The 144179-nt window shown below is 34.7% G+C and overlaps 10 protein-coding genes and 2 long non-coding RNA genes across 16 annotated transcripts; 6 read left to right on the top strand and 6 right to left on the bottom strand.

Annotated features, from left to right (window-relative positions):
- Positions 1-36096: 36096 nt before the first annotated feature.
- On the bottom strand, positions 36097-41176 carry LOC115453885 (pre-rRNA 2'-O-ribose RNA methyltransferase FTSJ3). The gene is made up of 10 exons (XM_030182610.2): positions 40924-41176; positions 39924-40681; positions 39534-39683; positions 39137-39250; positions 38599-38760; positions 37921-38128; positions 37404-37673; positions 37012-37221; positions 36683-36882; positions 36097-36610 (listed from the first exon to the last, which is right to left on the bottom strand). Exons 1-10 carry the CDS (start codon positions 40988-40990, stop codon positions 36176-36178), a joined length of 2574 nt encoding a protein of 857 aa, XP_030038470.1. The 5' UTR covers positions 40991-41176; the 3' UTR covers positions 36097-36175.
- Positions 41177-42421: 1245 nt separating this feature from the next.
- LOC115453902 (bax inhibitor 1) lies at positions 42422-45070 on the top strand. The gene is made up of 5 exons (XM_030182630.2): positions 42422-42705; positions 43087-43313; positions 43417-43643; positions 44029-44199; positions 44882-45070. The coding sequence occupies exons 1-5, from the start codon at positions 42653-42655 to the stop codon at positions 44912-44914; spliced, it is 711 nt and encodes a 236-aa protein (XP_030038490.1). The 5' UTR covers positions 42422-42652; the 3' UTR covers positions 44915-45070.
- A 1945-nt stretch (positions 45071-47015) lies between these two features.
- Positions 47016-49350, bottom strand: LOC115453892 (palmitoyltransferase ZDHHC11). The gene has a single exon (XM_030182619.2). It carries the CDS (start codon positions 48282-48284, stop codon positions 47229-47231), a length of 1056 nt encoding a protein of 351 aa, XP_030038479.1. The 5' UTR covers positions 48285-49350; the 3' UTR covers positions 47016-47228.
- Positions 49351-54226: 4876 nt separating this feature from the next.
- On the bottom strand, positions 54227-59120 carry LOC115454433 (tRNA-dihydrouridine(16/17) synthase [NAD(P)(+)]-like). Its single transcript, XM_030183172.1, has 7 exons — positions 58681-59120; positions 58058-58217; positions 57344-57539; positions 56772-57020; positions 55308-55563; positions 55057-55224; positions 54227-54491 (listed from the first exon to the last, which is right to left on the bottom strand). Exons 1-7 carry the CDS (start codon positions 58894-58896, stop codon positions 54348-54350), a joined length of 1389 nt encoding a protein of 462 aa, XP_030039032.1. The 5' UTR covers positions 58897-59120; the 3' UTR covers positions 54227-54347.
- A 2887-nt stretch (positions 59121-62007) lies between these two features.
- Positions 62008-71676, top strand: LOC115454317 (sphingomyelin phosphodiesterase 4). Its single transcript, XM_030183061.2, has 13 exons — positions 62008-62304; positions 62448-62750; positions 63655-63757; positions 64804-65020; positions 65227-65401; positions 65510-65802; positions 65998-66181; positions 67812-67933; positions 68020-68237; positions 70693-70826; positions 70904-71011; positions 71099-71221; positions 71306-71676. The coding sequence occupies exons 1-13, from the start codon at positions 62287-62289 to the stop codon at positions 71624-71626; spliced, it is 2319 nt and encodes a 772-aa protein (XP_030038921.1). The 5' UTR covers positions 62008-62286; the 3' UTR covers positions 71627-71676.
- A 3448-nt stretch (positions 71677-75124) lies between these two features.
- Positions 75125-82220, top strand: LOC115454670 (mitochondrial Rho GTPase). Its single transcript, XM_030183391.2, has 11 exons — positions 75125-75550; positions 75773-75981; positions 76198-76350; positions 76428-76559; positions 76912-77108; positions 77185-77374; positions 77457-77592; positions 77941-78071; positions 78654-78881; positions 80117-80310; positions 81926-82220. Exons 1-11 carry the CDS (start codon positions 75358-75360, stop codon positions 82050-82052), a joined length of 1890 nt encoding a protein of 629 aa, XP_030039251.1. The 5' UTR covers positions 75125-75357; the 3' UTR covers positions 82053-82220.
- Positions 82221-82808: 588 nt separating this feature from the next.
- On the bottom strand, positions 82809-96855 carry LOC115454680 (RNA-binding protein cabeza). Of its 3 annotated transcripts, none has more exons than XM_030183401.2 (7): positions 96611-96855; positions 96364-96534; positions 95974-96238; positions 87404-87435; positions 86010-86152; positions 83806-84482; positions 82809-83641 (listed from the first exon to the last, which is right to left on the bottom strand). In XM_030183401.2, exons 1-7 carry the CDS (start codon positions 96618-96620, stop codon positions 83614-83616), a joined length of 1326 nt encoding a protein of 441 aa, XP_030039261.1. In that variant the 5' UTR covers positions 96621-96855; the 3' UTR covers positions 82809-83613. The 3 variants fall into 3 exon arrangements, with proteins under 3 accessions (XP_030039261.1, XP_030039266.1, XP_030039271.1); XM_030183406.2 differs by having other exon boundaries at positions 96666-96829; XM_030183411.2 differs by having other exon boundaries at positions 96671-96689.
- Positions 96856-98042: 1187 nt separating this feature from the next.
- Positions 98043-103745, top strand: LOC115454377 (polymerase delta-interacting protein 3). Of its 2 annotated transcripts, XM_030183119.2 has the most exons (8): positions 98044-98309; positions 98382-98565; positions 99279-99360; positions 99761-99871; positions 100133-100316; positions 100611-100791; positions 102277-102458; positions 102929-103745. In XM_030183119.2, the coding sequence occupies exons 1-8, from the start codon at positions 98248-98250 to the stop codon at positions 103017-103019; spliced, it is 1077 nt and encodes a 358-aa protein (XP_030038979.1). In that variant the 5' UTR covers positions 98044-98247; the 3' UTR covers positions 103020-103745. The 2 variants fall into 2 exon arrangements, with proteins under 2 accessions (XP_030038984.1, XP_030038979.1); XM_030183124.2 differs by lacking the exon at positions 99761-99871 and having other exon boundaries at positions 98043-98309.
- A 4219-nt stretch (positions 103746-107964) lies between these two features.
- On the top strand, positions 107965-108592 carry LOC119189606. The gene is made up of 2 exons (XR_005112511.1): positions 107965-108176; positions 108543-108592. It is a non-coding gene; the product is annotated as an uncharacterized LOC119189606 (long non-coding RNA).
- A 2549-nt stretch (positions 108593-111141) lies between these two features.
- On the top strand, positions 111142-114489 carry LOC115453715 (nuclear cap-binding protein subunit 3). Its single transcript, XM_037439529.1, is given in 3 exon segments — positions 111142-111409; positions 111636-111929; positions 113158-114489. Coding segments are annotated over 3 exon segments (1392 nt in total). The 5' UTR covers positions 111142-111309; the 3' UTR covers positions 114156-114489.
- Positions 114490-119660: 5171 nt separating this feature from the next.
- Positions 119661-130314, bottom strand: LOC115453724 (MICAL-like protein 1). 2 transcript variants are annotated; one of them, XM_030182446.2, is made up of 14 exons: positions 129933-130314; positions 129662-129846; positions 129312-129379; positions 128816-129164; positions 127442-128088; positions 126730-126860; positions 125211-125285; positions 124740-124944; positions 124000-124141; positions 123667-123843; positions 123303-123417; positions 122484-122583; positions 121278-121416; positions 119661-120293 (listed from the first exon to the last, which is right to left on the bottom strand). In XM_030182446.2, the coding sequence occupies exons 1-14, from the start codon at positions 130082-130084 to the stop codon at positions 120106-120108; spliced, it is 2673 nt and encodes an 890-aa protein (XP_030038306.1). In that variant the 5' UTR covers positions 130085-130314; the 3' UTR covers positions 119661-120105. The 2 variants fall into 2 exon arrangements, with proteins under 2 accessions (XP_030038306.1, XP_030038314.1); XM_030182454.2 differs by having other exon boundaries at positions 123673-123843.
- Positions 130315-134625: 4311 nt separating this feature from the next.
- On the bottom strand, positions 134626-135855 carry LOC115454445. The gene is made up of 2 exons (XR_003939671.2): positions 135374-135855; positions 134626-134930 (listed from the first exon to the last, which is right to left on the bottom strand). It is a non-coding gene; the product is annotated as an uncharacterized LOC115454445 (long non-coding RNA).
- Between the last annotated feature and the right edge of the window lie 8324 nt (positions 135856-144179).

The following is a 144179-nucleotide window of genomic DNA, read 5'->3' as shown; positions in this document are numbered from 1 at the left end:
ATTCAATTTTTTTTTCTTTATTCTTTTTATATTTTGCAATGTTACATCTAACCATATTCTTTCATTAGTGAATGAAAGAAATACATAAAGATAATATTTAAAATACCTTACCATGTTTTCAATAATACACGTATACTTACGACAACCATAGTTATAATACCTCTAAATTCTTTATAATAAATAAAATAAAATGCACAAAAATACATTATGCACGTGTATTATCAAAAATGTAGAGCTATTAAAACGTAGATAATTATGTTAATTAATTTTCCAGACGAGTCACGTTATTGCCTCCATGTGTAAACTATTAATAGCTATGTAGTTTAGAATATAAGAAATACGACACCATATGTGTATAATGTCGTCCGATATTATGGCAATATTTAATCTCTGTCGCTATTGTTCTCGTTTGTTACGCCAAGTTGTTTTTCAAACAAACGCAAAGTTACCACTGAACTGTTTTCATTCACAATGTAAACACGCTGCATGACTTGTACTATATGAGTTACGATATACTAACTCGATACCATTTAATATTCGATTACATATATTGAACACACACAAATAGCGCATTATTTTAGATCCTTGAATTCATTTGAACACGAATAAATTCAAATATAATAACTCAATCGTGTTTTATGATACCTGATTAGAAAACTGTCTTTCTCGGGCCCGTTCACCCTCAAATTTAACTATAACAGCCTAGAAAGGAGCGAACCGGACTTCTACTATGGTGTTCTTGAATACGGATCTACCTCTAAAGCACACATATCAAACTATTCGGAATTACCTGTGTATTTCGTTAATAGAGAGAACCTTTATTTTGTATAACCTTTATTCTATAACGCAATTACTCTATACTCTTATATAATATATTTAAAAACATAGTACACATAATGAAATGTCGATAAACACGGCATGCTCAACCTTAGGACGACATTAGACGGAGCGACCTTAATCTTGAACGATAGAGCGTGCGCTCGGAGCACCGCCCCCGTCTTATCACACACTTGTTGCCTTTCGCCGTGTTTACATTATTACCTACTTCATAACTGGATTTCACTGTACTTGATTTTAAATAAAATGTTTTTCCAATACATTAAAGTTAAAGGTACAATATGAAATTGGGTCCTGAACGTTTAAAAATCGTAACCGTTAAACTTTGTTTATTAGGCAACCTCAAATGTCAAATAATAAAAAAGTGAATACATACAAATATGTTGGCCTTTAGTTAAATAATTGCAATATTCTTATTATGAACAGAATATTATTACGATTTGTATGCGTTTGTGAAAACGTATGATGTAAATTGATATCAATTTAAAGCTCAACCTTCAGCCGTCATAATCTCTAACAGAATTGACGTAAGAATTTCCTGCTTTATTAGGCATTGTTAGTCTTAAACTCATGATAATGATATTTAATTGTATATTAATTCAATGTATTTTATATATTTGTCAATTGTTCCCACTTACATTTACAAAATAGAGATCAACAATATCTAATAGCCACTAGATAGTTAAGTTCATAAAATAATTTGTATTAAAAACCGATAGTAACATTATATATAGTTCAGTAAATTCCAATGAATTCTAATAATACGGACGCAACCATTATTGTGACATGAATATAAGTTACAAAGCTCTTGTTGTATGTTATACAAATAAAGTATTATTCTAGGAACATATTCTTTGAGTCCTTTGTAAACGTTTTTCCAATGAGCCTGCTGTTTTGGAAATTATCTGATTACTACGAAATTGCACCAATGACGACAATATTCTGTAGAACTTTGATAGCGCTGCCGCGCCGAGCCATCAAACAAAGTTGAATATTTTCGGATAACTTGCGCCTACGCTGGCGACACTTGCTAACAAAATATTTACACATGGTAAAAAAATAAACACTTTTCTATACATTCAAGTAGTATGTCAATATTCAAAATTCAAATACAATTAACACATTCTGTTACATTTCATATTGTAAGTAAAGCGCGATACACAACAAAAATGTATAATATTATACATTTTCTAGAATCACTCAGTGTAAGTGTTTTTATTTAATCTTCATATATTTTTTTATCTGACTATTAATCATAACGTAATTGTACTACGACTATAATAAAATATGAAATCTTGGTGTTACTATTGCATGGGAGTATTTTCCAAAATTGTGGTATTTGATATTATATCTAGTATAATTTTTTAAAAAGTCACGAATCCATCATAGGAAAAAGATTATATAACTCATGATAGGTCTAGAAAAAAGTGTTTAATCAAACATGTTATCTCGTCAGACAATAGGTACGCCACATGGACAGACGTAACCGCCGATGGCCATGAACAAAGATCATGAGTAAACACTCTACAATCTACATGGTTCAAGTAATCGCCACGTATACGGTACACCCGACGACTTCCTTGTTTGCTCTTATTATTGCAAAAATAACAAATAATAAAAATACGACGCCAAGGTCACTTCGACCTTGTTTACTAGGAACTGATGTCAGATTGCGTATTAATACTCATTAATTTGTTTGAATATTTGTAATTTGAGTAACAAAATAAGGATTTATTGCTAAAATCCTATCCATCAACCGAGATTATTTTTAGTCACATATTCAAACTATGTATGTTTATTCTCGGTATATAATTTTAAATTAATTCAAAATTTTATAATTTCAAAGGACAATGCCCAAAACCAGGGTATCTTTGCGTCAGTCATACGTCTCAACCAAATATCCACAAAAGATCATCATTTTAATTATTACTTTATTTGTATTTATTTCAGTCATAAGCGAATGGGGGCTTAAAAGATATGAAAAAAAAGTTGTTTAATTGTTGCAAATGAAACATCCGATAATTTACTGCCAATATGGCGAAATGATACCAATTTATAACAAATTCCCATCTTAGATGGAATAAAAAAGTAAATATGTACAATAAATGTGCTTGTACTTGAATTTATAATATATGCATATTATTTTATATCAATATATTTATTCATCTCAAATATATTGTTATAAAATAATATATTTTACTTAATAATTATGACCAAACTCCAAATAGCTGGTAAAAAAGAGAAAATATTAATCGTTCCAAAAACAAACAAATGGTGAGTCGTACTTGCATTGACAGAAATACTAAAGTCAGATAAAACATGTCTGGACTTTATTTTTAAATTATGAATATATGGGTAGAGATTTTTATTCCACTGGCAACTGAAACTAATGACATTTTGACATTTCAGATTTGTTTGAATGTTAAATCATTAAAATATTTTATCTTACTCAAGATCGGAGTGTTTTTCTTGTGTATTTTAATGTTGAGCCGAAAAATCCTCTGTTAAAAAACAACGTGTATAGTGTGTGTTTCGAACTTTGAGACGGAAGGCTTTTAGTTAGCAACACAATGTCGTCAAGAACCTAGACCCAGGACAGTTAATCGAGACGGCATATCCCGGCGGTGTATTAACTGCACCTTTGCGGTGCCACAGCAACGACACGTATATTTCTTGGACGAGCTGTCCAGTTTGTAAGTTTTGTAGATTATTATTAACATACCCACAATGTGGGAAAAATCTTGCCAAAGTTAAAGAAAACAGTTTAACAATAATAATAATCTGAACATGTTTACTCAACTTCTACATTATATTTTAGGTTTTAAGGCGGGAATGAGTTTGGGCTGCTTGTTGGAGATCAGCGACCAGCGCTGCAAGAAGTCATGCACTCACTTCAGGAGTATATATAAACGTGCTGCAGCTATATATATTCTTGTTTTTATTTTAGGATGCCAAGAATATATACCTCTGTTAAAAAATATACATCTATATAAAAATATGCATCCGATTTCGTATTTCTCGTTTTATTTTTCTTTCCCTATGATAATTAACTATTAGCGTAATCAGGCTATGAAGTGAGTTCCTGGGTTCGATTTCCAGGCCAAGCAACATTTTATCTCGGTGTTTCTAACATGAGTTGCCTGGGATCGGAATCCTCCAAAGAGGGTTGGCGTCAGGCATAGGCCGGTCAATTCTACAATATGTGTTGACGCCATATTGGAGTGAGACAATGGTAGGTGGATTTAAAGATTAGGCAATCTATGTAATAGAATAAGTCGTAAATCAGAAAAATATATACACAAAAGGTCAGGTAACATAATATGCTCTGTGGAAAAACTAATATTCCGTCATACTATCTTAGAAGCTTTATTGGAGTTTTTGTCTTATCACATATGTTAGTACCTATCAGTTTCTTGTAAGGGCAATTAAAGCTAGGTGAAAAGAATGTCCAATAATTGCTGATAGCAATGACAAGTAGGTTCTGCAATATTGAACTTAATTAGGCACGTAGTTACTTTCTACCGTACATTATTGCAGTCCATACTTAACCTTAAAATAACTGCGTTATAAAAATCCTGGTAACTCCGAACTCCCATCAAATATCCAATTGTTTTCAATTTGTATAAGAATTAGGATATATTCCCAACTTTCATACAAAAATGGGCATTCTCCTTTGAAGTCAATAGATATGTCTCAATGATAAACCACATTAAACATATATGTATCATTATATTATACGATAATTGTGGTTTAGATGCTTGTCTTGAAGACGGTTAATATTATCAAAAAGAATTTAATGATTATTGATGAGGCCAAAATATTATTGAAACTAATCTTCTCTGCTGACTAGCACGCACATCGGTGCACTCGCATCAGCGAGGGCTCATAGTATATCCTAATACGGCGTTAGAATTCTCTCTCCGTGTCTCTGATAAGATAATGATCGAGACAATAGACATCTATCTATCCTCCTGGGGCGTATATACCACAATTTTAATATGCATATGCATAAAATATGCATGCATTTATGTATAGTAATAGTAATAATATTATTAAAAAGTACCGAGAATGACTAGTTTAATAGATTTTAATCAAAGAATATCTTTTCTAATTATGCTCTATTTCTTTTCTGTTCTTTGGTTCGGCGTGATTCACACAAAAATATTTCAACCTGTTTTTGAAGTAATGTCACAGTTTAAACATTTTTGTATCCGATATAAAATTGGTTTACAATTGATTAAAACTTTAAGATAGTACTTTACCTCCAATCGTTGTCTCCATTACATTAGAGAGCTCTATAATATGTTCACTCATGAAACATAGATGTGCAAGCGCCGATAGTTACGCTCAAAAGCTAATATAAACGGTATTCACAGCGTGGCCAACAAAAAATAATTTTAATGGTCATTGAAACGCGAATGTGTGTCAAGTGTTGCGCGGCAGTCGACGCGGCGATCGTGCGTACACGTCGGCCGTAGGGCCGCGCGGCGCACGCTGCATGCTGCATCTGCCGAGCGCCGACCGCGACGGATCGGGGGCGTCATTGTTAACTACGACCGTTCGACGAAACTTAATTGGCCTGACCTAGCTCGTAAAAGCGTTGTAAAAAGTGTGAAGGTCTGGCGGAGCTAAGGACTCGACAGAAAGAGGTCAAGTGTAATGCCTCGCGTTCCACTGACCTCATTTGAGAGCGCCGTCGATGCCGCGCGCCGCGCTCGCTCGCCTTTCATACAAATATTATGTCCTAGTTTGCCAGTGTACTACTCTTTGTTAATACATATTCAAAAAGAATAAATTGGCAACAAGGTTTTACTTTATTTTAACATTCAATTAGAAAGTCAACTACTTAACTTATAATGCAATAAAGCATGAAACTAACTAATGTGGACTGTTTTTGCTCACTTTACAAGTTTATTACAGAACTTATGGTATCGCATAAATAAAATTTGGGAATGTCAAATTATCAATTATTATAAATATACAGCCACGAATTTAGAAATGCAGCCTTCGTGATTGATTAGAATTAAGAGAAGAGAACCGGACACGGCCAGTGAGGAAGTGACCTCCTGTCTGTCAAACGGAACCTTCAGCTACTATTATTAACGTAACGGCCACGAAATCGGGGCACTGACATACATCGCCCAAATAATACCATGTACTCCATAATTTATAGAGACCTTGGCCTACATGTTACACACGTTGCTCACATCGGTCGAAAAGACCAACGGACGTCGGACACTCGTCCTTTGTTTCTTTAAATCTATTCATAAATTGTCTGGTTCATTTCAGCTAGACTCGATGATTTAAACGTAGAATGAGTGGACCGAATGTTGTTCTGGGCTAATGTATTGATAATGGAAGATTCATTTATTATAAACGTTGTTATGTAAAAATAATATTATAGAGATATCGACATATCCTTACATGCTTCGTATGTAATAAAATGTAAAATTAAAAAATAAATATTAACGCATCATAGCCGCTCTATTACGTTCAAAAATACAAAATAAATTACATACAGAAATTAAACAAGAGGAAAACGCATTAGGTAGATATAAATATTACAATTTTCAATGTGTATTACAATCATTGTTTAACATCAGATAAGGTTTTTTTTTATTTTAAATCCTTGTTATAATGAGAGATGTCCTTACAATCCTACATTTGAGTAAACAAAGGCAAAATGAATGTGTATATCATATGACGTACACACTTAAATACAATATTGCATTCATATATTTTAAACCACGTACAATCATGAAAGTCATGAAAAAATATTTATGATATTAATTATTCTAGTTAGTAATATTGTATAATACAGAAAGATTGGATTTATTGTATGGAATTATTAGTATCCGCCCCACTCGTATTAAAAATTACAAATGAAGAATGTGCAATTTGAGGTGTTAAGGTGTTACACAAAAACTATTAAATAGATCTGATTTTATATAAGAAATTAAATATTTAGGCCAGGCAATGAGATGTCTTATCCTGGCCAGTGTTTATACACTCCAGGCACCCTTGAGACAATAATTTGACTAGGTATGTGAATTAACATTATTCATTCTTGTACATTTTTGTTCTGCTGTCATAACGAGATGGCGTTAGCATACAATTACATCGCGCTGTCTTCAGTTTGACTGAAAAGCTGTATTGATACCGCGGGTCGGACAACACGATGAAGGTTATGTTTACATGCTTTCTGAAGTATGCTACCAATTAAGTATATTTTGCTGTCATAATGTAACATGGATTTTATTTTTTATTGTTTGAATGACTAAAAGAGCATGCCGTTCGGCGTATGGTAAGCGATACAATCGCCCATAAGCAGTAGAAACACCATCCAACAACTTGAATTACAAAGTATTGTTTAGTATTCCACAGCGCTTGCCATCCTGAGACATGAGATGTTAAGTCTTATTATGTCCAGTAGTTACAATGTTCTTCAAACCTGAACACAACAGTGACTACACACTGCTGCTTGGTAGCAGAAATAGACATTGCGGTGGTACCTACCCAGGCGGAATCTCACATATTAGAGACCTACCACCAGTAACGGTGGATGAAAAATGTACTGAAAGCAAGGATATAGGATACCTAAAAATATGAATCATTGTAAAATTAACCTGCGAGGGAAATTTTAAATGATCATATACGTATGCGTTGGTTGTTTATAGCGTGGAAATCTTGACCTACCACTACTTCACTTTCAAATAACCCACTGCATATTATATCAGACATTTTGAATGAATATATTTTCACTTGGAATGTGTTTCACGATGATAAATCATTCAGCACAATATTACGACTTCAAATGTTTTTATAATTTTCCAAGTCGTTCTTTAATCAAATAATTGTTGGTTAAAACATGTTATTTTTTATTTATACCTGTTACATACTGAGCCAAAAACAAAACAGGTGATCTAACGTATGATGTATTATATATAATGATTAACAGAACTGTATAAAAGATTTATGATCACCCTACAACCGTGAGTTGAAGACTTCCGACACAGACTCGGTGATGTTTTTAATTGATTCAAATTGCCAAGTTATTACATAGCTTTTTAACACCACTACTGACTACCTGACATTTCATTAATCATACCACCTATTTATAAATAACTCAAATGGATATTATTCGTCATACATTATTTTACTTAAAAACTATGATCAACTCACACAATTAGTTTCTTAGCAGCTACAAAGTATTGATACTATTTTGGTCATGCAATCACCATCATATAGAAATAACTGAGTTTGTACCCAAATAAATTTGTTAGTAAACAAGGCACGTATTGCTTGGCGATTTACCAGATATTATTTCTCTACGTTTAAATTATTTATAGGAAGTCGTGTATGTCTTTGTACAAGCACAAGTATTGCGTATTTTTAATATACCTTTATTTATCCTTGAATCAGTCACTTCATAAAATATTTTTATTTTTGGTGGTTTTTTGTCCAACCGTTAGAGCCCATAGTCAGTAACAATAGCATACATTTATCTGATTATTGGCTTCTCTGTACTATAAAAAGGAAATAAAGAGACGTCCTTTTATTCTTAATTTGGGTTTAAAATATATTTATTTTACTTAAAGTTAAAACGCCGTTTAGCTTGTTCGCCTACCATTTATTCTTATCGTTGAACTTATAATGAAGATTAGCGTTCACCTTATTGATTATCTGTGAATTCATCCATTCAGTGCCACTCCCACAACTGAGACTATTCTAACGCCACTTCCTATATAAAAAGTCATCAAACCGTTAAGGTTAGACATACAAATAGTGCCAAAGAAGTACATTTTTATACTTACCTATCGCCAAAAAATATTTGCTAATGTTTTTCTTTTGTAGACACAATAAAATAAAAAAAATAAGGATTTAAAATCAAAATCTAATCTTATCTAACATTATAATCCAGTGTGCTTTATTTTCAATTGCTTTGACTATTTTTTTATATTTAAATTAGGATTTAACAGATTAGACCTTCGTTGTAATTAATAGGTTTTCTAAGTGGTTTTGGGTATTTTTGTGTCAAATATTTCTTATAAAAAATATATATTGAGCAATACTTCATTAAAACCATAAGTATAAAATATCTTCTCGGACTGTTACTTTTCTAGGTAAACTTATTGTTTGTCTAACAAATTCTGAAATTGGCGGCTAATCCCTATAAATTACGATTTTTCTGGTGGAAAATATCAGTGTACGGTACTGCGTTGATTCATTAGTGACCGATAAAAATACGGGCTCGTCTTTCAAACAGGAGAGGTCGGATAATATTACTTCAAGGTCTGTTGACGGGCTGACCTCGGCGTATCGGTCGCGGAGGACAGACGGTCGCAAATATTTGCGCGCGTGAGAGGCACGGGAGGCGAGCGCGGCAGGGGCGCGAGAGGAGCGGGGGGGTGGGGCAGGTGACCTTGCCGCACGTCTGCCACGCGACCTTGATCTTGAGACGACCGCGGCAGCGCGCCCGCCCTCGCCTCGACGCGAACTAACGACACATGAACGACACCTATTGCTTTGGTTGCTAACTACTCCCATTGTGCACTAATAGCTTGCTTACAGCCGACGTCTGAGTGACATCCTCTAAATTCCTATGGTCCAATGAATTAACATTGCTTTTTTCATCTCGAACACCTAATCAGCTATCAGCGGCAGTTTTTTTTTTCAAAACTATTATATGTGTAAGTGACAAAATGCGTCGCAGCCCGACATACTTTATTATTTTTTATGTTCAATTATGAGTTTTGAAATATTTTGTTAAGTTTTTCATAAATTTTATTACTTTATATAATTAAATATACTTATAGTTGAATATTCAATAAAAGGGTCGAAAACATGTAATATGATGGGCTAAGCAAAAAATCAATTTTATATCAAGTTGGTGGAATTCTCTATCATGTTGGTTAAGATCGTTAAATAGACAAAAAACTATAAATAGACTGTTTCCACAAATATAGACCATGTGTATCTTTCCTGAAGCATACAGTATAATATATTATAATATCAGCCCTGTTTTATATACTGTCCCACTGCTGGGCACGGGCCTCCTCTACTAATACTAAGAGAGATTAGGCCTTAGCCCACCACGCTGGCCTAGTGCGGGTTGGTACACTTCACATACCTTCGAAATCATTATGGAAAAGTTTCTAGGTATTTATGTTTCCCCACGATATTTTCCTTTACCATTAAAACAAGCGATAATTATACATTAAATTTAAAAAAAATCGGTGGTACTTATATGTTTAGAATTTCTGAAATCGACAAAGACCAGCATATACCGATCGTACTCAACTGTTGTAATTTTTTGGTAAATGTGATTTATTATAATATTATAAAATATTGGTATGAAGAAATTTACAATTTATAACCTTGCCTTAACAGCAGCGTGTAAATATTCCAAAAATAAGAAATTATCATGACATCGAAATGTCGTCGTGCCATCAAAACGAAAATTGAAAATCTAAGGTAATTTCAAATATTAGTTTCTTTCTTTCTACCATAAACAAAGCCATGTGGTACAATTCAGAACTTGAAACTTTGAAACTATTTACGATTTTGGACATCGGACTGTCATCTTTCTAGTTATATAGAATTTTCGTAATTCTTATTTTACAGTTTTCGCTGGTGGACGGTCTGCGACACATTGGCCTTGAGTATCTACCTATAGTACATAAACGATGGCATGTTACAAATATATATGTATAACTCATGGGACCAGCAATACAAAATAATACAACATAAAATCTACATAATACTATGTACATCTTACATTATGAGCATGTAGCAAAACGTCCTGCATATATTTTCCAGAGATAGAACTTACCTATCTCCTTCCTAGGGTCTCAAACTATCTCCATACCAAAAATCGAAATTCTATGGGTAGTTTTTGAGTTTATCCCGTTCAGACAGGCAGCTGGCTGTCTGTATCTCTATGAGGCGAGGGACTTTGTTTTATAATATAGGTTTTAGAACTTTTTAAGAATTCTGTCATACATGATCTTACGTACTATTAACCAAAAGGAATAAATTGTCACGTGATGTTATATAGCCTATACTCTATAGTCTTCCTCTATAAATGGGCTATGTTCCTGATATTAGTGCGTTCAAACAAACACATACAAACTCTTCATCTTATATAATAAATAGTATGGATAGATAAAATTTAGCTTTTATTGTTTCATAATGTAGAATGTACCTTTTCTGTACAACTTTATAATTCTCTTGATGGTGTATTTGCTTATGAACAGCCGTAGCGCATTCCATCAGATGAGCAACTTATTCGCCTAGTCATTCAATTACGAGACAATACAAATAAAATATTAGGTAAATATATGCAAATAAAAAAAAACTACATACTTTGCGAGCTCCTCAGTTTCAATGTCTAAAGAACAATTTGAATTAATGGTGTTACATAAAACAAAAGAACGAATAATTATACTAACAAAAAATATTACACTTATGTACATATCATATAGGTATAATAATGATAATCTGAATTATTTTCGATAAATGTGCCACAGCTACTAAAATTAATATTGCATAAGACTTTAAAATATGTTTATTAACTGTGGATATATTGTGTAAGGTTCAAACCACACCGATCTACATAAACAATGTAGTACATGCTTCTGTTCGCACAGATGCGGATTAGCTTTGCCCCTTAGGAACGCACTTACCGGCTTGAAACGGTCCACCGTTAGAGGCGTTGATAGCGGTTTGTCTTCGAGAAACGTCATGTCGCTAGACAATTATTATAATCAAAAAGCAAAAAATGACGCAAATGGAAGACAAAAGTGAATTGATCACACTGCAAGCCAACTGCAATAAGCATTTTTGTTCTTACAAGAAAAATATAAAGTTCCTTTTTATTTGTTTTTTTTTTTTATTAAGTCTTTCATATCATAGTGACCCTACATTAATGATGTGTATCGACATATAATAAAATGTTGACTTTTTAGACGATATTATTGTCAGTGTTAGTTAGCCATTTCATGAAATGGGTCAGTCAAGATTGGCAATATTTAAACGCCTACTAGGTACTTATCTACATAATATATGTAATGACGTATAAAATAAAGAGAACATATTTTTAAGCATAATATTTCGCGAACGGGGAATGTGTAATTTAGCTTGATTAAAGTCCTAATAGCGAAACAGTGCAGAAAAAGAAAAATTACATAATACAGGGTTATTTCGACTTTGCGTTACTAACTGAAACCACTTATCTTCTTGAAAATAATACTTTACAATAACTTGCTTGAACTGTAGCCTTAATCAAAAGGTACTAACGCATGGAACAATCTTTAAAGGTCGGTGAAAACTGGGCGCGGTCACCAGTTTATCAATTAAATTTTATTGTAAGAAGTTTATTACTCAGCTGATTGATGGCGGCTAGTTGTGAAGCGGGTTGCACGGTCAGCAACACGTGTCCACGTCGTAACCTTGTGATAAGCGGCATCCGCTGATAAGGAGCCAGAGCACGTCACCGCAGCGCCAGTGCATTTCTCCGGCGTAACCCCACCGCGCCCCGCACTACCGCGCCGCGCGTCGGCGTGAGCTCCACGCGCCCGCGACATCGCCGTCAAGGTCGCGCATGCACCCTGCACATTTTACTCCAATAAACTTTACACGTGTATATTTATTTACATTGCACATAGTATTCATTTAACCTCTGATATTACTATGTACACTGTACTCTCTGTATGTACAGAGTGAGCTTAAACAGGGTCCTCACTCCTCTCTCACCATCGCAGATAAAGGAACACTAAAGCACAATATTTTAAAGTGTTTCAATCGTTTTAAAATTATATTTATAACTAATTGGTAGAATTTAAGTTACGGATTAAAGACATAATATGGGCTTAGGTTTTCTATAATTATTACAAGTTAGTGAATAATAATGCTTAATTTATATTATTTCAAATGTCCAATATTTTCATAGATTTTTATTATATTAGTCACCTTGCAGGCCGTGGTCCTCAACGGGTTGAATATTTTTATTTATTTTGTTGATAATAATAAAATTATTTTTTATCAATAAATAAATGTCTAACATCCGTAACGGGTCGATCACCGCCACTACCTAACGTTACTATTCAAGATTTCTGTAGTTTACATTTATACATATTACGCAATATACAGCCAGGAAGATGACAAATAAATATACCACATGTGGGTACAGTTATCTAGTAAAATGTGGTCTAGTTTAAATTAAGCACAATTAGAGAGGTTGTGAGTGTCGCTCTCGGCCTGTCGAGTCCCGGAATTGTCTGGCTATAGGCGAGTCACCGAGCACGACCTGATTAGCAGCTGACTCATCCCAATTCACGCATTTTTTCAACCAAACTCACCACACTATATTATGTTCATTTAGATTTTTATCAGCAACAAATTAAAAAAGTCACAGGCATTGTATGCAAATTTTAGACTGATACACGCGTCAAATGTTACTAAATAATATTGATTTACATATTTATACATTTTATTTATTCTGGAATGTTGTTTTAATATCAATTATTACATTAGTACACTATATTGAGTAATATAGAACATTTTAAAATGTAGTAGTATATAAATTTTACGTTGATTATAAAAAGACATTACAAAGCAGTTATCTATTTGTTTAACGACTGTAACGAAAAAAACGATATCTAGGTTTAGAATAATAAATAATTAAACCGACGGAATTAGTTTACTAAAACAAATATTCTGCTACACAACTTCCATATAGAACATGAAGATTTTGACAACATTTAGGTTACATATAAATATTAGTAAATTAGTTCAATATTAAGAGATACTTTTTATAATTCTGGGAGTCTCTAACCCTTTCAAGTCCTTCCACAGTTAAAAGAAAAAGGTAAAAGTGTGTATCAACCAGATTGCAATATCGATCGGCATTGACTTCGTTCGTGCGATTTCAGAAGTACTTACGTGCCTTATATTCAAAAAAATAGGTCGAGGTCTCACAGATAGCCTGGAAGTGACGAACCAGGTTACTTTACCGTAGCAACACAGTTACCGCCCAAATTAATTAAGTACGTATTGTCTACTAACACATGTGTTTTATAAATTAGCGTATAGTCGTGTCTTTGGGACACTGTTAACATTTAATATATTCAGTCTAATGGATCTTTTTGCCACCAACTGTAAAACCATACATCACTAGAATCTTATGTCATATAACTTTTGTTATTAATATATTTGAAATATTCCTAATCCTTACATAAAATAAAACAAAGTCACCTCCGCGTCTCTCTGTCTAAAGATAAAAAAACTCAAAAACTACTGAACGTATTTAGATAAAATAATTCTCATAATAGTTTGATATTTTGACAGGTGAAGCCGTAAACAAAAGACAACATTATAATAAATTGAATTACTCGAATATAACCAAATCTTGTTGAAAAGCATTTTTAAACTATTTGCATATTGATCAGAAATTTAACGCGTTAATTAAGCATTAATTAAAAAACCTTTAATTCGGCAAATCTTTGCTACACGGACGGAGCCGCAAGCAAACTAGTAATAAATACAACAAATTCAGCACTGTATTATATACTTTCCCACTGGGCACGTGCCTCTTGAACTACTCAGAGAGTTTATGCCTTAGTCCACTACGCTGGTGCAGAGCGGATTAGCTTCATATACCCTCAAAATTCTTAAAGAGAACTTACTTATGTAGGTTTCCTCACAATGGTTGCCTTAACCGTTAACGAAGCGATAATTCATAAAGAATAGGTACATAATTTAGAAAAGTCAGAGATTTTTATAACTACGGACATTGTCTCGGCCGTCCGTTCCACTCCTAACTAGGCTATCGCCGCTTATGGAAACAATTAAATATAAATTATGTACTATAATATATATATATATATATATATATATATATATATATATATATATATATATATATATATATATTTTATATGTATGTATAATGGGATATTAAGTTACGTATTTTCCATATGCATAATTATTGTACCATACCGATAGACGTCCTAATAAAAAAGATGACGCAAAAAGGTTTTCATTTTGCAGGGGCTTTCCGACACGACGCAGTAATGGATTTTACGGTCGCGGTGTGATAAAGTCCTGTTATTCCTTTATGCGACAGTATAACGGGAAAATTGTACTAAAACAACTTTTATGTGGTTAGTCAGTATAAAAACAACTAAAGCGTCTACATTTATATGATATCTAGTAGCTTTTACTTTACATAGAACATTAGTCAAGTATTTTACTCTGAACAAATCTTTTTTAATTTTCTTAACTTCCGAGATCCAAGATCATAACCATCATAGCTGGTGGAAATACATAATATTGTAAAGAATCCTCGTAAGATCCTCATTTTCTAATGTTACTATTTTGATTGCCCCTAAATGTTTAATTTCCATGCTACATCGTGGCCATTATAAAAACATCATATGTTGTAATAAACCTCTGTGCAAAATTCTAGAACCACTGATTTGGGATATGCCTTGTCCGCCATGTCAGTGTTAAGGATTTGAGTTCGGAGATATAGATCGTTGTTTTATAAATAAGTCATACAAATAATAATTGATTTCCTTGTTTTACCACCTACATCTGAAAAAACATTTAAAAGAATTCCACAAAATCTTTCCAAACATTAGTTCGACCCTATTCCTCTGACACTTGCCAAAAAACCCATTCCACCTCAAGAACGGCGTCTGCCGACAATGACAGCACAGGAAAGGATTCTTCTCGCGAATACCAAAAAAATAGGTAAGTAAATGGGACAACGCAGACAATCGATTACTGTAGTATTTGTTCACACGAATGAGTGAACATGAATCATATTACAATGCCTTTGAAATCCAGGAAAATGTGTTATTTAGGTATAATATTATGTTGGAAATGGCTAGTGGAGACAATCTGTCTGTCTACGGAGGACAAATCAGTTTTATGCGCAATTATATTAACTTTAATAGCCTTACCGGTTACTTTTACATATTTATTCTTGTCAATTATAAAACTATACTGACGATATTCAGATATAAAAGATTACAAATAAATAAAAAGCTTCTCTTTTGCGAATCTATTTCCGCCTATTGTCTGCAGCTAGAAATTATGACATAACAAGATTCTGCTATTGATATCATTAGTTTGTGGAATCTGAAAGATTAAAGTTTTAAATTTAATAGAATCCTCCGTATTGTGTTAATTATAATAACATTGAACTTAAACGTAATATTTCGTTAAAATGTATTAAATTACAAATAACAAGTTATTGTGCATATTTATCAAGCAGTGCGTCCTAATATACGTAAGACGAGTCGAAGAGGTCGTGGCAGGTAGGTCGACATGTCAATTGATGTTTTGTTGTGTTGAATGTGACCGCAACGGTGGCGCGGACGCGGCGTCTCTGCCGGATGGAGGGTGACATTGCGTGACCGCAGCGTTTTTAAACAACTGTTTGATGATACAGTGACGCAGAATGTCTACCTACTCGTACAAGGTCGTTTTTAATTGTATTGTTCTTCACATATTCACTTGTCAACTTCTATCAACACAAAATGTGTTGCACTGTTTTCTGCAATATGTATCGCTAATGAAATTAAGTACTTATTTAACGTTCTACCTACACTCAACAGCTTATTCATTGCCTGCGTTGACACTGCAGGGTTCCTGGAACGAAATTAAATAAAACTGGGATCCATTTACTTATATGAGTCACGAATATTTCACACTAAAACTATGTGCAGATGTATTCTGCCATTGTGTTATACAGCTGTCACGCTCTTATATAGTTATATACATGCTGACGCCAAATGATAATATTTGTTTTATTTTCAAATTTAGGAAACGAGCGGACGCGGCCCATGTGCCCCGTGAAGGAGAAATAAGAAATGCGAAAAAGAGAGGATTTATTGGGCCATCGGCAATTACACCGGCCCTTAGTTTCTACTATACGCCGGCTTTCATGATTTTCACTAGAAATGTTGCGTATTCAGAACTACAGATGATCCACGGGTGCGTATTTTTTGAGTCCACATCCGTGGATTCGGATGTTAGGCGTTTGTAAGAGATAAATGGTGATTTTCTACTTTAAACTCACATAGAGGACAAATCTTCAAGGGGCCTATGTTCAGCAGGGGACTTCATGTGTTGATGAAGAGCACACAACAAAACGCTTGAACTACTCCAAAAAGTGATTTAATGTGGAAATAACATAATAAATAATCATAGTTTTAATAATTTTGAAATAACTTGTAAACAAGGTATTTTTAATTTGTAGTGGTTTATGAAGTCATCTTTATTCATAGTTAAAAAGTTTTGCTTTTGTTTTAGTTAGATAGAAAAAAAAGATATAAACCCAACTGACACAACGCAAAAAAACTTTAATATCTTATTTGATTTTGAAATATTCTCTACGGCATCTTCGACGTCCAAGGTCCAAATTCAATTAAATTTAAATGTTACAGTGCCGAAACTATTCGAATCCAACGCAAAAACAACTATTTAAATCAGCCAATAGGGTTAAAAATTAAGGCCAAACATATTTTTTTTTATTTTAAAGACATATGAGGCAGCTATAATCACAGTTCGTTGTACGTGATCCCGTAGCGAGCTAAACAGTAGTTTTTGAGAATTTGTGATAGAGTAAAATGTTATATAGACATGCAAAAATCTCAAGCAATAGTCCACCATGATAATAATATCCTTTGTTTGACATTTTTGAATGTTTATGTTATACTAAGAAAATTTTGCGGCTTTTTACGACGTTCTCAGGAAATATGTCAGACTTTCGACAACACAACACCCAAACCCAAAATAAATGTTCATAAATCACTCAAAAACTTGTGTCATTCCTCGGTGCAGGAATCGAGACCGCTGCCTGTTATTACAGAGGTGACCCGCACGCCACAATCACGCCACGATATCATGTTGATTTTATACTTTTCGTTGTTTACTAAATTGTTAACACTCAAGCACTGAACTATTCTTGAGAAGGCTTTTATCGTTAAGTGATGATCTGTCTCTCATGAAATTGATAACTCATATAAATAAAAAAGGAGACGAGAATCGGATCCATCCACTAAATCGCGTTCTAGGGTCAACTGATATATCTAATAACATACAGCTGACATAAATCTGGTGGCCGTTCTGCACGTAACGTCTCGTATTGATCGACATTATACCCTACTCTACACTTTACTTACCATCAGATGCAATATAATTATTGCGCCGTGCCAGCATAAAAAAGCATTTCCATTTTGCAATAAGTGCAAAAACAATGAAACACTATGCTAGCGCAGCTTTGGGCGCTTAAGTAGTACGCTATGCATGCTACACAAAGCAGCGGCACAGGCGGCGGTCAGATACGAGTATGTGAATCATTGATAGTGGCGCACCTTGCGAGTTGCGTGAACTTTAACTGTGTCAGTTCTTGGCTTCGAACTTCCTTAAGCTCCATGAGTAGACTTTTTCTCAGAAACAACAGACACTCAGTTTTATTGTGGTCATATGCATTAGTGCATTTAAAGTAGCTAAAATTTGTACATCGCGTGTTTTTAAGCCTCGATGTTAATTTAGTTCTACATAGTCTAAATTATACGTTGCCCTACTCGTAGCTTCCTCATACCGTCTTTAATTTGTTACTAAAATATACTACTGGGCGATTTGATCGCGCGGCTATAGAGTAACATGAAAGTGCAAACCGATCTATTTTTTATGCACTACAAATAAATCATCTAGTAAATTAGAAATAGAACACGTTTGGCAGGGCGGTGCAACGTTGTTTTATAATTAGCGATGCACAAACAAAGTGGCTTCGAAGGAATTGGGTCGAGCCTGGTGCGGGACGAGACGGGGGAGGTCGGAATTCGCGTAACGTTACGTCAGCGGGCATCGGCCTCGCGGCGGTCGCTGACCCGCGGCTATCTCTAGCGCGGCCGCTAGTCGCACGCGCATTATTACGCACTCGCGCATACACCCATATGCGCCTTTTTTCGCGGATAAAAGAAGATCGTTGCCGCCCAATCCCGGAATACCATACCATCTGAGCGGGCGCTGGTCTGACTACCTACTTAAGAAATTCCCTGAACTGGCATTCTGGCTAAAATCCGTATTACCTTTTTTCGGTTTATTAAAGCCAGTTCCGGAATTACGAAACAAAAAGCATCCCCACGTCCTGCGTAATTGTTGACTAAAATTTATTCTTTCGAGCCCATTCTATCGCCCTAATTATAAGTACAATAAACCGATGACACCATTCGTCGAACAGCTTAATGCATGCAATATGCCGTATGAGACTGCCTTACCGGGCTTTACGTGTTTTGACACATTAATTCCTCAATCAGTCATACCCACGTCATTCACTTGCGTTTAATGGCTAACGATATAATATATAAATAGAATATACATTACTTTTACAGTAAGTATAATTGTCTAATACTTTATTGTGCCAAGTTGAATGATTTTACAGCTACAAATATACTTATATACAGACATAATATACTTGCCAGAACCAGTAGCGTAGGGTCCATATAACCCGATTCCTGTTGACATCCCTTTCGCTATTTATATAAAATCTAATTATCATTACAACTAATTGCAAACCGCTTGTATGCAGTTTAGTATTTATATGTTGTGTCAGGTTCCCTTTCAGTAAGTTTCACCCTTCACCATTAACCAGGACATTTAAAAAATAAACGAGACCTGTAGTACATAAAGGTAAAAATTATATCCAACAAAAAAATCCGATAACACTTATTTCACTGCTGGGCAAAGACTTCCAGCCTTCAAGATAAATGTCTGAACTATACCTTCACAACCATGCTATGTAATGCAGCCGATGAGAATCAGTTAATTAATTAGATTTAGTTCTAAAAGGTGTTAATTAGACTTCAGTAAAAACTGTTTGAAAATACATTGTACTACCGGCTTACTTACTGTATGTTAGTAAAGTTCTTACAATCACACTAAACAGTTTATCAATATTGATCGGTGATCAATGACCATGTATAGACATTAGGCACAATTCGTATTATTCATTGTTCACAATTGTGTCTAGCATGTATTTATTGACGACATAAATTATAACATAAACACATAATAATTGTCATCGTTGTTTGTTATTATTCTATATATAATAACATATTATTCTCAGTCTTTCATAACAAGTATGTAGTGTTACTTTTGTTGACTAACAAATAAATAAGTAATCTTATTATTATAGTATCATATTGAATATGAAAATTTTTAAAAGCTCGACCACGTATGATGAATCCGTAGCAATTTAAAAAGCCGCAAACGTATTAAAGTTCATTATAAAGTAAGGTCGTACGCGGCGAGGTTATCGACCTGGTTCTTTATACGGCTCTTCTGTATCTCAACGGTTGAATTGAAGGTATATATACCAGATACCTACTGCACGAAACGGGAAATAATACGGTTCATTTCATTTCAAGGTGAAATAAGTGGCACTACCGACAATTTTATGATCTATTAAACAATAATACTGCGCTGCTTAAAATATTAAACGCGTACACCAACCTCATTGTTAAGTCATTGTCTTTCTATACTTACTTATAGCTTTATTATAAGTAGCGTCAATGTGGTTATTTTTGTTCGACAAAGTCAGTTATAAGTAGGCAAACCACATATAAGGCCTTCCCCGGATATTTCCGAGTTTTTGTGACGTCATCGCTAATTTTACAACGTATGAACATTTGAATTTTTATCATCTCTAGAGATGCGTTCTTAATAAATGGTAATTTTCATGCAGCATCAATTCATTTCAATTTTTTTCATTACCTTATCGTACTTTCGGCTTAATATACATAAAAAATATAGCGATTTGTTAGAACTACATTTATCCTATTAGACGGGACCCTTGAATACTAATGGAAGATTTTTCCTGCTAAATTATCCATTGAGCGTGATCTTAATAAAATATTATTTACGTCTTCGAGTTACACAGGTCATTAACAAACCGGATTTGTAATCCCGATTTCACAACAATGAAATAATAAAAACTTTAATACCGACACGGGCCGTACCGGCTATATCCGGCCAACAGACATTTTTCTTTCTTCTTTATCTTAAATAACGAAATAGATATTAAATTATCGTGGTTCTGATATTCATTTTACGTTTCAGCATCATATTATATTAAACATAATAATCCAAAATATTCATGTAAAGTTCATGATTGTATATTATCTTTATCTTAAAGGAAAAAGACACTATGACACAGACCAAGGCAAAATTATGCAAAATACTACTTCAATGAGGAAAATTGCAATCGCACGCTAAATAACATAACAGGGAAAGACCGTTCGCAAGAAAATCATGAAGGGAACTATAAATAAAGTTTCAAAATACATACATACATACATACATAACATCACGCATTTTATCCCCGAAGGGGTATGCAGAGGCGCAACTAGGGCACCCACTTTTCGCCAAGTATGTTCCGTCCCATGATGTGACAGGGGGCGGGCCTATCGCCATATCGGGCACAAATTCCAGACTCCAGGCTGATACTGAGCAGAAAAACCCAAATATCACTTTGCCCGACCCGGGATTCGAACCCAGGTTAAGGTAAGTTTCAAAATAAGCTAATAGTATGATAACAATTAATACCCATGCTATTATAATACATAGCGTAATAGTAAGTAGTAAAGAATGTTAAAATATTACTTGACACAAATTGTAATGTTCCACTGGCGACCAAAAACCTTCCTCAAGTTTAAAATTGTTTTGAGTATTTTAATCTGTTGTTATGTTTATATGCACATAAATAAATTTTGGAGTCTATTCTACATTGACAACTAAGCTAAACAAGCAATCGAAATGACTTTATTCGTATAGTGTATTTTTAATCCACACCAAGAGGTATACAAAGTAAATTATTTTTTGGTATTTAGTTGTTTTTGAAGACTTTTATTTTTTGAAAAAAAGTATTACTATTTTATTTCATTCACGGTATGATAAAATTTTACAATACTCATAAAATAATTGAAGTTTAAAATAATATTTAAGATACTCACAAAGTTCCGCACTACATAAATTAAAAATATAAAGTCGTAGAATGCCAAGATATTTTATAAAAAACTAAATCATACACTGTCATACCTCAAGTGACATCTCATTTAAACTAAATATGCCCAATTCCTATTAACTACATGAAATAAGTAACTTTAAAAAAAGTTTTTTTAATATTACATTGCATTGATATCTAGATTTTTACACTCGCCAAAGAACAAATTTTAAGATCATAAACTATACATTAAATAAACGTATAGTCGCTCCGAGTTATAACCTCTGCTATTAATTAACAAGTCGTTGACGTTGTAATGGACATGTTACGGTGGATTTTGCAAAGAATTCAAAAGCTACTACATCCGGAAGCGAAATTACAAACGACTATAACTAATAGATTAAATTGAAAAAAGTGCGAGAAAGCGACCCCCGGCCCGTGGCGAAGGGGCTGGCCAAGTAGGACACTTTCATTTTCGTTCGCTTCTTTTCAGATAGCACGCGGTGAACATTTGCTGTGCTGCTTAGCACGTATCCATTACCTCCTTTCTTTACACACTTATTAATGGAACTAGTCCCCATTTCATTATTCATTATCAAATAAATACTAATACATTGATCCGTATTACAAAATTTCGTAGAAGGTACATTTGATTTAGCCAGTCCTGTGTACCAGATATACTTAATTTTATCAACAAACATTATGTTTGCTAAATTCTCATTACAAAGATGTTTTGCTCTAGTTAATGTTGCATATCTTATGATGCTATTTAAATTGGAATATATACGAAAATATTCAGTTGCTCAGCGATTAAATATTTATATTTTGAAATATATTTTAGATATACAAACTTTTTAATGATTGCCACTTAAGTACTGCATGAGTTAGATAATTCCATCACAATTTACATGTTAAAAAGTAGCGTAAACATTACAAGCCCAACACATCAAAATATCTATTAAAAAGTAGTATGTATAATAACGTCCTATAAACAACAATTATGTTGTACATTGTATTAATTGTAATGTTCATGTACAGATATCTCCTGTTTTATAAACACATGTATTGGTATCATCATAATCTAGATCTATAACGCGGTTGTAAGAAATGTGAACCGGATTTTTGGCACACAATTGCTGTACGAGGACAGCAGCGTGGCGCGGACGTTGCTGTCGAAAGTAACAACTTTCTAGACCCCTCTTCGCCGTCACGCTAATCACGAATTTTTATAACACAGAAGATTTCTAATGCATACAAATAACCTTACCGACACACCTACGTAATGAATTCCACCTATTCACCAGTTTGTTGATAATAGCTTTTAGAACATAAGCGGATGAACTATATGAATTCAGAATTTTCGAAAAATTTCATAATAAAGACAATATTAGATTAGATTTATAAGATGAAAACATAACGGATCTTGATATATTATGTTTTTTTTTTATTTGTTTTAATATAGCGGTCAGAGGCAGCTTTTAGGCGAGGCGACCAGGGCAATCGCTGTAACTGTTAAAACCAGGAAACATTTTTTTCTCCGCACAGGGCCCCGCGTCGTTTTTTACTTTTGTCTGGGACATCGTGTAGTTCAGGGCCGTCGCTGATAACTGTAAATAAGTTACTATGTATACTCTATAACACGTCATTGGTCTACCGTTGAGGTTAAGAAGAAAGCCGTAGGGATTTGGTTTCGCGTCCCAGAACGGTCAAATAAAGTCACGCGTCTTTTTCTATTCATAAAAACAATCGTAAATTTCTTGATTTTGAAATTTATAACGGTCAGGGCCATAAAGCTCGCTCCCAAGCACTTCATGTGAAGAAGAAAGTTCGACGAAATATGGGTGCATTATGCCTCTGCCTAACGCTCTACAATGAAGATAAAGGCGTGAACCTACCTATAAATAAGTAATAACCCAATATTATAATATAGGGTGTAACATAATACTGATCGCAAGGCGGCTGAACATATAAGAAGAGTGAATTTGAAAACTTTATTTCGTAGTTCTAATCAGGAATACGTAAGTATTCGAGTATCCTCGTGATTTTGTCTTTTACTATCATTACAAGCAAATACTATGTATGTATTTATTGATACGTAAAGAAAAAACTTATTACTCCTTTTAAAGCACATTTCGCGCACGGAGGAGAGAGATTTTGCATAATTAAAGTTCGTATAGAAAAGAACTGTAGAAAAAATTAATTTATGTATGTGTTAGAAATATATTCAATTTGATGGACAGATTTCAACCACTATACGACCACTAAAATTAATACTTAGTAATTCCAGACATCTAGAGGTGTGTGCCCTAGAAGTGGAATCAAACTCGTCACCTCTGTCTAACCACTTCGTTTCTCTTTACAATGTGAAAACATTTTTTTTATAATGTCAATCCCGACCTTTCTCTTTCTAACTTTCACAAAAGTAAACAAAATCTAAGATATATATTTCTTTTGAAAGACAACAACATTAAACATTAGACATATTATTTAAATCCATTTACCATCAAAACTAAACTTGTACAATTATAAAAAAAAAAACAACTAATTACTCGTCCCTGGTTATTCTGATTACAGATCATGATATAGAAGCAACAAAGCTTTCTACTTGCAATCGGGGCCCGGGTCAACTAAGTATACAACAAGACAGTAGAGTGGAAAAGGTGAAATTTAGCGGAGCGAGAAATCGACGGGATGCGATGTTTATTGTAACGAGCCCGCAATCGGGCCTGCGCAAGAGAAACTGAAAGTAATGGCGCCGCATTCAACCCACTTTCACTGGTCTGCCGCGCGGTGCGCTGGCACCGACCACCTGCACCCGCGTCAACCACCTAACACACAATTCCACAATAATAAATTTTATTTGTTATCCCATATATATATAACAATTAATTACAGCTTCTTTTAAAATAAACTGAATATTTAAAGATAAAAATATTACATTTCCAGTTAACTTGAACGACACATACCTTACGCTTTAGATATAATTATTGGTACAATTTTAGAGATAATTTTATAGAGAAAATTTTATTTCATTAACCCAATAATATAATTGTAAATTAAGATGTATGCACGCTGTGGGCCATTCATTAATTTTATTTACATTCCCACTTTATTTACTATTTTTTTGGCTAGAACTTTGTCGTGTAGGTATGAATCTATGGTTATTTTTTTTTACTTGATTTTCATCCTATTTTAACAGCGATGCACTAGCATTATTTTATAATTTTATAAAAGATGTAAAGGCATAAAAGCAAGCACGGTGTTTCTTTCTGGTTTTTTATTCGTGTAGTCATCAGTTAGGTGGCCAGTGAAATGCATTATAATCACTTAGGTACGTTAGATGCATTATTTTATTAAATTAAGGTATATATTTTCTCCTCTTACCTGATCGCCTGGCTTTTTAAATTACATAGTGCTTATCTTTTTTAATTTCAGTTCTAGCACTAAATGTCCATAGTCATATAAGGAACTCTTAATTATAACAATAATTATATTTATCATATATCTCGTCCTGCCACATAATAATACTCTGGGTGCCTACTTACGCTAATACATTTATTTAACAAATTATTACAAAGTAAAAACCAAATAGCCTGTGCCTAGTCTTATTGCTATTAAAATTCGCATTTTGGTGTCTAGAGTAAGTTTCTAAATTATTCTTATGTAGCGATTTTTAACCCCGACGCAAAAGAGGTGATGATGGCTGCTGATGTGGTTCTTTGTTTGAAAGCTGATGTGTGTGTGAGATTGTTCGTACCTATAATTCATGAAGATCTGTTCAGACGTTTAAAAGCATCAGCTTATTTCCTACTTTCACAAGTCCGATTGATTTCATATTCAGTGTTCTGTTTCTTCGGTGGTATTTCTAAGTTATCAACATTTCGGCATCAGTAATCTGCAGGATAACCAACCTCAGTAACTTACAGCACATATATTGTGTATAAGCTCATAAGTAGGTATACAATAAAGACAAGCGTAAAATTTGACTGGGTATAACAGTCATAAATTAATTATACTTAATTTTCACTTAGATTCAAAATATCTTTATGTGGATATTTGATTTATGCAATGTCATAATAAAAAAAAGGACATTCGTATACTGTAAACTACTTTTTTCCGTGCTCGGTTTGTCTGGCTATATGTATAATAAGAGGCGAATGGGGTCATTAGGGACCGCAGGTGTGCTTCGAAAGTCGTTGCATCCTTTCGCCTTGCAACCCCAAGGTGGACGGCAAAGTGTGTAGCTGACCTCGTGCTGCGTGAAACGCCAGACGTGCCTTGCGGTGCACCGGAACGTATGAGCCCCAAACAAGTCAATAATAATCGTGGATATCTCGAGTCAGCCAAGTTTATAAGCAAAGCATGGAGATAGATTGTGTATATCGATGGCTTATGCACATAAAGTATAGTCGAATATACTTAAACATCTTTTTCTGCAAAGCAACACTTTACTTAAACCTATATCATAATTTACGAGCATATAGTACTGACCTCTGTCAAAAATTAAGTAATAATATACCAGTAGCAATGCAGTATTGAATAGAGTGCGAGTTGATGCAAGGTAATATAACTCACTCTTGATTCATACGATAGTCATGCTATAGCAGAAGTACAACAGCAGGTTGTGAATAGCGTTTTGCTACAATCCTAGCTTACTAATATTATAAATGTGAAAGTTTGTTATTTGAAAATGTTTCGATGCTTGTAAGAAATAAATGAAGAAATCGCTGAACGGATTTGGACGAATTATGGCACACGGATAGATTTTATTCTGCATTAACGTATAGGCTCCTTTTTTGCCTAATTTACTGCCGTGGTTAAAATTTGAATTTATTTTTGGTTTGGCGTTATACAGATGGCGCATTGGATCACTACAGCGAATTGAACACTTTTGTAAGGGGAAATGTTGCGAAGCTGCGAGCTACAACTAGCATTAACTAAGTGATTAGGTATTTTAGTAAGCTTACTCTACTCTAAAGAAAACTCGATAATAAGTTTTTCTAACTCTATTTTTGTGTACGGCAGCAAAATTTCATGGGAATATCTGTAAACTGTAGCATAATATAAATGGTACAGTAAAATTGTAATCTAGATAGGGCACAGGACTTCAATGCCCAAGTAGCAAGTTGTTGATGTATGTGGTATGCCGCTTAATCTTCAGTAATTTTCAAAAATAGGGTTAATAATCAGTAATCAAATGGGACTTCGACAAAAGTCTCTTTTATAACTGATTCCCTATTACGCACTTCAAATTCGAATTTCATAAACTTCCTTAAAGCTTAGACATAGATTTGTTTTGCACAAGGGCAAAAGCGGTAATATGTATGCTCTCTTTATTCCGGAATATTGCTATTCCGGAATAAAAAGTGTAGCTTGTTTTATTGCTAGTATCCTAATTTCGGTTAATCTTCTCCTTAAATATGTTTATACCTAGCTTATTGTAACGTGCACTTAATTGTTACACGTATGCGAAAACTAATTACAAGCAATATCTTTGTTCATTTATATAGTTAAATTGTTAATTACCCCATTATAATAATAATAATATCAGCCCTGTATTATATACTTGCCCACTGCTGAGCACGGGCCTCCTCTACTACTGAGAGCGATCCTTTAAAATTCTTCCCAAAAATAAATAATATCAAATGCGTACGTATAACCCAGAGTTGTAAGTACTGTCACGGTTTTTCCTGCTATTTCCTTATTTATTATACCGCGTAAATGCTGCGAGTGCAGCATGTCCGTACTATGCGTTTGCTTTACTGAACAAACACTAGTCTGAAGCCTTGATGTAGTGTTCAGCGATTCGCGATTGGCGATTGAATCAGTAATAAGGAAAGCCTAAATGGAATTTTCACTGGAATCTCCAAAGCTACATTTGGTTTTGAAAAGAAGGCCAGGTATCAATGTCCACTTTAAAATGGCCATCTATTTTAAAGGACTACAAAACCCCTGTTGTTAAATGCACCTAATGCACAACCCCATTGTTTTTTTGCTACTCAATCTGCTAATCGTGGACAGCGTACCTATAGATTCGATAAATTCGTTCAGCATAAATCTGATTTTAACTTAACTAAAAACATGTTAAATTTTAAGAATAAGGCATTATTACATTATTAAAATAAACACGAGATTTGTTCTACGAATGTAAACCAATATCTACACATAAATATCTACGATTATATTTGACGTAATTCCATCCGAGAGCTACATTAAAATAGGAATTATTTTAAAAGTGGTAGACGTTTGCATACATTTCACAAGTAAGTTGGTTCAAGTAGTCTGTATTACTAACAATTACCAGCCATTGGACATTAGCTACTGGAACAATCGATGAAGGCCAAGAGCTCTCACTCGCGTTCCTTCGAGCCGTTGAGATATTACTGTGGCTTATTAAAATTACTTGAAGCGAATTATTTATTAATATTTTGGTGAAATCCGTGTTACTGAATATGTGGCAAACTAAGTATATTATAATTTACTAATTAATTTATTTAATTTACAGTTTGGTAATAAAGCAAGATATAGTAGGCGTGAAATAGCCATCAAAATAAGAATTATAATTAGCATAAATATTAGAAAATTGAATTGATATTTTTGAGATACGTCGCGTATACGCCTAATTTCTAACTTTGTATTTTTCGTAGGCATATAGCAGTATAGTTATTTATAGACCGAACATCAGGGAAAAGCTTGTGCTCAAAAAGTTATTATCAATTGATTATAATAAGTAATTGTCTTGTTTGAAAAGTCCTTGTGAGATGTCACAGCGTCCCTACATATGAAAACAAAAAAAACATATTTACAGAAAATATGTTACTATGCGTATTAAAAACATGCAAATCATGACATGGAATGAATAAGAAGTGTCTTACATTGGTGTTTTGCTATTTCACGTTAGATTGAAAACCATCGCATAAGACATAATTTTTATATGACAATCTTCCCAATGTCCAATGCTCTATCTCAGAACTCTTGGATTTTTTGGATATTTCTGCACGCTTTTTCTCGCGAAATAAAAGTTAACAATCGTGTTGAAAGGTTGCGTAGTATGATAATACCTACTTCATACTGATCTCCCTCTCTGTTTTCCTCTTCCTTTGCTTGGCTTCGATTTTCGGCATGGCTATACGGGTGCGACGCCGCGCGGCAAGCGGCAAGCGGTGTCGGTGAACTGCGCGCAAGTCAAGGGCCTCGGTCGACGACCGCCCCCGGCCCGGTCTGTGTTTCGCCACTACAATGTACACACTCAAAATGGCTACACCATTTTACAATTTACCCATTCTTAACGATTACGTTAATACCGTTTTGTTACATGTATACGTTAATTATAGTGGTATGCGTATATTATTTACAAACAATTGTGTTATTATGTGATTTGATCTTTATGTAAAAGTGCTGCAAACACATAATTTTGTTTAATTTTCTCAATAATATCTATACACCATATTTTACCATACAAAGTAGGTAGTATCCTTTAATTATAATACATTCTGTAACTAGAAAGCATACAGAACAGAAAAGAGGATGTAGTCATTTCCCAAACACCCAATATGCTACAAGTGCATTTAATGAGAGGAAATTAATTAATTTTAATGCATATTGTATTATAATGTGCATAGTACGTTTAGGACTCACCTACTTTCGAAAACCATCTGATGTTAATTATACTCATATTTCGCCAAGTTATGCAAGGGTATGCCCTTGGACTTCGTAATTACAAAAACGTACTTAGGAATATAATTAAGACAACCGGGGCAAACACCGTTTAATATTAATGTAGGAATTTTTTTTAATCTTATGTTTATTATACATATATCTTATACTTATGTTTCAATATTCTTAAAATTTCGTTATTGTATAAATCTGGGGTCATTTTTGTGTCACTTTCCTATATTTTTTTCCAATCAGTGTATATAATGTGTAATAGGAAGAAAATTGTAAGACGTCTGAAAAATTCATTATTTTTAAACATTAAGTTGAACGTATCCTCAGAAATATTATATTGTATATAGAATAATATCTCTTTTGTTATTATTGAAATGATAGGCAGATAGTATAGTGTGAATGATAAGTTTTCATTGAGTGAAATAGTATTCGAGTTGCAATAGGTAATCGGTCAAATAACGTGGCGTGCAGTGCGTGCAACCGGCGCCGTGTGTCACGGTCGGTCGACGAACCCGCTCACACTACTACTCTGTAGTAAACACTAACCAACTAGCTACTTAAATCTCCAGAAACATCTATATCGTTATAAATTTACATACTTAATATGGCTCTCGTTGGTTCCTTATCAATTCATATATTATTATCAACGCCATATTATATTGGTACGGTATTATTATAACTTATTAGAATTCGTTAGGAGGGAATAAATTCATGCAAGAGAGTTTACCTCTTAATAATGAAAATAGGCAGCGACGTTGAAGTCATCTGCGAGCTTGTGCGGATACAGATGATATGAAATTATATATTTCAATAAAAACAAACCAAACAGTTTGCAGACTTGATGTTAAGTATTTTTTACAGTAGTAATTACTCATTGTTAATCGGGAGTTTTAGGTGACCTCGGTATTTGGACCGGTCAGCGATATGATAGTCTGCGATCATATTTGAACCTCCTCCTCTCTTAGCTAGATCGCCACTGAGATTAGTTCCTGCCAATCGTACAAAAGCATTTTAGTAAAATTTTACAGTCTTCAAAAACCACTTTAGAAAAAAAATATATTTTACCGATTCCAAAATACGTAGCCCTTATATTACCTTTTACGTTTTTTAAGGGGGTTTTTCTGCTTTTTGTTAGTGATAAATCGACCCGACAGAACTAAACACAAAAAAATCACTGAAAAAGTCATAAGAGAGCAAAGTACACAATTTCGTTTACTGATAAGGTACGTAGTGTTTCTTTAAGAAATTGATGCCGACCCAGTCAGCTGAGTAATTTATATTTATACTATTATATTAAACTGAAGAGTTTCTAATTTTAAACTTGCTAATGTCAGGAACTACAGCCTCGAATTGAAAAAATCTTTTAGTGTTAACTAGCCCATTATCGAGGAAGGCAATAGGCTATATAACATTACGCTATGACCAATAGGCGCAGTACATTCATAAAAATGTTGCAAAACGGGGTAAATTTATTCATTTTGAGAGATGCCGTTGCGTGTACCTGAGTAAACGATTAAACTTACGCAACAATCATGTATGACGGAATTGTTCCCCATAAAAAAATATATTATTAAACATAGTCCCCGCCGCATCTGTCTGCCTGTCTGAATGCGATAAACTCAAAAACTACCCAACGGATATCGATGAAATTTTGTATGGAGATAGTAGGACCCTGGGAAGTTCATACTTGCATTTCTGGGAAAATATATAGCAGGAATTTATCCACGGAAGCTCATTAACGCGGGCGAACCTCGAACAAAAGCTAGTTAAAACTACAGCTTTTCTCCCCGACGTAAAAAAGTTCTTCGAATGGTGATAACACACTATATAAATATGCAGCATCGAATTATGTTTTCTTTCCTTCTCAAAACTGTTAATTTTTGCCCCCCGAACCTAAAACTTAGTCTACCATGAGACCTACTCGTCAATGCACAGCTACTCCAAATCTATACTCATATTATAAAGAGGAAAAATTGTGTGTTTGTTTGTACAGGATAAAAAAATGCGGATATGATTTTGAAAGTTCCTTTACTATGAGGAAGCTACATTACTCTTGAGTGCTATAGGCTCCTTTTATCCTCGGAAATATTTATCCCGGATTTTTGATTTTCGATGCGGGCAAAAGCTAGCCAGTATAAATTGAATAATATCCCGTCTATTTCAATAATTCTTGGTATTTTACTTATATAGCTAGTAATTATTTTTTATTCCTGAAACCGAGGAGAATGTTTATTACAGAACACGAGGGGCATTTTATCACAATAAAATATTTTCACGTGGTGTGGTGGTGGTGCTAGGACTAAAAAATTGCCATAGATTTATTCCTATATCAGTAAAAAATGGCGACATGTATATAGTTACTTACAAAATCCATATATGAGACCAAACCAAATAACAGACCTTATGATTAAATAACATAATTTAAATCGTACTGAATGCATGACGCATCCAATATTTTACATACATACATACATAACATCACGCATTTTATCCCCGAAGGGGTATGCAGAGGCGCAACTAGGGCACCCACTTTTCGCCAAGTATGTTCCGTCCCATGATGTGATAGGGGGCGAGCCTATCGCCATATCGGGCACAAATTCCAGACTCCGGACTGATACTGAGCAGAAAAACCCAAATATCAATTTGCCCGACCCGGGATTCGAACCCAGGACCTCAGAGCGCTATTGTACCGGACGTGCAATACAACTACGCCACCGAGGCAGTCAATATTTTGACATTACATAAGTAGTAATATAGAATTTATTAATAAATACCAATTATTTGAGGTTCTGGGTTCAAATCCTAGGTCGGGCAAAATGATATATGGGTTTTTCTGCTCAGTATCAGCCCGGAGTCTGGAATTTCTGCCCGATATGGCGATAGGGTCCCACCCTATCACATGATGGGACAAAAGTCGGAATGCACATGGCGAAAAATGAGTGCCCTGATTGCGCTCCTGCATATCCCTTCGGGCATCAAATGCGTAATGTGTGTTTGTTTATTTTAAAAGAAATACTAAAAAGATATCAATAAAAAAGTTATTCTAAAACATATCAAGATCCAGTTATTTAAAATTTTTAGACGAACACGATATAGAAAAACACAAAGACAAACAACTCGGAACGAAATCAATTGGCTCCACACAAAGGACAAGACAACTCTCAATTCATTATCAGTTCGTCACTGGTTTTATTGTAGCGTCGCAACCGTAAAATGTCTGAATGGTATTCGCATGCAGAAGAGAACTCACCTTCGACGGCCTATTAAGAGAAGATTTCGACTAACGGCCTTTTGCGGTTAATCGAGGTTCACCTGCGGCTAACTGTCAGTTCGATGCGACATGGCCATTGTTTGTTGTTGTTTGGTGAAGCCATTACCGCGCCGCTGGCCATGAACGTGGTCGCTCACCCGTCCACAGCGTACTAAACTCTGCATCTTTATTGAGCGGAGGCGGACAAATGTCCACGAGATTTGTGTTATGTTCCCTCAAACGGACAATCCATCCACGACTCAATGAGTCTCATCACCGCGTAGAATGGTGACGGACTTAAATAAAGAAGCCGAGCTCCACACGAGCATTGACTCACCGCGTACGATATTCTGCGATGTGTCCGAATTGAAATCAACAATAAATTAACGCAAATATTGTCTTTTGTATAGTTTATTAGCAGCAGAATACCATATACTTTACAGAAAATAGAAGAAGGCTGGCGAATAATTATCAGCGAGCAGACAAACCACACTTCACGGGAAGTCCGCCGTTATAAATTGGTTGAGATAAATTATTTTTTATAACAATTTATGTTTGAAGTACATTTAAATGTAGGTAATAACATTTTAAAAATTTATTTGTAATAATCATTCTTAAATATGATATTTACGATTAAGAATTTTTTGAATTTAGTACCTCTGGTATAACTATCGTACGCCCTCTTATAGGCAAATAATTTACCCCACTAGACATTCGGAGGCAACCTTTTAAGAGCATTATTAGCATTAGAATAGATGCAATTTTCTTTGCGACTTGCGAGTATCGAATGAACTCTATCAAGTCCACAAAGGTTCTCGAAGCGACATTTACTGTCATCATTTTTATTTTTTTGGAGAACTGAAACATATTAAATTTTGGCGAAATAATACGTCTTGCTGTAGTTTTCTGGTTATTGAGAAAAAACAAGATTTCTGAAACCAATAAGAACTACTTCAGTTTCCGACTAAGAGTAGTTTAATCTTAAGTTTAATACAATATTTTGTGGAAATCCAAAGATATTTTTCTGACTACACTTTTGACAATCTTCAACAGTTTAATATACCTAGTTAAGCACGATAATTACGCCCGTGGAGGTAATATATACTGTTATTAATTATATGCCTGCAAAGATTTTTGCGAGACTTGTTCACCCTTTACCTGTTTTGCCTTGAAGAGACAAAAGAACACTTAGGTGTATTAAGCAAATCCCTAATATCTACTATTTATCAACTATGGAAAATCTCAGCATCATAACTCCTAACAATCGCATTAGTGATAGTCATTTTGGGGGATGAAAAAGAAAAAAAAGCGTAATATTTTTACTGGACTGTAGATATATTTTTTATCAAACTCAGTTTTATATACTACAGATAAAACAGAACCAACCGTAGGTATTAGAAAGACAGTCTATTATATTATGAAAGATTAAAGAACAGGGTGGGATATGTGGTGTGACCAAGTGGAATGGAACCTGCGACCTTGCGAGGACGAGGTCACAACACCCGGTATTCTACTTCGTACCCAACCTCCTCCCCTCCTCCCCACCACCTTGCACCCCACGATTACGACACCCCGCAGCCTCTACCTGCGCCTATATCGACGTCACCACAAACCCTGACAAACATACATATTACATTGCCTATACGATCTACCACGAAATTCCTTTAATATACAATGGAAAATTCTGATACATAAATATTAATATTTGAAGTATTACTTATTTAGTAGATGATGTAATATTTTAAAGACCCTTGCTTTTATTGTATATTTCCTTGCCGTTTTAAGATTACTCAATTAGAAAGTGTCACAACTCATAACTATATTAATTGTATTGTTTATATACAAAACTATTATTATTCATTATTTTTTTTATTTAAAGCTCGTTATTCATTATAGTGCAAATTGAGACGGAAATTGAATTTGAGTCCCCAGAATATTATGAAGTACTGAACAATCTAGAGCCACGAGCATGCAATAGCAAGCGTAATGTGTATTACATGAGGTAGTTATGTTCAGTTATGTACAGGTTTAAAAGGCACGGGCTCGGGGCACGGGGCACGGGCGGTCGGGTCGGGAGCGATGACGGCGGTGCGCGGCCTTGGCCGTGATCGCGCGCTCAATATAGCCCGGCCAGCCGCCCCGCCTGCCTCCCACGTGCCACCCTATGACTACCTTCCACCTCACTCCATATTCGATTCATTCTTTTTGATTTCTTCTCTTATTTCCGACTTCATACAGAATTGTCACTTGAAATCTTTCATAAATCTCAGGTATCACAACGAAATGGACTTTAATAAATTGAAATGAATACATACTTATTTTAGATATTGATGGCCATATCAACTTGAGAAGCTTCCTCGACACCACCAATGACGTAAAAGCTAAATCTATGTATGACGTGGGAGGTCACCGTTTCTATTTCAGTGTCGGAACAAATGTTTCTTGGACAGTAAATGTTTACCTCGTGTCTTGTACCCACTACCTACCTACCTAATAGTATTTGAAATGTACTTATTTGAAATATTATTCCATTTTATTTTTGTTTTTAGCAGGGCATGAAATTAAAAACAAAGAATAGCAACTATCAGTCCTTCTGGTAGTGGTGAGGTGGCACATCTCACGGAGTAGATAATACCACGTGATATATTATCTATATACAATGTTGCAAATTAGTTACAAAATCCGATACTTTTGAAAGAACTATGACACACAGTAGTCCGAACCTTGGAAAATCGCTCGATGATATTAGTAGGCAGACAGCGTAGTAAGAGCGGATCAGAATTAGAAACCAAGGTCACAAAGCAAACTGATATCATTTATATGGCGTGTCTGTCCCTGAACTCCGCGGCTGGTGACGCACGTGGCTTCAAATATCACCCTGACCTTAGTAATAAAAATAATCTTTGTAATGACGACGAAATGGGTCTCGCCACCCTTATGTATTTGCCAAAGGTCATGTGAATAAATAAATAATTTCAAACATATTATTACGCAATATATTTTTGGTTTCCTTTGTCAATCAATTTAAAACAATCTAGAATTTTGTTCTTTATCCATTGATTATAAAAGCTGGTCTGCTAATGAAAAGCCGCACCGCGATATTCAATAACTTTACCCAGAACAAAGGATAACAAACTACTGCATCGATGATGGACCGTGATCTCTGACCACGTTTGGCTGTTGTCAACTAAAAACAACATCAAGCAAAATCTATGATTATCGTAATGAACAGAAAACAGTAGCACCTCCCATATTGTTACTCAAGTATAAGAGAGATCTACAACCTAATGGCTCAGTAAATTAATATTACAATAAAAATACAATGTATTAATTGTACACTTTTATTCCCGCTTACTATATTTTGTTGTATATGTTACATTAAGTATTAAGATCATAAAATTAATTTATTTAGCCTTTCCTTTCTTTTTAGCTGGTGTTTTGTTTTTAGGTGTTGCTTTACTTTTTTTACCACGACCTTTAGTCTTCTCCTTTGCCTTTTGTGCGCGTAAGTCCTTTTTCATTCGAGGATCTACAACCTTGTATCGTCCTTTTACTCCCTGTGGCCGTTTCATACGTTTAGCACTAGTATGTTTTTTGGCAACCACATATGTTACTTTCTTTTTGCCATCGGTTTGGGCCTTCTTGTAAAGCTGCTTAACTTGTTGCGCCTTTTCACGTTCCGACATGTCAGCATTTTCCATCACCGCCTCTACTTTCTTCTTCGCGCGTTCCATCTTTTTTATCATACGCTTCTTCTTTCTTGCCTTTGCTTCAATTACTTTCTTTATGGGCCTGGCATTTATGTCTTGCAATCTGTTCTTGTACTCGTCAACGTATTTCTGTAAATGTATTATTATTATGATAAATATGTTTTAATTTTGTTATAAATAAATAGATAATAATGATCTTACCTCAGGGACAACTACTGGTTTTGCCATATGCTTCTGTTCATCTTCCACAAACCAATCTGGCAGATTTTTATCGTTGAATGCGTACCTGTTCCATGCGTCATCTATCAGATCCCTTTTAAACTTTTTCGATGTGGCAATCATGGTTCCGAGGGCTAAAGTTTCCGCATCCATTTTCAGTGATTTCTTTAACTTTTTTAAATCTGAAAGTAATCATACAAAGATTATTAAAAATTCCGCACTTATTGCAGGTAAAATATAATAATATAATGTCTTTCAAGCATATAAATAAATCACACAATAAGGAATAAAAAAGAATATGAGTAGATTACCTGGATCTTGAGGTACTACCTCAAACCCATCTTTCTGGTTGGATTTAGCTCCTGCACCAGATGCGGCTGTGCCTACATTGTCCTCAACATCATAATCACTGTCAGATGAATCATCATCTGAACTCTCAGCATCAGATATCTTCCTTTTAACTCCACCACTTTTTCCATCTTCCCTTGTTGTGGCAATAGTGTCGCCAACAACTTCTTTACCTACGCAAAATATTATTTATTTATATGTATTCTTATTTTTACGTTATCAGTTTAATTTGATAGAGTTGATAAACTATGGTGGATCCACCAAAATACTATTTTATTCTTTTTTTTTCAAAATAAATTGAATTGTAATCAATTCAATATTTAACAATTAAACCATGATTATAATTAACACTAACCTTTTTCTTTATAACTTTCGGCTAATTTATCCAAGTCGACGCCTTCATCGTCGTCCTCGTCTAAGTCTTTGAAGGAATCCTTTTGGAACCACAACTCAGCTTTCATGGACCGTTTAGACACTGGATCTGTGTTGTCCAAATCCGTCAACAAAGGATTATTCTTCGGAATTTTTGGAGTATTATTTTTCAATTTGCTTTGACTGTTTCTAAGTGTGTTCAGTTTAGTCAGCTTATCCACTTTTTTCGACTCATTTTCAGAATCTGAGAAAGCTGAAAAAATATATATTGTTAGTTATATTATGTACATTAACTACACAAACAACAAACTACAAGATATACTTTTGTTATGGCTGTTCTAATGCTCGTTCCGTTTTAGTACCCCTAACCACATGCTAAACTGCATTAACTAACTAAGCCCCTATATGTCACTTTACGTAATAAAAATTCAAATATTATAACTATTACAACATTTTACAAATTATAAGATGAGTAACAGCTCTTAATATGAAACACCTACCCAAAGACTCCTTATGTTCCTCAGGCTCGGAATCTGATTCCATCTCTAATTCACTATCAGAATCTTTATAATAAAGACCTGAGGAGTCTAATTTCGATGCTTCTACATCATACTTGACATATTTTTTTTTCATTTTAAACTCATCATCAGAGTCATCACTGCCCTCAGCTGTTATGTCCGGTTGTTGGTCAATGATGCGTGATATTTCCTAAAAAACAAAAAACTATATAAATATGTTTTAAATAAAAAAATATACTAAACATATTTTATTAACAAATCACTTAAGGCGATACCTCAAGGTCCATTTTCATACATTTTGTTTCGGCTTTAATCTGGGTAACTAAACAAATTTCGTCATATTAAATTTTAAAGGCAGAAATATCCATGATTATTAATTATTTTTACATTTTTCTTTCAACTGCGAGAACTAATCACTAACTAGACGTGAATTTAAATTCTTTACTTGCCAATACTTGTTTAGTTACCCAGATTAAAGCCGAAACAAAATGTATGAAAATGGACCTTGAGGTATCGCCTTAAGTAATAAACTTCTAACACTGGTTGACAGACAACTCAAAGTATAGTTACCATCTTATGATTACACTTACACACTAAATATTTTAACTAACTTTCAAAATTTATGAAAATAATAATAACATTTAGCAAATAACAACTCACCTCTGCATTTTTTATGTCGGATAACTTAAACATATCATGATTCTCCATAATGGGCCCATCATCACCCTTGAGAACCATTTTCAGATTCATTTTCTCAGCTAGTTTTTGCCTTTGTTTATTCAGTTGTTTTCTTTTTCGTTTTGATTGCTTTCTCTCTTCATCCTTAAACAATAAGCCATAGAAATGAAAATGTGCATAAATAAAGTAAACCATGTGAAGGTGTATTGCAGTAGAAGTTGCTCTATTGAACTTTTAAAAGTAGGTTAAGATGGCTAGATTAGTTATACATATGTTTAGATACATAGTGTAACCTTACATTGTACAATATTTAGCTGATACAAGGCTATTTTACAAAGGTCCAACATCATCATCTAAATCCAAGAATTTACTTAATATAAAAATTTTAATCAGTGTCATAACTCATATTTATTTATATATTTCATCACGGCATTGTCTAATAAATTTGTCAATTTGGAGTAGATGCATAAGAGGCTGTAACTTATTATGTCTTCAGCCACTACACAGACATTTTATGTACCTGAAGTTCTGCTATCTGAGCATCTACATCACCTTCTTCATTATTCTCATCTTCAGCAGTTTCTTCTTTGTCATCTTTATTACTATCTTCAGGTTTGCTATCAGGTTGAGGCTCCTGTAATGAACATTGAACTAATTTACTATAACACAAAAAATATTATGTAAATAAAATCTTAATATATGTTTTATAAAATTCTGGATTACCAGTGATAAGAAGAGAGATTTTATTATTCCCTTGAGGCTTTCTTTGTGATTAAAACTGTACATAGAATCATCAATTACCTGAAGGGTGTTACAATACCATCAAAAAAAGTATATAAATCTACTGCTGGATAAAATTTCACTATTTATGTTTAAAATATACATAAAAGTTTTAACTGCAAAATAATTATAATTACCTGTTTTATTTTCAAGTCTTTCATTTGCTTTAACCAATTCAATAACAATTTCAAGTCTTTTCTGCCAAGCACCTTGATATCTTTGCAACATTCTCTGATCTCTTGTGTGGTTTTAGGATGAACTTCAATATCTTTATCATCTATCATAATCTGTAATAAACAAAATGTTATATACACCAATAAATTCCCTATACTCCAAAACAACTGGAGCAATTTTTATGACATTTTTAGATTAATCCATCAGGTTATCCTGTGAAGTTTGGCAGCTATTGAACTACCAGAATTTGTCTGGCTATAAATATCTAATGCTGCCCATGCGAAGCTTGGTCATGATGCTAAAAAATAATTAAAAACAACTAAAATTAAATGCTTGAAATTATTATTTCATACCTCAGAACACCCTTGTAGTAAATCTATAGGATCATCACAGCTTAAGAATTGTGAGACTTTTACTATGTGGTGAGTTGTATAATCATTCTCTTTGTATCCTTCAGCTTTAGCTTTCTTTTGCTTCTCAGGATGTAAAACATTAGTGTGTTGCTTCTTCACTATATCTAAATCCTCAAACACATGTTTAGGATCCAAAAACTTTGGGTCAATTGTGTCTGGTGCAATGTACCCTTGGCACACAACAAATATTTCTGAAGACTCATTACGGGAAGCTTGTGGCTTTGTTGCATGTACTTTTTTAAATAATTGTTTTAACACCCACAACAGTGCATGATAATCTTTTGATCTAAATACTTTTGTAACAAACCATCCACCTTCCCTCAAAAAATGTGTAGCAAGTTTCAATGCACTGAGGGTGAGACATGCTTGTTGATAGGCATCATGCAGCCAGTTTAGACCAACATTTGGAGCACCATCATGAAGTACCACATCTGCTTTCCATGTTTTAATTTCCTTCTTTATAGCAGTTTTACACTTCTCAGTTGTGATATCTTCAGTGAGTCCAATACATCCAGGTACAGTCTTGATTGGGAACAAGTCTACCCCTATCACAATACTTGATACGGGCATGTTCTGGTGCGCCACCTGCATCCACCCACCAGGCGCAGCGCACAAGTCGATACATACTCTTGATTTTTGTAAAAACCCAAACTTTCTGTTCAATTGGATTAATTTGAATGCAGCTCTTGAGCGATATCCTAAAAAAATATCATTACTTGTACAGTTTGTTAAAAAAAAAGCGCAAACAGTATATAACCTAATTACTAATGAAACTAAACATTTATATCATCATAACATAATCAGATTTAGCCACACCAACCTCAAATCATTTATTAATATTGTATGGATCTCATCATTTACCATAATGTTTTAAATTATGTGTTTATTTTTTTGTAATTTAAACATTAAATACAATACAAAAAGAAAATGAAGTAATCACCTGTCTCCTTTGCAAGTTGATAATATTTATCTTTACGTTGTTTTCCTACTTTTGTTTTCTTTCCCATTTTCTTTTTATTATATTTAACTTTCCTTTGATCTCTCGTGTTTATAAAATCGCATGCACGACATTTGTAGGTTATGTATCGAAAGGCCAGTGTTGCAAGGTAAGGTAGTATTCTAGTTGTATGTATTTTCCAAATATATTAAAATTCTCTTGGTACATATTATGTATTGTGCTGTTCTCTTGTGGAGGCACGTACTCAAAGAACATTCTAATACTAAGGAAACGTGTACAAACCCTTTGTACTACATAATGTACTTATTTTCCATACATATTATAATTGTCTTTGGTACTTATTTTACTATTCACAATATTCACGAAAAGTACTGCTTTAGTTATTTTTCGAGCCGCAGACACTCCTCTAAAACAGCGACGCCACGCTAACATAAGCCAAGATTTCCATAGGTATATATTATAATTCTCTTTGAGCCAAAACATCAGCCTCAGAACAATAACAAGCAATCAACCAAAGAGATTTATAATATATATGGGATACAATCAGCGGTGAACATTAGAGACAAATAATTGGTTTTCATCTTTTCAATGTGACCAGATTTAAAAAATTATGTGATACATTTTGACAGCGGGTCGTAATCTAGTGTATTTGTCTCTGATATGTAATAACTGAGAATATTATACAATCTGGCACTATATACGTGTGCCTGCCTCAGTTAAATATTATGAACGCAGCACCCATCGCCATTATCAACTAACTACAATATCTATATGATGCGTGCCTTGCTTCACGTTGGTTGGCAGAGACAAATAAACTAAAGGTACCAATGTTTGGACACGTCATTCATTTTTTTTGTAGGTAGGTAAGTAGTATGTGCGTCATTGCCGTTTAGAGCTGTCATATGAATGATAAAGGTAATCGAAATATTTATACTGGATAATCGATTATGGAATTAGCAAACAATTTATTTTTTAAAACATATATCGTTACATTTTACATTACTTAGTAAACCACGGCTACTCCTAGTTCTATTCAGTCTTTTTGTGACCTCTTCAGTGTATGTTGTGTAGCAAATGAGCTTTAACACATTGTAATATACAAACACTTTACAATTCCAACCGAGAAAATATAGGTAACCTTACTTATACTGGACTAAATGCTGAGATGGAACAAATGCTTCACAGCTCCTCTGATATGCCCAGGTAATTTAACTATAATAGGTATTGTTATTTTCTTCTAACTAATATCATACTGAACTATAATAGGCATACATGTAGTGTGCACAAAACCATAAAACTCTTATATTAATTTTGAACCCTCGTCGGAAATGAAGTTTAAAATTTCTTTCGTAATATAGATGATATAATATTATGCTATCTTTGGGACATTAATTGTGTTTCATTACAAGGTTATATTATTATTTTCAGTATCGATTGAATCCATTATTCGTAACTTAGGTTTCGGACTCGCCATGACGGTATTTGTGACATCACTATACATATTTCCTTATTGGTCGTATCATCATACAAAGGTTTCATTTATTTATCCAAACACCTTGTTATTTTATTCGTACTCTTGAGACGTAGAGAACAGTAAATTACTATATTTTATTGCGTCATCTTTGAACTAAGTTTCAGTGAACATCTTGTGAACATTGATAAAAATATTTTTAGTGTCTAAAAGAATTAGTCACTGTCAGTAGTAATCATCATGGCTTCAAATATAAATATGAATACTTTTATCAATAGTTTTCAAAATCGATTGTAAGTATTATTTTTATTTTTAGAAATACTTTTTATTTACGTGTTTTATAATATTACCAAATATTTACCCTTAAATGAATCAGATCAATTAGTCATTTTTGTTCTAGAATGTTGTGGTACATTCTTACTATGTAAATATGTGTATAGTGGGTATGACGTAGAACTAATCCTAGGTGCCGATTTGTTTTTCTGTTTATATACTTTTGCAAACTAAATAACTCACTTACATTCTATATAACAAAATAGGAATTTTCTGCGGGGTTTCATAAATATAAATGATTTGCATGCTAATGGTAAGAAAGTCATTTTAGATATTTTGTGCGCAATAACTTATACCATTTACAATTTATCTATAAGGATGCTTTACTATATTGTTTACAGAGAACCTCCAGTTCGTCAACACTTAAAGAATGTTTATGGTACACTGATGATGACATGTGCCACGGCATCTGCTGGAGTATATGTAGATATGTTTACTAGATTCCAAGCTGGATTCCTCTCTGCAATTATTGGAGCTGGGCTCATGCTCATGCTGATTGCTACTCCTGATGATGGGAAGAACACAAAAGTACGACTTGGCTATCTCTTAGGGTTTGGACTGACCTCAGGTTCTTATCAAACATGTTATTAAAACAAATGCAGTCAATTCAGGCTGTTTAAGTAAATTGAGGTAAATCTATGCATAATTTAAACTAAATTTGTGTATTTTAGGAATGAGTATGGGTCCATTAATGACATATGTGAGTGTTGTTGATCCATCTATCATAATAACGGCCCTGCTAGGCACCACTCTGGTGTTTGTTTGCTTCTCTGTGGCTGCCATGTTGGCTGAGCGGGGCAGTTGGCTGTTCCTGGGTGGCACACTAATGACCTTGCTCACTTCTATGTCAGTAATGACACTTGTCAACATCTTCATGCAGTCACACTTCCTGTACCAAGTAAGTTTAATAATACTACAATAAGCCAATAAAATAAAATCAAATAAATCAACTGATAGTGAAGTAAAAATATTTCCAATGATATGGCAGACACAAAACACATTGAAAATATTTTAAATGAAACACCTTGTATCTATAATATTGAATCAAGCAACAAAATGATGAGGCAAACAATTTACTTGTCCGTTAGTAAGAGCCAAGAGTCCAAAAACAGTGACAACATTACCCAAATTTAAATTACAAAGCTCTGTTGATACTCAAATATTTACACTTGCATTGCAATCTCGGCAATACAACTTTTCCAAGTATTGCAACATTATATTGTCTATACAATTTTCATTTATATGTTATGTAAATTTAATATATTTTCTTTTGTCCATTCCAGACACATCTATATCTTGGACTTGTGCTAATGTGTGGATTTGTATTGTTCGATACTCAACTTATTATTGAGAAACGCAGAATGGGCAGTAAGGACTTTGTGCAGCACGCTTTGGAGTTATTCATTGACTTCATTGGGATGTTCAGACGATTGGTCATTATCTTAACACAGAAGGTAAGTAATACTAAAATCAACAATTATTTTATTCATAATTAAAATATTCCAGTTGTCAAGGAATTTACAACCTTAAATCATACATCTTTGAATTACACTTAATACAATAAATAGACCTTTGAGATTATTGTTTACATTTATGAAACTAGTTTGCAAATATATTTAAACTAGGTGTAGTTTGTAGCTTCACCCGCATGAAAAACCCTTCCTGTTATTAAAAATCTCTAAAACACTACAATGGCAGTGGCATCTAGTTGAAAATTATATTATTTCTCATAAGAGCAAATTACTGGGATAAAAAGTAAGTAGCCTATGCATTTATCTAGGCCATGGTCTACCTTTGTGCCAATTTAAATACAAAACCGTTCAGTTATCACTGTGTCTACTTAAACAAAGATCCAGTAGTAAGATGTAAGAAATAATGACATCCAAGATGCAACAGGGGTTTTACCAGCTGTGAAATACAAAATATCAAGGATCTGATCACTAAGTCATTTTGTGTGGTACATGATTTATATAGTGTAACAGCCATGCAACATGATGTAAATTGATGACTCATACTGTCAACTGAAATTAAAGTTTATTAAAACCAGGACGCAGACGTGTGCGCGCGTGAATGTGTACACATGCAAGCTTATAATATTATGTGAATTACTGAAAAACCAAATTTCTCTTATTGCAGGAGGAACAAAATCGCCGCCGCAAACGAGACTAAAAATACTTATGATATTCACATAGGAAGTGAGGGGTGTTACACGTTAATTGGTATTTAATTTCTTGTGTATTTTGTTATGGTTCGTATCTTATTAAAAGGTGACATGTTCAACTAATAGTTTGTTAATAAATTACACCTCACTGGTTTATTATTGTTGCTAATTCTTTTATTTATTGCCCATCTACAAGTTATAGGTCAAGTTGTTTATCGACAGCTATACCTACAAAAGAAAATCGCGTTGGGAAGAGTGAAATTGACGTAATGCTTAATAAATCTCTTCATCAATGTCTCCCTTTCAAATGTTTCAATTTTATCGAAACATATTCCTATACCGTACTTGTATTGCGTGCATCGTAGGACTATCGCTTGGAACTTTCGGGATTCTGCTTCGAACCCCCGGTCAAGCTTGTAACATTTCTAACAGAATAAAAACTATCTACCTACGAGGGGTTAACTGTTGCTCGCGTCTTCGCCCGCACGAAAAACCTTTCCGACTATAAAAATCCCTAAATTACTATCGATCCATGGCACCGTCTGTACAACGTGTTCTGTGTTCATCCAGGACATAATAAATCTGAATGTCAAATTTTATCCAAATCTTAAAGCGGTTACTGTATTTATTTCTAACAAAAATAACATAACATTAGATAGGATAAGAAAGCAAGATTGGTACCTAAAACTCAATTCGCCAGTAAAAGAGCGCAGTATCTAAGGCCGGCCTTGACGGTAGATACCTACTAAGTAGTTATGGACGGTAAAAACAATGAGAACCATCTTGTGTGGATAAAGGTGTCCGTAGAAAGACCATAAATTATGGCGGCGAACCGAGCAGCCGCATTGGGCGTTTGAAGAGCCGGAGAGTGCCCTCTGACTCTTGGTGGGGAAGGCTTCTTGGTGCATGCGGCGTCCTTACCGTCCTAAGGGTAGTGCGGGCGGTAGTCCGGGAGCTAAGTCCTAGGACAGGCTCCAAAGGTTCGAGGTGGCGCCTCGGGAATATACTTGGGTTTTAAAAAAAAGGGCTACAGAAAAATAAAGATTTTAAAATAAATAATAGGGTGGGCGACAAAGGCGCGCAACAGGCATACATTTAAAAAAATTGCATGTGATTTCATTATTGTACGTCATAGATCTAGTCGTTTATCTCAAAGTAGGTTATTTTTTTTCTTATACGTTCATATTTATGATCTTTTTTTTCAACTGTCACACAACTATTTTGCATTTACTTGTTATAATATTGCTATTGTCTGCGGGGGTGTAAAACGCGGGCGACATTGGCCACCAGCGGTTACCAGGTAGCGGTTCGAGGGAACACGTGAGATAATTATGTTTAAGATACATGGTCCTTCAAATCATGATACAGCTTATCTTTACGTAAATCATGAATGATATTCAAATAAAACCAATAAATCTATTGGAATTTCTTCGTTGGACTAAAAATCATTTCGAATTACGTAAAACCTGGTCGTAATGTTGAGTAGGACATACAAGAGGCGGTACATTTGTCCGGGACATGACGTCAAAATGTAAGAGTGGCTCAAAATTATATATTGTACTACTTCAAATTTTATGACGCAGCAGTCGCGTTACTTATTCTCCGTCTCTGGTAAACTGTAGGACGAGGACAGTGAGGTAGAGAACTGCATGCTACAAATTAAAGTAGGACGTTATTTTACAATGGACATTACATTACTGCGTTTCGAGTCGCGAACGAAAGGGGAATATTTTGAGGGTTAACATTACAAAATACTGTAAGATACGCATTGAAGCGCCGAGCCTCACTACGCCTCGCCTCATTTGAAGTAGGACGTTGTACCGGCTCAATGCTAACAAGAGGCTACTCTTACAAACTCTTTTTTATGTCATGTCCTACCCAACTCTACCTGGTCGACACGGTGTGTAGACAGTAAGTAGGATACTGGCATGCCATTTTGTATATATTTTTTTTAACACTATCAACTAAGGGGGTTAAATCTTAACGGAGATATAGCTAAGTTTCACTAAATAGAAATTAATTTCGTAAATTCTTTATCGGGATTTGGTAGATAGGAATTTAACATTATAGTCTAAACTTAATATTATGTACGAAAAAAATATTGTAAAATTGTTTTCAACAAAATATTTTATTATACTATTTATAAATGTAAGTACCTATTGCAATGGCGTAAAATTACAACCGCGCTGTCACATACCTTATGATTAATTATATAAATGACGTATCAGTAATAACTTCATTACATATAAATTACTTTTTATTACAAAATATTCAATCTTATTGTTACACAATTAAGTATCTTAAACCATACAAGTTGATCTATCAGCCTATATTCTCATCCTGTGGATGTATTTTATTTTTATCAAATATAAACATTTTTCTAGCTTTATCTAATTCGTTGTTAATCAATATAATGAGGTTTGAAGCATTACTGCTTTCATTTTGATACGAACTACTTGTGCTTTCTATCTTATTTTCTAGTGCACCACTTTCTATGTTTTCCAATTCACTTGTTTGCTTGTGCGTTTTTTTCTTGACGTACGTGTTGGACAAATTCATTCTGCGACATGTACAGCAATTTACAAATTTCAATGCACTAGGCGATACATTTTTCATTACATATTCATATGTAGATACACCTAACATGGATATATAAACGTGGAAACAGCATAAATGTAGTAAGGCACACGCGATTCCAAATGCAACAAGACAAAATACTACTAAAAATGCCAAAAGTGGCAAGGATATTTTACAATAATTACGAGATGTCGTTTCCTTTAAAGTAGAACAATTTATAAAATTCTGTCCTGCTGAACTTAACTTTTGTGGGTCTGTAAAGAAAAATACTATATCGGCTAAACACAACGATGACGTAAACACTGATATCATCAGCGCAGTTGTGACGCTCGCAATGAACGGTAAATAATTTCGACGTCCAATGCAGTTATTTAGCCACTTGCAATGATGATCAAATTGATCTACGCACTTATTACAAACACTACAATGTTTCGTATTTCTACTACTGGTTTGTATGTTGCATAAATGACATCTTCCGTTTTCGATGACGTGTGCATGAATGCTTCTATCAAATTCAGGAACATTGCTAATTTTAAGTTTTCGCAAGTCCTTTTCACTGGGATCTATCAGCGAAGCGGATACGTGTGATAAAATATGTGATAAGTATAACACAATATACACTATCAGTGCTATCATTTTAAGTTCGTAGAATTGAATTTTTATAAGAACTATAAAATTCATTAACGCTGTTGCTAACAACACAATCCAACCAATTACTTGCTGGTAATTCAACGGCAGCTGGAAACCATGTAGTCTTCGCTGAGGTCTTGGTGAAAGGTTGGTTGTTATGCATTTGTCCATTTGTAATCCGACAACTATTATATGATATATAACCAGACACTTATTTCAAGTTTTCTTAACAGAATATTTCGATGCTCAGACGTACTACAATGAATCATCTCATTAACTTGTTATTACTCAACTTAACCTCGATATTGCTGAAATACACACCATTAATGAAAACTTAAACAGGTGTACCCTATCCTACCTCAATCAGTTGCGCGCGCATGGTTTCGCAGGTGTCATATCATAAATAATGATTTTCTTTATCGTTTCTCGTCTTTTAACACTATTGGCATTATCATCATTATAGGAAACTATTCTAGCTGATGTTAAATTATATTTTTTTAATTACTTATTTTGTTTATATAAATATTCCCATGGCAACACAACTGGTAATACGTAAGTACCCATGGAATTATTATGTACTACGTAACTACATGTGTGTACAAAACTGTAGATACACACTAGATGCCTACGTAGTATTTTTACAATAATTCCATATGAAACGGAACGGAACGGACGGAATATGTACACATAGTGTAAAATAGGTACACGTGCTGCGCCTCTGTACCTGCGGGTATGAGAGTTTTTACTTTTTGTGAGTTATAAAACACATCTATTAGAACCAAATATAAAAAGAATTTTATTTGAAGAGTTCCCTGCTGTATCTTTGAAATTCAAGGTGAAACAATGATAATATGTTATGGTAGTATATTATGTTGAATGTAGCCCCACTGAAACCACATGAAAAGAAATATCAAAAATCAATTTGATTTTGTGGAATACCCTCCTGCATTTTCGAAATCCAAGACCTAAGAAATTTAAATGAGATCATTCTGAAGCTACACAAAATCGAACACAAAAATAATTATTTCAATCGGACCACGGGGAAAACTTATCCCTAAACATGAGAAAAAGAAACAAATACGACGAATATATAACTTCCTTTGGAGTCCGTTATTACGGCAGATTACCCTTGGACCCCTTTGGATTTGGTTAAGAGCGTTTACGCATCCGCGCGCCGTATGTCTCAAAAACAGCACTTTTCGAAGGAGATAATATCCATCAAAACATTATTTTAAAAACATATGAATTAGTAATTATTATAGAAAATTTTGTTGTCTAAAAAGTTAGTAGAGAACATTTTTAGATTTATTGAGTATTTGTAAATTGTTTAATGATTACTGAACAGAGGTTTTCAAATTTGCGCTTCGAACGTCTATTTCGAAGCTCAAAATATCTTAAACCACTAAGGAACATAACAATATGTTATTTTTATCTAACTATATCTTTTTATGTTTAATTCATGAGAAATAAAAATTCAAAGAATTCGAAAATTTCAGAAATGTTGGTCATTTAAATGATTTTTTTATCACTATATCTTACTTAATTGAATATAATATTGGATTACTATAATAGAAGAACATCTCCTTAAAACATACAATTAAAAATTCTACAAAATTAGTTCTGTTATTTTTCTATAAATATTTTAAATACCACTATAAAACGCAACGCGCAAATCGTTTCAAATTAGTCCGCCTTGAGGCTTTCTAGAGAGAGGACGTATCGCTCGTCGCTCCGGCGAGACTCCAGTTGGACTTTGCTGTGCGTAGAAAAAATAGTCACGTGTATACAGTGATTGCCACATCTTAGTACTTTAGTAAGTAAAATATTTTTTTCTTTAATGATTGACAATAATTTTAGTAGTTACTATAAATTATTATTATATTATTATATTTCAGACACAATGGGAAGTAAAGCTATTTCTAGGCAAGAAAAGGAAACGTAACAACGCTGAAACTTCGGCTAAAGCAAAAGCTAAAAGATTGATGTACTAATGTTATAACATGCGTCTGTAGTTATGGTTGTTGCTTTTTACTCATTAAACACTTGAGCATAGTTACTCGAAGGAAAAAATTTAACCTTAAGCTAAAAACAATTAGCCCATTTAAATGTTACATGAGCTTTGTATTTTTAGAGGACCCAATTTTATTTTTAGAACATGTGTGGGGGGTCAATAGAAGCTTAATCTCAAGTTTGTGGGGTCGCCCCCCTTGTCCCCTTGCCACCATCATGGAAAAAGGGGTGCAAACACTTTATTCGCGATATCTCGGAAACTATGCGTCTTACATAAATTTTGTAAAGTCATAATTTGTAGCAAATTGTTTTGCCTACAAATATGTTTATATAACTTTTTGCCCTAAATTAAAAATTAAAGAAGTTATAAGCAAAAATGTGAGAAAATGTTTATAAAAGTTTTATTTTTTGCTCTATAACTTTTTTACATTTTACAAAAAATTACCTCAAAGTAACTTGTAAATGATCTTTTGAGGAAAATTGTTCCCTATAATTTTTTTTTATTTCATTCATTTAAAACGCTGTTACAGCGCTCCAAAGTTTACCGGGTTCGTCAATGCCCATGAGAATCTGGTCGAAACAAAATGTTTAACTTATTTTTGATTTTTTTTATTGTAAATATATTATTACATTTTTTTTGTTAAATTCGTACAACTTTACTTATTTATTCTTAACTCTTTTCTTTGCCATAGAACTTACCAAATTTAACTTATCGAATGTTATGCAGGTAGAAAAGGTATGAGTTACCATTTCGGGATAAAGGAGAAAAAAAAACATATTTGCAGGCAAAACAATTTGATACAAATTATGGCTTTACAAAATTTTTGTAAGACGTATAGTTTCCGAGATATCGCGAAAAAAGTGTTTTCACCCCTTTTTACAAGATGGCGGCCGGGGACAAGGGTGGCGACCCCACAAACTTGAGGTTAAGCTTCTATTGACCCCCCACACATGGCCCAAAAATAAAATTGCGTCCTCCAAGAAATGCAATATTCGGTCCTTAAATTGTAACATTTCAATGGACTAAACGCACATTTCAAAACTCGTTTTACGCCCGCGGCGTGCGTGGTTGTATGCGGTACCCGCTGTATTGGCGGCCAACTAGTAGAATCGTGCGGGCCACGGTAGCACCAGCGCGCTCTGTGGTTAGTAGGTGGGCGACTGCAGTAGTCGGTAGGGGGAGGGGTGGTTACAGAAATCTGACGCCATTTTCCTCCATCGTGATCGTTTCTGATATGTGTCCATGGCGTTCTGGAACTCAACTGACCGTTAACTGTCCATCTTGTAACCGCCCGCCTTGCGATAATCGCTCGCCAAGTTTGCAGGACATAATCGGGACCGCGGTGGTTACAAATCGCACAGATCTCCGGTCGTCATGAGTTTGGAAATAAAACAGCCGTTTCTCAACCACGGCGGGCGCGAGTCAAAACCGCTTCGTGAGTTCTTAGCCTTATAGAATCACTTTGCTGTCCCGTTGTCAAAACGTTTACAACTCGCCAAATACCCAGTGCGCGAGTCCCACTCGCACTTGGCTGATTTTTTTGCATAATGCATAGGTACGCTTACTTTCAAATAACAAGGTTTTTGTGTTCATTGATGCACACTGTTAAGAAAATTCAAGTGACGAGAGACGGAATCCTATATCTTTGAACCTTAGAAATAAGAGATTTGGTAATTTATGTAGCTAGTGAATAAAACTACTAGTAGGAGTTAGTATACCTATCTTCTTAACTATTTGGGCTAGTTTAGGTTTACACGCTCACATCAATTTTACATATTATTTTATCCTGACGTTTAACCCTGTGCAGATTTCGGCGTTATTATACTTGTATAAATTAAACGCGTCTAGATCCATATGCAGTTTTACTTAAGTATGTAGTATTTGCGTAAACTTCGATAACAATAATAGTATATTCTATATATTTTTTTTAATTTTTAGGTAATCGAGCCTGATATTACACTCAAAATAAATAAGGTTATTAAAAGCCGCAAAATTATAGATTTTCAATATTTTTGGATCAAATTAAAATACTCAATAACCACAACAGAGCAACAGGTTGTAGTATCGAACATTTACAACTATTGAAAGAGAATAATGTTTGCTTGCAGTCACCATTTTTAATGAAGTGTAATATGTGCAATATGGAATTGAAGCTATTTAAGCTCTAAGAGATATACTGATAGTATGGACGTATATCGTGGAACTGTGAATGGAGCTATGATGACTGAAGTTGGTAGATCAAATTTAAACGAACAGTTAGCTTCCATAGATTTACCAATATTAACGCAAAATGTTTACATGAAATGTTACGACGAGTTAGCTAAATGATTGAAATTAGCTGCGGAGGACAGGATGCAAGAAGCCGCTAGGGAACAAACTGATAAAGATGTTGCCTGTGGCGATGTAAAAGACGGTATTCCCATACTTACAGTCAAAGATGACTGCTGTTGGTCAAAAAAAAGTACAGAACCAACTATTTTGCTTCGTCGTGTGTCGCAAATATTATGCAAAACTATGGATATAAAACTGGTAAATTGTTATACATGGATGTACAATCGATCGATTGATGATCGATGTCACTGAGAAGCAATACCTATTAAAAAAAAAAACTATCCAAAAAAATATAACCAACTTCCGAAAAAAGAAGTCTTTTATTTCTCACTTTTTAGTTATACACCTAAAAATGACATCTCATTACATACACCTTCTGACTCAAAATATAAATTCCAATATGTAATTTCTAATGACTTAATTTAAACTTTCAATACGCTAAATATTAAAAACTGCAGATCTATGGAGTAATTATGTGGTCCATTATAAACATCGTAGCACAGTAATTTTCCTGATTTATTGTCTGATTACGGAGTTCTGGTGCCTATCTTTCGGCTTCATGATGAGCTCCACTTTACTAAAGGGTACTTTCTAAATGCAAATGCTTTAAAAATTGAAAATAACAATTTGTAAAATGGCCGTTAAATTTTTTTAAAAATGTTTATTTTTTTTTATAATTACAAAATGATACATATAAACTATTTCATGATGACTTCTTATATATTTAATAATAGAATTCTTCATTTATCATAAATTCATAAATCATAAGTTACATTCCAATTAGATAATTAAAGCGAAAAGATCAAAATTGGTTGGTCTGACTATAAAGATAGCCGACGCGCTAACTCTACGCACACAGCTACGCAACGGCTCTGTGTGAGTGAATTTTGCGAAGAATTACCTATAGTTGACTTCACGCGCGGCACGTAAACGCTCTTAAAACGTTTCGAGTTGATTTAAAACAGGGATGCTGTAAAATGATGCAGAGTTAAAACGCAATAATAAATTGAAGTATGACCCTTTATTAGGTACTTCGAGACTAGTATCACCATAAATGTCTACAACTTAAAAGGATAAAAAATAAAATTTCCAGGTAACAATAAGTATTTACATTTATATAAGTTACAAATTTACCCCTTTATTCATAGATGTTTTTTTTATCTAAAGACGGAGCATTGCTGTAATAACAAGTCTGTTTCTCAGTGCTGACGGCATGGCAGACTTCGCAGTGCGTAAACATAGATAGGGCCGTTGTGATTGGCTATAATTGAGATACAACTTTAATCTATTTGGTTGTCAGATAAACAAAGCTGAACAGCAAGGTGTCAGATAAACAAAGCTGAGAAACAGACTTGTTATCACAGCAAAGCTCCGTCCTTAGATAAATAACGTCTTTGAATAAGGGGGTTAATGAGTAGTAGGTACCTGTACCTAAGTACTACTTACTATGGTTATAATAATTTAAATAAAATAATTTAGGAATAATGTCACCTTATGTTTAGTATAAAATGGGAATATTTATTATCCACGATCTTTGATCCCTTAGGTATATAGCATACCTACAATGACTAATAGTGTCAACCTGCATTTTTGTTCAAACATTTTAATTTCTTTTCAAATATTTGCTATTTGAATGAAAATACGTAACATTTTTATACAGCAGGTTCCACCTTTTCAAGAGGCTGATTGAATTTATTGATTTACATTTTTTTCAAAGATGTATGTTACCTATATTATGAAGATTAATCCCAATTATGAAAAAAAATATTCCTTTTTATCTTCACATGTATATATACACAAAAACAAGATAATTCGCAAAAATACAATATCCATATTTTTTTACTAATCTCTAATAGTTCTATTATGTATAGATAAAGAATGTTTTTATATAATTACGCTGATCTATTTTCTTCAAACGTTTTTGCCAATTCTCGCCTTGTAAGCACAAGTATCCTGTGACCCTTGCAGTCTAGTACTTCTTTAAAACACTTCTCCTTACAGCACTTCTTACAAAGTTGATACACGCATTTCCCTCCCTAGAAATAATACATTATAATTAGTTACGGAACCAAAGTAGGTATATAATTATTATACTTAATATAATTTTTAGTCTTGTTTTCATGTCTAAACAACTGTACTAATTTTGGTACAAACATATCTATGAGACCTTTGAAAAGGACATAGGCAATTTTTTTAAACATTCTTATAAACAGAAATTCACGAGGTCGAAGCCACGAGCAAAGTCTAGTACCTACTTAATGATATATTATATTTTGTATCACCAATTTGTATAAGCAAACTGTTTTACAAAGTACTTTATAAAAAAATTACAATATGAAAGAAAAAATGTGGTCACCAACCACGACTGCAGCAACCTCTGTTCGCTCTCTCGTGTTAGACATACTAATGAGCAATAAATTTGTCTACTTACAAAAACATGTCAATTTCAAAGGTGGTAGAGAAGCAATGTTCAGATAATTTTTAATAATGTTATATTACTTATGCACACAGATATAAATGAATGTTTAATATTTAGGATACTTCCCCTCCAGGCCCCAGTACTTTCAACTCTGTAAATAAAATGAAAATGCAAACACTAACAAGGGGATTACGGCAAGCGTCACTGACACACGATTCTTGACCTCTTGTATGTTGTTGTGAATCAGGCTTTATTGGCCTTCTCATAATTCGCTTTAATTTCTTCATTTTTTTTCGTGATAAGACAACACCTTCAGAATCTTCATGGATCCTCTTGTTCTCATTATTTTGCTAAAAAAATTATAAATGGATAAAATAAAATACAAAAGTATTGTTTATGCTTAGAAGCTTAGAAACTTTAGTTAGGTACGTACCTGCTTCTTACTCAATTCTTCCATTTTATTTTTATGTTGTTCTGGTGACATTCTAACATATGGCTGACATATCCACGGAGGTAAAATGAGATTATACCCATTAGAATACATGTTTTCACCATCTTCAAAGTGTACTTTGCCATGATGGTATGGTAAATATTTGTCACGTATATTCATACTAACTTGTCTAAAATCACTTAAGTTTTGGGCAGTGGCTAGTAAATGTCTGTCATCAAAGTTGTCTTCTATAGTAAATCTAAAATAAAATATCACAAGTATAGTAAATGCATAGAGCAATTTTGTAACAAAATATCTTTTTGTATAGAGCAAATGGTCGAAAATATTTGTTGCCTAAAGGACATGCTGGCAATAATCAGTCAGCTATGCTATCCAATTCGGTTTTTTTATAGCTTATTTTTTTAAATATGTGTTTTGAGAGCCCTTTAAGTACTTTTTATAGTATATAACGTAAGCATACAACTGGATATTTGAAAATTTATTTTATTTAAAATATAAATTATAAATAAAATAAATAAATAAAATACTTTATTTATCACGTAGGCGAACAAAGTTGCACTTATGATACGTCAAAACAAAGAATAAGAATAATTATTATTTCTAAACAACTATTAAAATCACTTATATAACTATGGAGATTTTAAATTAGGGATAAAGTTTATACAAAAGACTAGGTACAAAAGTACGAAGTAACCAGCTCGGGCTGGCAAGTAGGGTGAAATAGAAGGGTAACTCGTCGCGATCCTCACCGGTGAGGACATGAGCCCTAGCCTAGCTAACCTACCAGCCTTTCACTAGCTACCTAAGTGATGACTACCCTAAGAAGAAAGGCAGAAAGAAACTCCGGGCTTTCTTTTTTGTCATCAATTGTTCAGTACTTCTTTTGTAATTTTTTTTCCAAGTCTTTCTTGTACATAGTCACAATAGTTATATAAGCTAATGCACGCACATCACCGTTAACATGGGATAAGATAAAATCCAATCGACTAAACCTGGAGCGGCATAAAAATAAAATTAGCGATAGCAAATAAAAGAGAACATAGATTCATACTTAAATAACGGCGTACAGCGTGCATTCGCCTACATTTACAATCATAGTTTTCAATCATGAGAAAAGAAAAAAAAATAGTGATATTGAACAGGCAAACACAACATGATCGGGTGGTCGTCTTTCAAAAATTACATTTCATTAAGATATGAATTGTCTTTGTTTATACATATAAGCCAATTTAAATAAGTAATAATTAAATATTCTCATGTACCTTGATTTATCATAAGTACAACTATGTTCACCTACATGATGAATAAAGCACTTTATTTTCTTATTTTTTTTTGGCTTCATAACTTAATAGTTACATTAAATACCTGTTCCTCTGGAAAACCCTTCAACTGTTAAATTAGTCCATCGAATTATAAACTCAACTATATGTACTTTATTTAACTTACATTTTATGGAACATTTTAAACATATGTCCTCGAATATAAGATGACGGGCATGGATATTTTTCAACTAAATCTAAATACTCATCTGCCATCTCCCACACCAAGGGATTAATGCCTTCAAATATTGCCGGATTTGTAAGAGTACCCTCGGCACTCATGACACCATTCACATTTGTGAATTCCAAACATCTGTACACATCTTCTAAACATTGAATATTGCCATTTGCGAACATTGGTATCGATATTGCCTCTCTGAAATTGGATTTATTTAAGTCAATCCTAAACACAGTGGAAACCGTTTATAGCGACATCGAAGGGATCACCGAATCTGGACGCTATATCGGATAGTCGTTATAAACGATACGCTTTTTATGTGCATTTATTAAAGAGACTTTACTATTTAGTTGTTATAACCGGTGCGTCGCTGTAACCTAAGTTGTTATAACCAGTTTCAACTATAAATATGTATTTAAAAAAAAGTAATGATACATTTATATTATATGTCAATAATCATACTATAATCTGCAATAATATCAATTCACTTAATTAGTATATGGCCCTAAGTTTATCATTACCTTACAGCTTTAATATGTTTCCAACTGGCAATGCCAGTTAAAGGTCCTTTTTGTTCCCTTGTTCTGCCATGTACTGTAAGAAGCTTACATCCTGCATTTTGCAGCATAAGTGCATATTTCACTGTTTTCTCAATACTTTCAAATATTCTGACTTTGCAAGTAATAGGTACTGAAACTGCTTTTGTCATGGTTTGTACTGAAACAATTAATTATTGCTTAGTTTTGCAGCTATTAAACACTTATTAATTCAATATTTATTTAAAAGCATTAGTGAACAAACATATTTTTAAAAGCAAAGATCATTTTTTTCTTTTGTAAAGAAAAGGAAAGACACAATTACAAACATTATTATAATAATTAAATAGTTTTTTAACTAATACAATTCAACATAATGGCAATAGTGGAACAAGAATGTTCTGATAGTCATAAAGCATAAATATAAATTAAGAATAACCAACTATTTCTAAATTGTCTATTGCAAGTAAACAATAATTCATTGTCTTTGTTCTTATCCAAATATTATAGATTTAAAATAATAATTACAATGGGCCAAAAATCTATACGGGGCAGCCAGGACAACAATAAAAATAGTTCTTATTTAATTAGGAAACTTAAATAAAATTACATCAATACTTTAAGTAACTCATCAACAGTTAAAAGTAAATATAGTGTCTATGTTTATTTGCCGATAACAGACTGTTGTTTAATTCTTACCTATATTAGATAATAAATCCCATTCATCTTGTAGATATGATCCATATCTACCTCTTTTAGCAATTATCTGGGGACATCCAAGGTTGATATCTATTGCATCACAATCATTTTCCACATATTTAGCAGCTGCAGCCATCACCTCCGGATTATTGCCACAAAACTGTTGAAATAAGTTCAGAATAATATTAATGTTTTTGTTACAAGAATATTATACCTTTGTTTTCGATGACAAACAGACAACAAGCCAGAAGTGTGTAGTAGGGATGTTGTGGATGCAGAATTTATAAATCCTCTAATGTAGATTTCTTTCCAGCCACATCTGCAGATGCGGATGTTGGGCCTTTTTAAGAGATAAAGGATCTACATTGGAGATTTCCTAGTTTAAAATCACGTAGAGCTCAAATGAATTGCTTTAACCACTCCAAAGAGGTATTAAATGTGCATGTAAACAAATAGCCAAACCATTCCATTGCTCTCGTTTTAATAACTTCTAATTAAATTGTATATTAGGAATGGATATTTTCCCAGAATCTGAGTAACAGACAGAACCCAGTTATAATTATCTAAGAATATATAATCCATTGTAATCGTATAGATACAAAAGCACACAATAATATAGTAACCTGAACAATAAGTGGGCGATCTTCATCACATGTAACAAAGTTATCTTTCCTATACTTGGGATCTTTAGTGAAAACATTGCTATGAAACATCGGCGTATAGCATAGTTGCGCACCATGTCGACGACATAAAAGCCTCCAAGCAATTTCACTAGCATCAACCATAGGCGCCACCACGAATTTTGGCCTACCAATTAATTCATACCACTCAGAAGACATTCTAAACGATAAAATACACGAAAAATACACACAAACTTTGGTGCGTCGGAGCAAAGAGAATTATAATACAAATTGGAGTCAGAATTTTGGTTAGACCCACAAAGATAAATACAACAAGTATTAAATGACGACACAGATATCTACGAAGAGAATTATAATAGAAGTATAAAATATAAGTCAGAGACAGAATACGCCACACACTCCGACCACCGACTACACGAGACTGTGACACATGTCATTTGTCAAGAATCAAAAGTCTTTTTTTTTTTTTGGTTTGATTTACTCCTTAAGGAGAAGGCAAAGGCTCTCAGCCATGCAGCCTAGTCTGTCTTATACTCCTTTATTACAATTTAAAGGCCGGAGCCATATCTGTAATATTCTTGAATTACAAGACGAAAGTCATGTTTTCAACGTTCCCAATTATAAGTCTGAAGCCATGTCTGAAATATTCTCAATTATAGGGCCGAAGCCATATCTGATATAGTCACAATTCTAAGGCCGAGGCCATGTCTGAAATAGTCTCAATTATAAGGCCGAAGCCATGTCTGCAATATTCTCAATTATAAGGCCGAAGCCATGTCTGTAATAGTCTCAATTATAAGGCCGAAGCCATGTCTGAAATATTCTCAATTATAAGGCCGAAGCCATGTCTGAAATATCAAAAGTCAAATAAAATATCACTGATCGAGATGTAATGAATGTGCCTTTTTAGGCCAGGATTATACATCCGTTTTTTCCGTTTCTGAATTCATTTTTCATCCAGTTGGAAAGTGGCAACACTTCGGAAAAGAGGTATAGGCAACGTGACCATTTTTTTTGCGTCTAAAAACGGGACATCGGTTTATTTACGTCCAGTATAGGTTCTCAATAGAGACTTTCCCGCCCTCACACCCACCACTACAACTCCTGTAAGCCACGATCAGCAGTGGCACGCATTTTATGACACCGAGCAGTGAAGCTCGGCGAGTCTCAGGGAAAACTATTATGTCATTATCCCGCAACGAAATTAATCAAATAGAAAGATAGGGAGGAGTTGGAAATATTAATTGTCCACTTCCCTCCAGAGCAATGCGGGTGACAAAATCATGATGTAAGGAGGCGATTTAACCTCAAGGATAGGGACGTTTACAACTAGATAAGCTAGTTATAAAGTACCACGGATAAAATTAAATGAAAGGGTCCTATCTCATGAGCTGTTAGATTTGATTACAATAGGCATGGCAAAAACGCCGGAAAGCACGGAAATTCCGTCTAGTCTCAACAAGGTCCATGTAGTATACAACCCCAGATGTTATTTGCATACTGTTTAACATGATGTTGCGCTCTTCATGCCAGAGACCACACTCCCAAAGTACGTGATGAGCAGATTGTTCAACCTCGTAACCAGGTGTAAAGCATGGGCACGCAGGAGAATCAACCAGCCTAAATGAGAACAGTTTACTCTTAAAATTACCATGGCCGGTAAGAAATTGCGATACACAGTAATCTATTTCTAGCCAAGTTTTAATTAGGCGATCGCGAACGTACGGAAAGTATTTATATAAATGACGCCCTTTCGAAGACGAGTCCCACCTACATTGCCATTCATTTAATAACTCGTTGTGTACATCAGTGTGCGGTTTAAATAGTCTATCGATTCTTAAGACCTCGCGAGACGTAAGAAACTTTTTATCCATATCCTCTTTGGTTGAGTAATACATAGCGGCGCGACGCTGTACCTCCAAATCGACAGGGAGTACACCCGCGAGGACAGACAAAGCTTCTGTACTAACAGTTCTATACGCCTTGCACAAGAATATCAACGCCAATCGTTGACTCTGGAGCAGTTTCCTGCGCACAGCACCGATAGTTGCCCTATCGGCCCATACAGGTGATCCGTATGTAATGCAAGCTAAGTAAGTCGCTCCATAGATGATTTTGAGCGTAGTGAAAGACAGTCCCCACGTAGAGGTCGATATCCTTGTCAAGGCGTAAAAGTTACGTTTTGATTTTTCCCCGACGTTTTTATATGCTCTAGAAAGGAAAAATTTCGTTCTAAAATCAAACCTAAATAACAAACTGATTCTTTCCTTATTACAACAATATTATTAAATTTTATTCGCGGCGGTGATTTTAATATACCTTTTAAAAGCAGTTGGAACGTTTTGTGAGGTGCGAATGTAAGGCGATTTCTTTCACCCCATTCAGATATTAATTGTAAACACGTATCCGCCAAACATTCAAGCCCCGATCTACTATTAGATTCTATTAGTAAGAGGCCGTCATCCGCATATCCGGTTAAAGTGCATCCTACAGGTAAGGGAATTGAAAGAAAATCATCGAAGCTCAAATTCCATAAATAAGGACCTACAACTGAGCCTTGTGGACATCCCATGGACCCATACTCAGCGACTTCGACACGACATAGGTTCTCAATAGTAAAAAACACAACAAATGTTTTTTAGAAAGTTTGTACTTCGGCGGTCGAGCGATTCACAGATGAAAATTCGGAAATCGCATTTTCCCGAACAACTATAAATATAAAATTAAGAAGCAAAACTTGATCTAAATACAAACTTTGATACAAATCCGTTTAGCTGTTACTGCGTTTATTTCTGACAAACATCCAAACATACAAACGTCCTAACATCCAAACTTTTGCACAAACTTTCGCATTTATAATATTATTAAAATAAGATAAGATTAGAATAAATGTTCAGTAATATTTTTTTTTGTCTGAAGTACAAATTTGTTTCAATACAGCTGTTGACGATTTTAAGTAACAATAAAACTATTGGCACTTTTTTTTATATTGACTTTAGTTATCAACATCGCTTTCAGAACCGGAATCTCTTACTGACTTTTTTCAGATGTCCACATTTTATTCATTAAAGAAAAGATTCGTAGGCGTTGTAGTCAAGTAGCAGCCCGATCGTCTCTTAAATTTTCGCTCAGTTTCGAAAAACGGGACAATTTTGTGTCCCCGAGTTTTTCGTGGGGACAACGAGACAGGTTACCGAAAAAAGGGACGGTCCCGTTCAAAACGGGACGTCTGGTCACGTTAGGTATTGGGCAAGCATCCGTTTTTCAGATTCTAAATTCAGAGCGCTTCCTGATGTATAAGTCTGGCCAAAGGGCTATTTTTTTCTACCAAAGACAACATAACCAGTAACCACTGCATATGTTAAGGTCAAAGAGAATTACCATATAATATATGGAAATCGTTGATGAATTGTTACATTAAAAGAATACAGAGAATTGTTTATCTATTGGTTTCTAATTCTCACAAGTTTTCAATTTCTCGTTGTCAAAGATCTACTTTGCAGTACAGGGCACTGTAGAAGGTTATCATTTTGGAAACTACAAACGATGAAAAAAGTTTTTAAAACAAATTAATTTAAATTTACCGATATGGCTCACGATATTTTGGTAAGCTGTTTAAAATGAACATTTCAAAAAATGGTGTGAAGCCTGCAATTTTTGTTCAGATGTTTACTCTTCGTTGTACTGTTACATTAAGCAATTATATGTATTTTACGACAACTTACTAAACTAAAGCTTCTTTCTTTCAGAGTCAATTCTATACTAGTCTCAACTTACCGTTACAAGAAAAGTTGATTGAACTAACTCGTATTATAGACCACACAGGTCCAAACAAAGATCTTCAGGCATTGTTCCCCCAGCTTATAAGCAATGTGTTTTCCTCACCATTCAGTAGTGGATGGGGGCTTCGTACGATCACGTGTGATGTTAATAAATATGAGTATGAAGCATTAATAAGTTTTTTAGAACCTCAAGGACCAATGTTCCGGCTGTGCTATAAGCTGCTGTCTGATCCGTCACTCAGATACAATTTACCATTGAATGTTTTACCAGTAAGTATTTTAGGTCAATGATATTATTTACTTATAAAATTTAATCTGTAAAGTAATGCTAGTTAAATATCAGAACTGCTTAAAAATAGTTAAAATCTTTTGTTATTCTGTGGGACAACTGAATGTACTGTAATCACAAAAAAAAAGTCCTACATAAGCTACTACCTAGTCCAATAATTCTGCAAAATAAAAAATTATATAATAATACATGCATAACTGCATCTAATGGTGGTAGAATGTTTGTAACAACTCATATAGAGACTACTATACAGAATATGAAATACCCATCACAATGATCTACATAATTGTGTTTAGTTTTTACATAAATCATTCATAAGTAGCCTGTGAGATGTCACTTTTTGAAAACTGGTGATTGTTCCGTATTGTCTAAATACAGTCCAGACCAGTTATAACAATATTGAAGGAACCACTTAACCTGGAAGCTATATGCAATAATTGTTACAAGCAATACATACTTTGATATATAGTGGTAAAAAGAAATCTGCATGGGACTGGTTTGTAAACAATATGACAATAAAATCAATTACAAAAAGCATATTGTAAATAAGCATTACACCCTCATCAGTCTTTACTACATGTAATGTATTAATATGGCAGAGTTAATAATTCAATAAATTCTTTCTGATGCCATTATGGTATTTTACAACATCTTATTATGATTAAAATATTTTTTTAAATTAGTGAAAATATATGACAATGTGTTACTATAGTTGATAAATTCCAAAGATACTGCTTGCTTAACCCATATCTTGCTTAATGTTGCTTACAATGTCGTTGTAACCATTGGTATCTTTACCTAGGTATTTATATTGATATTAAGAGGGGACTTTGCCACTCAGCTGTTATAACCAGTTTTTGATATAATATTATTTTATGATTTCAGTTGGATTTACAAATGACACTTGAGAGAGGACCATGTCCACAATTTTATGCAGATATTTTGTCTATTGATTCGCAGACTATGAATGTGGTAGCATTAGCTCTGAGTATCCTTTTCAAAAGAATCTTACTACATATAAAATTTCATTCCTCACTGATAAATTGAATATGCAATTACGAAAAGGGCAAATTTCATAAATATTAAATATCTAGAAATGTATATAATAACAAAATTTCTGTTATTTTGATTGCTTATTGAACTCAAATTTAAACCCAAGTATAAAGTAAGAAAAAAATTACACTACTTCAGGAAATAATTAGGTTTTTCCATTTCCTGAACTTTTACATTTTCAGACATGTGTCCTTTTCGAAATTGCTTATACAATTACTTCAGCCATAATGCAAAAATATTGATGTCAATAAAAGTAGTAATAATATACTTATGGAAGCTAAAGTTTCATATACAGATTCTGTAAATATAATGGTAGAAATATATTTGGTTTATCAATGCAAACAATTTACAAGAAATATATTGTTGTGATATGCTTTTAGTTTGATATATCTTTTACTATATGTTTTTGATACCACAATAAAGAAGAAGAAAGAAGATAATACACAATAACATATGCACTTACATTATCACTTATCTTTGCTAACATTTTATTAAAAATTATTGATTTTCATTCACATACCAAAGAAACTTTCTTTGATCTATATTCTATTTTAATGTAGTTTTAACAGTTAGCACAACATATTTATCCATGCATGTCCAAAATCAATTTGATTTAGTTTTTATTATCTGAACTTTCTCTGATGTTGCATCTCCTTTGGCAGACCTTATCTTGGGAATTTTTGAAAAATACCAAACACAAAGTGTTGCTTGATCTGGAAATTGTACCCAAGGCCTCCTAGTTCAATCCTTATGTACTTTGTCGCTAGCCTAAAGGAGTGATTGATTTATTTAAACTCTTTATTGGACATCGTAATGGAAAGTAAATATACAACATATATAATTAAATAACAGTACAAATGGTGGTCATATAGCTATGGGAGTGAGCTATAATCTAAAAATACTGTGTGTATAATCTCTGTTTCTGGCCAAATACATAAATACAGTTAAATTATAGCATAATTTCTTTAACAAATTTATTAGATCCATTTGATTATTACATATTCCATTTTGCACTGCACCTAATAAGCAACAGCCAAAACAAGAGTTCATGGGAGAGTTGGAACAGTGTGTATTTTGCCTTGGCCTGTGATTATTTAATGCATTTTTTACCAACGGATCCTAACATACCAGTATTGCCACATATACCAAATTACACTGGCAAAGTACCAATTGCTGCACCGTTACAAACCGCCAATAGGTAGGTAGTCTATAGTCATGCACATGATAGCTGTAATTTTCCCTTGTAATGAGCACATAAACCAGGAGTAGGATGATCTTCACAATATCATGAATATTTTATGGGGACTTGTTACCACTCACTGGGATATGAAAACGTTACTACTTCTTTAATTATAATAAAACTATTTTAAATTGCAATCTTTTTATAATACTTGGTCTTTTCAGACCTCTACACTCTCCTTCTTTACTGCTTCTACCAGATTTAACTGGCTCAAGTATAAACAATCAACACACATCACAAGCCCAATCCCGGAATGAAATCTGGAGATCAGAAACAGTTATGCAGGCCTTCATTGATATTTGGATGAGTGTTGAACAGATTGGGACCAGTAACATAGAGGTAATACTATATTAAATTTTAAATTGGGTATTTTACTAAAAAAGTTAATCCTAAGTATGCGTATAATTTGCAAGTTTCTTTTAATATATTTATTTATATTATTTTCAGATGTATAAAAGAAGTTGCCCAGTTAACGTTTCTAGCCCTGAAAGAGTTCGAACTGTGCGTGTCCTCGTTAAACATTTACACTCATTTCCAGTAAAAGATATAACTGACTCAACATTCCGCTCGTCATCCTTACGAAAATATGCACGACAAAAAATGTGTGCGCGCGCTTATTATTATTTAAAGCATTTAGTCACCACTTGGCCTTTAGATGCATCCTTCAGGCTTGTAATGGAGCTATGGTTAAGTCTTATTCAGCCTTGGAGATATGTCAATAGGGGGATCAGTCTAAGCAGGTAATAATAAAATGTGGTAGAACAAAATAAATTAACATATTTTGTGTGAAAAAAGCTTTCATTATACTACAATAAATACATTTAAACTTGAGAAAGTATGTTTGAGCTGCTTTACATGCTGGAAAATGTTATTTTCATATTGTGGAACCAAAATATTCACTTTGTAGTTCTGTCAATATTTTTTCTTAATTTCAGATTCCCTGGAATTGAAAACAACATAGAAGAAAATAACACAAATAACCTGGATGCTAGTTACACTCAATTTATTGCAGAAAATTTTCCATCATATACATGTATATTTCAATTGGTTATACCCCGTTTTATGAGACTCGATATAACAGCATATAAAAATGCTGCCATGCTCTTTAGACTGGGAAAGGTAATAATCAGCTTTGTTACCTATTTGATTTGGTCACGCCATTACTTGAGAACAACTTAATCAATTTCATTAATTTTTTTAAAGAATTTCCTATAGTTTGTAGAAGGTTCTTATAGAAAGAAAAAAAAATATGAAAATTGTTCAGAAAACGAAAAAAAAGTAAGAACTGGTTTAACTTCGCGCGTTTGATGAATGTCAATTTAGCAGACAGTTGTTAATTAATTTTTGGATAAATAATATAATTCTACTGTGTCGGCAAATCACTGAAATAAACGTTATTTTTTTGTGATTTCCCAAATAGGTGGCGCTGTACATTGATTCTAGGATTATATCTCTGTTTTAAGGCAAGACAACGTCTGTCGGGGTCGCTAGAAGTAAAGAAAAACAACTATAGGGCGTATAACTGCCACTAAATCATTAAGTAACTCAAAACAAAGATTAAAGCTTTCTTGGCGCGCTAAGTGGTTCGCGCCGATATGCGAACCGTTTTACATATCGCCTCGTTTTCCTGCTCCACCAGTGGCAAGCCACGTAGCGAGTCGGGTACGCGTCGTCGGTCCGTTGCTGCCTCCCGCCACACGCACACGCGCATCGTTCAAGTTCCTGCGCCAAATCTATACTATTATATAAAGCTGAAGAGATTGTTTGTTTGTTTGTTTGTTTGAACGTGGTAATTTCAGGAACTACTGGTTCAAACTGAAAAATTATTTTTGTGTTGGATAGCCCTTTGTTCGTGGAGTGCTATAGGCTATATATCATCATGCTATGACCAATAGGAGCGGAGCAGTAATGGCTAATCTCAGGAACTATCGGTTCGAACTGAAAAAATATTTTTGTGTTAGATAGCTCTTTCTTCGTGGAGTGCTTTAGGCTATATATCATCATGCTATGACCAATAGGAGCGGAGCAGTAATGGCTTATCTTAGGAACTACCGGTTCGAACTGAGAAATTCTTTTAGTGTTGGATAGCTCTTTGTTCTTGGAGTGCTATAGGCTATATATCATCACGCTATGACCAATAGGAGCGGAGCAGTAATGAAACATGTTGCAAAAACGGGGAAAATTTATTATTTTTGAGAGCTTCCATTGCGTGCGCTACGTAAACGGTTAAAGTTATGCAACAATGATGTATGACGGGATTGTTCCTCTTAAAAAGTTCTACAAAAATATATTATAAAACAAAGTCCCCCGCTGCATCCGTTTGCCTGAACGTGTTAACTCAAAAACTACCCAACGTATTAAGATGAAATATGGTATGGAGACAGTTTGAGACCCTGGGAAGAACATAGACTCCCGGGAAAATATATAGCGTGACTTTTATAACGGAATACTTTATCCCGAAAAACTTTAAAACGCGGGCGGAGCCGCGGGCAAAAGCTAGTCGCTCATAAAACGAGAATAATATATTATCTTTTTACTTTTAATTCTTCATGGAGCTGTTTGTAATCATAATTGTGTGTCACATGACATCAAACGTCTGTCGTCATCACGCGTGTTCTTTAATTTAACTCGTCCCCAACCCACAAGGAAAACCTGTTATAGTGTTCCTTTTCTGCAACCGGGATCCATTGTCATTGATTTAACTAATAGTCATTTTACAATAATGAACATTTTTTTTTTTCATTAACAGGTATTTTCTCAGCAACATTTAGTTCCTATTCTACGCAATTTAGAACAAGCTATCATTGATAGTGGCAACACGCTATCACAATCTCTGGACTCCAGTTTTTATCCATCTTCACATGATCACAGGTATTCAACGCACTTCTCATTTAAATATGTAATTTATAATTAATAATAACTGATACTATTTAAAAAGAACTTGGCTTTGTTTACAGTTATACATATAATGGTGTTGCGCTTCACAAATGGGTGGCGATTGCAAAACAAGCTATATCAGAACTAAATCTATCAGCAAATTTTGAATACGAACCAGTGTGGAGTGATAACACTCGGCCTTTTATCATGGAACTTATCAAAAGAATAATCTCTTCCAAAGTTTTGGCTGAAAAAAATTTGGAAGAACTAAATAAGAAACTAAATACACATAATGAAGGTACCCGTTTTTTATTTAAAATATATACTACATTGATATATCACTAGGCTATGTCTTCTGAAAAAATGGACCACGAGCACCAAACCAGTATGGAACTTGAAACATTTATTATCAAATATTAGGTGTCCATTGGGATAAAATAGAAATTACATTATAATCTAGAACTATGATAATCCTTAGTGTATCTTTGTGCCAAATTTCATTGGAACTTCAACTGGTTTCTCCGTTTATTGTCAAGAAATATCCAGTACAATTTTTTCACTGTAAATGGCATTTATAATAAGTATTAGTAAGATCCCATCATTTATTTTTAAACAAAGGATTTAGAAGCCATTAAAAATAGATGAAAACCTTTAATATAAAATGACAAAAATGAGGCAATATTATGACTAATGTCACTAGGCATTATAATAAGGGGGCAACCGGTTACCACGAAGAGTGGGCGCAGACAGCGGGATCGGATGCGATGACGCCGCGTTTTCTGCATTGCTATACCCAGCAGCATAACTGCATCCGAGCAGACCTGTATTTTAGTAACTCTGTCACTAGATTTTGTGAATTTTGGCTGTTTATAACGACCTTTTAGATTTACTGACAAAATAATCTGGTGAATTTTAGTTACTTTTCATGATCAAATATATATAATATTGATGCAATTTGTAATGATAATAATATATTTGTCATTAGTCCTAAAAGTTAGGTTATAAAATTACCCCTTATTCATAGACGTTTTCTATCTAAGGACGGACCATTGCTGTGAAAACAAGTCTGTTTCTCAGTGCTGACGACATGGCAGCTTTCGCAGTGCGTAAACATAGATAGGGCCGATGTGATTCGCTAATATTGAGATACAACTTGAATCTAGTTGGCTGTCAGACAAACAAAGCTGAACGAACAGCAAGCCGTCAGATAAACAAAACTGAGAAAAAGACTTGTTATCACAGCAATGCTCCGTCCTTAGATAAATAACATCTATGAATAAGGGGGTTAGACTTAAGTACCTAGGTATTTTTTGTACAGGTCATAAAGATATAGTACTTAATAAAATGAGTAATATCTACATTAGCCTTTTAATACGATAACTGACAATTAATAAAAAATACTTGAAACTTATGGAACAGGCCTAACGGCCTGTATTTTGTTTAATATATTTGTATTTTATTTAATACTAGCTTTTGCTTGCGGCTCCGCCCGCATGAGAATGATTTCCTGGGATAAAGTTTTCGGGATAAAAGCTCCGCTATACATTTCTATGGGTTCGATAGTAGCTTATATCTTTCCTAGGGTCTCAAACTATCTCCGTACCAAATTCATCAAAATCCGTTTTGTAGTTTTTGAGCTTATCATATTCAGGCAGGCTGACGGATGCGGCAGGGGCATGTTTTGTATTATACTCAACCAAAATTAATTTAACTAAAATATGTGCGAGACACTCCTACCCGCCCGAAGTCACCCATTACCCGCGGCAGCCGCCATGACTTGTGACGCCTCCTGTACTTTCCTATCTTACCCCGGATCCATACTCTAGTAGGGAAAAGTGAGGCGATCCGAGTGTGAGAGTGTGGATGGCGCCCTCGCCTTTTCTAATTTTCATTCGCAGTTATTCGCAGATGTTATAGACAATAGGGGACCGGCCTATGCTTGATTTTGTACATTATTCTATATGTAATGGCTTTTAATACGAAAAAGAAGCACGTCTGCGAAAACAGCATAAAAATTGGTTAAAAAATGAGCGATTAATTCATATTTAAAATATTGTAACGTGCAGAAGTGGGCACGATGGGGGGATATCGCTTCATCTCTTTCTTTCGCACGCGTCGTAATTCCCGATGACGTCACATGTGGATATTTTGTCTCTTTTCTGTTTCTTGTTAACTACCCCTTCCACCGAAATTCAAAGACTTATAACTTGTTGATTTTTTACCGGATTTTAATAATTCCTTTTGTGTTATAATTTATATAACGTAAATATTTGATAATAGTAAAGAACAAAAATGAGTCCGGTACCCTATTAAACTATTTTTTTGATTATACTTTTTTGGTGATGCGTTCCAATGTATTAATTAACATTTATATTTAGAAATCGTTCATTTTAACAAAAATAAAATTGTAAAGATCTTAAAAATAGGAGTCTTTAAAATATTACATTTTAAGAAGCCATATTGACGTAGCAAGATTTATTTTATTATTACCTAAGAAATTTCTCAATATTTCAACATTCTTCTTTGGCATATTTAGATCTTGCATTATTGTTTGCAATATTTTTTTATAATCCCATTTATTGTTATTTAGTTTACACACCAAACCGAACACATTCTCTTCACATATAATATATATAAAAAATCTGAGTGTCGAATATAACGATTATCGGATATAGCGACCAGATTAGGTGGGCCCTTCAACGTCGTTATAAATTGTTTTCCCTGTAGTTTTTAGATTCTTTTTAATTTTTCAGGTACATGGGCATCCATTAAACTTTGGCTCATGATAAATAATCAAAATGAAGATGATCGGATACTATTTGAAGAGTGTAAAAAGGTCCCGATATATCTAAAGGCCTCTGTTCATTATTTTTCAGTCGTATTTGGGGTAAGGCTAAAATATAACCTATATTTTTAGTAGACAATGTTTCTTTTTTAATCTTTATGATGTATATTATTTTACAGTTAAACGAGAATACTTTAATAACACCTGAACAAATTCTAGAAGATAATTCATTGGACCATTCATCCTTTGTCAATTCAACAAGTTTTCCACTTTCAATAACTAATAAGGTGAAACATACATTATCATGAAATAAACTATATTTTTTGTTTTACACAGATGTAACCGTTTTTTCATGTCCATTAATATATTTGCAGCTACGAAGTAAATCCACTAAAATAAGTTATATGGGTGATCCAGACTTGATGCCAATTACTTCCTATGAAAGTACAATTATAATAAGAATGTTATACCAAATAGCATTAAGATTAAATGAAGTGGTACGTATGAGATATTTAATTAATTAGTTATGAATTCATATGTGTTTAACTTTGTTATGTTAGTTTATATTATGTTTTTTTTAGTATGGTGACAAATTTTCCGTGCTCTGGAATAGACAAGACTTTTGGGGATATGTAGCTCGCGAAATCCTTCAGGCGCCGTGTGAAATACAAACATACATGAAGGATATAACAAACCATCAAACTATTGAAAGAAGAGAACTGCCCGCGAGATTGTCCCTCAGGCGATTTGGGTCACATGCATTTGTTTTGTGGGTAATCATAGGTTACATTGTATTTAAATTGTTTTCCCTTAGCGGGTTCTTTTATATATTTGTTTTATTTTCATTTTGGATGTTTCAAGTGCTAATTAAAGCCAGTTTAAAAAAAATAAAACTCTTGTAATATGTATTAATCATGAATAATTTTATACAATAAAAATATTTTTTCAAATACATTGCTTTACTATTAGACCTTAATTATGTATATGAGTACATTATAATATTAAATCCTTTCATACATTTAGACATACATACTTTAACACACACCTACACGTACGTATACGCGCGCGCACGCCCACACACACACACACATGCATGTATACGCACGTATATATAGATATACGTGGCTACAATGCCGCAGACAAACCTATATTTGTCTGTGGCATTGTAGCTTCCAAATAAATGGAACGATATTTAGGTATGTATTTCTCTTTACGACGAATATTTCATATAGTTACTTCTACAATTCCCAATAATTCAAAACAAGTACACAAAAGTGTGTTTTGGAATGTACAATTCAGAATATGCGCGTACTTGCTAGATCCAAAGTGGCCCTTTATTAAAGGTGCATAAAAATCTTGCTCGTCTGTGTTAGTTAAATTTAATTACACTATCAGTTTATTAGACCCTCGTAACCACACCCCGAGTTTAAGTTTCCCTGGATTCAATAAGCACGAGACTTAGGTCTTCATTGCACCCATCTATATTACTTATATACTAAAACTAGCTTTCGCCCGCGGCTCCGCCCGCGTTATAAAGTTTGTCGGGCTAAAGTTTTCCGTTATAAAAGTCACGCTATATATTTTCCCGGGAGCCTATGTTCTTCCCAGGGTCTCAAACTGTCTCCATACCAAATTTTATCCTAATACGTTGGGTAGTTTTTGAGTTTAACACGTTCGGGCAGACCGATGCAGCGGGGGACTTTTGTTTTATGATATAATTTTGTAGAACTTTTTAAGAGGAACAATCCCGTCATACATTATTGTTGCATAACTTTAACCGTTTACGCAGCGCACGCAACAGAAGCTCTCAAAACTAATAAATTGTCCCCATTTTTGCATCATGTTTCATTACTGCTCCGCTCCTATTGGTCATAGCGTGACGATATATAACCTATAGCACTCCAGGAACAAAGGTCTATCCAACACAAAAATATTTTTCAGTTCGAACCGGTAGTTCCTGAGATTAGCGATTACTGCTCCGCTCCTATTGGGCATAGCGTGATGATATAAGTATATAGCCTATAGCATTCCAGGAACAAAGGGCTATCCAACACAAAAAGAATTATTCAGTTCAAACTCCTAGTTTCTGAGATTAGCCATTACTGCTCCGCTCCTATTGGTCATAGCGTGATGATATATAGCCTATAGCACTTCACGAACAAAGGGCTATCCAATACAAAATGATTTTTTTTAGTTCGAACCGGTAGTTCCTGAGATTAGCCATTACTGCTCTGCTCCTATTGGGTATAGCGTGATGATATATAGCCTATAGCACTCCACGAATAAAAGGCTATCCAACGCAAAAAGATTTTTTCAGTTTGGACCGGTAGTTCCTGAGATTAACCATTACTGCTCCGCTCCTATCGGGTATAGCGTGATGATATATAGCCTATAGCACTCCACGAACAAAGGGCTATCCAACGCAAAAATAATTTTTCAGTTCGGACCGGTAGTTCCTGAGATTAGGCATTACTGCTCCGCTCCTATTGGGTATAGCGTGATGATATATAGCCTATAGCACTCCACGAACATAGGGCTATCCAACGCAAAAAGATTTTTTCAGTTTGGACCGGTAGTTCCTGAGATTAGCGCGTTCAAACAAACAAACAAACAAACTCTTCAGCTTTATATAATAGTATAGATTATAAAGTAGAATTTTTTATTATCTGAATGTACTAATCTGTAGAACTATGTATATTTGTGGTTAACATTGTTCTGATGACCGATACTGAAAATTCCTTTACTAGCAGAAAGTTACATCATCTTCGACTGTTATATTTATATATAATAGTGTTATAGTTATATTTCCATATATATTATACAAAGAGAATATAATCACTACGTTTTATAGATATTATAATTCTCTTTGATTATATTTGTGAGATTTCAACAATCTGTTTGGTGTTTTTTTTTATCAATGATTTAAGACGTAGTAAAATACGATCTGTACTTGAAATATCGTTTTTATTAATCGATATTTTCTAAATCAACATTGTCATATTACTAGCGTAAAAAATTAAGTGGAGACTGGTGACAACCTTATTTTCGAATGCATTTCTGTCACCGTATATAAGCCACTAGCTTTTGCTCGCGGCTCCGCCCGCGTTATAAAGTTTTTCAGGCTAAAGTTTTCCGTTATAAAAATAGTAGTTTCCCGGGAGCCTATGTTCTTCCCAGGGTCTCAAACTGTCTCCATACCAAATTTCATCTTAATACGTTAGGTAGTTTTTGAGTTTAACACGTTAAGGCAGACAGATGCAGCGGGGGACTTTGTTATATTATTTAGAACTTTTTAAGTGAAACAATCCCGTCATACATCATTGTTGCATAACTTTAACCGTTTACGCAGCGCAGGCAACGGAAGCTCTCAAAACTCATAATTTTCCCCGTTTTTGCAACATGTTTCATTACTGCTCCGCTCCTATTGGTTATAGCATGATGATATATAGCCTATAGCACTCCAGGAACAAAGGGCTATCCAACACAAAAAATATTTTTTCAGTTCAAACCGGTAGTTCCTGAGATTAGCCATTACTGCTCCGCTCCTATTGGTCATAGCGTGATGATATATAGCTTATAGCGGTACACAAATAAAGGGCTATCCAACACATAACGAATTTTTCAGTTGAAACCGGTAGTTCCTGAGATTAGCCATTACTGCTCCGCTCCTATTGGTCATAGCGTGATGGTATATAACTTTGAGCACTCCACAAACAAAGGACTATTCAACACAAAAATATTTTTTCAGTTCGAATCGGTAGTTTCTGAGATTAGCCATTACTGCTCCGCTCCTATTGAATATAGCGTGATGATATATAGCCTATAGCTCTCCACGAACAAAGGGCTATCCAACGCAAAAAGAATTTGTCAGTTTGGACCGGTAGTTCCTGAGATTAGCCATTACTGCTCTGCTCCTATTGGGTATAGCGTGATGATATATAGCCTATAGCACTCCACGAATAAAGGGCTAACCAAAAAGAATTCTTCAGTTTGGACCGGTAGTTCCTGAGATTAGCCATTACTGCCCCGCTCCTATTGGGTATAGCGTGATGATATATAGCCTATAGCACTCCACGAATAAAGGGCTATCCAACGCAAAAAGAATTTTTCAGTTTGGACCGGTAGTTCCTGAGATTAGCGCGTTCAAACAAACAAACAAACAAACAAACAAACAAACAAACAAACTCTTCAGCTTTATATAATAGTATAGATAAGATAATACAGTATCAACATTTTATACAGCTTTATTTGCATATGTACCTATTTTAAACGTATTGTTTTCTATGGCTTTAGTTATTATTCTAAGGTTACAATTTAAAATAGGTATCTTTATATCTACTACCAAAGAGCATACTACGAACTCGAACACTTGTTCTAAGAGTACTATAGTAATAGGCAACACTTGTCATAGAAGACTGTGTGATCTCGAATCTTTTGCCTTTTTGTAGATCTATAAAAATTAAAAAAGTATTAGCAGTCATCCTTTGATTCTTTGCTTTGATTTTACAATTTGTACAAAAATTTGGCTCCTAAATGATAATTTTATGCCCGAAAAAAAGGATTAATTGAAATAAAATCAAACATCAGTATGTGGAAAATGGTTTATTACACAAAATAGTGAAGTTTATTCAAAATGGTTTACGAATCCATACCACGAACAGTACGGATCCTTCTGCTAGGAGAACCTGGAGTTGGAAAGACATCACTAATATTGTCTTTAGTGACTGAAGAATTTACAGAACATGTACCACCTAAAGCGGAAGAGATCACGATTCCAGCAGATGTAACGCCGGAACAAGTACCAACTAATATTGTCGATATTTGCAGTAAGTTTTACGTAAACATACACAAATAATTAAACTTATTTTATCTCGTTAGTCCAAGATAGAACATAAAGTTTAGGTCCTTTGCTTATGGATGAAAATATTAACCACCATTTGACAGGTCCTTTCCAAAAAGAGATTTAAATACTTAGTATATTTTAGCTATTGTAAATTACCTAGTGTGTGCAAAGAACTTCGAAACTTATTTTATTTGTGTTCTTTCAGCTGCTGAACAGTCATTAGAACAAGTGGCAGAGGAAATAGAAAGGGCTCATGTAATATGTATAGTTTTTTCAGTTGACAGACAAGAAACATTGAGTAAAATAGCCTCATATTGGTTACCTTTTGTTAGAGAAAACTGTTCAGATGATTACAGAAAGCCTGTCATACTCGTGGGAAACAAGATAGACTTGATCGACTATTCTGTTATAGATGTAAGTTTAAGTTTGTTTGTCAATATTATTATGAGCCTTGTCACCATCAAAATGCCTTTATTTTATATTTATTATAGTTTTTGCTTCTGTTATGGTTAAAATTTTGGGGTGATAAAACAGTTATTTTTACTAGACGAAAAATAAAGAACTGTGCCAATAATATTATTTACATCAGCTTATACTTTAAATACATTATCTTTAAATATTTATTTTCAGAATATTTGGGATATAGCAGAAGAATATCCAGAAGTGGATAGATGTATAGAATGTTCTGCAAAGTCACTCATTAATGTTTCTGAAATGTTTTATAATGCTCAGAAGGCTGTATTACATCCAATCAGCCCAATTTATTCGATAGAAGAACAAGAGGTGTGTATATAAAATTTTCTTTTATTATTGAATTTGTGAAATTAGAACTACTTAATATGTTTTTTTTATTTTTACAGCTGACAGAAAATTGTAAAAGAGCACTCACACGGATATTTAAAATATGTGACTTGGATGGTGATGGTTTGCTTGATGATTATGAAGTAACAATGTTTCAGAAAAAATGTTTTGATTCACCTTTACAATTACAGGTAATTTTGGAGCTCATAATTTTTTCAGGGTTTCATAATTTATACAGAGATGATGAAGAATATTGTTTATACAATATGATGTTCTTTAAAATTTTGAGCAGAACTTTCGCAACACTTTTGTGCATTTAAGGATGTTGTATGGACCATATAAAGTAATCTTTGCACAATGGAGTTTTGATCTGAATTGGAAGTGGAGTCACGCTGTCAATGTGTTAACTGGCAAATTAATTCATCATGATCATAATATGATGGATATAGCAACCGCCTACTTTAACAATTTATACAAATATAGACTATTCATAGTGTTAGTGTTAACAGAATTCCTTTTTTTTATAGAGCTTATTTTTAACAGGTTTTAGATGAAGTAAAATCTGTAATTGCTCAAAACATAGCTGGTGGAATTGAAAATGATTGCATTACAATAAAAGGATTTATTTTCTTACATTGTTTATTCATACAAAGGGGAAGAAATGAGACAACATGGACTGTTCTGCGAAAGTTTGGTTATGACGAAAGCTTAGAATTAACACACAGTTACTTGTATGCTAAGTATGTGTTATTAATTTATTCATTATTCCACATCTCTCCTCTGTACTGGTTTGGTAATGCTTTCAATTTATTTCAGCATTAAAGTACCAATAGGTTGCACTTCTGAGTTGTCTTACAAAGGACAGCAATTTTTGACACAATTATTTGAAAAATATGATAGAGACAAAGATGGTATGCTTAATCCAACAGAACTAAAAAATGTTTTTTCCTGCTGCACAAGAATACCATGGCATAACTTGCGATATACTGTGCCTACAAATGAAAAGGTTAATTTAACATTTGTATCTGATATGTTACCACAAACCTACATACATAAAACAGAAAATAACCATATTAATTCCTTTTCAGGGTTATTTAACTCTACAAGGTTGGATGTGTCGCTGGACATTGATGGCATTAACAGACTTGCAAAGTACAAGTGCCTACTTAGCGTATCTGGGTTTTAATTTCTTAGAAAATGAGTCTCAAAGAACGGCTATACACAGTAAGTGACACTAACATTACTCCTTTTCTTATTTAATAAATCAACCACAATCCATTATCCTTTCAATTTATCTCAACCGTGAAAAAATATGACAAACATGTAAAGGGTCTTTGAAAAATTGCTGTTTTTGGTGATCCTGTACATGTTTATCATAAATTTTAGAAATTCATGCAACAGTTTACAGAATTAATCAGATAAACCGATTCCATTTAATATTTCGAGCTGCATGAACAGCTCGTAAATGGATATTCAGGAAGTCATGACTTGACCTACAACACATTATACTAATTATTATAAAAATACATTGATGTTGGATGTGTTATTCAGTTTGTTCATTCCTGATTATAGTAACTCGGGAGAAGAAGATTGACATCGCCAAAAAACAGTCAAGCCGCAATGTTTACCAATGTCACGTCATTGGCCCTCGGTCTTGCGGGAAAACATCGATTTGTAGAAGTTTCCTTGGCATAGCACATAAGGTAATTATGGCTCGTAAGCGTTTGATTGTACCTCGTTCGCAATATAAAATACCGTATTATTAATATTACTTAGGTACTTCAGAGATATCAAACATTGTATGTTACACTGCACCCCAGTGTAAAGAAGTACAAATGTTATATCATAATTGTGTAGTTACTGATATCACTACAACAGCCATCACTTTTATCTGATAACACTGCACCTGAACTAATTGATGGACATTTAAGTAACTTTCTCCCTTGTTAATGATTACTTACTGAATTAAAATTTATAAGAACCTAGGTTTTGCTCGTGGCTTTGCTCCACTTAAAAAGCCTTTTCAGCTACAAAAATCCTTAGCAAGCAATACTGACCCATGTCGCCAGTGAAATTAAAGAATCAGATAAACAAAAATATTTCAAACAATTCCTATGGAAGCAAATTACTGGAATAAAAAATACACAAACAGGGATATAGTTAATCCCTGTGAGAAATTTCATTTCAATCCATTCAGCGATTTCTGTGTATACTTTTAACAAACATCACATTTATAATATCTATGCTCCCATCGTATATTATTTTGTTTACTGATTTCATTGCAGAAGATCAAACCGCATGCAAACGAGCGTGGCGATAGCAACACTGCCGAAAATTATTGCATCAATACTGTTCTTGTATATGGCCAAGAGAAGTATTTAGTATTGAAGGAGATTCCAATCACGCGCGTCTCGGACCCGCTACAGCCGCATGAAGTGAACTGTGATGTCGCATGTTTGGTATACGATGTGGGCGCCAGTCGATCCTTTGAGTATATTGCGAGGATATACATAGTAAGCCTAACAACACCATTTTGTCTTATCATTGAGTAGACAAGAAGAGGTTTTATGTGTTGCTTACGTTAAAACAGTTTTAAAAATACAGTTAACTTACCTTTTTTTCTGCTTGTTGTTCGTCTGATGGTAAGCGATACGACCGCATATAAACAGTAGGAACACCGTCCAAGACCTTGAATTACGAAGTATTGTTTGGCATTCCACTGCGCTCGCTATCCTGAGACATGAGATGTTAAGGCGATACCTCAAGGTCCATTTTCATACATTTTGTTTCACCTTTAATCTGGGTAACTAAACAAGTATTGGCAAGTAAAGAATTTAAATTCACGTCTAGTTAGTGATTAGTTCTCGCAGTTGAAAGAAAAACGTAAAAATAATTAATAATCATGGATATTTCGGCCTTTAAAATTTCGTCATATTAAATTGTTTAGTTACCCAGATTAAAGGTGAAACAAAATGTATGAAAATGGACCTTGAGGTATCGCCTTAAGTCCTATTATCTCCAGTAATTAAACTTGTTACAATGTCCATCAAGGGGAAACACAACAGTGACTACACACTGCTGTTTGGCGACAGAAATAGACATTGCGGTGGTACCTATCCAGGCGGACCCTCATATATGAGAGACTTAACACCAGAAGTTACCTATATATTCAGTTGAAAAATTATCTTTGGACCGCTATTTAAGCACATTGCTTGCACGGTGGAGAGTGAGACTGCTCTCTAGTACTGCCCCAGTGGGGCGTAGTTATATCAAGGTACAAATGCAGTGCTGAGGCCACGGGTTCGATCTCCTGATCGGCCACAGTGGTATAGAATGTTTATACTCAGAATCAGTCTGGAATTCACCCCTTCGGGGATAAAAGCTGTGAATGTGTGTGTATGTAAATATATAAAATTCGATAGTGGTATTTTAAGCACTAGTAGTACATATATCAAAAGGTAGATCAGGGCCCTTATTCTGTATGGTAGTGTAAACGCGTAGCGCGGCCGTGTCATGTTATCTTCGAGAAATGTGCGTGCGTTTTTTCTCACTATAAAATTTCTCCTGTTTCTCTTGTATAATGGAGGTCCCGAGACATATAAGAGCAATGGCTTTCGTAAAAATTATTGTACATGTTCATAATAACTGAAATCATTTAGATGTTAGTATGTCTTAAATGTTTGCGACACCAATATATTAATTAATAAATATCATAAATCTTAATTATGGAATGCATTTTCTTCTGTAGAAATATTTCGCCGAAAGCCACATCCCCGTTTTAATAGTGGGCACTAAAGGCGACATGCTCATCACCAGGCAAGAGTACATTCTACAACCAGAAGTCTTCTGCAACAAATACCAACTGCTACCTCCGCAACTGTTCAACATAAGAGAAAACAAACACGACGTTTTCATTAAATTGGCGACCATGGCAGCATTTCCGTAAGTAACAATTTTCATTTAGTTACGTACGTATTCGCTATGTCTAGTAATTATATTAATACTATTACAATTATTAAGCTCGAAAGTAAATTCAATAATATTACACACATTGATTCTCTTTAGAAATTGTATTTTTGTGCTGTTATTAAAGACCAAAATCTCCAAAATGCATAACTCGTAAGCTAATAACTTGTTACCTAATAACAAATCATTAACCTCCCTTATAAATCCATTATCCAATTTGTTTAGAATATTGTTATTTTAATTGTCTTTGTCAGTCAATTTCAAGCTGCTTGGATTTTATTCAGCAAGCACAGGTTAGTTATTAATTTTTTTATAATTATTTGAAACATTTAAGGAAATATAAAGGGCAATAATTGAAACAAAATGAGTCATAAATGAATAAGTACCCATTATATTTTCTATATTGTACCTATTGGGTATTCGATGTATTGTAGTTACAGTACAGGTTTGCTATCCATGCAGTTGACAAACATTTCTGTGGAACGATACCATAACTCGTCCAGGATCCAGAATCAATCGCCGTGGATCTAAAACATTTCATCTGTTGCTCAACTACATGGATAGTGACCGTGCAGACTGCTGTGGTAGTAGTCCCGCATGCTTTCAGTACGCTTTTGTAACAAGTAAATGACTTAGTTAAAAAACAAAGCTATTTCACCTCGTTTATGTTATCGGAAATATAAAACAATAGTACCTTATAAACAAGCAAGTCGGCATCAAATAAGGTTTTTACGTGAATTAGCCATTATTGTGAGGACTACATTTTTTTCAAACCTTAACTACACCAGTTAAGGTAGTTGCCCTTACTGCCCCGATTCAATAAACCACTTTGTATTACTATACAGGTGGATTTTTTCTTAGGTATAGTAATCAGTTTAAGGCTGGTATAATATTTTATTGCTAAATTTGTCTTTATAGGCCTAAGAAATCTTTTAGTCTTTATGTGCTAACTAAACTGTTATATATATTTGCTATATTGCATATATGTAAATGCATCTATGAATGTGTTTAATAATTACCCTTAGTCAGTTTTAGCAAGAAAACTTTTTAAATTGATTTGTATCATAATAAATAATATAAGCCTTCTAATTATATCGACGGGTGAAGAGCTAATTGACTTAGCAACATTTTTTTTGCGACACTAAGTTTCATCCGTATTTAACATCAGCACTTTTTTTGTTTTTTAAACTAGTTAAATTTTTTCGAAAAAAATGTGGTTATATCTAAATGCTTAAATCAATTATCTTTTCAACCGTCGATGTGTTGTCCTACTGCTGGGCATGGGCTTCCTCTAAGCGGGTTTAGGCTTTAATCCTACATGCGGCTTAGTAGAGTTCGCACACCTTCAAATTTGTAATTTAGAATTCTACGGTATGTTGATTCCTTCACGTTATTCTTCACTTTTGACGCGAAGGTTAATCGATAAATAATTTACACGTAGCTTAGCAGTCGTAGATGTATGTCTTTGGTTTTAAACTTACGGACTTCATCTCGGCAGTCTCCATCGCCGTCTAGGCTATCGTGCACGTGTATTTGTACTTATAATACCTTAAATTTTAAGTTGCATTAAGCTTCCGTTTCTAACTTGCAGACACTTGAAACATTTTGCAAGTTTATCCGGAGACAACTCGTCATGGTGGAAGGCCGGCATCGGCGTCGCAGCTGCCACCGTCGTAGGACTTGTTCTTATTAAGATATTTAGCTTCCAAAAACGATGAACTAAGATACTGCCACTGTTTAACTTAATTATTGTACATAACATAACTTATTAAAATAGTATTGAATCGTGCATTGTTGTTTTGAAAGCTTGTTGAAAATAACCAAAGAAACAATTTGAATGCATAGTATATTTTTTGTTGTAAATAAAATAGTTAATGGTATGGAAATTTTGAGTTTTATTTAAATCATGTTGAACATTATTATTTAAAAACGAACTAGCGATAAGAAACAAAATAATTCTTCGCCTTAATCTTTGGATATTGTTGAGATGTTAATCTTTTATATGAGGCAATTAACAGGGCCCATCGCGAATTGCCGGCATGGCGGGTGGTCTGTTCACCAATAGCACTTTGTACAATTTACATGCATTGCGCAACCTCTAGGATGGGCGGCGGCGTCACCTCGTGATGCCGTTTAGTTTTAGTGTCCTTCGCACGGAGGCTTCTAAGCACTCACCACACACTAAAACAGCTGGCAAGAGAAAATCTGCGAGAGGAACCCGCAACTGTCGCTGATGCGCCGAATAGGTGTCATTGCGTATAGTAGTTAGGTGTTGTGCGTAGAATTGTACTACAGATTCAGTCTAAAAGTAGGGTGCAGGATGGGAAACCCTAGGTGGTATTTCTATAGTATTGGGAGTCCCTTCTAGGCGATTATACCATCTTTATGCGCGGCTCATACAGATTTCGATAATATTTTTGTTTTTACGTATTATGCTCAAAACTGACAACTGGTAGTGAAATAAAGTAAAAAAATTACAATTATCAAATATTTATTTCATTTAATATGTTACAATATCCTGTATTCTATTGCGCTATTTAGAATTTTGTTAACATACTCCATTATAAGACTAAGTATATATATGCCAAGAAATACATAATTACCACCGTAATACAAAAAACATTATTTCTATGAAATATGTAGCAAGACGGCAATCTATTTAAATATCCAAATACATATTATATATTTGAAACCTTTGGAGCACGCAAACCACAATACGTATTATTATTACATATCGTACATTCGGTAAGACAAGGGCACAATTGGATGCGCGTGGACAATGTCGCAACTAACCAATAAGATTTTGTCACGGCAGCATATGAATGTAATAGAAATGAGACTGAACTTGATGGGTGACTTTATTCCTCCAAATAAAAGGATGTTTTTTAGGCGAATTGGAATACTGATTTTTTATATATTTTTTTAACAACTGTGCCCTTGTTTCACTGAAGCTACGATATATGCTTCGAACATTGTGAATGTCCATATAATTTCATGTCTGTGATAATATACAGTTGATCCCGCTATGAACTATTTATTTTAACATGATACATGTTTCTATAAAAATACTACTAATATTACATTGACTTATGGAATATTGTTTATTTCTATTTTTTAATAGAGGCAAGTCATAAGGTCAATTCATACACTTGAGTGAATGTTGCATCATTAATACTTATAGTCAATTAACACAATAGAACTAGTGAAGCCTAAAATTCAGTCAGATTGAAATTACATATCTTAAAATAATAATTAAAAATAAAAAATATCGGTAATCTTCTAGTATGGTCTTTGCCGATCTCGGGCCCTGTAAAATATAATAATTCCTGTTATAATATTATAAAAAAAAGGTAATATCAAATACTATAGGGTATATTCTCCATGAATAAGTTCATCGTGTTAAAATTATCGCTGTGGCACTAGTTTAAGATATACTGTCTTTATGTAAGTGTGCCCATGGCGTATATTTACCCGCCATCCCCTCGCATAGCGCCTCCGCCGGTGTTGCGGTCGCGATCGCCGCCGCCTCCGCCTCCGCCGCCAGGTCCATAACCGCGTCGGTCGCCACCGTCCCTGCCGCCTCCACGGGAGCCGCCGCGCTCTCCGCCGCGACCGCCCCAACCACCACCGCCGCCGCCACGACCTCCACCTCCGCGACCGCCACGACCTGGTGGTCCCCCAGCGCCACGACCGCCACCACCATTTCCACCTCCTACACCTGAACCGCCACCGCCTCCTCCAGGCTTTTCTTCGTTACATCTGTTGCAAGCCTTTCTCCAAGAAAAGTTTGTGTTTCCACAAGTAGGATTTGGACATCTCCAATCACCCTCTCGGTTTCCTGAAGGCGGTCCGCCACCCATGCCACCGCCCCCACCTCTGCCTCCCCCACGGCCACCCCCACCGGGACCACCACCACGACCGCCACGGAATCCTCCACCTCCGCCTCCTTTTCCACCGCCCCAGGTGTTTTGTCGTTGTGCGAGAGAAACTTTTATTGTAGATCCATTGAAGTCTTTCCCATCAAACCATTGAATAGCCGAGGATGCTGCGTTCGAATCTTCATAGGTTACGGTGGCTTCACCCTTTGGTAATCCCGTGGCTTTGTCTTTATACATCCAAACTTTTGGTCGTTGGGTTTTCTTGTCAGTCTAGAAAAAGAACACGATTACACCTTACTATATATAAATAAACTAGCTTTTGCCCGCGGCTCCGCCCGCGTTATAAAGTTTTTCAGGCTAAAGTTTTCCGTTATAAAAGTAGTAGTTTCCCGGGAGCCTCTCAAACTGTCTCCATACCAAATTTCATCTTAATACGTTGGGTAGTTTTTGAGTTTAACACGTTCAGGCAGACAGATGCAGCGGGGGACTTTTGTTTTATAATATATTTTTTAGAACTTTTTAAGAGGAATAATCCCGTCATACATCATTGTTGCATAACTTTAATCGTTTACGCAGCGCACGCAACGGAAGCTCTCAAAACTAATAATTTTTCCCCGTTTTTGCAACATGTTTCATTACTGCTCCGCTCCGATTGGTCATAGCGTGATGATATATAGCCTATAGCACTCCAGGAACAAAGGGCTATCCAACACAAAAAGATATTTCAGTTCAAACACGGTAGTTCCTGAGATTAGCCATTACTGCTCCGCTCCTATTAGTCATAGCGTGATGATATATAGCCTATAGCACTCCACGAACAAAGGGCTATCCAACACAAAAAGAATTTTTCAGTTTGGACCGGTAGTTCCTGAGATTAGCCATTACTGCCCCGCTCCTATTGGGTATAGCGTGATGATATATATAGCCTACAGCATTCCAGGAACAAAGGGCTATTCAACACAAAAATATTTTTTCAGTTTGAACCGGTAGTTCCTGAGATTAGCCATTACTGCTCCGCTCCTATTGGTCATAGCGTGATGATATATAGCCTATAGCACTACACTAATAAAGAGCTATCCAACACAAAAAGAATTTTTCAGTTCGAATCGGTAGTTCCTGAGATTAGTCATTACTGCTCCGCTCCTATTGGTCATAGCGTGATGATATATAGCCTATAGCACTACACTAATAAAGAGCTATCCAACACAAAAAGAATTTTTATGTTCGAACCGGTAGTTCCTGAGATTAGTCATTACTGCTCCGCTCCTATTGGTCATAGCGTGATGATATATAGCCTATAGCACTCCACGAACAAAGGGCTATCCAACACAAAAGAATTTTTCAGTTTGGACCGGTAGTTCCTGAGATTAGCCATTACTGCCCCGCTCCTATTGGGTATAGCGTGATGATATATAGCCTATAGCACTCCACGAACAAAGGGCTATCCAACGCAAAAAGAATTTTTCAATTTGGACTGGTAGTTCCTGAGATTAGCGCGTTCAAACAAACAAACAAACAAACAAACTCTTCAGTTTTATATAATAGTATAGATTAGTATCATCACGATATGCAAAGTGTATTTAGATCGTTGAAATCACGGCAAAACGCCAAAGGAGAATGTCCAAATCAGTCCCACTCTCTAAAGGAAGTATATTATGGCCTTGTGAAATTATTCTTAATTTACGAAATATATTTTTTAGATATTTCTTCAATTTATTTGATAGAAATCCGTATCTAATTGAGATTTTGTTGAAAATCTTAGTATTCAAATTTAAATTTAGGTTCATAATATTTTACCTTAATAATACCAATGGATCCGAAATGTTGACATAGTTCTTCTTCAGTCGTAGATGGATTCATACCTTGGATGAACACTGTATCTTCTTGTGTTACCATATCACCCCCACCGCGATCTCCTCCGAATCCGCCGCCGCCTCCACCTATAGATAAAGTAATTTAGTTTTGTTAGAATACTGAACAATGAATTATTATAATGAATTGCTTTTATACTCGGCGGATTGCGGTTAAGTTAAAACTAAAACGCTCAAATGAACATAATGATGAAAATCGCGAATAATTTTTTGTATTACAATAGTATCATGCTTAATCACTTTATAAGCTATAAATCTATTCAGCGTTTACTCTTAATCTTTGAAGAGAATCGTATTTTCACCTTACTTTTTTGGTGTTTAGATACAGCAAAATTTCATAATCGGAGAATATAACCCTTATATTTTAAAGATATTGAAATACCTATAATTTTATGTAGGTATTTAATATGTACACCGATGCTTGATACTGCTGTTGAAGTAATTAAAATCATTATCACAATTCTGATAGGTATGTCCCGAATCACAACGTACCAGGTGTTACCAATAATTTTATACCCTTATTTACCAAGTCATTACATTGTAAACTCTACAATATATTTATAAATAACGGTAAGATATCCGTATAACACAAAATCCCGCCAATAGGGCTGCCAAAACGATATACGTGTTTCTGGTAAATTAAACGCGTAAAACACATTCGTAGCTGTTAAAACCTTAAGTTCCTGTATGTTCATACACTTTACTTCTTGCAGAAACATGGGGAAGTTCATTCTCTCCTGTTACAACTAGTAGTTCAAAATAATGCTTCATGTAGCAAACAATATCAAATAAAACACACCATCCAGCTTAAAACCAACAGTTGTGTACCGTGACAAGTGATTAGTTGGTTCACTTTGTTACTCAGCTTCAACATCGTCTTTACATCATAAGATAAATGCTGATACGGATTAATACCTGAATATTACTTTTTCCATATTTACAATTAACAAGGACCTGATAACATAATCACATACCCGCAATACACAAGACCTAACATTTTCCTTTTTAAATACCATAAAACAATTTAATAATAATTCCTTAAATCCCTGAGGACATGTAATATATATACAACGCGATGTATTGACACACATTATTTTAAAATAATTATTTGTGATAAGATTGTTATAGTAAAAACCTGCAATCAAAAAAATACTGTTAAGTTAAATCTGCGTACGCATTTATAAAAATGGTAAATGTCCGTCGTCTCCTTAAAAGTACTACTACCAGTAAACGTGTAGAATACCATGTTTGGCAGCCCTTATGTAGATACAAATTAAAAATATGACAACAGCACCACTCGCTCATAGCGAGGAGCTTTACCTTTGTTAAAACCACCCCCCCTGCCGCCGCCACTAAAACAATAAGAACAGCATTTAGTACACCGGGCAGGCTGGGGCACACGCATGTCGCACGTAGATTGTTTCACACCTAGGTTCACTGTATTAAGTGACCTTTTCCGAGTGTAGCATCCTTTTCTTTACACAAATGTTTTTACCTTAAAAATCTTAGAACAATACTTGTTGACATTATTTGTAACAGATTTTGAGACACATGCAGACTAACAGCAAATAAGTTGCATAAAAAATCAAAGCAATACTTTTCTAGAGACAAACACCTGTACTTTGGAAGAATGATGCGGTGGTTTAAACATTATGCACTGAAGTTAGTTATGTCGGCACACTTGATTTAAAAAAAAACCTATCAGTTTGGATAAGGGCTTCCAATACAGCAGTCTATCCTGTTCAATCGCTGATATTTGCAGGACCGAAAACTTTAAATCCCGCATACAGGAAATAATTATATTAATAGGTGTATGATTATATCAATGAAATGATCAAGATAACTTCACCTTATTTAATTTTGACTATTAGCAATTACCTATCAAACCAGTTGCTCTCTAAAATGCGCTATAGTGGCCCACGTAAATGTATGGCGTTATGAGATCCTCCGGAGTAGGTATATTTGGTTTCAAAGACGCCGGCAAAATTGTGCAGACAGCCAACGAATGGAATTTCTTGCGAGTTGATAGGTACTCTATTTGGACTTTGTTTAACAAACGACTCGGCGCATCGGAGTCTCTGACGTGCACGTATAAAAAAAATGATATGGATCAAATACAGAAAAAATAAACAATTGACATACAATAGAAACTAAAACCAAAAACATATTATTCAACTGAATAATTAAATTTCTTTTTGCCTATTATTATGTTCAGCATTCGGTTGAAAATGCTTGCGAAGAAAACATTAGGTCCTTATATAATATCCCCGGGATGGGCGGCAGTGTGGTGTTGACCTCATGCTGCCCCTGACGCCGAGAGCGTCCTTCGGTGCGCGGGGGCTTAGGAGCCCCCCACATTTAGGAGACGGGCCGCAAGGCGGCACCGCGCAGGGGCGGCCGCGGACTAAGACCTGCTGTCTGGAGGAAGCCCGCAGCCGTCCCTATGCGCCGAAGAGGGTCAGAGGGTTGTTAGGGTTAGGGACTCGGCCGGACCGCCGCCCGAGGGTCCCGGGCCGCTTCAATTGTCGGGTCGTAAGGCAACGGCTACCCCCACATAACCGCTCAGTCGCCCCCCGCGAAGACTGGGCGGTAGTAATAAGGGACTTTCTCCGCGACAACAAAAAAGCGTTTTGTATAGGAAGAATATAAAAGTATTTTTTTTTATAAAAAATAATTAAGTAAGCACCATTGTTATCTATGCACTTTTGCTATCTCATAGGGAGTTCATGGATCCCTTTACTAAAAAAAACCATGGAGACGAGAATCAATAAACTCTCCGAAGGCGGTTTGGACCGCCACATCTGAATAGAATTTCTTTCCTTGTAAAAAGTTGTCCAAATTAGGAAAATTGGTAATCTGTTGGAGCAAGGTCCGGGGAGTACAGTGGATGTTGCAAACACGCTAATTTGAGCTCTTCTAGTTTAGCGGCTGTCTGTTGTGCAGTGTGTGGCTAGCGTTGTCCTGAAAAAACAGTGGCCTAGAGCGATATATATACTAGCCTCGGTTGATCAGCAGTTAGTTCCATCATGGTTTGCCGTTGCTGACCATAGATATCCTCTGTAATAGTATGGCCAGATTAAAAAAAATCTATAGTGAACGACACCGACACTGGTCCAGTAAACACTCACAAGTGATTTTTTAATCAATTTTCGCTTGGGGCAGGACTTGACTGGATTACAACGATTGCTTCCGATTATCATACAGGATTCACTTCTCATCGCAAGTAATGATTCGATTTAAAATCCCTTTATTATTGTGTCGATTGAGCAATGTAGCGCAGCATTCGACGCATGTTTGCTGGTTTGACTGGCAAAGAGCGCAGGATCCCAAAATACCAGGATCTTGGTATTGCGTTATTGGAAGCCCTAGTTTAGGTATAATATTTTGTATTTCTTTCATCGTTATTGGCTAAGTTAATATAAGTAATTACATTTTACCGCAGATACGTATCTATTCTGAAAAATATTGTTCGTATAAAATCAAACCTTTCATGATGGGCTCTAGGCCACTGTTAGCAATTCTTAGGAGAGAATGATAGGTCACAGGAGTGAACACTGAACATCTAATTGTGTAAATGATGGGCAGTTTTTATAATTTTACCACTCCTTATGAGGCGGTTGCTTTTATATAGTGTATGAGGTATGTAATATTAAATACGTCTAGAATTTGTAACACCTTGCCAATCTATATATATAAAAATGAATTGTTGTTCGTTAGTTTCGCTAAAACTCGAGAACGGCTGAACGGATTTATCTTATCTTGGTCTTGAATTATTCGTGGAGGTCTAGGGAAGGTTTAAAAGGTGAGAAAAATTCGAATAATTGCCGGGAAAATCCTCAAAACAGCATTTTTCTATTTCCCATACAAACGTTTTCTAACTAATACGTAGAGTCAATTTGAGCTTTATTGCTATTGTATAAAGTTCACTGTTGTCTAAGCAATGTAGGTGTGTTCCTAACATCAAAGCAGTGTGCGTTGGAGCACAGAATATAATAATGTAATGTCGCGTTCTGAAACTCAACAAAAGTGATATCGCGTACCCGACTAAATTGAACAGTCACAAAATTTAATATATCATTAGTTATTTGGTTGGCTTCACGATATTATTTCTTTTGTTTTACTTTAAAATGCATGTTTTCGTTATGGACAATTTTTGAGCTACTTATGCATATCTATACTTATAATAAATCTGTAGAGAGGTCAATTCTGTACGTGAAATATATTTCCAAAATAACTATCAGGGGGTGATTAGGGATCGATACTGATGCCAAAAATGCAATTAGTAAAATTTTTGTCTGTCTGTCTGTATAACCGTTATAGAAACAAAAACTACTCGACGGATTTTAACTTAACTTGGTACAATTATTTTTCATACTCCTGAGCTGGTTATAGTATACTTTTCATCACGCTACAATTAATAGGAGCATAGCAGTGATGGAAAATGTTGGGAAAACGGGAGAAGTTACTCCATTTTTTAAGCTTCCGTCATTTCGTGTGCAACCTTAATGGTTAAAAGTTCCTTCGATTTCACCAGGATCCCATCATCAGACCCTGACCGGACAATCGGACCACCTGCATACCACCATAAATTAAAAAAACATCCCGACAAATTGAGCACCTTCTCCATTTTTGAAACCCGAAATCCACGCGGGCGAAGCTGCGGGCGGAAGCTAACGCCTGGACCAATTTGGCCAATTCTTTTTTTTAAATTTTCGTCGATGCTCAAGGATGGTTTTTACGGAGAGAAAATATCAAATAATTGCCGGAAAAACCCTAAAAACAGTCCTTTTCTTTATCCCATACAAACGTTTTCTCACTAATACGTAGAGTCAATTTGAGCTTTATTGCTATGGTATAAAGTTCACTGTTGTCTAAGCAATGTAGGTGTGTTCCTAACAACAAAGCAGTGTGCGTTGGAGCACAGAATATAATAATGTAATTTCGCGTTCTGAAACTCAACAAAAGTGATATCGCATTGTGACTAATAAAATAGATAGGAACAAAAAACTGTCATATTACAAATCTTTTTGACAGGACGAAGTCTGTCGGGTCCGCTAGGATATATAAATCAGTTGATTCGGCTACTAACCAAGATGATGTAGTCAACTATCCACCGGAATTTTTAAACTCGCTGGATTTACCAGGATTGCCACCTCACAATCTTCAATTAAAGGTTGGATCGGTAGTTATAAGGTTGCGAAATATCAACCGACCGCGTCTTTGCAACGGCACACGGTTAGCGATAAAAAAATTACTAAACAACGTGATAGAAGCAACTATACTGAAAGGAAAGTATAAAGGAGAAGATGTTCTCATACCGCGCATCCCAATGATTCCGACTGATGTGCCATTTGAATTTAAAAGACTACAGTTTCCAGTGCGGCTTGCTTTTGTTATGACCATAAACAAGTTCCCAGGGGCAATCATTAAGTGTTTGTGGTATTAATCTGGAAAACCCATGTTTCTCCCATGGTCAATTGTATGTTGCCTGTTCCCGTGTTGGAAAACCATCAGATTTATTTGTCTATGCGCCAAAGAATCAAACAAAAAATATTGTATATCATAAAGCACTACAATGAAAATAAAACTGATTTTTGTTAATAATTATGATGATTACCAATAAAGCGATTACTTACTTTTAAATGCTTAGATCTGTTTTATTTAATAATTATTTTTAATTCACAACGCCCTATCACCAGGATGAAGGTTCTGTTCAGGAGAATTTTTGCCCCGACAATAAAATAGATAGGAACAAAAAACTGTCATATTACAAATCTTTTTGACAGGACGAAGTCTGTCGGGTCCGCTAGTAACATTATACAAATTTATAAAATACAAGAAATGTTACGAGTACATGCAGCCAACCAGTGTATCCAACAGTTGCTTTTTTATTGACATGTACTTATGCACAAATTTGTCAACACGCATTGGAGATTACCTAACTTTCACCTTTTTCAAGTCATACTCAAATACGATTTCCTCGTATACATTTCTTATGTGTTCATAACTCTTTATTTTATATCTACGGATTAAATTAAGGTACGCGGTTCATTTTGGTCTAAACACTCGCTGTAACGAACTCTTTAATTTGTTCACTTATATTGGTCGAGTTGAAGGGAAACTAGGTGTGAACATTCAACTTGACTTTAAATATGTGTTTAAACTTTATATTTAGGTTCAATTTTTTGAATTATATAATCAACATATTGCTGCAGAGCAGCACAAGTTCTCTAGTAGATTATCATAATTAATCTGAGTTCAACCAATATAGCAATCACATACGTCATGCACCTTGTACACAGCCCATAATTTAAGGAAAGAAGAAACTTAAAAAGAAACAATTTCTACATTTAACTTTATATTGTAATATTACGCTCTAAATATTTCAATTTTCACGTTGTTTTCTAATTTCTGACCCAAATTATACAGTTAACATAGTTATTTAATCGGGCTGAAAAGAGCCATAAGCGACGTTGTAACTATTTTTCGGAAATTATATAGCAATAGCAGGTATGAAGTCGAATGACCACTGAATAGACCAAGTCATTTCAGGTCGGCAAAGCAGATTGGGGATGACGATTATTTACGCCATTCAAATACGTTTATACTCTACATTTTATAAAATATGTTACGAAATATATATATACGAATTCAAATTTCATCAAAATTATCTGAGACGCGTTTCATTCCATTCAATAATAGCTTTTATATTGTTAGAACATAAAGTAACCTGTGGCTATCATTTTTGTGTTAGTTTACTCTTATTTAATATTATAACTTTGACTTATACTAGTTTCAGTATGCTGTTATAAAATGGAAGTAAGAATTGCATGGCACAATTGACAAACGCGAACTTTCAGAAATGTAGCGTTGCCGCGCCAATGCCACCGACTCTTCTTAGGAAATCAGCCTTAATTAGTGAAGTGCCGGTAATCCGTATCTGTGGATATCCGAGGAAGAAAAATATCCGTATCCGTTACTTTTTTGGCGGATCTTTACCTTATTAATTTTCAATACATAGATGAAATTCTAGAGATACTATAGGTGATTAGGTAGCAGTGAAAATTTATTCAATTCCATTCATATAACTATTTATTTATTAAAATCAAATACCTAGCCCCCTTTTTTTTTAAATCTTTATTTAAGGAGCTTGGTCGTTATTTCACGACTATGTCGCTCCGACCTAGCCCCTTTGTATTGCAAACATTTATTGTAGCAGTTACCATACCGATAGTACACATAGGTACTAAAATCAACTACTTATCTTTGTAATAAGATCAATCAAAAATATTTGTGGTAAGCCTATTAAATAATGAAATATTTGAATAATATAGAAACTTATAAGATCACTCTATATCGACAAAACCAAAACTTAAATCTGCGTAACATTAAAATTCTTAATAAATGATTATTAAAATTAAGGCGATACCTCAAGGTCCATTTTCATACATTTTGTTTCGGCTTTAATCTGGGTAACTAAACAAGTATTGGCAAGTAAAGAATTTAAATTCACGTCTAGTTAGTGATTAGTTCTCGCAGTTGAAAGAAAAACGTAAAAATAATTAATAATCATGGATATTTCGGCCTTTAAAATTTAATATGACGAATTTAAATTCTTTACTTGCCAATACTTGTTTAGTTACCCAGATTAAAGCCGAAACAAAATGTATGAAAATGGACCTTGAGGTATCGCCTTAAGCTAACAAATAATGCATGCCATATAAAGTGTTAACATTAGCTTAAAAACACAGTGACAACTGTGTGAACTGAAAAAATTTGAAGGTCACGTGCACCTATATCTGCGAAACTTGACCTCAAATTATATCCGCGGATATACTTTGTTAACGATCTACTTGGTTAAAGATTCACTCAAGAGTCACCACTCGCATAATCGTAGCCTCAATTCAACCTAACGTGACGCCTGTCCCATGATGCAGATATTAGGAATAAAAATAATTTTTCGGTCCCGCAATCCCAAACGCCAAATTAAATATGTAAGAATCACAAAACTGAAAACAAGTATTGATGTCTTGATGTTGAAATCGTACGCGCTACGTCTCATTTCACAGTTGACTGCTTGTCTACTTAGGTCTTGAATCTAGCACAGAAAAACTATACAAATACGCCTTAAAAACAACTAAAATGCATTCCAGATCATTTAAAATAAAACGATTTAATTTTGCACAGCCCTTTCGTGTCACTATTTTTTTTATCAGCAGCATCATTCACCAATTCCTTTATTTACATGTATGGCTATCAAAGTTGTCTTTCGTTTACAACATCTGTATCACACACAACGGCCCCACTGTCTATGGGCTAAGTGCGGAAAAAGGAGCCCCTCAACAGTAGAAAACGCGTAATTGCAAAATAATATTTGTCAGGAATTATTTAGGCAGTTAGTGTGTTGTTAGAAGTTTCTACCCTTAGTATGATTAAGTATTATAAGCCCTTCACACATCTGAGTTATGATTCAACATCCATGGGTGCATTTCAGTGCAGCCGTAATAAAGAAATACAAATAACCCCACTATACATACTCCTGCTGATAGCCACACATGAAATATTAGGCCCTGGATAATTTTTCAACAAATTTTAATGCAGTTTTCAGTTTTGGTTTTGCATAATATTGTATGTTGCATAATGTATCCTGTGGTAATTATTCTTAAATGGTAATTATTGTCCAGAGGCACAAAAGCATTATCTATTGATATCAACCCTGTATTATATACTTGCCCACTGCTGAGCACGGGCCTCCTCTACTACAGAGAGGGATTAGGCCTTAGTCCACCACGCTGAAAGCATTATCTATTAAATAGTGCAAAATAGAGAGAGTTCTGCCTTAGTAGTGAATCTAAAATGTATGTGATGGATGGTAATACAATTAATATAAGTACTTAAACACTAGGAACATAATGAAGTAAAAATAATATATCAGTGCATAATGTTCCCTTTCTTCCAGTCATCATAAAAAAAATATTACTACACAACCAATATACTCTTTAAACTACTCTTATTATAAAATTTTATGGTGCTGTGTAATCTCATATGCATACACACTATTATAAAATAAATATTCCCAATGTTGAGAAATTCAAATATATTAAAACACAATTATAAAAAAATTGACAGTACTATAGATAATCTGTACTTCGTAACACACAAAAAATTTAAAATTTGCAATAGATTTTTCCTAATTACCCATTTTGTGTATTGGAATTAAGACAAGAAATATATACAATGTTACATGACTGTTAATCCATATAATTTACCTGTTTGTTTTTTGTGGAACCTACCATTTGGATTTGACATTCATTCACAATATTTCACCATTTACACTGACAAACTTCAAACAAGAAACATTTTCTCATTAATTTTCATTTGTCAACACTGCTGCTTGAAATATAGAAACAAAACTGCACAATGAAAAACTTAAGCACTTTTAAATAGCATATATGTATATTTTTTATGATAATTTTTGTGCCCCTAGATCTTTCTGTACATTATAACCTATTTGAATTGTGCAATTATGGTTCTATTGGGATATTAATGTACAAATATGTGTAGGTCATATGAAGCAAATATTATGTAAAATGTTACACTGTGGATGTTGCATAGATTGATGTTGTTTTGTGAATCCATTTTTAATAACCCAAATCAGAATAAACATGTTTTATGCTACTGTTATTTTTATAACCAGATGAGTTTATTTTACCTTACAATAACCCTTTATTAAACCATTTAAGAACCGATCACTTAACATATTAAAACATTGCAAATACATGCTGATCCATTTAAATTAATTTTAAAGTAGAATTTATTGTCACTTGGTATTTGCCACAAACCAAAGAGTATTTTGTAAAGTAATAACAGTGTATAATAAAGTTACTCACCCATAACCACCGTCTCTATTCCCCCCATCTCTATTGTAGTTGCTTGAGCGGTCACCTCCATACCCTCCTCCAGAATAGCTGCTACCCCCGCGATCACTACCATAGCCCCCACGGTCATTTCCTCCGTACTTGTTACCGCCTCGGTCATCTCCGCTTACATTATAACCTTCGTTATTGCGGTCATAATTACCGCCGCCGCCGTAGTTACCGCCATAATTCTGACCGTAGTTGGAACCTTGTTGATTATTCCCATATGAATTCCCGCCTGAAATATTTATTCTTGTCAACGTTTATTCTCATAAACCATGCGACATTATCAAATAAACATTAAAAATCAGATTTTAAAACACGCAAATGCATTCAACATAACCACAATATATTTAACCTCACCTGAACCTTGTTGATTCCATTCTTGGCCTTGGTTTTGGCCAGAATAACCACTTTGGTTATAGCCTCCCTGGCTACCACTATAATTGTTTTCACCAGAAGCCATTGAAGGCGGCGGCACAGAATACTGAGTCGAATAACCACCTCCGCTATAATCGCCACCCGAAGCGTAAGCTACAAAATAAATGTGACAAATAAGAATTATAAATTATTACACACGTACAGATATACTGTATATCAAGGGACTTACGATCTCCCATTTTAGTTAAGTTGCAAAGTTAATTTAATAATTTAAAGTTATAAACCTCACACTAAACGCCACGCACGCTACAGAAAAAGGAAAAGAAAGAAATATTATAAAAAAATGTTGCCACATGTAAAATTAACATTACTATCTATACTGCTGAAGAGTTTGTCTGAACGCGCTGATCTCAGGTACCGGTTTCAATAGAAAAATATTTTAAAGCTGGGGAGGCTATTTATCGAGAAAGGCTATAGGAAATATAACATTGCGCTATGACCAATAGAATAGAAACAGTCGTCAATTTTACTCGTCAATGAGTAAAATTTTCTTCTTTTGAGAGCTTCCTTTGCGTGATCTGCGTAATCAGTTTCAACATGAAGTCCGGGCTTATAGATTCGAAGTTTCGGTGTCAGAATTAAGGTGCCATCTCGCTAACATTTTTCGGAATCAGTCTTAGAATAATTATTATTTATGAAACAACCAGCGGTAAATTTCAGAATGTGTATTTGATAACGCCGTTTATTATGGATACTGGAAACTCTGGTCAGGAAAGGAAGAAACAGATGAATAAGATCAGCTTATAAATTCAGATCTGAAATAGAAAATGGACTTTCCGGATGTATAAGCCCAGGCATATGGGCAAGCAAAAACCGCTTGGCAACCTCAGTTGACAACACTGTAGAATGTCGAAGTGAAAACAATATCGATATACCGATATTTATTAAAATATCAATATTGACGTCGATATTTCGGGCGAAAAATATCGACACACCTATTATCAAATAAAAAAAAAAAAATGTACGGTCATAAAATGATAATGTATTTAGTTCAGTCTAGCTCAATATCAGCAGTACTTTACATAAAATAAACATTATGTAAATGTATAAAAACAAAAGTAATTTTATCAATATTATATTCGGAAAAATTACAAACATATCAAACACTGAAAGCTATCTTTTATGTTCTAACTATTATTTTAAGACCTATTACTATATAGAGCAAACCAATTATCATATATATAGAAATATTATATAGCAAATATTATGTAGAGCGGTAACAAAAGTAGAAAATTTATCTCTTTACATGCTTTGCTTTCAGCCGGATTAAATTATTGGGAATGGCTGACTACGGTAGAAGCCACTCTCTCTGAAGACACAAAAGAAGCCGTAGGTATTTATTGCTTTAAGTTCCCGTCTGGCATCTTGTTACTTCGAGAGGCTACATTTATAGCTCCATCTAGCTAGACATACGAGTCATAGTATATTAATCATAGAAAATACAGTTTTTTTCATTCATTCTTATTTTTTACGGATTTGGATCTTAATTAACGACTGTAGTTACAGCAATACAAAAATACAAATATTCGATACTGGATATTTTGTATCGATATGTAGTATCAAAATATATCGGTATGTCGAATTTTAAAATGTCGATTTATCGATACTTATTCAACAAGCCTACAACACTGTAGAGGAGTTGAACGCAGCAAGCCCGACTTTTGATAAAACTCTATAATGTCAAGTGATAATAAAAAATAAATATTACCTACTTATTTTTTAGTGTTTTTCTTCGAGAGTAGTTTAAAAATATTTAATTTCTAGTGTTTGCATAAGTTACCGGTTGCTCCTGCATATTGCTTCAATATGGCTTCTCTAATTGATATGAGTTTAGAAGACATCATCAAAAACAAAAAAATGAATATAAAGTATGTGTTTCCATCTTTTATACGATATAAGATAATAAAAATTGGAAAAAAAATAAAGTTTATTGGTTTCAGAATGAGAAAAACAACAAATACAAAGAAGCAGTCTAATCCATCATCTCAACACACTGTATCTGACGCAAGAAATAAAATTATATCCAAAACGAGGACGCAAATTACAGACGCTAGGGAAAAATTAGCCCAATTCGGTAAACACAAAGACGCTCGACTCAAATTGGAGCAATTGAGACTCCAAAAAGTGAGTACTTAAGTACTGGTGCAGGAGTTCCATGAATAACTTATTCCTGTTAAATACACTTGTGCCCGTATTGGGTGGATGGGAAATGTGACATTATTACGTCTTTTAAGGTTTTTAAGCTTTGTTTAACAAAAGAATATATAAGTATATAATTTATTTTAGTAGTGGCATTTGGTGAGTATGCCTGGGTGGAAATCAGTGTATACCAAAGTTTTTCCTGCATAAATCCTGACCCACAAGTTTTTTTACAACCATGTAACCACCTCAACAGTAATCATTATATTTCAGTCAATTCACCTAAAATCATAATATACGATTAACATAAACCTTCCTTAACTCTTGGTCTCTCGTGGCTCGCCGGCGAGCCAAGACAGCTACATGACATTTGCGTGTGTCACGGGATTATAACCTTATATACTACATAATAAGGTTATTTTTCCGTCACACGCGTAGCTGTTAATGTTGCCGGCAAACATTCAGCTACCTGTACATATTTGAAAATAAAATTTTGACAAGTCATGACGGGTTAAGATTTGCACTATATTTTAGTAAAAACCGTTCAAAAATCTGTTCAGTAGATTTTGAGAAAATTTATCACATACAGACAGATAGCTTTTGGGGACTTTGTTTTATAATATTTATAGATAATAGACACATTTTAGGGAATAAACTTAAGTTCCCACTTTATAATTAATATCTACATATTTTTACAGACAAACAAAACTCCAATGGTTGGTAGAAACGTTACTCAGAACCAGGGCAAGTTTGTAAGGCAAAAACTCAATAGAGAAAGAGGTACATTAGAGTATTTATTTATTCAAATTAATGCATGATGCACTGTATGACTGCATGGCTGAGGTCTCGGTTTCATCCACAGGTTGGGTAAAGTAGTATTGGGTTTTCTTCACCCTATATAATATATAGTAGCCTGGACCTATAGTATTTGCGTCTGATGTTGTAATAGCAACTCCCCCTATTGCATTACACCAACCCCTCAGTCTTTGGAGATTAAATGTGTGAATGTGTGTGTTCAATTATTAACATTTTCATACTTTTATTCCATCTATTAATTGTTGAACTAAGTACTTACTAGGAGAGCTTCCATATGCCTATACAAAGCATTTTATTTTACTTACTTATTTTTCTATATTTTTGTGAAAAGAATTACACCTAACCTATGTATATTATATTTTAGTTTTCACAGATTCGTCAAGGCAGGTTGTTTCCCATCCTATTTCATTAATGCCAAGGCAACTGGACCCTCAAAGGTTTTTGCAGTACAGATCTATTGGAGGACAATTTATGGGTATTGAGATTTTATTGTGTGTGGCAATAAAGGCTTTCAGGGCTTTTACCGTTTTCATTCTGCTTTGACAGGCTAAAATGGATTCATAACATAAAACATATTTAAATGATATTTCATGTATTGACTCTTTCTCGGAATAGAATAAGGATACATAGGCCACATAGATGTTGATGATATGTATTATATTAATGTTAACTCTTCTTAATGCTTGACAGTGAGTAAAATTTCCAGAGGTTTTGAAGTGCATATTTCAAATTACAGATACCATGTCAAAACCTAAACCACTTACAAGAACTGTTGAAAATGACATTGATATAATAGATGAGTCTATGGAAGAAGAGTACATTCCGCCAAAACCCAGTTTGATGAATCGCAAGGCAAGCCTACAACTTAAAATAATAGCCCATAATAATGATTTGCGAGACAGGAGGAACTCTTTACATGGGTAATTATAAAACCTAGATAATCCTAATTAAAATAAAATAGGAACCTAAATTTTGGATAAATCTATTAAATTTGCAAAATGTTAATTGTGTTGTATTTTTATTAGTTTTGCTTCATAGGCTATGTGTGTGTGATTACAAATTTAGTCTGGGTGGTTTAAAGACGGGCAGGCAGTTCTAAAAGTTAAAATTTTTTGTTTAAATTTTTGTAATATTTAGGCACATAATTAATATTTAAGTAAATTCCGAACCAGTACAGCAAAGAGATTAAAATATAAAATTGAACAAAATCACAGGTATAGAACTGCTGTAATAGAAAAGGAGAAAAGTCCACCAAGGCCACCATCTATTCTTAAAAAACGACCAATGGCAGCATTACGGAGTGAAAAGAAAGATCAAGTCATGGAAAAGTCACCTATTGAATTTCGTATTATTGTAAGCAATTTGAGGAATACGGTCACAGCTAGTGACATCCAGGTACAGATTTATTTTTGTTATTCCTTTTTATTATAAGGTCATAAATTCTATAAATTTTAATTTCATTAATTATGAAAAATGTTTTTCGTCGGTTTTCGGCAATGTTGAAGAGTATGTTTATTAAATTGTCATTGGATTTTAAGTTTAGAAACAAGAGAAAAAAATAAAGAATCTATTGTAACTTTTACCCATAATATATTGTCACATTAAAAAAAGAAAATATCTGTATACATAAAAATGAATCCCTATTTCCCTTGGTCACGCATCACGCGTGATCGGCTGGACCGATTTCACTATATTTTTTTGTTGTGTTTGTTATTGTCAGGAGAAGATTCTTATGAAAAAAAAAAATATATAGAAAAATTGCGCGGAAAATTAGAAAATTTAAGAAAACTTAACGAAAATATTAATTTTATATAACTGTCAATTGTTTGAAATAACTGTTAGCGATTTACAGAATGTGCGATGCAAATTCATAGTTAAGACGGGACAACGTCTGTCGGGTCAACTAGTCAGAAATAATTTGGAATTTGCATCTCTTAGGTGATAAATACATCTATTCTATCTATTAAATAGTCTTGGCAATTTCCATCATACAAATGCACAAAAATATTAATAATTTCTATAATTACATTTAGAAAATAGTGCAAGTCCTAGGTATGCCTATGCTATTTGCTGTCACACAGCGATATTAACAAATACTTAATTTGAAAATATGCCTTAAATTTGTACTACCCTTTAAAAGAGTGTATGGCATTATAAAATTATTCGTAATTTATTAAATATTTTTAGAAATTACGTTTCATTAAATTAAAGGAATTCCTTTTCGGTTTTTATTTTTTTCAATTTCAACAGGACAATTATTAATTCTATTTCCACCAGTATTCATATTGATAACGACATTCCCATCTAAAGTGTTATTTACTAATTGATTGATTGATTTGTTTAGACAGCGTACCCGTTCCTCAAAAAGAGCACGAGCATGAGGAACACTACCTATATAATATGTGAATGTGGTTTTGTTTGTCTAGAAAAAAGAAAAATATTTTATTTCATCAACATATTCGGTCTTTTCCTTTACTTGTCTGTATATGCAATGCTACGTAACGACGTGATACAATGCAAACTCTCATAGAGACGGCCAAACTTTGAGTTAGGTCACGCCTAGTGTCGACGGTGATACCTGTCCGGCGCACCAGAATGATACACGCTATAAACTGATCCGATAGAAATAGTTTCTTTTTCTTTCAAAGTAATTTCGGTTACGTTCCATGTTTGCAAGACTTCGGCACTTGCACCTATACGTATGTGTGTGTTCATGAACAGTTCGCCATTTCAACATGAGTATCATGGATCGTGATGAACACAATGAACATCCGGCTGAACATCCAACCAATACCCATATATAAAAATTCCTACCAAAAAATTCCCTCGCGCGGCAAGTGCTCGTATTGCCGCTTATTAGATTATTTATTTAATTTTTAGGAACTATTTGGAGACGTTGGAGGAATGGTAGAATCACGTTTGGTTAGACCGGGTACAGCTGAAGTCATTTACAAGAGTCAAGAGGATGCACAAAGAGCGGTTGATTTGTATCACAATCGGCATCTAGATGGACAACCTATGAACTGCCTTCTTGTATCTCCACGATCATCAACAACACCCAGGTCAGTATAAATACCAAAATATGTAGTGAGAATATTATCTGGGGTATGGTGTGAAATTGGTAAAGATTTGATTCAATCCTCAGTTTGGGTAATCTAAAGAGTGTTGTAAAGTATTTGCCATTTGTTTGGGATTGTAATTTTTTGTTATATACAATTTTAGAATAGACTCACACTATTACAATAAGCAATTAGGAACCGGCTGTACTAGTAGCTCGCTATAGGTCAACCTCTTGTCAGGGATGTGTCTTGTTAGAGAAATTGTAACACATGGACTCATAGTATTCATACTTATATTTTATTTTTAGGCATCACATATACACTTTAGTTTAACCAAAAGAAGGGATGGCTTTGTTAATATTCAAGATGTGTACATACTGAAAAACCTTTGAACAAATAGCAAATTGATGACGTTATATAATTTTTTATTTTTTTATTAATAAATTAATACCAAGTATATTTCTTAATTTCAGGACAAGTAGCAAGCCAGCACTTTACAGCACCAACTCTAATGTTGAGCCTGATATATCGACTTTCCACAAAGTACTATTCAGCAATTTATGAATTGTGCAGTTCTATAATATGTTCATGTATTACATACAACAATCACCCAGAACTACGTTATGTACTCATTGCAAGTTAATATAAATTTAGTTGTCTTTTTTAATTCGAAAATAATTCAATTTATGATTTCTTTCAGTATGAAGATGTTTCTAATACTTATGACTTATTTTATTTTATGTTGTTTTGAGGACTGTATGACTATTTGTTTTTGTTGTACTATATTTGGTGTGTATAGTTACGCTGCATGTAATGGAAACATATGTTAAAAAATACTTACCATTTGAACTGCTTTAGAAATATGAGTTTTTTTATAAGCAATAAATGTTAGCTCTTAATTAAAGGCGTGATCGCACCAAGACCTCGTTGCGGATATATACTTACACACGTCGGTTTAATTATCTTTCGTGCCAATTTAGAGTTAATTTGTCATATTCAATTGTTAAAATAAATATGCTTCTAATAAGCATTTTTCTTATTTAGAATGTATTTTAATCCTGTCACTAAACAGAATGTACAGAAAATAGCCAGATTCGAATACCAATTAATTTCCAGTCAAACAATAGTAATTTATTCCTTAAGTACTGGTTCTTGGTGTATCGACGCCCTTAGATTAATAAGCATCTAAAATAATGGTAGTGTTTGAGTCTTTGTATTTCTAATGTGTATGCTTAATAGTGTACTTAAACATTAAAAAATAATTCATATCGTTTTGAATTTCAAATATAATTCTTGGTTTACCTATTCTGCACCTAATGGCTTCGTCGCATAGAAAACGTGGCTGGTTGTGTGTTGCCGAAGAAGGCGAGGTGGGTGCGCAGTGCAGTTTTCACGCACCTCACGTTGCGTGGCGTGGGGCCAGGTTGAACACGCCAAGCTAAGCTCAGCGGGGTGTAAAATCGTCCAAAACAAATTGCATGTTTTACTCAGTTTTATGAATCATGTCGGTCGATTCAACACGCAAGTTCTATTATTTTTGTTTGGCCTAAAAGCCAAATTTAATAAAAATAGGGTTGCACGAAATAAATAATAGGAGACAAGAATAGTGAGAACATAACAAGTAAGTAGTGGTGAGAAATTGCATCTTGTCAATAAGAAATTTATAATCTCGAAACAGTTTCGAAGAACTGCATATTATTAAAAATATGGATACATACTTAATAAGTATATCAAAGAGAAATTAAAGACACCAGAGTATTCTTTTATTTACGAATAGTCTAATACCACTATTCGTTGATAAAACAATACTCTGGCGACCAGCATACGCTTACCCCCTTATTCATAGATGTTTTTTATCTAAGGACGGAGCAATGATTTGATAACAAGTATGTTTCTCAGTGCTGATGGCATGGCAGCCTTCGCAGTGCGTAGACATAGGGCCGATGTGATTGGCTAATATTGAGATGCAACTTGAACTAGCTGGCTGTCAGATAAACAAATCTGAACACTGAACAAACAGCAAGCCGTCAGATAAACAAAGCTGAGGCACTCTAGTTTATTGGTCTCTGTGAGGCACTGTCTTGTTATCACAGCAATGCTCCGTCCTTGACTCCTTAGATAAATAACGTCTATGAATAAGAGGGTTAGACTTTAGCCATCTGTACACGAAGCAAACACTACATAACACAATATTATGTTTCACTTAGTTTATAAAGCGCTAATAAGTGGACATATATTTCACATTTATAGGATTAAAAATAATAATAATACTTATTTTATTCAATATTTCATGTTATGGTACGGAATTTACTAATTTCATATTTTAATTTCGACATATATTCTTGTTTTTAATTATGTGCCTGTTATAATATCCCCTTTATATTATGCATTTTATTTATTTTCAAATAATAATGGGCATTACGTAAGGGAAACTTCAATAACTTAAGTAATTGTTTATGTAATTTTTTTTTACGTAAGTAAGTACGTTTTGTTTTTCCGAGGCGATCTTTGCTTTCTTAATAACGACGAGTTATAATTCTCCCAAAATTTTAGAAAATAAAAAAATTACCTTAGCTATTTATAGCTTTTATTGAAAGCTATTGTCTCTTTCTTTGCATGGTCTTCTGTTCAGTTGTAGTCAGAAATTTGGATGTGATGAAAGCATGCATAGAAATATTTTTGATCGTGCCACTTTATAATTTCCAATATTATTTCGTAAATAAGAACTTGGTTGATTACGTGGAAATACTCATATCTTACGACTATAAGCTAATACATACATGAAAGTTATGGTTGCCTACTTGAGCACAGAATTTAGCTAATGTTGAGTGCGGCTTTTTTGATTGTATTGTTACAGTTTATTATTACATCATCTACTGGTAATTCGAAATAATAAATAAACAAATAAAAATAGTTTTAATATTAGAGGAAACTTCCTTATCGGACATCTGCCGTTCCATAGTATGGATATTAATATACTTATTTAATTTAAAGCTCAAAGCTGAAGATCGCGTTTGTTTTTTAAGGCGCTAATCGGAAACTACTATTAACTATACGAATAGTTTTTTTTTTCAGTAAGTAAGTAATAGGAATCTATATTACTCCTACAGTACAAGAGGCTACTTTTTTTTTATCCCAAAACAACTATTTCACGCGGGCGGAGCCACAGGTAAAAGCTATTATAATTATTTGAACTGCGGTTTTGTTAGATGACGCTTTATAGCAGCAGTGTCTTCTAAATCGAGTATTATCATGTGGCAAGGCTAAAAAGAAGCGGCGATAGCCAAGAAGCGGCGATAGCCTAGTTGGGTGTGGAACGGACTGCCGAGACGAATGTCCGCAGGTTCAAACCCCAAGGGCACACACCTCTGACTTTTCTAAAAAATCATGTGTGTATTCTTTGTGAATTTATCGTTCGCTTTAACGGTGAAGGAAAACATCGTGAGGAAACCTGCACATCTGAGAAGTTCTCTATAGGAATTTCGAAGGTGTGTGAAGTCTACCAATCCGCACTAGGCCAGCGTGGTGGACTAAGGCCTAATCCCTCTCAGTAGTAGAGAAGGCCCGTGCTCAGCAGTGGGCAAGTATAATAATACAGGGCTGATATTATTATTATTATTTTTATATCATGACTGAATCTCGGCTTATAGACCGGGTTGCATGGTGCGGACGGGCCAAAGCCAAGTCTGCAGCAACATAAAGTAAAATATTGTTTATAGTGGGAAAGGTAAAAGAAACTTAATCGTGGTCCATCTGCAGAAATTTTCTCACTATGCGACAAGTGTTGAGGATGACTGCTTTTTGAAGGGTTATGTACCTATATGAATTTTGGTAGATGGAGTGTCTGTAGAGAGTTGTGGAGCTGTGTATGAATCACGCCCGTGGTGGACAAAACTATTGGTACTATAACTGCTTTTTGAAGACGCCACATTCGTATAACTTCGTCTTTAAGTTCAATGTATTTGGAAAGTTTCTCAGCTATGGTGGATTGAATGTTGTGAGTGTTTGGTATTGCTATATCTATGATGTAAGCAGACTTCTGGATTTTATCAATTAATATAATATCTGGTCTATTGTAGTGTATCGTCCTGTCTGTGAGTATGGCTCGGTCATAATAAAGTTTATGTGTCAAGTTTTCTAATATGACTGCCGGCGAATACTTGTAATAAGGTGTCGATGAAGCTATAAGTTTTTACTCGAGGGCCAGAGTCTGATGGATTATTTGGGCAACCTGATCATGTCTGTATTTATAGTCTGTTTGGACTATGGACTTGCAAGCACCTGTAATGTGCTGAATTGTCTCCGACGAACTATTACATCTTCTACACATATCAGTTGGAAGGTTAGTAGCTTTTATGATATACTTTTGGTAGTTCCGCGTCTCTATTACCCAGGTAAACTGAAGGGTTCATGATCGCTATACAGGACCAGTTCTGTATAGCGATCATGAACCCTTCAGTTTCAGGAAAGAGCTCGCCTCGAACTAGCCACTCGTTCGACGCATCTTTGTCGACGTTAGGCTGGCTCAGATCGAGACGATGTCTACCATGAAGAGCTTTCCGGGTCCATTCTCTTATTTTGGTTGTATTATCTACTTGGGTTTCATTGGGCTGGGTACATTTATTATGCAAATTAAGGGGTGTAAACTTAGTATCATTAAAAATAATTGCTGTATGTAGATCGGAGTCGGTTTGTTTATTATAGAAGTAATGCCTGAGGGACGTAATTTGTTTACTGTGAAGATTATTGATATCTATGAGGCCTCTACCACCTTCCCTACGTGGCACAGTTTGCCTTTGGACACAGGCTCGTGGATGGTGTTTCCTATGCTTTGTAATTATTATTATTATTAATAAGGCTAAAAATACCGTGTCTGCATACAATTACTTTAAATCATTAAAACTCATTCGTAATGAGGGTAGGAAGCTAAAAACGGCCCCAAATTCATTTAACCACATTTATTAGGGACTTCCGGCAACCAAATGCATATACTACATGGAGATATGGTGGAATATGACATGGGCAAGGTAATATTATCTTCTTACCTTGACGGTAGTTTGGGGCCGACATAGAGTAAGTAACGCACTACGTAAGAAGAGGCGACATGTAGTACATTGATTCACGCAGACATAATATATGAGCTAAGTTTAGATAAGATTTTGTACCATAGTCACGGAAAAAAATACGCAAGGCTGCAATCTTACTATAAATAAGTCCAACAATTATAAATCTAGCGTCAATAATGGCGGCCAATTGTAAGCTATCATCTCAGAATAAGAACAAGCATAGAAGGAATCTAAATTACCCTCATATACTTATCCTATTTTTTCAAATAGGCCAAAACCGTTGAAAAGAATGAGACAAATATTATGTTGCTAAGGTCGGCTTGCGTACACTTTAAAATAATCAAATGGTTACCTTTGGTCATCTTTAGGATGCCGAATTAAAAAGCAAATAAAATGTCAAATGTGCCCACTTGCCAACCACAAAACAATGTCACAAACGCGCCCACACAATTTAGTTACGTTATACTTCATTCAAGCATTGCTTTTCAAAAGTAGCTACATGTTTTGTAATATTTTTGTTGTTAATTTTAATAAATACACAGTGCTGTTTAAATAAAATATAGTCCTACGAACAAGCAATGGCCTGCGTTATTGTGGGATGTAAATTTCATTCTTCTCCTAAAGAAAATGAAACTGAAATCATCAGCTTCCATCGGTGAGTAAACAAAAAACCCAATATATTTGCTTAAACCCTCTACATAAGTGCAAAAAGCGTTATTAATTATACTTTATTATGCTGTAGTCATATTATAATCTGCTGTTGGCCATTCGATACAGTAATTATTAAGTATTTTTCATTTTTACCAGTTTACGTAGTCGAGTTCAATAGTGTTGTGCTGCATATTCTGTCGATAACATAGATGTTAGTATATTGTAGTTTACTATTTTGCATAAATTGCCTTTTACTTACAATATACGGTGGTGTAGTGGTAAAAGCCACTTGGAAACCGTGCACGAAGGCTGGGGTCGAGGAAACTATCTGATTTTCATAGTGTGTTTCATACAATGTGTTTCATTGCAGATTCCCCAAAGATGATGTTATGAGGAAAAAATGGATCCCAATTGGCATTGGAAAAAACAGCACCGTGTTTGCTCTAAGCATTTCTGCAAAGTTTTATTAACATTGAAATAAGTTATTAAACATATGTGACATGAATGATACCGCTGGGTTTTAATTTTACTGTCCCATTTTAGTAGCTTCTGTCAAATCACACCTCTTGGGTTTCTTTTAATCCCTAAGAAAGTCAGAAAAGAACAGAAGGGGTGCTGGTTTTCTCCTAGACGAAATTCCGGCCGATTTCTTGTATGTTATTTACAGCGGTTTCCATTCCTTCTGAATTTTCTAACATTTGCTTAATTTAATAATCTAAATGCTAAACCATTTTTGTGTGAATGACATTTCGGAAGGCATGAAAACTGCTGTAAATAGCAAATGAAAATTGGACAAAATTTAGTTCGAAGAAAGCCGGTAGTTCCATTGTTTATGTAATTTAACAGCTTCTTAACGAGTGCTTTTATATATCCAGACTTCTTCTGGTACTTGAATACCAAATCAGAGTTTTGATATCTTTTTTTTAGCCTTTATCTAAAATAGCAGCAATTTGCAGCGGTTTGTAGTTGACTGACCGAAAAGTGTTTATTTTAGCAGGTCTGTGAATTTACCATAGCCGATAGATAACGCATCTATCGATATCGATAAGATGTCAGAAGGGACCGCAACACAATTAAATTTCTTGCTGTCTAAGACAGAGTACGCTCAAATGTCATAGTGTTACTTCTATGCTTGTCATTGTTCTGAGGCTATCATGATAGCCAACAAACATTCTAGATTTTTAGGTCTATTACTCAGAACAATGACAAGCATAGAAGTAACACTATGACATTTGAGTGTACTCTGTCTTAGACAGCAAGAAATTTAATTGTGTTGCGATCCTAACTGACATCTTATCGATATCGACAGATGCTTTGTCTATCGGCTATGGTAAATTCACAGACCTGCTGAAATAGACACTTTTCGGTCAGCCAACTACAAACCGTTGGAAATTGCTATTTTAGATAAAGGCAAAAAAATATATCAATACCATGATTTGGTATTCAAGTACCAAAAGAAGTCTGGGTATATAAAAACACTCATTAAGAAGCTGTTAAATTACAATAAATTATAGAACTACCGGCTTTTTTCGAGCTAAATTTTGTCTAAAGCTTTTAGATTATTAAATTAAGAAAATGTTAGAAATTTCGGAAGGAATGTAAAGCGCTGTAAGTAACAAACAAGAAATCGGCCGAATTTCGTCTAGGAGAAAGCCAGTACGCCTTCTGTTCTTTTCTGACTTTCTTAGGGATTAAAAGATGCCCAAGAAGTGTGATTTGACAGAAACTACTAAAATGGGACAGTAAAATTAAAACACAGCGGTATCATTCATGTCACATATGTTTGATAACTTATTTCAATGTTAATAAAACTTTGTCGAAATGCTTAGAGCAAACACGGTGCTGTTTTTTCCAATGCCAATTGGGACGAGCTATGGAAACGATCCATTTTTGCCTCATAGCATCATTTGTGGGGAATCTGCAATGAAACACATTGTATGAAACACACTATGAAAATCAGATAGTTTCCTCAACCCCAGCCTTCGCGCACGGTTTCCAAGTGGCTTTTACCACTACACCACCATATATTGAAAGTAAAAGGCAATTTATGCAAGATAGTAAACTACAATATACTAACATCCATGTTATCGACAGAATATGCAGCACAACACTATTGAAAAAGACTACGTAAATTGGTAAAAATGAAAAATACTTAATAATGACTGGATCGAATGGCCAACAGCAGATTATAATATGACAATGGCATAATAAAGTATAATTAATAACACTTTTTGCACTTATGTACAGGGTTTATGCAAATATATTAGGTTTTTTGTTTACTCACCGATGGAAGCTGATCATTTCAGTTTCATTTTCTTTACGAGAATAATGAGATTTACAACACACAATAACGCAGGCCATAGCTTGTTCCTAGGGCTATATTTTACTTAAACAGCACTGAGTATTTATTAAAATTAACAACAAAAATATTACACAACATGAGGCCACTTTTGAAAAGCACGCGCTGAAATATAACGTAACTAAATTGTGTGGGCGCGTTTGTGACATTGTTTTGAGATTGGCAAAAGGAACATTTGACATTTTATTTGCTTTTTAATTCGGCATCATAAAGATGACCAAAGGTAACCATTTGATTATATTAAAGTGTACGCAAGCCGACCTTAGCAACATAATGTTTGTCTCGTTCTTTTCAATGGTTTTGGTCTATTTAAAAAAATAAGATAAGTATATGAGGGTAATTTAGATTCCTTCTATGCTTGTTCTTGTTCTGAGGTCTATTATGTTAGTACAAAACGTAACCTAAAGTTTTGTCAACCAAAACGAAACTCTATATAACGGAATAAGGCTATCCTCTGAATCTGAACATTATATTTATTTATCGATATGATTTAAAATGACACAGTTCACCACTAGCATAAAAATATCGTAAAAACATATCGATAGTAAAAACCTTAGAGTTTACTGCTTATTTTCCTGTAATTATTTTGACATATTATAGACAAGTTGGCAACACTGGAGTCTGCATCGCAGATCTGACAAATAACAATATCTTGTCGTTTACAATTTACAACGCATTCATTTCGAGACGTAATATAAAACGAGAATTTATTGCTAAACTTCATTATAACATATTACACTTTATTCTTCGATACCTTAATTTGCCTAAAACGAACAATATGGACAGAGAAGACGGGGAAATGAGCGATGATAATACCATGGTTGTAGATGAAGATGTGAAAGATACTGTTTTAGAAACTGAACCTTCGACATTGGTTAGTAATATTTTATGTTAATGCAATGCACTTAAAATGGTTTTAGATACTTTGTATCTTGTTTCTTCACACCTTTTAATTCATACTAACTTAATCATATCTTCAGAGCAATATAAGTACTTAAGGTAAACATCAAGGTTTTTGAATAATAGATTTTTGCTCTGAGGTTAATTTGATACAAATGATCGTAGTAATATTGCAATTTAACTTTGAAGCACTTTCATTTTCAGTTATATAAGACAGAAAAAATGGGTTAGTAATAAAAAAGTTGGAGAAAGTTGATGCCATTAAATTAGAAGAAAGAGCTAGAAGGTTTGGATTAAACCTCACTGGCAACAGAGTAATTACCCAAAAACAAATTGATGACTTGTATGAAAATTTTGGTATAGAAATTGGAAATGAAAGACATTTCCGTTTTGATTCAATTCATTTAAGTGGTATTGATGGTCTTACTACGAAAGAAATTTTTCAATATTTAGAAGATTATAAGCCTTTATCTCTAGAATGGATTGACAATACCTCCTGTGAGTAGATTTTTTATGAATAATACTTAATTTTTTGCATGTTCTAGTCTTAGCCCGAGCTACATTATAAATCAGTACTGAGTAATAAATTAACAATGTGGTGATATTATTACAATAGCTATTCATTGGTTTTTGCCAGGTTTTATTAAAATATTTAATGAATCATCATACATTTTGAATTTTTCTCATAATCTATTTTATGCCTTGTGGTGCAATTTAGGGCTTTCAATGTGAATAACAGTAGAATACATTTTTTTTAATCCTATGAACATTTAACATTTAAATTTTACTATCAGCAACAGATCAATCAGATAGTACTTTAAAATTTACTATAATGACACATGTAAATGTGTCCCACTCTAGTTATTATACAGGCTAATCAGCCTATATAATAAAGTTGGTTTTAAACATGCCAGCACCATTGTGTTATTTGGTGAAGGATAATCATTTCTCATCAGTTTTTAGGTATTCTAATTGGAGGCCAATCTATATACCATCAGACATCAATTAAATTAAAAACCATAAATATTTTTACCTGAATCTTCACAAAACTTAAGTTAGTGCCGTATATTCTGCACCAACAATCCCGCAACATGTGTGGCAGGAAAATGAGGCGGGAACTTGGAATATTGTTGTCTTGCTATTGTGTGATTGGAAGCCCTAAATAGGGTATTTTCCTGTGTTTGATTTTGTACACTATTCTATATGTGATGTATTCTGCAGCATCAACTCAAGGTCACATCTTAGACCATACTACCAAAGTACTAGTATATCAAATTTAAAATTAATTGGCCCTGCGAAAATAGGACAAGATCTTTAAATGCTTGAATAGATTTTCTTAAATTATACCAAAGAACCATCTCAATCACATCAGCATTCAGACAAAAAAAAATCATCATCATACGTCCATTCACTTAGGAACTACTAGATCTTTATGACACAGACACCTTTAACTTATAACACCACTCTTTTTTGGTCAGGGTTAAAAATGAGTCAAATACTCTATTCGAGTTTGAATAAATTAACTATAATATCAAAATATTTTTGTGAAAAGAAGTTTATCTTTAGATATATATGTAATAAATATTTCAACAAATGTAGCCACCCAGGCAGCCAGAGTACAAGGCAATCTTTAGTTGCATTGTTGCAATCAGAGAGAAATCTGGAGAACCTAATTGTACAAATGGTAAAAAATTATTAAACAGGTTTTAATTATTTCAAATTACAGGTAATGTGGTCTGTCAGGATCACATATCAGCTGCTTTGGCCTTGTTAGCACATTCTCGAGAAATTAATGATCAACATTTGAAAGAGACACTTGTTGAAAAATCTAATTATCATTGGAGAGAAGGTGTACCACATCCAAGGAAAGATTTGATATTTATGCGCTTTGCAACTAATGGTGACAAAAAAATTGTTAAAAAGAAAAATGAAAATAAGAGTTATGTTGAATATTATGACCGTGAATTTGATTCTGCTAGTAAGAACCCTTGGGGTGATCTATGTAAATCTTGGGGTGTTTATGATCATCAAGAGGTGTTTGGGACTAAATATGTAAAGCATGACTATGAAGATGAAATAGAACAACCAGAGAAAATAATTCCAATTAAAAATAAAAGGATAGCAATGAGGTTGGGCAAAAGACCTCACAGTGTGAATTATAATTACACTGATGATGACAGTAATTCAGATTCTGAATGGATATCAAAATCTAAGACGCCAAGAATGCGTATGCATGCTGATGATGAAGAGAAAAAGCAAAAACAAAAATATGTTTCAAATCTGCCTAAAGAAGAGTATACAGATAAATTTGCTCCTTTATCTATAGAAGTTATTAACAACCAGAGTCACTACTCACATAGAGAGACAACAAAATTATCAGATAAATTTAAATATCACAATAAACCGGAGAAAAGCCAAAACATACAATCTCGATTAGGTGAAAGAATTTTACCCGATGAAGACGCTTCGTCTAGTGATGATTCATCGCCTAAAAACCTTTATTATAGCAATATTATGAGTAAAGTACAAAAGGTTCGTAGCAAAAATAATGAGGATAATAGCATTTGGTCTAGGTTAGAAGATGCACCGAGTAGTACTGCTGGAGCAGGAAGTGATTTGAGACAAATAATCAAATCAAGAAAACAAAAGAAACCTGATGACCTTCGAGAAAGACTAAGTAAATCAAAACAGTCTAACTTGCGTATTGAAATTGACAATAATTAGAGTAAAAACAATTCCTATGCAAAACAAATTAAGTTTATTACTATACATAGTTAAACAATATTACTTTTAATAAGAAAATCACATCATATTCACATTATTATTTGAGTATTTTTAAAAATGAGAAATGATTTAACTTTAAGCTGAAAATTAAATAAGCAAAACAGCTTTTTAAATCAACTAAAATAATGATGAAATGAATTTGCTCATATCTTAGTTTATACCATATTTTTGGTTGATCTTATACTGAAGGGAACACAATCAACTAAAATGCCTGGTATTTAAATATTATGTGAAACATTTAGTTTACATGAAATAAAACAATCATATATGAAAATTGTATTTATTATTATATCTTTGTGCTCAAAATGTGCATTTGTGTCTATATTAGGTGAATGGTTTTATAATTTGAATATTGATAAAAAGTATTTTAATATAACATATTACTAGCATAAATGGTGAAAGAAATTGTTATTACTTAAATAGGTACTTATGTGTACATCATATATGTAAAATAAAAAATTGAAATTTCTTATGAACAGCATAGGTTACAAACATATTTTTGTAATTTTATATGTGAGTGACTTAGTATTTTAAACACAACACTAATACCGTGACTAAGTTGACTAATGATACAAGACGAAATCAAAATTAAATTCGATAATATTTTATATAAATATATTTACTGTAATGCAATTGCTTGTCAACAAATATGAATACCAGTTAACAAATTGTCCTGGATTTTTGGTGTCTAACACACGACAGATTCACATTAATCTTGTCGAAGTAAAATAATAGTATACAGGGTCATTTTGACATCGCGTTACTAAATGAAATCACATCCTCACTTCGATGATGATGTACATCGAATGATCCTGTATAAATATATACTTATTGATAAACACAGAGATATCCCGTTTGGAGCATGTTAAGAAATGACCAGTAATTCAGGTTTCATAGAAAATAGAAGTTGTTTTTAATGAAATTGGGAAAAATACATCCCTGTAATTGACTCTACTAATGAATCTAATAAATGGGTATAGATTGAGGAGCCATTTATGAAACTTATTAAAATAATTATTGAAAATTAATTTATTTTCCATAGATACGTGTGGGGGTAAGTTAAGATCACGGAAATGGACCATTAATTCGATATGACTGCTAAATCCTAACTGAAACGAATTCAGTGGCAAACTATTGGTACCTCAAATTACATTATAAGAATGGCACTTTAGGCTAGTTCTCTGTTACTTTCCTGTAATGATGCCATATATTGGCAATTCGAAAGAGCATTTTATACGATATTTAATACGGTATTTTGGCCATACGTTACGCCTCCATATATATCGTAGTCCCATAAAATATCATACGCTTTTATCCGCGGGGAAGGCGGTGGTATTTAGAGGTGCAACCCGCGAACCTTCTTTTCGCCATACCCGGCATAAACTCCAAACATCGGGCTGATACAGAGCAGAAAAACTTACCCTCTTATTCATAAACGTTATTTATCTAAGGACAGAGCATTGCTGTGATAATAAGTCTGTTTCTCAGTGCTGACGGCATGGTTACCTTCGCAGTGCGTAGACATAAGACTGTTGTAATTGGCTAATATTGAAATACAATCAAATTTAATCTAGTTGGCTGTTAGATAAACAAAGCTGAACAAACAACAAGCTGTCAGATAAACAAAGCTCAGAAACAGACTTGTTATCACAGCAATGCTCCGCCCTTAGATAAATAACGTTTACGAATAAAGGGGTTAATGATTTTAACACAGACTGGTGTCGAGCCACACGCGATTAATTACGCCACCGAGGCAGGGACCTAGGAAATATCAACATAATTATTGTCTAAAATGATTGTGATCTTTTATTATTATAATAAGATTTATATTAAACCAAACGAAAACATAAATAGATACACTTGGAATAAGAGATACCGTTAATATATATACTTGTTTATAGAACCAATGCAGCTGGTTTTTGTTTAAACGTTTTGGTTTATTTAGATTGTCTTAAATAAAGCTTTTTAGTACCGCCAGTTAAATGTGAAAGTATAAGTAAGTACCATAAAAATTTAGTAGGCATCACAGCCGTCCGCCCTGTGGAATGGGGGCGTTTGGAGAATTCCACCACGGTATCCCCTGCCTGTCGTAAGAGGCGACTAATAGGGGCCCACGAAGGGGGTCGTCGGCGGGCAGCAGGGGGCTGTCCGCCCTAGTGCATTTCTGTGCATCTTTGCACATTTGTCGGTTAAACCCCGGGTTGGACGGCAGTGTGTGTAGTTGGCCTCACGCTGCCGTAGACGCCGAGGGCATCCTTCGGTGCGCGGGGGCTTCTGAGCCGTATCAAAGTGTAATGCCATACAATCGCACGGCACTATTTTGGGAAACACTAAGGTTTAATAGTAATTTTATATTAACAGTCCAACCCCACGGCCCATACTTATTTCGACGCACCCTACCTCGATAGATTCAATAATGAATAATATAATTGTCTATGGCAAATCCTAAATTTTCTAGTGCTATACCTTTATTAGTCTTGCTTCTATTACATGATAGTGTATACTTTTTTGAGATTTAGATGAACAAAAATATGTCATCTCAATTCACAAGTCTAAATTATCAATTGTTTGATATAGTAGGTAGTATAGGTCACTTAACTAAAGCTAGCACATTCACAGTACACAAATCAATACAATTTTACACATTTAAAAAAAATAATATACCATTATAATTAAAGTCATTGAGCGCACAGCGTGTAGACATTTTATCATAATTATAATTATTAAATTGTTTGCAGATTATAGTTTAATTGGTTCCTCAATCCAAAAAAGTCTAAAATTGTAATGGAAACACAAAATAAGAATATTAAGGGACCTAAATATTCTAGTTTACATTTTATATCTGTGCCTAGGTAGCATCAGCATAGTCAATAATTATATTGAAAGTTGATTGTGTCAACTTTTGAAGCCTTGATTTATAACACGCTTGTTTCTGATGGACCCGACTTTAACTTGACAGATGTTTGTTCGTCTGCCAGGTGTCGGCTTATACAAACAAACCGCACTTTTGGGTGAGGCGCTCGCAACCCCTTAAGGACCCATATTGATAGCAATTTGTTTTTTACATCAGTATAACACGGTAAACAAACATTGTACATTGAGTAACATATTTAACAAGTCAATTATAAACCCTTTGATTCTTTGAAATTACTTAGTATAGGTATTCTAAGTGTATGAAAATACTATAGATCGTTAATTTACATGACTTGTAATTAGATATTATGTTGTCTTAAGTTAATTATTTTTACTATAAGAAGTTTAATCTGCTTAAGTATGTAGTTATAATTTTGATTTTACAATTTGAGGTATTATAGTACTTAATTGTTCCGACGAAAATATTATTCCGCGTCCAAATATGCCGAATGAGCGTGCGTTTACTGTTCACGAGTTTCTTTACTTGATGGTTCGCAAAATGTTGGTATGTGAGTGCAACGCTTGCGTAGTGCTGATATGAGTTTGCTCCTTAAACACCTTTTATATAAAAAAATATAAAATAGCTTATGAATAAGTGTCAAGATAACAGCTACATATTCAAAATTCACAACTGTCGACAGTTACGCGTTGGCGAAAATAAATACGCTTATTCGTCAGACTTGGATGAATCATGCTGTATGCACCCTTAAATTGTACAAGAGTTGGTGACTCGTCCTGAGGTTCATTAAGAGACGGGCGAGGTGACACATACGTGTCAAATAACGCCGTTTTAATTAAACGATCTAAATCGCTTATTTTAAGCCTTCGCGGAGATGGACCAATCAGAACAAGTTTTCTAATATATTTATTTACAAATGTCTTGTTATGATTGGTTTATTCACGGGACCGGATCAGAGACTGGTGTCGTTTATTGAAAACAGCCGATAGACGCCAATATTTTACACAAAGGAATGTATTTACAGTTTACATTCGTTTTACAAAAAAAAATATTTTTGAATATACTTAATATGGATTTTCCTGAAAAAAAAATACAGTGATTTATGAATATTTTATTTCTCCATCCTCATAAATTTATTGCATGCATTTAAGCTTAATTTTTCAAACTAAATATAATAATATTCATTTGTAAATATGTACAGTGGAATCTATATTAGAAAATAGATTAACTATATTATATTTGTGTCTGTAACAGTAACAAATTTTAAATTAAAGGTGCGTTCGGGTAAGATCGGATACGGGGAAAGATCGTATAAGGAAAAAATACCACGAATCTATGGTTATTTTTTAGTTTGAACTATGTAGGCGGATACGCTGTTTCTTTTTGCCCCACCCTATATACCACAGTTGATGCTACGACCAAGAACGGGTGCGCTATGTGCCTTGAAACAAAAATGATAGATTTCGCTCTACTTAACATTTTTGAAACTTCTGTTTAATTTTGTGGACCTTATCATACTAGCATTAGAAGCGTTATTAGAACAGAGTCCGTACTTACCCCGCAAAGGTCTGATCTTTTTTAGGGGTAGGGGTTTTAAAATTTCTATACTGATATCATCTATTTTTAAGCTTACACAGAGAGAATTGGAAGATGGTGGTGGCATACCTGGGGCCGCAGGTGCATGTGTGATTTGTAGAAATAACTTAAGGTTATAGCTTAAGGTCCATTTTTCATACATTTTGTTTCACCTTTAATCTGGGTAACTGAACAAGTATTGACAAGTAAAGAATTTAAATTCACGTCTAGTCGTCGTTTAAAATTTAATATGACGAAATTTTAAAGGCCGAAATATGCATGCATATTAATTATTTTTACGTTTTTCTTTCAACTGCGAGAACTAATCACTAACTAGACGTGAATTTAAATTCTTTACTTGTCAATACTTGTTCAGTTACCCAGATTAAAGGTGAAACAAAATGTATGAAAATGGACCTTAAGCTATAATCTTAAGGTAGAAATATAACAAAATAAATAAATATACACACATCATGTCGAGGTGCAACCAGATCATGCAATTTTTATCATGTGTGTTCCTACCCGTGATGTTATAGAGGGGGAGCCTATCGAGAACAAATTTCAGACTACAGGATACTGAACTCAAAACCCAATAGTACTTTGCCCGACTCGAGTTCAAATCCGGCACCTCAGAGCGGTAGTATATACTATACATTATGCACTTCTGTGATTGATACTGTACAAAATATTGATATGCAGTTATTTACATAATATCTAACTGAAAGAAGCGGTAATATATATTTTTATGATGTTGCTTACTTCAGTAGGATAATATTTGTTCTGTTGGGTTTTTGTGAGCTGTGCACTTTGTGTAAGTTTTACTACTCTAGATATATATCTTGCTGTCCTTATCTTTATATGCATTTTTTAAAGCAAAAAGTGCAAAATAATGTTTGTTTTGCCATCTTTAAGCAATTTGTGAAATGGTTAAATAATACTGTTGTTATTCGAAATATTCTTAACCTATTGTTAATTAAGTACAAAATAATACATAAAAGTGAATCTTATAAAATAATATATTGTACTGGTGACTGAAATGAAGATTCTTAATTACATATTAAATACAATGCTATATAGTCTATATCATGCAACACAGCTGCTGTTAAGTAAGATTTCGTAATTACGAACTGGCACTGTAAATAATTATCAGATTAACAGATCTAAAAGTTTATACTAAATCTGGCACGTAATTCCACGTCTTCAAATATAAGAATTGGCCAATATTAACATCACCACATTTTTGTTTTGAAGAATATAAATTAAAATATAATCCTTAATTTTTTTCTAATACACTAATATTTATATGGAATGTCTCAGTCTTACTTAGAAGTACTTTCAGTACATAATATCAAAAAGTAAGTTTAAATCTTTAAGTAAGTAACAAAAGTAAATAAATCTGAGTAAAATCAGTAAATAATTAAGAAGCACTAGTGTTGCAACAATTTACTTTTTTTTCTCTTTGTCAGCTTTTTCTTCCTTATGGTCAATGGAATCGTCCTTTTTCTTGGAAATCAATGTGTGCTTGGCTTTTTTCAACTGCTTCTTCACTTTGTCTTTGACTTTATTTTTCTTGGGCGTGGGAACTTCCACAGATTTCATTGATGAGCTGTTTGACTCACTGTTTCTTTGAGCTGTAATCATATTTTATATGTCTTATCTTACTAATATAAATGGGAAAGTTTGTGAAAATGTTTTTATTTTTGTTAGAAGTAAACGCAAAAATAAGTGAATGGATGTGGGATACAATTTGGCTCACAGATAGATGATGTCCCAGGTTAATTCATAGACTACTTTCTATTCCGGTACTTTGATCCCATGGGAAATAATGGAATTTTAATTCAGAAACTTTTAAATAAATTACACTGGCGTCGTACAGTGTTTTAGGGACTTTTGTAGCGAAAAAGCCGTTACGCGGGTGAAGCCGCGAGCAATACATATAAAAATAGTATAAAATGTATTTTATTAGCTAGATGAGTATATATTTTTTAAAATAAGAATCACAAAGATATTTTCTTTTACTCTCTTTGTTTGACACGAAAGTAATCATTTATTACGATTATAATGTTTGTAACTAAGTCGCAATCTTATACAAATTCGCAAAATCACAAAATTTTTTGAAGTTTTTTTTAGCTTGTTAAACTATTCTAAATGCGGGTTTGCTTTATAATTTCTTTGAAAGACGAGTATGTCTTCCAGGCACTTCCACAACCGATCATAATCCTAAAGAGAAAACTTTTTGACGCAAGCGTGCTACGTGTGGTTGTGGTTTTGTGCGTTAAAACCAATATTTGGTATATTTGTTTTAAAATAAGAACAAAAAAAGAAAATAGAAGCTTGTCAACATGCTATGGGGAGGCGCATGTTGGGCAAACTGGACTCTGATAAAATTAGCTTTGAAACTCTCAAAATGCTAAAAATATGCTAGAATAAAAGGTACTTTTATACCATAGAAATGCTGTAGTATAATTAAAATCATCCTACTCAATATTGTAGTGTATTATGTATATGCCTTCTGTCTCTTGTGTAATTGAAAGCCCTTCTTCATATTATCTTATGATATCACCTAAGATAGTGCGTGTCAGTGAATTTTTATTTAATTACAGAATAGTATGTACCTCGTTTACTAGCAATAGAGGCGGCGATGGCGAGATCTTCTTGCCTTTCGCGCCGTCGTTCTGCTTCAATTTGTTGCACGAGCTCGTCACGCATGCGCACTATCTCCACCAATCTGGACACCAATTGTTCTTCTCGTACCTATAACATTTTAAACGCATTTGAATGCTTTTACTTTCTCCTTATATACCTTCTATATGTATTATCATCATAAGAGCTTTTCTATAGCAGACAATGCGTACGTCGTAATGCGTAAGCTACACTTTCATTCACGGAGAGGACAAATGCATGATATACACTACACAGTACACATGTATGTACATGAAGTGAATAATACTTACTTTATTAGAAAAGACAGATTTATTATTGGGACAATAACTGTCTAACACATATAATAAATACAATACAACTGCGCATATCCTGAGACATTAGTTGTTAAGTCTTATTATGTCCAGTAATTACACTGGCTACAATGCCCTTCAAACTGGGATACACTAAACACTGCTGCTTGGCGGTAGAAATAGACATTGCGTTGATACCCACCTAGGCGGACTCTCACATATGAGAGACCTACCTCCAGTAAAGTGTATTGAGGAAATTATCAACGATATACCTTTGAACGTCGCGTATTGGGAGATTGAGTAGCTTATACTATCTCTATTCTTATACTATCTAGTTGTTTAACATTGCATGATTAAGTGATGCACTCAATAAAAGTAGTGTTTGTAATATGTAATTGTTTTGGTAGGGCCAATCGTTATCAAGTTCCCCTTTCCTCACATCGCAAGTACCTAGTCGACAGAATTAATTTGTAGATAATTATCGGATATTATCTCACAGCTTAAAGAGAAGACAGGTTTATCCACCGTATGTTGCCAACGGATCCTTGCGTGCTTCGGACATGTTCATACGGAAAGACGACGAAAATCTAGAGAAATTTGTTATCGTTGGCAATACTCGAGAATCGAGTCCAAGCACCAACCCGATGGACAGGCCAGATTAAAGACTTGTCTGCCACCAAGTTCCATAAACTAGTTGAAGATGCAATAACAGAAACCGGTGGAGACATATAATCCGCTCTAAATGCGATACATCCAGTGATGACCACAATCCTCAGTCATGAGAGACCAACTACAGAGAGAGAGATCGGATATTAATTGCCTAGAGTATGTGTCGTGGATGGAACAAACACTTGCAGAAACACTCACCTTATCAGAGTCAATCCGGTTAACTGCTGGTCGTGACTGTATTATCCGAATTTCATGTTCAATATCCGCTTGTTCCTGTTCTAACCTCTGTTGTCGTCGTCTGAAATATAATGTCAGTAAAAATACTATTCTATACAACATAGGTAAAATACATATTATACAAATTAGAGGAGTAGAAGAAGTACTGAGTTAATAACAATTACTATACAACTAATGTGACTTTATATAAGTACAAAAGATTAAAAAAAAAGACAATTCATGACAAAAAGTAAGCCCGTTGTTTCTTTCTGTCTTACTTGTTTGAGTAGTTATTACTTAGGTAACTAGTGAAAGATTGGTTAGTTAGCTAGTCTAGTTTTTATGACTTCGTCACCGGTGAGAAATGTGATGTCGTTATCTTTTCATTTCCCCTTACCTACTAGCCTGAGCTGGCTTCTTTGTGCTTGTTTTAATAATTTTATCCGTAATTTAAAATGTCCTTAGATATATAATTGATTTAAATGTAATTTATTAATAATTATAATTATTATAACTCGTTTTGACGTACCATAAGTGTAACTTTGTTTGCTTAAGAGAATAAAGTTATTTTTTTAATACTATTTTTATAGCCATCATAGATATTTCTATTTTTCTATGTCTTTGGTTTCTTTTACGGCTTGATTAACGGGAGATTTTAAGGTTTGCAGCTGTAGTATTTAATGGTTATTTTCAAGGAGTAACTTTAAAATGGACAGCAATTTTCATTTTGTCAGACAATACTGGCGCCTATATTTGTAGGAGGCTTCTAAGCTGCAGAGGAGGCGACCCTTAAATACTTACATATACATTAATTCAGTTTGTTTTCGGAACAAATCGTTTTTCTCGTTAACTAATTCGCATAGTTGTATGACTAAGTCCTCTACTTCCTCTTGCGGTACCGATGACGCATCGTCACCTAAAACAATACAACTATAATGCTTTAAACATGTCACATAACTTTCCTAACTTTATGCACTACAATTTTGGATCATTACAATGAATAAAATACTCCACACACATGCCAGTGTAATATAAAATTGTCACACAATATACCTATAATATTTAGTGAAAGAAACAGTGATTTAAATCAAAGTACGAACACGAAATGAGACAGTAAAGGACAGGGGTGCTTAAATATAAAAAAAGTGCATCAGATTATGTTTACCCTCACACTTATCCCTGATCATCTTCTCGATGAGCACGCCCTGCCGTTCGAGGCCTAGTTGTTGCGTTTCCAGTAAATCTAGTTGCACTTGGAGCTCCTCAGGGGACATCTGGAGTTTCACTTCGCGACGCTCAGGTAATGGTAGCCCAGGAGCAGGTCCTTTCATCTTTCTACCTCCTGGATTGTAATAAGGGCAAGATTATATGGCATTTTAAATGAAAGGGTTGCGAACTGAATCCCAGAACAATATTTAGCTGTACGCATAAAGTTTATTTATAATGTAATGCTTATTTAGTTTTTTTATTTATAAAATAATTAATTTGGTTTACAAACCCAAGCTGGAGTTACCACTCCGTAGCCCTGAGCAGTCAATGCCTTTTTCCAATGATCCTCCATGTCCTGAAACGGTTGACAGACTATCCGGAGGTGTCGGCGCGGGCCTTTTTTTCTTCAATATCGGAGTAGAACGATCTTTCTGTAAAGATAAAATTATGCACATAATTAAAATTAACGAGAGGTTATCTTTCGTGAGTCGACATTCTATCTAGACTCTAGTCCACTTGCAACCAGATGCATAGGGGTCACGTTGCTGCGCCCGTATAAAAAACAAAATGTACCTTTTGCTGGTTAACACTCATGAATAGAAAGCGTTAGAGCACTAATTATAACTATTAAGTCTAAATAAGACTTTTAACTATTACTATTATCCAGATCCATTCATTCCATAAGAATCAGATTAGTTCTACATTTTGTCATAAATTAAAGAACATAAATTTTAATACTAGGTACATTCAGTCACAAAAATAGCTAAAGTTATAAAAAAAATTAAATAGCTTTTAAACTTTTGTGCCTGTATCAGCAACCGTTTTTTCTTCACTAAAATATAGTTCAAATAGTTATCTTTATTTTAGGTAAAGAAAAATTATTATATCAATTAAATATGTTTTGAAGCGAATTTGTTCAGCTACTTTGGTGGCAGGGTCTATATGACTGAGTGATTTTTCTGTTTTTCAATTTATATAAACTTTATATTAATGTAAGTATTTTTGTTTCTATTACTATAATTTACTCACATGATCTGAATTAAATGTAGAGTTGAATGAGCTTAGCGACGACATACTGGCCAAGTCATCCATGGAGGTGCAAGGCTGTTCCAAGTGAGAGGTTTCAGTGACAGTAATGACGGGCGGTGCAGGAGCCTTCGGCTTGAGGCGCCGCGGCGTACTCGACGGCAGATTCGGCGTACTTGTTGTCATTGAAGATTTATATATCTTCGAGCTTAATGAAGAAAAGAAAGAAAAGATATTTACACCTTTCATACAAATAGTGAGAGTATGGCTTAGTAATTGTGGGCAACACGACTAACTTATAAACAGTACAAACACCAATCATATTTCGAATTACAAAGTACTGTGCGGCATGGCATTACGCTCGTCACCACGAGACGTCGAACGTTAAGTCCCAAAATTACCAGTAATTACAATAGTTAAAATATCGTGGACATTATATTTGTTATGCATGACAGCTGTAGTTATTTATCTTACCTTCTGTCATCTTCTTCGTCAGATGATGGCTCCTCCCCGTCAGACCAGAAGGGATTCACTGCTATTAGTCGTTTACTGGAAAGTATTGCAATATCAATTATATATACATAGATATCTTCAAATAACAATAAGGATAATTGCCCAAACAAAATTATCCATTAACATTCCTTAAAAAAGTAATTAATAATTCGTAGAATTTAAATACCGAAAAAGCAATTGAAATAAAAAGTAACCCTCACTTATAAAAAATTGCATGGAATCTACTCTTCGCAAGTCGCAGTTACGTAAATATTATCCATCCGTATTTTTATGAGTTAGCAAGTCTTTAAAAAAACTTTATCTATAACTGAGATATCTACTTGTGTTAAAATTTCTATATGCATTAAAGATTATAATTGATGGTAATTATTTATAATTAAATAACAACAGTGCCTCGGTGGCGTAGTTGTATTGAATGTCCGGTACAATAGCGCTCTGAGGTCCTGGGTTCGAATCCCGGGTCGGGCAAAGTGATATTTGGGTTTTTCTGCTCAGTATCAGCCCGGAGTCTGGAATTTGTGCCCGATATAGCGATAGGCTCGCCCCCTGTCACATCATGGGACGGAACATACTTGGCGAAAAGTGGGTGCCCTAGTTGCGCCTCTGCATACCCCTTCGGGGATAAATGCGTGATGTTATGTATGTTATGTAAATAACAACAATAAATATTCTTACATTCATTATAGAACCTGTGTCATCATAATTATGACTAACAGAATGAATCGTTTTTCCATAGTATATTATTGGTGGAACATAATGTCGTCATATATACATACATTGATTTATCTGGTTGTTACGCAAATTCCAAATATGTAACAAAATAAGAGCGTTATATCCCTCTTAGCCTAATTTCGGAGGCAGCGGCAAATTTTAGCGGGGATCAGCAAGGCACGCAAGCGATATTATAGTGCCCAAAACACAGGTGCACCCTCATAGTTCAGTGAGACGTCAATCCGTCATAATTGTAGAGAGGTCAGGCACAGGACCAAAGACTTAACGTGCTTTCTAAACCACGGAGGTCTTGCACCGCCAACTTCACTCTGAGTTGCGACTGAGTAATTTTTAAGATGGAAAAACCCAGTTACAATTATTTTTGGCCCGACCGGGATTCAAACTCAGGACCTCAGTGCAGTACTCGTCATGGTACCGGGTCGGCATTATACTTATGCCACCAAGGCAGTCAAAGAGTAAGAGCGCTATGACAGCATAGTTTTATAACCGTGGGACAAGCGAGGTGATTGAGCTCGGCGGGTTTGGCGGCGCGTGCGCAGCGATCTAGCGTCATTCAATCTATAATATCATACCAAATGCGAATGTTTAATGCTGCGTTCTAATGTCATCGCCGCAGTGCGGCTGCAGACAACTGCGAACCCGTGCCACCTCTTGCCGCGCACTGGTGATTTACAGCTGCAACTACGTTCACTAAACACCTCGCTGGAAACACGCTTATATCGACAATGTTATAAGGCACTACACTTACACAGGTGAAGCCTCAACAGCTGGCACTTTAGGTGGAGGATGCGTAGGAGGCGGATCGTTGTCTTCGTCGTCGCTGCTTCCAAACGGATTTGTACTCACTTTCTTTGGAGAAATTTTCTGTGTGTCCTCTGCCTAAAATAAAATTTTAACATGTTAATTATTATTCATGTACTTTTTAGGGAAGAAGACTACAAGCAATATGTGTAGATATAACCTTATTGATATTGGTCTAGTCTGTTGTCAAATGTATCAGGGCTGTGAACCGTAAGATTTTGGATACAAATTTCGGGCCGGAAAATTAAAATGTCTATTTTTCGTGATAAAGAGTAGCCATAGGCTCACTACCTTTAGCATCATGGGACAAATAATGGCTTGGAGAAATGTGAATGCACTAGTTGTGCTTCGTTTAACCCTTCAGGAATAATGATATTTAATGTTTATGAATGCATAGGAGAAAAAAATACTATTTTAATATATTTACATTAACTTCAACATAATTAGGACAATTATTATAGTCATTTCATTCATTTCATATAAAATATATCCCACATACTTATTACATCTTTACTTACTGCCTATGCTTGCTTTGTTAAACTACATTTAACACATAAAATAATTTAGCGAAAAATTAGTGCACTGCTAACACTTGTGGTTACCTCTTCAGTGATAGAGGTTGGTAGTGTATATCTACAATAATTTAGTAATTTATTTACCTCATCATCATCATCTGAAAAAGGATTCAAATAGTCTGGATATTCATGCTTATTGACTTTTGTTATTAGTTTTGGTTTTTCAACTAATACCCTTTCAGATGCATTCTGCTTTTTTCGTCTTGGGGGTACAGTTATTTTAACTTCTTGATCAGTTTGATTCATTTGTTCTAATGAAGGACTATTCAAATTTGTCGAAATACTATGGCTATTTGCTAGTCTACTGTCATCTGTAATGTTGCTATCCTCTTTGGGTATAGTTGTTGATTTATCATTTATAAGATTCTGTTCTTCTTGCAAGTTTGTCTTAGTATCAGTTAAGTAGTCTTCCTCTTTGTCTTTTATTTTAGTTATTTCTGTCTCTTCCAAAGGTTTACTTACTTCTAAAGTATCATTTGACAACTGTGTTTGTAAGAAATTAAATTTATCTATATTACTTTTATAGACTTTTTCTGGGCCATTTTTGAAGTGATTTTCACTTTCAATGTCTGATGCAAAAGAAGTGGGTTTAGGATCTGTGTCATCTGGCATTCCACTTGTGCTCATTAATTCTTTACATCTAGTATTTACAGTGTCTTTTATTGTGAGATTTGTAATTTTACTGTCTATATTTGCATCTCTATCTATATTTTCAAACATATTTATTTTTTCTAAAAAAAAGTAAAATTTTGTTGTAGAATACATATTTTTGTATAGATATTTTTGTTTAATGAAGTGATTTGAAATATTTTTTGTTGTTCATGTTTTAATATGAAAAGTTCTTGTTGTTATAGAAGCAGTACATTTATGCCACATGATTATTTATGATGTAGTGAAAAATGTGAGTGAAATAAAGAAAACATAAGGAAATTATATCCTCATTAACATAACATTTCTAAACATTGAAATTGAATCATGAAACATAAAGAAAGCGAATATGGTTAACAATTTATAAAACAAATTTACATGTTCTTTAAATACATGCTGCATTTTTTTTAATGTTGCATGCTTTACACACATATATACCCTTAGGAATACCATCAGTAAATCAAACACTAAAATAAATGAAAATGCAAGCATTCAAAAGTATATCATGCATGTCAAATGTCATGGTCAAAAATAAGATTCTAGATCTAAATTATTAAACTTAGTTTGTTTAACTATGGCTACGCTTCAGTTGAATAGTTTCTATAACAAATGTTTATGGTAACTAATACACCAGGGAAAACAATGTGAAGGAAACCTGTGACACTCCAAATACAAGAGATTGATGAAAGCTGTGTTTAGTTGCTGTTGTTTCTCTGTATATAAATCTCCATTCTAATATGCAATATCACAAAGCTGTTTTCTATAAAAGATCTACTTGTTAGTGGTTACTACTTCAGTAGTGGAACTTACCTAGAATAGATTGTGGTCGGGATTTTGGTTTGGTTTTGTTTGGCTCTTCTTGTGAAATATCTTTAGTTTCATGTAAATCATCATTGAATGCTAACATACCAATTTGTTCACAGTCATTATTATTAAGATACTTAGATAAAGACTTTTCATTTTTACAACTATCACAAAAGAAATCATATCCTTCTATAAAATCAAAGCTCTTGGGGTTCAAGTGACCAGAGCATTTAGAACAACGGAAACATCTTCTGTGGTACAGCTTGTGGGATACAATTAGACGTTGTGCCAGGTAAACAGGCAGGCCACATGCCGTGCATTTGTCTAAACCAGTCTTTCCAAATCTTATTGGTGTCTACAACGGTTATGAAAAGAAAATTATGACAGATAGATAAAAATAAAGTCAGACAATACATCATATACACGAAGTACAAACATTACACAGAAACAGATTTATAGTCAACACTAGAACATGAAAATTATAAACTACAATTTCACTTACAGGTTGTTCTGTTGTTTTAGTGGAAGATAATTGTATTTTTGGCTCACTTTCGGTTACTTTTGTGTTCACTGAAAACAATTTACCAATGAAATATTATATTAATGTGAAGAACTTCATAAAAACCTAAAGTTACAATAGGATTCAAAATATAAAGTACATGGATGTTCTTATAAATGCTGGATAATACCTGCAAATCATATGCACTGGGCATTATTTGTGAAATGATGAATGATGTCACTTCAACTATTTACTAACCCATCACATGATAATGATTTGTTAGAAAAATAAACAACTTTGTATTTGATTTGTTGTTATGAATTGCTTTCAAAATACATCACAAGCATACATACCAGTGTGGCTTAAGCGCTGGTAAAACTGGGATAAATATGTCAGGATTGAAAGTCTGTCTGGTACATCATTTTCAACCATATCTTCAGGATCTAATAAAGCAGGAATTCCTAAATGTTTTTCCGCAATATTAAAGGCTAGTTGATTATTTTCATAAATATTTTCTGGTTTTAATTTACTCATATCACTGAAATATATAAGGGCACATTTATTCGTTGTGAACCAAATAATGTTGAAGAGTTCAGAATTGTAAATACTTAATTGTTGACTCACATAAGGTCTGGTCTGAAGTGATGAACTAAAGCACAAAATGCAATTCCATTTCTCCATGATGTTGTCATATTATCAATTTGCACTTCTGGACAGTCCCTCACTAAACGTTTACACCACAACTCCAAAGCTTTAGTTCCTTTCCGTTCAGACATTTTTGTATTATTAGTTTTATATTATTTTTAAACGTAATACGGTCACATCATCAAGCCTTCGTGCTTTAATATAACTTTCCAAAACGGGTTAAATATGACATTGTTTTATTAGGAATTGTGATAATAAATGTACAGTAGCTATGTAAATAATTTATGCACTTTTAAATTATTTTAAAAATAATCAAGACAGGTCGGTACTGGGTGGTTAGTTGGCAAGTGCATGAAACTTCATTCTAGCAACTTTCTAAAATATTAATAAAAGACAACTACGCCATCTGTTGGTTAGTGCTATGAGAGTTAAAATATATTGTTAAGAATTTGTTGAAATGAAAAGTAATAGGTAATCTTTTCTGTTTACACTAATACGAGTAAAATAACTATTGAAATCTATCATTAATATTTATTATTATTGTTAAATTACTAGAGTAAAATGAAAAATAATAAATGATGGAAATATAAAAAAAATATGTTTTTTGTGTTTATTCGTAATTTTCAAATTTTGAGCACTGGGTGCCAGGTTTGGTGGCAAGAATGGGCATTGCCGAAAATAATATTATCGGCCGACAAGGCTTATGAACGTAAGTGACAGTTAACAATGGGCATAGAGTAAGTAATATACTACGTAAGAAGAGGCGGCATTTAGATATTGATTTTCAGCTCACGCACACATACTAGAACTCAGTTTAGGTAAGATTTCGTACCAACGTTACGCATAAAAAATGACGCAAGGCTGTCAACATATTGATAATATATATAAAAATATCAATAATAATTGCTAACCATAAATTTTACAAAGGTATAAATTATGATTTAATTAAAAGTAAAACGTCCACAATTTTAAACAATTAACTTCATTTATTAACAAATTAATATTACAAAATACACAATAGTGTTTCTTATGTATAGAGTATATACAATGTATAGGTCTCTTACTCAAAAATTCATCGCAGCCCAATTTTCCGTTATTTATTTCCAATTTATATAGAAATAAATCAATATGACACCTTATAGATATGGTCTTTTTCAGTCCAATCAACAATTACTATGATTCCAATCATTGTAAAGGCAAATTCATAGATTTCACAAGTGCCTTTTTTTGATTAGTTCTTTACTCCAGTGTAACAACAGACAAAATAAATAAAATACACAAATGTAAACAGACAGAATCAATATTTCGGAATAATAAGAGTCACCATTTCGTAACCATACACGACACAAATTCTCTAAAGAAAAATATATATATTTTTCTTTACAGAATTTGCTCCTGCTCCTCCGTTTTGTATAGGAAACGGAGGAGCAGGTTCAACTCAACGTCCACCCCAGGTCTCGACGGCATCCCCGGGAAAGCCTGGGTGCTAGCCCTCGAGCACTTGGGGCCGCGGCTCCGCCGCCTATTCTCCGCCTGTATGGTGCAGGGCGTCTTCCCGGCGCGTTGGAAAACCGGGAAGCTCGTCCTGCTGAAGAAGGAAGAGAGACCCGCACAGTCGCCGTCGGCCTACCGGCCTATCGTGTTGCTCGACGAGATCGCCAAACTTTTTGAGCGCATTTTACACGCGCGCCTCGTCGAGCACCTCGAGATGGTCGGTCCCAACTTGGCCAATAATCAGTTTGGTTTTCGGGGTGGACGGTCTACCGTCCACGCGATTCTGCGGGTCAAGTCGCAGGCGGAGGAAGCAGTGGCCAGGGGTAAAATAGTTATTGCAGTTTCCCTTGACATCTCTAATGCGTTCAATTCGCTCCCCTGGCCATGCATTAACGAGGCACTGCGGTACCACGTGGTGCCGCCCTATCTCAGGCGTCTGGTGCACGCGTACCTTTCTGACAGGTACGTGATGTACCCGGGCGTCGACGGGTGGCACCGAAGAGCAATGTCGTGCGGTGTCCCACAGGGTCGGTTCTAGGCCCTCTCTTGTGGAACATCGGGTATGACTGGTTGCTCCGTGGTGCCAATCTCTGGGGCGTCGGCGTGACGTGCTATGCGGATGACACGCTGGTCACGGCCACGTCCAAGACATTCCAGGACGCCGCGACTCTGGCGGTGGTGGGCACCGGTCACGTAGTGAGCTGAATCAGGCGTTTAGGTTTGAAGGTGGCCCTCGAGAAGACCGAGGCCATTTGTTTCCACGGGCTCGGCGGGGCCACCGGCCGGTGCCCACATCGTGGTTGAGGGGGTGCGGATTCCCATCGGCAAAACGATGAAGTATTTAGGTTTAATTTTGGATAGCCGATGGGACTTCCGCGCCCATTTCGAAAAGTTGAGGACGAAGTTGTCCAGGGCGGCGGGCGCTCTTTCTAGCCTGCTGCCCAACCTGGAAGGTCCTGGTATCCCCTGTCGAAGATTGTACCACGGGGTCGTGCAGTCCATGGCATTGTACGGCAGCCCGGTCTGGGCTGACGCCCTGGGAAAGCGTTCTGCCGCTCTCCTGCGGGGCCCGCAACGGGTCGTAGCGCAGCGGGCCATACGGGCGTACCGCACGGTCTCGTACGAGGCGGCTTGTCTTTTGGCCGGATTCCTGCCCTGGGATCTGGACGCCAAAGCTCTCTCCAATGCATTTCATTGGAGGGAGGAGGCGTCCAGGAGCGGGCAACGTCCGGCCCTGAAGGAGGTGGAGGCCAAGAGGGCCTCCTTACGGCGAGCCGCCGTAGAGGAGTGGCGTCTCAGGCTGGAGGCCCCGTCAGCGGGGCTTCGGGCCATCGCGGCAGTGCGCCCTGTCTTTGCACAGTGGCTGGACAGGCGCCACGGCGCGGCAACATTTAGATTGACACAGGTGCTTACCGGGCATGGGTGCTTCGGTGAGTACCTGTGTCAGATAACAGGGACGGAGGTTAGCGCCGTGTGTCACCATTGTGACAACTGCCTGCGGGATACGGCCCAACATACGTTGGAGTCTTGCCCAGCCTGGGACGATGAGCGCAGCGCTCTCGTGTCAGTCGTCGGAGAAGATCTCTCGCTGCCGGCTGTGGTCGCTTCCATGGTCGGCAGCCAGGGAGGCCTGGCGTGCGGTGGCCCACTTCTGCGAGGCGGTCATGTCGCAGAAGGAGAGCGCCGAGAGGGATCGGGAGAGGGCCGATCCCTCCCGCCGTCAGAGGAGACGTAGGAGGCGCCGGGTGGACGACTGACCGGCGTCTCCCGCCCTGTGGAATGGGGGCGTTTGGAGAATACCACCACGGTAAACCCCTGCCTGTCGTAAGAGGCGACTTATAGGGGCCACGAAGGGGTCGTCGGCGGGCAGCAGGGGCTGTCCGCCCTAGTGCATTTTTTGTGCATTTCTTGCACATTTTCGGTTGACCCCGGGATGGACGGCAGTGTGGCGTTGACCTCATGCTGCTGTTGACGCTGAGAGCGTCCTTCGGTGCGAGGGGCTTAGGAGCCCCCCCACATTTAGGAGACGGGCCGCAAGGCGGCATCGCGCAGGGGCGGCCGCGGACGAATACTCGGACCTGCTGTCTCGGGGAAGCCCGCAGTCGTCCCTTATGCGCCGAAGAGGGTCAACGCGGAGTTTTAGTTGGTAGGCCGTTGCGTAGGGACTTTACGTACGTTAGGTTAGGTTCATTGGTTAGGGACTCGGCCCGACCGCCGCCCGAGGGTCCCGGGCTGCTTCAATTGTCGGGTCGTAAGTCAACGGTTACCCCAACATAACCGCTCAGTCGCCCCCCGCGAAGACTGGACGGTAGTAATAAAGGACTTTCTCCGCGAAAAAAAAAAAAAAAAAAAGTTTCAACTCAACGTATTTGGCAGAAAACTCAAGTTATTATTGAAGAAATCGCAATCACAATTATAAACAATTAACAAATAAAATCCAACAATAATAAACTAGCGTTAATAATGGCTGCCAATTGTCAGCTATTATGATAGCCAACATACTTTCTTGATTTTTAGGTCAAGTACGTTGGTAGTAAGTAAATGTAACCTAAAGTTCAGTCAAATTTAGGTTTTACTTATAAACTTGGTTTACCGTTAATAGGTGGTTAAGAATATCTTAATAGCTGTTAAAACATCAAGTTGAAAAAAGCGCGGGAAACCTTTGAATTTGGCGGATGTCTTTTTTCATGTTAAATTGAAAATAATAATTATTATTCAGAAATTTAGTCAGATAAGTTGTAAATTGTATATATTTTTCATTATTTATTTAATTTTAGTGTAGTGTATATAGAAAACATCTATTGGTAAGTGTGTATTTAATTAATATTTAGTTGGGAGTTGGGATGGACGAGCCCCCAGATCCTGGGGGTGATGTTCCCCAACCATCATATTTTATAACAATAGAAACTGCTTCAAGCTTAGAGACTGACTGTTCAGTTTCCAACTCAAATAAAAGAAAGCGCATACGATTAAGTAAGGTGTGCAAAATATGTAATAAAAAAAAACGCAAAAATGCAATGGCTGTAGACTTGGGTAGAACTGGATGTTGTTGTGAAGACAGTGACGAAAAAATCACTGAAAATCCATCACCTCTCAAAGCACCGCATACACAAGCTCTTCTATCTCAGGCCTCTCAGGTACCTCCCAATATAACACATGGTATTGGAAAAGAATATACTGCATTGGATGCTTCACCATTCATTATTCATGTTGCTAGGTCTAGTACTGGTGAGGTAACACAGGATCTCAACTTGCATCCAATATGCTTTGGCAGATTTTTATATAAAAACCAGGTGCCAAACATAGTACAAGGCAGTTTGAAACGTATCGGTCGCAACAAAATTTCGATAGCATTCTCCAGTCACTCAGCTGCAAATTCTTTTATAAAGCATCATGCCTTATTGGAAAAAGGCTATGAAGCCTTTATTTCATCATTTAATGTTACCAGAATGGGGCTTGTAAGAGGTGTACCAGTGGACATGTCTGTGGAAGAAATAACAGAAAATATTAGGGTTCCTTTAGGTTGTGGTGACATAATAAAAGTAAGACGCCTAGATTATAAAACTATAGTGGATGGCTCTGCCAGTTGGAAGCCATCCCAGACTGTAGTGCTAACATTTGATGGTCAGGTCCTCCCCACAAGAGTATTTATGTGTTTCAATTCCCTCAAAGTAGAACTATACAATTATCCTTCAATTCAATGCTACAATTGTTGCCGGTATGCACATACTAAAGATACATGCAGATCTAAACCAAGGTGCTATAAATGTGGACAAGGGCATACTGGTACATCTTGTGTCTGTGACCAAGATAATAGTTATTGTTGTCTTTGTGGCGGCCACCATATTACAATCAGCAAGGATTGTCCGGAAGCAAGTAAGCAGACAAATATAAAAAAATATATGGCTAAAAATTGCGTTTCATACTCAGAAGCATCAAAGATATATCCTCCGGTGACTAAATCATATGCAGACACATTAAAGTTTACATCCTCATCTTCTTTTATAGCAAACAGCCAAGATGTCAAAATTCCAGCCATTCAATCATTGCACAGTAATTCTTATAAAAAAACTGTTTTTCAGAAGCCCCGTTCTCCGCCTAAATCGATACAAGGTTATGATCGTGCAGCCCACCAAGCTATTGCAGGTGATTTCAACTCTCCCAATTATGCCGATGGGTGTGCACTTCCTAAAACTGGTACCCTGCCAGAACCACAATCGGTGGCTGATATTATTATAGCTTTAGTTTCATCACTGTCACAAACAATGTTACCGTCCAACGTTGCCCCTTTATTGAAAATAATACCTGACATATTTAACAATGGCTCACTTAGGCAAAGTACTACAATGAAACTGCAGAAGCGTAGTGAAGAACAAATCTGATTTAATTTATCTTATTAACAAATTTAACCCTTGTGTTATAGCTCTACGTGAGACGTGGTTAAAACCGGAATTTTGTTTTAAACTTCCTGGTTATTCTTGTCTCAGGGAAGATAGAGCCGATGGGTATGGCGGTGTTGCCATACTCATCAAGAAGTCCCTTAATTTTTCCCAGTTTGACTTACCATCTCACCATAATGATTTTTCCATAATAGCATCCATTGTTAATAATATTTGTTTTGTATGTATTTATATCCCGCGTCCGTGTCCTTCTATATTTAGAGAAATAAACAACATTATTTCTATTTTACCTAAACCGTTTTTAATTGTAGGAGATTTCAATTCTCATCATGAGTCATGGGGTTGTTCTACAACAAAAACTTGTGGAAGAGACCTTGTTGATATTATCGATTCTCATAATCTTTGTATTATAAACACAGGTTCTCCTACCCACCGTACCAACCCTAATGAAGGTCACAGTGCCGTAGATTTAGCCATTAGTTCACCGAGCCTAGCTTCTTCTCTTACTTGGGAAACTCTTTCTTATTCTTATGGGAGCGATCACTTACCAATTCTGATTAACTTTCCTCATACCAAAAAGCCTTCTGTTTCGCGGTCACCACGTTTAAAATATATATTAAAAGATGTAGATTGGAATGAATATAATAAACGACTTGATAAAAAAAATTCAAATCTTCCTGACATAGAAAATAATAACGAAACAGTATGTTTTATGGCTCTCGCTAAAGTAATGACGGAGGTTGCGGATGAGATATTTCCCATTAAAAGCACCAAGAACAGTTGAATTCCTTCTCCACCATGGTGGGACCGAGAGTGTACAGAAGCTGCAAAGAAAAGGAAAGAAGCCGAAAGGGCTTACTGCCAAAATATGACTTCCGATAATTTTGATTACTACATACTGATTTCTAAACAGACGAAAAATTTATTTCAAAAGAAAAAATCTGAAGGTTGGAAATCATTTTGTCATTCTATTTCCCCAGATACTCATCCATCTATGGTTTGGCGAAATATTCGAAGATTTCGATCAGCCTTTAGTGATAATTCCGTCTGTTCAATCTCGCCTTCCCTAATAGAAGATATTTTAGATCATTTGGCTCCTCCTACTGTTCCACAACAACTTTGTCCATCCACAGTCCTGAAAATAGACGATAACTTAAACTCCCCATTTTCACTATCAGAGCTCAAAGGTGTTTTAACTAGCGTCAAAGATTCTTCCCCAGGTGAAGATGGTATTCTCTACTCTTTTTTTTGTAATCTTAGTGAAACAGCATTACTTTATTTTTTAAACATTGTTAATTCTATTATGATAACTAGTAACATACCTGCCTCATGGCTATCACAAATTGTATTGCCTATTCTGAAACCTGGTAAAATTGCGTGCCAGGCCTCATCTTATCGTCCAATAGTTTTATCCTCCGTACTGTTAAAACTCGCTGAACATATATGGTTAAAAACCGATTGGAATAGTATATCGAGAGTAACCGCCTTCTGTCAGATAGCCAATATGGATTCCGAAAAGGCAAAAGCACGATAGATAGTATTAGTATTTTTGTGTCCGATATCCGCCTAGCTTTTTCTGAGAGCAAATCAGTGGTTGCCACATTTTTAGATATCAATTCAGCATACGACAATGTCGTTCCCTCCATTCTAAGCAAAAAAATGCATGATCTTAACATCCCCGGTATGCTATCTAATTTTATTACAAATTTAATAAGAGAACGATATATTAATATTTGTCCAGATGATGCTACCAAATTATCTAGAACCGTATGTAGGGGTCTACCCCAGGTGTCAGTGCTAAGTCCCTTACTATACAATATTTACACATATGACCTGGAATCAGCTTTAAATAGTTCCGTAAAAATCCTACAATATGCTGATGACCTCCTTCTTTATACATCAGAAAAAATACTTCTAATTCTTGTTCCTCTATGTCATCAGCTATGAGATATTTAGAGTCCTGGATGACTCTAAATGGATTAGATCTTTCACCCTCTAAAAGCTGTTTAGTTTTGTTTACCAGAAAACGTGTATTTCCTTTAATTGAAGTAAAATATAAAAATGTTATGATTCCGGTAAAGACCGAAGTGAAATTTCTTGATGTGTTTTATTAGACTCAAAACTTACGGGTTCGCAAAATAGTGATTATTTAGTAGCTAAATGTGAACAGAACTTGAATATTTTACGTTGTCTTTCAGGTGTTTGGTGGAGGGCGCACTCATTTTCTTTACGGCTCATATATAATGCATTAATTGGAAGTTTTTAGACTATGGTACATTTATCTTGGAACCGGCTAATTCAGCAGCGTTTAAAAAACTTGACTTAATTCAGAACAAAGCTCTTAGAATAATTGCTGGTGCGATGAAATCCAGCCCAATTAACGCCCTGGAAGTTGAGTGTGTATAACCTCCTCTTAAATTGCGAAGACAGTACTTGTCAGACAGATTTTTGTTTAAAGCTTTGCAATTTTCTAATCACGCTCTTGTTCCAAAACTTCAATCTCTTTCTCAATATATTGCAACGTCCTCATCGTGTAAAGAAAAATCACTTCCTTGTTTGGTTATAAGTTTTCGTAAATTTATAAGTTTTCAGGCGCCTACTTATAGATCAGTTTCTCTCCCAATTTTTATGGTTAGGTTTAAATCACTTCTGCTTTCGCCGGTGATATGTTATTCATTAGGCGTTGACAGAGACCACCCTAACACTAATACTCAGTTTAATGAATTAGTAAGCATTAAATGCCCTGATTTTCACCACATATTCACTGACGCATCAAAACACTCTTTGTCAGATTATACTGGCGTGGGCGTTTACCATACTCAATATAACATTACACAAAAAATAAAGCTTCCTCCAGAAACTTCAGTCTTTACAGGGGAATGTTATGGAATATATAAAACGTTAGAATTTATTCTTATTGCTAGACTTAGTTAAACTGTCATTTTTTCAGATTCATAATAATATAGTGCCCTTCAGGCCGTTGAAAAATTTCCTTTTAAATCAAAATCCCACTCAATTGTGATATTGAATATAAGAGAAAAGCTCGTAGAATGTCTTTCCAAAAACTTAATGGTAGTTTTATGTTGGGTTCCTGGTCACGCTAATATAAAATGAAATGTTAAAGCGGACCGTTTGGCTAATGAGGCGATAACAAGTGGTGATGTATATCCCTACATAAATTATTGTACCGATCTGGCTGCACTTCCAAGTACTTTTCTCAGGGAATCCTGGGAAAAGTGCTGGGAAGAAAGCAGTCAGATAAAAGGCAAATTATATTCGAAAGTCCAATTGGGTATACCGGAGAAGCCATGGTTTTGCAAATTGAAACTCGGCAAGCGATCTACTAGTATATTAATGAGAATGCGCTTGGGTCATGTGTGTTCCCCAGCTCACCTTGCTAGACTTGGTATTAATGCTAGTAGAGCTTGTGAATGCGGTGCAGAATAGGGTGACCTCAATCACATCTTCTTCACTTGTCCTCTTTTTGAAAATGCTAATTTTATAAGTCAACTCACTTCCTTTGGTGTTCCTATTCCTTGTTGTATTTCTTCGCTCCTCTTATTTAATGTAAATATTTATAAAGCTATTTACTCATTTATTGTACATAATAATATTAAAATATAGTTTGAATATACCTAATATATTATATTTACGTATATTATAATTATTTACTTAGTAGATATTAATATATTTTACCTTAAGGTGGTAGCTCAAGGTCCATTTTCATACATTTTGTTTCGGCTTTAATCTGGGTAACTAAACAAGTATTGGCAAGTAAAGAATTTAAATTCACGTCTAGTTAGTGATTAGTTCTCGCAGTTGAAAGAAAAACGTAAAAATAATTAATAATCATGGATATTTCGGCCTTTAAAATTTAATATGACGAAATTTTAAAGCTCAGAAGAAATCTCAGAAGCCCCCGCGCACCGAAGGATGCCCTCGGCGTCTACGGCAGCGTGAGGCCAACAACACACTGCCGTCCATCCCGGGGGTCAAGCGAAATATGTGCAAAAGATGCAAAGATATGCACTAGGGCGGACAGCCCCCTGCTGCCCGCCGACGACCCCGTTCGTGGCCCCTATTAGTCGCCTCTTACGACAGGCAGGGGATACCGTGGTGGAATTCTCCAAACGCCCCCATTCCACAGGGCGGAAGACGCCGGTCAGTCGTCCACCCGGCGCCTCCTACGTCTCCTCTGACGGCGGGAGGGATCCTCCCTCTCTCGATCCCTCTCGGCACTCTCCTTCTTCGAGAGGACCACCTCGCAGAAGTGGGCCACCGCACGCCAGGCCTCCGGGCTGCCGACCATGGAAGCGACCACAGCCGGCAGCGAGAGGTCTCCTCCGACGACTGAAACGAGAGCGCTGCGCTCATCGTCGCAGGCTAGGCAAGACTCCAACGTATGTTGAGCCGTATCCCGCGGGCAGTTGTCACAATGGTGACACACGGCGCTTTCCTCCGTTCCTACTATCTGACACAGGTACTCCCCGAAGCACCCATGCCAAGTTTAAACCCTATTAACGGGCAATATGGCGGGTTTTGACTTACAGATGATCGAGTAAATTTTTATAAGTAAGATACATATGTAACGGAACTAAGATACATAATCATTCTTAGAAAACCCTGTCCCAAACATCATTACATAAAATACTCTAAGTGTCCACCCTCGACGGAGGGCGCTACTGAATGCTCAGTGTTGCTCTAAGATGTCTTTATTTTGTAAAACGTCATTGGCGTTGCTACAATTCAATAGAACCCAATTTTGTATGGAATTATTTTGGCCACGTTCAAAAAGATACTTGTTGACCTATCTTCAATATGTAAGTAAGATTCTTTTAACACTTACTTATGTCTCTAACTTGAAATTGGCATGATGTACGACAATGTCAGAAATAAAAAATACTTATATCAAGATATTGTGATTCGCTAGATTAAGTTAGGCGTCTATTAGAGGTGGCCGTTCCGTAATTGTGCGGTGTGATAGACGCAGTATTGCAAGGACTCAAGCAATACGCATCACTTTATATACTCAAGTGTAGTAGTAGTCAGGTAGGCGGCCTAGCCGTGTTGCATCGCACCGTAAGTATCCACAGGTCCCATAGTCGATATATTTGGACTGTTATTTTGTAAGGAATTGCGATCATTAAAGATCCATCGCAAAGAGGGCGTGAGCCAATGCAACGCGGCCCGCTTATCCTACCTCTAGAGTTACCGTTTCAGTGGTGTTGTTGAATTTTCCGAAATACTAAGTATATATTTCGGTCCGAAATTCTTCCTTTCAAACATTAAGTGCGTTCGGGTAAGATTGGATACGGGGTAAGATCGTATAAAGAAAAAATACCACGAATCTATGGTTATTTTTTAGTTTAAGCTATGTACGCGGCTACGCTGTCTCTTTTTGCCCCACCCTATATATCACAGTTGATGCTATGACGATTTTTAACATTTTTGAGACTTCTGTTTGATTTTGTGGACCTTAACATACTAGCATTAGAAGCGTTATTAGAACGGAGTCCGAACTTACCCTGCGAAGGTCCGATCTTTTCTAAGGGTTTTAAATTTCTATACTGATTTTATCATCTCTTTTTATACTTACACAGGAACGTAAAATAATACTATAAATTAATTAATATAATAAAATTAGCACCGCCGCGCCGAGTCGTTCTTTTGTAAACAGTGAATGCAGTCCACAAAAATGCTCGCCGTGTTGCTGGGATTGGGCAAATGTCTAACAGACGAGAATTTTTATGGTTAAATTGAGGTCTAGTTTACACAGTCCGTTGGGAAACCACAGGGCAGCACTTTACCGCTGTACAAAATATACTTAATTTTTACAATTCTATGACGCGCGACGTGCGAATCAAAAGCGGAACTAAATATTTATAGTAAAGCAAAGTTACATTCTAACCTAATTCTTTCCCGTGCGATTTCGTCGCCGTCGTCAATTGACAATCTATTGTGGTTTCAAGCGTAGGAACTGTCAAACGCTCCTTTAACGGAGTTCGATATTTTTTTGATATAAAATATGGAATCGTTTTTTAGCGAGTCTTTATTTGTTAGTCATCGCGACTACAAAAATGGCATAAAAAAGTTAGGTACAAGCTCCTCAGAATTATTTCTTAGGAAGGAAGGGAGTTAGGTATTTCATAATATTTAATAAATTATATGTCTTGATTAAATATCTCGTCAATTAATGTCACTAGATGCACTATAACAAATAACTTATAAGCAAGTGTGCGGCAGAGTAGGGCAAAAATTAATTGTGAAACAATTAACAAATAACAATTCAATTTGTTAAGTTTAGTTGCAAGTAACAACTAAAATAATTAATTGTAATTGCAACTTAACACAATTAACAATTAATGTGTTTGTAAATTTTTTGCAATTACAATTCATTAATTGTGCGTAGATCTTTGCAATTACAATTTATTAATTGTTAATTATTGTAATAATTGTTAATTGTTTATGCACGTTTACAATAATATAAGTCTGGCACACGAAAGTTGAGCCTGAAAAAGCGCGGAAAATTTAAAAAAAACTACGTGTGTTATCACTAAGTATAGTAGGAATAAATTGTCTTGATACTGTACAAATAATATTACATTTAGGTTTGATTTTCCTAAGTGAAATGCGCATGTGAATAGGTTTAAACTTCTTATATATTCTATTACTAGTGTTATAAACATTAGTAAGATGCCTCAGACGGCAGAACAGGTTGATATATATTAAACTTAACGTTATTATGATAGAAATAAAAATAAAATGTTAATTATTTAAATATTAATTTATTATATGAGTCGTAATCAAAATCAGAATCACAAAAATTCAATTTCTTGTGAGGCATTTCAATCATTGATCATGACGACGTCCATGATCGGTCCATGAGGTGTTTTATGATTCTGTACTAGACAAAAATGGATTTTTAAAATTTTTTATTTCGTTTTAAAGCTGCAACGCTAACTCTTGAGAAAGAAAATAATGCGATTATTATGGACATGAATATAGGTACAATACAAATAAACTAATGCGTTACAAAATCATGTCCACACCAGTCATTGCTGTAATTACTTCCAAATATTACAACTTGGTTTTAATTAGCATCTCCTCTTCCAAAGCAGTTTTTTTTTAATTTACCGATATCCATATTATGTGCAAATTGACAATTTATTTTATGTTTATACGAATCAGGTAATTTTTTAAAAACTGATATTACGCCAAAATAAAAAAAAAAACACCGATTTAGAGATATACATTAAGTATCAAAACTAATTCAGTTATACTAAGCTATAAATCTCGTTATCACATGTAAACATTGCCGTTTTTTGTGGAAGGCACCTCGCTGTTTCTGTGTTTTTCCTTTAAACTTACTCATCATAGTATATAATATAATAACTTTCGTACATCAATCTTTATTGTTTTATTCATTTACAATGATATATAATCAATTAAAATCATACACAATATTTGACACTTTGTATGTCGGGTGACAAAAAGTGAGATTTATAAATTGTTGCCATGAGAAAAGTTTCAATTAAATCTGAGGCTCAACTTTCGTGTGCCAATAAATGTCAATAATTGGAAAACATAATGCATACAAGAGCATTCATTCTCCTTAATATTCTCAAAAATTATGTAAAGCCTGGATTACGTCAGTACAATATGTAAAAGTGTAGCACAGGTACGTACTTAGAATAGGTTCGCCGAACCGCCATAAAATTTGAACTGGGTTTGAGGGATGGGGTTCTGCGTCCCGAGTAGCGCACTTTAAAGCCGCCATAAATATTGACGCGTTCTTACTATATTTACATTTATCAATATGTAATTGTTATAATAAATAATTGTTTTAATTGCAATTAGTTTTTATTTCAATTAAATTAATTGTAAATAGATTTAATTGCAATTAATCTTAATTGCATTTCACAGTTATTCACAATAATCCAATTAATTTCATTGCAATTAACTTCGTTGCAATTAAAATTGTAATTGTTTGTTTCTACAATAAAAAAAAAAATCATTTGTGCCCAACACTGGTGTGCGGGACTGTTGCGTCATACATTGACCCTGTGTCATTTTGGTTAGGCTTGTGCGTGCATAATGACACCAGTTGTTGCACGGTTTCCATCAAAATGCGAGGAAAAATGTGTTCCTACATAAATATAATTGACTCGAAACAAATTATTTAATTTCTCTGATTGCATGCATCTCTTGTTTCAAAGCGAAATGGAGTCACATTTCCTAAAAAATATATGGAGAAAGATTTTGTGCAATTGTTTTACCTTAAATGCATCCAATCCTCTATTAGTCCTGTAGTCTCTTGTTCCCCATAAGCAAC

Source organism: Manduca sexta, chromosome 17 (assembly GCF_014839805.1).
Source record: "Manduca sexta isolate Smith_Timp_Sample1 chromosome 17, JHU_Msex_v1.0, whole genome shotgun sequence".
In the NCBI taxonomy this organism is placed as follows: Eukaryota; Metazoa; Arthropoda; class Insecta; order Lepidoptera; family Sphingidae; genus Manduca; species Manduca sexta.
The sequence above is the reverse complement of the archived record's forward strand: the minus strand, read 5'-3'. Positions and strand labels throughout refer to the sequence as shown.

Excerpts from the sequence above, each read along its gene's own strand:
- LOC115454433 (XM_030183172.1), bottom strand. The coding sequence starts at position 58,896 with ATGTCTTCTGAGTGGTATGAATTAATTGGTAGGCCAAAATTCGTGGTG. Across the intron at positions 55,564-56,771 it reads TTTAAAATGTTCCATAAAAT|ATTTACTATAGAAGACAACT; the intron begins GTAAGTTAAATA and ends ATTTTATTTTAG. Across the intron at positions 54,492-55,056 it reads ACGCTTGCCGTAATCCCCTT|GGAGGGAAATGCGTGTATCA; the intron begins GTTAGTGTTTGC and ends TATTATTTCTAG.
- LOC115453902 (XM_030182630.2), top strand. The coding sequence starts at position 42,653 with ATGGCTTCAAATATAAATATGAATACTTTTATCAATAGTTTTCAAAAT. Across the intron at positions 43,644-44,028 it reads AGTCACACTTCCTGTACCAA|ACACATCTATATCTTGGACT; the intron begins GTAAGTTTAATA and ends TGTCCATTCCAG. Across the intron at positions 44,200-44,881 it reads TCATTATCTTAACACAGAAG|GAGGAACAAAATCGCCGCCG; the intron begins GTAAGTAATACT and ends CTCTTATTGCAG.
- LOC115453885 (XM_030182610.2), bottom strand. The coding sequence starts at position 40,990 with ATGGGAAAGAAAACAAAAGTAGGAAAACAACGTAAAGATAAATATTAT. Across the intron at positions 40,682-40,923 it reads TCAACTTGCAAAGGAGACAG|GATATCGCTCAAGAGCTGCA; the intron begins GTGATTACTTCA and ends ATATTTTTTTAG. Across the intron at positions 36,883-37,011 it reads GGTAGTACCTCAAGATCCAG|ATTTAAAAAAGTTAAAGAAA; the intron begins GTAATCTACTCA and ends GATTACTTTCAG.
- LOC115454680 (XM_030183401.2), bottom strand. Across the intron at positions 87,436-95,973 it reads AATAGAGACGGTGGTTATGG|TGGCGGCGGCAGGGGGGGTG; the intron begins GTGAGTAACTTT and ends TTATTGTTTTAG. Across the intron at positions 84,483-86,009 it reads GATCCATTGGTATTATTAAG|ACTGACAAGAAAACCCAACG; the intron begins GTAAAATATTAT and ends TTCTTTTTCTAG.
- LOC115453724 (XM_030182446.2), bottom strand. The coding sequence starts at position 130,084 with ATGTCTGAACGGAAAGGAACTAAAGCTTTGGAGTTGTGGTGTAAACGT. Across the intron at positions 123,418-123,666 it reads GATCAGGGATAAGTGTGAGG|GTGACGATGCGTCATCGGTA; the intron begins GTAAACATAATC and ends GTATTGTTTTAG. Across the intron at positions 121,417-122,483 it reads ACCGGATTGACTCTGATAAG|GTACGAGAAGAACAATTGGT; the intron begins GTGAGTGTTTCT and ends AAAATGTTATAG.
- LOC115454670 (XM_030183391.2), top strand. The coding sequence starts at position 75,358 with ATGGTTTACGAATCCATACCACGAACAGTACGGATCCTTCTGCTAGGA. Across the intron at positions 76,351-76,427 it reads ATTCGATAGAAGAACAAGAG|CTGACAGAAAATTGTAAAAG; the intron begins GTGTGTATATAA and ends TTATTTTTACAG. Across the intron at positions 77,109-77,184 it reads CACAGTTACTTGTATGCTAA|CATTAAAGTACCAATAGGTT; the intron begins GTATGTGTTATT and ends AATTTATTTCAG.
- LOC115453892 (XM_030182619.2), bottom strand. The coding sequence starts at position 48,284 with ATGGACAAATGCATAACAACCAACCTTTCACCAAGACCTCAGCGAAGA.
- LOC115454317 (XM_030183061.2), top strand. Across the intron at positions 65,803-65,997 it reads AGGGGGATCAGTCTAAGCAG|ATTCCCTGGAATTGAAAACA; the intron begins GTAATAATAAAA and ends TCTTAATTTCAG. Across the intron at positions 66,182-67,811 it reads TGCTCTTTAGACTGGGAAAG|GTATTTTCTCAGCAACATTT; the intron begins GTAATAATCAGC and ends TTTCATTAACAG.
- LOC115454377 (XM_030183119.2), top strand. The coding sequence starts at position 98,248 with ATGGCTTCTCTAATTGATATGAGTTTAGAAGACATCATCAAAAACAAA. Across the intron at positions 99,872-100,132 it reads TATTGGAGGACAATTTATGG|ATACCATGTCAAAACCTAAA; the intron begins GTATTGAGATTT and ends TTCAAATTACAG. Across the intron at positions 100,792-102,276 it reads TCACAGCTAGTGACATCCAG|GAACTATTTGGAGACGTTGG; the intron begins GTACAGATTTAT and ends TTTAATTTTTAG.